Source organism: Mytilus trossulus, chromosome 2, assembly GCF_036588685.1.
Source record: "Mytilus trossulus isolate FHL-02 chromosome 2, PNRI_Mtr1.1.1.hap1, whole genome shotgun sequence".
NCBI lineage: Eukaryota > Metazoa > Mollusca > Bivalvia > Mytilida > Mytilidae > Mytilus > Mytilus trossulus.
In genome coordinates this window covers 101361753-101500500 of record NC_086374.1, presented here as the reverse complement: position 1 = coordinate 101500500, position 138748 = coordinate 101361753, and the positions used below count along the sequence as shown (strand labels likewise).

General features: G+C 32.2%; 3 protein-coding genes across 3 annotated transcripts; 2 read left to right on the top strand and 1 right to left on the bottom strand.

The window, feature by feature from the left end:
• The first annotated feature begins 66329 nt into the window (after window positions 1–66329).
• Window positions 66330–68087, top strand: LOC134706165 (uncharacterized). The gene has a single exon (XM_063564873.1). The coding sequence runs from the start codon at window positions 66330–66332 to the stop codon at window positions 68085–68087; it is 1758 nt and encodes a 585-aa protein (XP_063420943.1).
• A 2608-nt stretch (window positions 68088–70695) lies between these two features.
• Window positions 70696–71190, top strand: LOC134706164 (tripartite motif-containing protein 29-like). The gene has a single exon (XM_063564872.1). The coding sequence runs from the start codon at window positions 70696–70698 to the stop codon at window positions 71188–71190; it is 495 nt and encodes a 164-aa protein (XP_063420942.1).
• Window positions 71191–86002: 14812 nt separating this feature from the next.
• LOC134708548 (homeotic protein proboscipedia-like) lies at window positions 86003–111076 on the bottom strand. The gene is made up of 2 exons (XM_063569185.1): window positions 110645–111076; window positions 86003–88447 (listed from the first exon to the last, which is right to left on the bottom strand). The coding sequence occupies exons 1-2, from the start codon at window positions 110937–110939 to the stop codon at window positions 86631–86633; spliced, it is 2112 nt and encodes a 703-aa protein (XP_063425255.1). The 5' UTR covers window positions 110940–111076; the 3' UTR covers window positions 86003–86630.
• Window positions 111077–138748: the final 27672 nt, after the last annotated feature.

Genomic DNA, 138748 nt, shown 5'->3' with positions numbered 1-138748 from the left:
GATACACATGGGTTAAATTTTTGTTTGGAAAATACATAATTTATCGCAATATTCATTTTTCGTCAAGTGGTTTTATTTTAGATAGCTCGGTATGAAGTGTAATATATCTGTCATCGTTGTAAAGCAAAACCACCACGAATGCATTTGCCATATTTCCCAATCAGCGGGGATACGCTAAGAAAAAATAACTTTCAGCATCTAAAATTCTTATTGTAGCCAGCCAAATCTCTGACAAAGAAAAATCTATTCAAGATGAGAAAATGTTATCGTAACACCATGATTCCAAAATAACTATTTTACATTTAACAAAGGGTTAAACGCTGAGAATATTTTATTACCAAATATTATGAAAATAATTTTAATATTTTCAAGGAGACTTTTATTTACTTTTTAAAATAGTTGTTGGGAAATTGAACTATTGAACGGTCAGTAATTTTCATTTTAAACTCGGATCTCTTAACATGCAATTACTCCGGTTTCATAAAACTATTTTCCCACGGACTAACACATAGTTCGTCATGTTGCAATGTTTGTGCTCTTACTACAGTTTTATCCTTTTTCGTAAAAATAAATTCAAGTGCAGAAGTATTAAAAAATACAATTGTATTGCAAAATAGATTAATTTATATTATATCAGTTTCAAGTATTTTCAAAATAAGTATATAAAATCTCGAAATCAATTATTCATTTATCTGGAATTTGATGCGACTGTCATACAAGTGAGAGATTAAGCTAGTTTAATTCACCATTTTCTACATCAGAAAATGCCTGTATCTATAGTGAGGAATATGACAGTTGTTGTCCATTCGTTTGATGTTTTTGAGCTTTTGATTTTGCCACTTGATTAAAAACTTTCCGTTTAGAATTTTCCTTGGAGTTCAGTATTTTTCTAATTTTACTTTGTACTGCCGCAAACAATTTTATTCACTGTCACATTGATCCAAGTATTTAAAAATAAGTATATAAAATCCCGAAACTATTCATTTAAACAGGGATTGAATAAAAAAAAAATATCATTAAAACCAAGTTTCCGCTCAACAATCTGTAGGTATACTCCCGAGATTGTGGTCTATACTCTCGAGATTATGGTCTTATAACGTTCCAGGTACTTAGCTGATACTTTATCTTGATAGATTTTTATCTAATTTACAACTGAAAGTGATACCTTAAGTTCATTTAAATCATTTACAATAATAAAATAATTATAGTATCTGCAAAATGCTTGTATATTTTATGCTTAAGGCAAATATTTGTGTGATGATACTTTTGCATGTTGAAAAAAGGATAACGTTGAAAATACAAAAATAGTTGAATAAAAATATTTATAAAAAAAAATATAGCCCTTATTAAATGGTAAACATGATTAATAACTCACATATACACATAACATTAAATAATCAACTATTTCATTCACAATTTGCCTGAATGGTGCCGGCGTTACATGTTAGTGAAGTGAACAGAAGAGCCATAAACTTATTTACAATTTGCATACACCTATACCAAGTTCCAAATTTCGACTCTCAGTCAGGGTGACTTGACACAATCATTAACTATACTTATCTATTCATACGTATATACAGTTATACCAAGAGCTAACAGTGGCGTATACGTAGACAGGGGTAAATGGATGTGGATGTCAAACTATTGCAAACAAAGTCGCCGAGCGGATCGAGGCGAACACCCAATTGGGACCATTTTCTGCAGAAAACGATATATTTTCGGCCTTTTTCTTAGAATGCATTTAAACTTCCCCTAGATTCCGACACTGGTAAGATTTTTGTTTCTAATCCATAAATAATAGCCTTGAAAATATTGAATAGGGTTCCAATGATAATTCTATTTTTTTTTATTATTTACAAAATTAATAATTCAGAATATTTACAACAAAAAATTCAGCCTCAACAGATGCAAATTTTGTAATAACATTTTGTCTATCCATTTCCGCTTCTCAGACGTGCAGCGCAGTGAGAGCCGATAGACGGTTTGTTCTCATCGTGGTACTGATTTGATTATGTTTATTGCACTAAAAGATCTCTCTGCTGTGGCTGTTGAAGCAGGCATTGTTAGAAGGACAAATATTATTATTAGCAGAAATGTTCGGATAAAGATATTTTGAGAGTTTTGACAAGTGTTTTGCGGACGTCTTTGGTTTCGTTCATCATGGCCATGCTCCATCTGGTTTCCAACTAGAAATGTCTTCTGTATGTTGTTCAGTAGTGCCAATATCGTTGTTGTAAGCATTGTTATATTTTCTTACTTCAATTTAACTGGCACACAATATTCTGCAAGAAACCTGTTTTCTGACTGAATTAAACGTGATTTCAATTCCTGGACGAGATGGTCAAGAAAAAGGTAGAACAGAGAAACCTTCCAGTATTCTTGTGGGTCTTGTAGATAACAGCCCTGTGTATTTAGCGCCCGATGCGACGCGATGATATACATGTGAGGATTTAGTTCAAAATCTGAGGCAAATTCTACTGCCTTTACATACAATGCATCCCACACATCCGGGTCATTTCTTTCGTCACGCAATCTTTGGACGACAACATTGCTTTCGCCAACTGCTTCTATCAGATCGCAACTCTTACTCTGCAAAACAGTGTTAAGTGCGACTGTCACGCTTAACATATGCTCCGCTACAACCAACGCTATCAAGAGTTCAAATTAAAGAATAGCGGATAAAAAAGCACCAGCTTTTTCATTATCACGGATATATGGCATGAACAACTATAGGGAAGGTCGACTTAAATGTGAACAAAGAATCCGCCCGAGCTGACCATCTAGTTTCGCATAACGTTGTTAGCTTGGAGCGTTTTTCCATGGCTTCCTTGACGTTTTCATCACAATTACTAAGTTGAGTTGCGAAGGCATTGAGTCTATTTGGTGAAAAGTCAACTAGTGATTGTTTCGCCCTTTGTGTTTTCGGGTTCCACAAAACAAAGAAAATCTTCCCTTAATCTTTGGTCCCTGGTTGTATAATCTTAATTCTAATGCAATTTGGATGTAACAATTTTTTTCATTGGCTAAAAGTGGCCGCCAAATCCACAGTTGACCGGGCGTAACTAAGGAGGGACCCGCCATTTTGAATTGATGAATCAAAAAATGTTCGGTTACTACTACATAATCGAAAATAAAACCACACCTACCTCGAATTCGCCGTTTTAATGTAATTTTATCCGAATTTGAAGCGTACAAGTAACGTCATAACCTCCAGTTTGTAAGTTTTCATTTGTATGACGTCACGTTTAGCCAGGATGTCTTTGTGCCAAATCGTTCATGAAGATTCGCGGATTTTTTTTTATCTGACAAATTTAGACATTTTTTCAACTTTTATCGTATTTTTTCTTTTTGTAGTGCATTATAATCGGAATAACAGTACTGTAGTTGAAGAGTTGCCACCGTCAATTTTGATTTGACGGTCGCAAATCTCCGTTTTACTGTCTCCGCTACGCGTCGCCAGTAAAACTGCATTTGCGACCGTCAAATCTACAATTGACGGTGGCAACTCTTCAACTACAGTACTGTTATTCCTTAAACAAATAGACATTTGTTCTTTATTTGACTCATCCATACATTAATCGCCAAGCACAGATAAGAAACAGCTTTATTACAATCTTCGACTATTTTATTAGAAATCTGTTTCCCGCGGATTATCAAAAGTTCATTCTGAACGTCGGGGGAAGTATATCTGTACCTTGCTGTAGTACTCTGCATGTGTTCTTTTAACACTCTATCATCTTCCGCGAATTCACGTAGGATTATCATGAAAATACTTCTTTCTTCGGTATGACCCCTACTAGCAATGTTCTGTTTACCACACAGTAGTAATGCTAGAATAATTTTATCAAAGATATGACGGTTTTTCAGAACTTGTTCTTTTTTTCGACGATGATAACGCACGTATGACCGATTCAGTTTTTCCCGATTTCAAACTCTTAAAATTTTCGGCCGCAATTTCCGACAAGGCATTCCACGATCCCTATTTTTCGTGACAAGTAACAAATCTGAAATTATCAACCCGATCAATGACCGGATTAATGAACAGTTTGTCTTTGGCACCTTTATCCGCGAAGACAGTAAAACTTCCGCAATAAAGGGTGTCTGTAGATATTGAATATCTTAGCTATGGATGCTCTTTAAACCAGGGTGCCTTCAGTTTTCTCTCCCGACCATAGATAACCCTACAATTTAACAAAAACTATAAATCATGAATCGTACCATTATTTATTTTGTATTTTAAATAGAAACACAAAGAAGACTGGAAATTAAAACAAAGCAAAGATCACTGCATGATGCTCGCATGCCCCTAAGCCCAGGCCCCACAAGTTAGCATAGTGTTACTTCTATATCATATTTGGTATACCTGAGATTGTTTTGCTCTGAATTTCAAAATTACCAACAATTCATATATTTCTAGTAGCATTGCTATTGTTTTCTCGAAACTAACATCATTCAATTTATAAATATTTAATGTAAAAGTTTCACACCCAAACTAATATTAGAAAGCTCGAAAACGGACCAATAAAGTGGCACTTCTGTTTATGGAAATTTAAATAATATAATAAAAGAGGGGCGAAAGATACCAGAGGAATATTCAAACTAAATGAACCGTGTAGTAACTGAGGAAAACAAACGAAATACCAAAAAGTAAATGCTCGATTTCTCTTCTGTTTCATCAATATAGTAAATAACAAAAAAAAAAAAACAGATAGTAGTAGAGCTAACTGGATTGTTCTTATTAAAGAGTCTGAACGACATACTTCGATCACTTGTAATCAATATAACAATATCTAAATGCAATCACTACATTTGTCTTCACGACAATTAAAGTACATGGGTAAGATTTAAACAACGAAGAACACTTACCACTGGGACCGGGCTCTCAAAAGCAACACAACGAGTGCCATATGTGGTGCTGGAGCTGCTCAACCTTACAGAGTATATGCTAACAACTGGGGCCCCGGGTTTGAGTTGGTTTACCTTGCTCGGTTTTCTTTGTTTTGTTTGGTAAACCGTTGTATGACATTTTGTGGTTTTTCGTTTCTTTTGCTATTACATTGTCAGTTTGTTTTCAATCTATATCTTTGGTATCTTTGCGGTTTTTGTATTATTAACTCTACATATTGCTGTTGAATGCAGTTTAGATATGATGAAACTAATTTAATTTGCGTCGAATGATATCTATAATCAAAATAATAAGTTTTTATCTGAAATCCTTATTTTTATCATTCAGATACAAATAATGTCTTCTTATATATACGTTTTTTCTGGATGGATAAATACTTTCAGTGTGCCAAATTTGCTAAGCTAGATATAACAAAACAGTTAATGAAACTTTACAATAATCGTGAGTGAGGGTATATTGGACAGATGCATTCACATTTGCCATATATAGCCAGGCCCCCCTTTAAACGTTGTTGCTACACAAGAAATTGCCCCATTTCAACCGGACGTGGCTGCGTATTTTTACATCCCGTACATTTACAAAATATGGATGCCCCGTTTGGTCAAGGTTTTACCGTAAGATCGGATGAAATACCCGATGACCATGTTCATATACACCACCACTAATCCTTTGGGAATTCACATTTCACATGTATTTTGGTTACATGAAATTTTAGCAAGTAAATGCTTCAATTTTTTGTTGTTGTGTAGACTAGTCTAAAGTAATGTGATTTAATGATATTTTACGGAATTAATACAAATACGTATGCGTAATGACATTGTGTATATCATCGACTCTCCTTTATTAATAGTACCAAACCATATTTACAAACTTATATTCAAACTATGAACGGCTTTAATAAACATAATGACCCCTTACCAAACAGAACTAAACCTATTTCACTAAATCGTACCACATTTTTTTTTTACATCATGACAGGACAGTTTTTGATAAAAAAAAAAAAAATAGAAGTCATTTTAGTCTGGCGTTAGGATGGTTATGTTAGTACATTAATATCTAAACCGCAATTTGTATTTCCTGATTAAGCTTACATGTACTGTTAGACGCGAATGTCTGTAAGATTTGCTTTTAATAAAACATTTCTCCGTAAGCTCAGAGGCGGATTTAGTGGGGTGGTTGCTTATATAGGGAATCACTGAAGCGTGACTGGAGCGGGTCCCCTCTTAGGTCAGTCAGTGGGCCCCCACTTTTGAAAATTCCTGGATCCGCCACTGAAGCTTTCGTACTATAGTTTATTTGTCAGCTTGTATATACATTAAAACAGTTATAATGAAAATAATCTGAACTTAAAAATGACTTATTTCACTAATTCAATTCAAAGTTTCAGTGACTGTATGTTTAAAGACACGAACTATATAAAAGTGCTACTGTTTTGGCAACATTGCTTGGTGGAGGTAGTACCTCGCTCTATTTATGCTAAAGAATCGTTATAAAAACCCTAAGATGGGGTTAGTCGTCATATCCAACACGTCCTCTTATTTCTTAGTGTATATTTTTGTGTATACTTGGTAACGCTATTAGTTTTTCCTTGATTTACCTTTGTTGTATTAGATACTATATATAAGATATATTCTTTCTGAATAGAAACAAACATGATTCGAATGAATAGCAAAAGAGTGCAACATATGCACTCTTTTGCTATTCATTCTGGAATAATTAAATAAAACAAAAAAATAGCGGTCTTCTATACATATCATAGTACCACAAGCCCAGTCGTACATGTACATCTGTACGTGTATTAACGACATAGATATAGGAAGATGTGGTATGAGTGCCAATCAGACAACTCTCCATCCATGTAACAATTTATAAAAGTAAACCATTATAAGTCGAGGTACGGCCTCACACCGAACATCAAGCTTTAAAGGGTTCCAAAAATGACTAGTGTAAAACCATTCAAACGGGAAAAACAACGGTCTAATCTATAAAAATAAAACACGCATGAACTACATAAACAGACGACAACTACTGTACATCAGATAACCGCTTGAATACGTATAATTTAAGCAAATACCATTCCCATGTTGTATTTTAACATGACGGTGTAGATATATGAACAAATTCGTTATTATATAAATATATTAGCATGTTAATCATCCACACTTATTTTTGACAGTGTGGTTGCATTGGGAAATATTCAGATTTTTAAAAAACGACTAAGATAAATTGACTAACGATTTGTTCGAGATTTGGAGCAATAGTTAAATATTGCAATCATGACAAAAGCAGAAAAAGAAATATAAACAGATGCATAGTTTTCAAATATCAAATATTTCATGCATAACCGGGACATCAAGAAATAATCAGGAAAGATGCTTTTATGGTAATCATTTATAAAAATAAGCATACTCAATATAATACTCTTCAACGGTTTTGGTACTTATACATCTTCGGATTTCAAATATTTGGCTTTGAGCGTTCCTGATGAAGGTAATCCAGATAAGCGCTTCGGATGCAAGAAATTGTTAAACGTGTTGTTTTCAATTTTATACAACATTCTGGTTTTTTTTTATTACTTCATGATTCTAGTACATACCTTGTACATGTACCAATAAATAGAGAATATCAAATGCATTTGTCGATATCACATCCGTATCAACCCGACATACTCAAATGTAATCCCAAGAGCTCTGCTCAGTATTTAGTTTTCAAAAACGAGTTTGCTTCAGTTATATTCAAAGCAAACGGCATTTTGAATTTATTTGATTTAATATTCGAGCTCAAAAGCTATAATAAAAGTAAATAAAGGGCTATGATTTTAAAGACAAAAAAGAATAAACGTGTTCCCAAAGGGCTCATGTTTTCTTTAAAAAAAACATAAACGCTCATACATTGTATCTATATAACCTAATGCATTTTAGTTACTCTAAAAAAAAAATCCAATCAACCAGTACATTCCAGACAGAATTTACGCATCGTCAATACCGATTAGTGTATTAATGGCAGTTACTTAGTCAACAAACGATGGTAGAGGTGAACCGAAACAGTTATTAGGGGGAGGGGCATTGCATGCCTAAGAGGGAACCCACTGCAGGCATGTTTCAGTGATTCCCTATATAATCAATAAAACATTTTTTCCACTTAAATTTACCGGACACCCTGCCCCACCCACTAAATCCGCCTCTGATGTCAAAACAACTATGTAAATTCCGGAAGTAAAAATGAACAGACTAACAAAGTAGTAAAACGATTAAAACTGAATCAATCCTTTTAATTTCGGTTGTGTTGATACTTTTCCACACGTTTATATACATGTAGCGAAACAACAGCAGGACCAAAGGCTGTGTCAGAGGGTATTGGACGCAAATGCTGTATTCATATATCGTACCATTTTATAACTAGACAAACCTCCCACTTATATGTCAATATAAAAATATATCGTTAAAATGACAACACTACAAATTATATTTAAACTCAAAAGTTGACAACAAACTGACAATGTCATGGCAATAAAACATGACCAACTGACAAACAACAAATTAACTACCCAAAAAACACAAAAACAACTAGGGTGATCGCAAGTGCCCCGGATGGGTAAGCATATCCTTCAAAACTATTTGATAAATAAAATTAGAAGAATTATAAAGGTGAGTCGTATGGTAATATTTTCGGCGCTTTATTGTAGCCGAGGGAAATGTGCTCAAAATTCTAGCTTATCGACAGCATACATTTGAAAACAAATTTCGTATTTCATACAAGCTATAATAATTTATGTTTTAACGCAATAAATATAGAAGAAAATAAATATTATAACTTTTTATAAGGTGTGCGCACCAATGTCGTTTTTTTAAATCCACTTAGCCAACAGGCAGTTATATCTGTATAATGATGAGATTATATTGCTAAAGATATCGGTAGATGTGTAATGAGTGCCAATGAGACAACTCTCCATCCAAGTCCCAATTTATAAAAGTAAACCATTATTGGTCAATATACGGTCTTCAACACAAAGCCTGGACTCACACCGAACAGCAAGCTATAAAGGGCCCTGGGAAATTTTTAGTGTAAAACCATTTAAACGGGAAAACCAACGGTCTAATCTATATAAAAAAACTAGAAATACTTGTGAACCACATAAACAAACGACATCTACTGAACATTAGATTCCTGACTTAGGACAGGTGCACACAATTTCAGCGTGATTAAATTTTTAATGGTTCCAAACCTTCTCCCTTATCTTAAACAAAAGTGAATATCACAACAAAGAAAGACACACTATAAAATATCAATTGGAATGGCTTAACTCAATAAAAAAGACATACAGTATACATAGTATAAAAGTTTTGGGCAACATATTCATATACTTATTTTTCCTATTGTTTAAGTAAGTTCTGAAAATTAATGGCTACATTATAATGACTTTATCATGACAAAACGAGCTGGCTTCATTTCACTGTATCATGGAAGACCAATGCAACTAGTCCAAATGTGAAACCAACTTGCTCAAAGATCGTAATCCAACAACAAAGTAAATGCGATTTTTTCTTAAATAAAAGTGACGAAATTAAAAAAAATGGGATTTTGAAATAAAAACATGTTGTAGATTAAGTCCATCCTCACGGCACTGCTGAATTACAAGTTTTGTTCTCGCATTTACAAGCAGTACATTCATTGTAATCATAAGAAAAGAACGGTACATGTCTGTAGGGTACACAAGCGATCTCTTATTATTGTAAATATGTCAACATATTTGTTTTTTGAAAACTTTAAAGAAATTCAAGAATAAACTTATTGTCAAAACTTTTATAAAAGACTGCAGGGACTTTCATCGTACAGGAAGTTTTCATTTGGAGAATTTTTAACTAGAAAAACATATTTTTTTATTACTTAAGTACTGTTTGCTGATAACTCAATTAACGGTAAACAAATTTATTCAATTTTAACAAGTTTGATCGTTTATATCAATATACAATGTTATTTCCATTGTTTTATGCAATGAAGGTCTACATATAATAGTAATGCTGCAGCTGATTTAATAAGTTTATTTTAAATAAATCGAAAAAAAAACTTCGGTTTCTTTATAGTACAATCTGAATAAAATTTGGATCTATTATAATTTTCATTCGTATAGTTCTGGACATAATATTCAATTTCATGATGCTTGATGTATAGGGAAAACGGAAGTATTACATTTTCCCAGCATTAGGTTGGCCTTTTGTGTACCCAAGACAGGGCGAAGGAAGTCAACTTAAGAACGCTGTGATTGGATGTATTAAAGGGTACAAGTTATTTTTTTATTTATCTATTAATAACTGCAGTGTGTATATTTACAATATAAATTTTAGAATCTATTGAAATATTTTCTAGTGAATTATTCGAAAATGTTGCATAATTAGTAAAGGTTGAATCAAGTGCATTTGGTTACTATGCAATTATTCTAAAAATAGTAAAATCACGTGAAGGCCGCGTGGAGTCTGCATGCACAAAGCGTGATAGATATTGTTCGGAACCAAATTGCGTTCTGAAATTCTCTTGACTTTTTATTACTTTAACATATTCCCAATCATTTATTTATTTAGTATATTGATATATAATAAAGCCTGACGAAAGTTCATTCTGTTGTTTCGGGATTGTTCTTAAATACTCGGATACATCGGGATTTTTCAATCTCTAAATTCTGAAAATCAAGTGAAGGCTGCTTGGAGTTTGCATGCAGCAAAAAAAGTGAAACCTTTGGGGGAACAACGTAAAAGTAGCATGTTCTGACAGAATATTAGACTTAAGTGAAATGTTTTTGACATCTCTTTTGAAAAAGGTCAAAATGGCTGCCGTATATGGACACAGCAAAATTTGAAAAGTGAACCATTTACGGCGTTCAACAATGAGAAAATCAAATGCATTATATTTAGTTAGAATTTGTTGAAAAAATATGAAAAGTGAAGCATTTACGGGCTTCAACAATGAGCGAAACCAAATGCATTATATTTAGAAGTTGCTTTAAAAAATATGTAAAATGAAGCATTTTCGACCTTCACCAATGAGCTAATAGCAACTGTTGCCTAAAGAGTGTTTCAATGGAAGTCGCGAATTTCTGTATTCTTCCCATTATGATGTCATTGGTCTGTATTCTTAATTTTTGTTTAATTATTTTGTTAAAATTTCTTTATACTTTACCACCCTATTAGCCTTTAATTTATTTAGGCGCTCCATATAAATAGCATGATAAGAATCAATCAAGTTCATATGGACAGGTTACTCGGACATTTTTCTATAAATAGAGAATCAGGTGAAAGCTGCATGGGTTCTTATTATAGGACATTAATCACGACCAGGTCAAAAATGTTGCATAATTAGTAAAGGTTGAATCAAGTGCATTTGGTTACTATGCAATTATTCTAAAAATAGTAAAATCACGTGAAGGCCGCGTGGAGTCTGCATGCACAAAGCGTGATAGATATTGTTCGGAACCAAATTGCGTTCTGAAATTCTCTTGACTTTTTATTACTTTAACATATTCCCAATCATTTATTTATTTAGTATATTGATATATAATAAAGCCTGACGAAAGTTCATTCTGTTGTTTCGGGATTGTTCTTAAATACTCGGATACATCGGGATTTTTCAATCTCTAAATTCTGAAAATCAAGTGAAGGCTGCTTGGAGTTTGCATGCAGCAAAAAAAGTGAAACCTTTGGGGGAACAACGTAAAAGTAGCATGTTCTGACAGAATATTAGACTTAAGTGAAATGTTTTTGACATCTCTTTTGAAAAAGGTCAAAATGGCTGCCGTATATGGACACAGCAAAATTTGAAAAGTGAACCATTTACGGCGTTCAACAATGAGAAAATCAAATGCATTATATTTAGTTAGAATTTGTTGAAAAAATATGAAAAGTGAAGCATTTACGGGCTTCAACAATGAGCGAAACCAAATGCATTATATTTAGAAGTTGCTTTAAAAAATATGTAAAATGAAGCATTTTCGACCTTCACCAATGAGCTAATAGCAACTGTTGCCTAAAGAGTGTTTCAATGGAAGTCGCGAATTTCTGTATTCTTCCCATTATGATGTCATTGGTCTGTATTCTTAATTTTTGTTTAATTATTTTGTTAAAATTTCTTTATACTTTACCACCCTATTAGCCTTTAATTTATTTAGGCGCTCCATATAAATAGCATGATAAGAATCAATCAAGTTCATATGGACAGGTTACTCGGACATTTTTCTATAAATAGAGAATCAGGTGAAAGCTGCATGGGTTCTTATTATAGGACATTAATCACGACCAGGTCAAAAATGTTGCATAATTAGTAAAGGTTGAATCAAGTGCATTTGGTTACTATGCAATTATTCTAAAAATAGTAAAATCACGTGAAGGCCGCGTGGAGTCTGCATGCACAAAGCGTGATAGATATTGTTCGGAACCAAATTGCGTTCTGAAATTCTCTTGACTTTTTATTACTTTAACATATTCCCAATCATTTATTTATTTAGTATATTGATATATAATAAAGCCTGACGAAAGTTCATTCTGTTGTTTCGGGATTGTTCTTAAATACTCGGATACATCGGGATTTTTCAATCTCTAAATTCTGAAAATCAAGTGAAGGCTGCTTGGAGTTTGCATGCAGCAAAAAAAGTGAAACCTTTGGGGGAACAACGTAAAAGTAGCATGTTCTGACAGAATATTAGACTTAAGTGAAATGTTTTTGACATCTCTTTTGAAAAAGGTCAAAATGGCTGCCGTATATGGACACAGCAAAATTTGAAAAGTGAACCATTTACGGCGTTCAACAATGAGAAAATCAAATGCATTATATTTAGTTAGAATTTGTTGAAAAAATATGAAAAGTGAAGCATTTACGGGCTTCAACAATGAGCGAAACCAAATGCATTATATTTAGAAGTTGCTTTAAAAAATATGTAAAATGAAGCATTTTCGACCTTCACCAATGAGCTAATAGCAACTGTTGCCTAAAGAGTGTTTCAATGGAAGTCGCGAATTTCTGTATTCTTCCCATTATGACGTCATTGGTCTGTATTCTTAATTTTTGTTTAATTATTTTGTTAAAATTTCTTTATACTTTACCACCCTATTAGCCTTTAATTTATTTAGGCGCTCCATATAAATAGCATGATAAGAATCAATCAAGTTCATATGGACAGGTTACTCGGACATTTTTCTATAAATAGAGAATCAGGTGAAAGCTGCATGGGTTCTTATTATAGGACATTAATCACGACCAGGTCAAAAATGTTGCATAATTAGTAAAGGTTGAATCAAGTGCATTTGGTTACTATGCAATTATTCTAAAAATAGTAAAATCACGTGAAGGCCGCGTGGAGTCTGCATGCACAAAGCGTGATAGATATTGTTCGGAACCAAATTGCGTTCTGAAATTCTCTTGACTTTTTATTACTTTAACATATTCCCAATCATTTATTTATTTAGTATATTGATATATAATATAATTAACTGTTTTTTTTTTGTTTTCTTTTTTGTTTATATTGCTTGTATTTTGTTTTGTTTGTTTATTTATAAATTGTGCAATCGATATTTCAAACAATTGAAAGGGACAAGGAACTATTTAAAAAATGAAAACCAGAGTGAAAACTTAAAAATACACACGGCTATAAAAATCTCCAGAATTTTTAGACATAGTTTACTGCAACAACAATTGGTGTTTTTTTTTACAGTTATATGCGAATATCTAAAAATATATATATGTATGTTTTTATCGTGCATAAGAAATGTAAGATGACAATGAGATCTTTATTAATTTACAAGACGAATATTTTTAAATAGAAATGGAAAAGGCACCAACTGTTTGTCTATAATTGGAGTGACATGTTTTTTTCCCACTTCCTTTTAATAATAGGTTGATTATGAATGAATTTCTTGAGAAAATTTGGAAACAAGAATTTAATAATATCAGTACCTATATTTTATTGATACAAAAAGGTTTTTTTTTTATTATTAAATTCTAGAAAAAAATGTTTGTCCTGAAAAGGGCCATTCAGAAGGAAAAAAATGGAATACTTGGTGCTTTAACGTACGATGCTATATGATGGCAATGTTTTATGGTTTCTAAACATATTTTAAATTTAAAGTACATTAATGGGCTTTTTTGAAACTTGTTAATTACATAAATTCACGTTTCTCCTTAGCTTCAGGTACGACTTCTTGTCTTTTTGAATATTTAATGTTAGGGTTGTAACATGTTGTCAAATTTATTTTTTTATGTAAAAATCGTTTCTAGCTCTTTCATCAACATTAGTTTATATTTGACAGCTTTTAACTTTGTGCTTACTTTAAACATTTCACAGTCCAACAACTTCCAAATTTTTATGAAGATTTTGATCGATCGAAAAATTCGGAAAGTTATATATATTTTTTAAGTACAAACAAAATGAAAAAAATTCTGCATAATCATTGTTTTTAAAAAACAAATTATTCCGTGTTAGGATCATATGAAATATAAAGAAAAAATCGTGCTTTTTCAAAGATCACATTTGAAATCTGCAACTCAAAATCGGTAACTTTAGATATCTTGTAATTTTGGATTTATCTCGAAATTTTAATTTTTTTAATGCAGAGGCGAATTTAGAGTATGTTCCAAAGGGCCCAGGTCCCGGTTTTTTTTACAACATTTGGTTGATTATCTAAGGAATCACTGAAGCATGAATCGAGATGTACCCATTTTGAACAGTCAATATCTCCCCCCTTTTACTAAAACTTCAATGATATTATGACTGAAATTCGTTTGCGATTTATGAAAATGAATAAATGAAAAACAATTACAAGTATCAACTGAAAAAAAGGACAACTGTACATGTTATAGCTTTAAAGTCTTCCGGGAATACCATATTAATGTGTATTTTTCTGTTTTATCTTTTTTTTATTACATAGTGACTATACATGACTGTCTATACTCGTGCGTTGAAGTTACGGCAACATTTGTTTAGTGATTTCTGGTTATATTTTTGTAGAAAATATCCTTTTCAAAGTTGAAACATTTTAATTTTTCTGTAATTTGTTGGTCTAATCTAAGTCACTCTAATGTTTGATTTACTCTTGTTCATAAAAAGGAAAAGAAATGAAATAAAACAATTATCAATACACATATGTAATTATTATAAGGATGCATTTACTTTAATACTTAACTAATAGCTTAACTATTTAATACAGTATGTTGATTAGTATTTATGTTGTATTATTCAATTATCAAAGTTGTTTTGGAATCAGTATATATATATTTATTCTATTATTCCAATATTATATTCGATCTTATATAAAATGCAATTTTCTTTTTGACCCGATTTTTTTTTATCGAAATCACACTCAGTTTGAATATTTCCGATCTAAAAAAAACACTTTGAAGCCGAGCAAACAACAGTGTTTTGATTTTCTCTGGTCGTTACCTTTCTATAGGTTTTCACTATAGGATATATAGGAATCTTAGGTAAAACGATTCTACACAGCAGCAAGTTCAGCATCATTATTCTTTCTGTTAGCAATCGATACATCCAAGGATATATCGATGCTTACGTACAAAAGTACATATTGATATATAGAGAGTATTTAAAAGTACAGCTGTCTTTATTTGATTCCAAAATTCTCAAAAAGTGTATTCAATTACAACAGTAAATCTGGCCTCGATCTTTTTATTTTGATCCTTTTGAAAATTGTCGAATTGTTAAATTCTTGAATTAAAGTTCTTTCGGTGATAACTTTTTACACCACTGGGTCGATGCCACTGCTGGTGGACGTTTCGTCCCAGAGGGTATCACCAGCCCAGTAGTCAACACTTCGGTGTTGATATGAATAACGTGGTCATTTTTATAAATTTCCTGTTTACAAATTAAACTTTGGATTTTTCGAAAAACTACGGATTTTCTTATCCCAGGCGTAGATTACCATAGCCGTATTTGACACAACTTTTTGGAATTTTGAATCCACAAGGTGCTTCAACTTTGTACTTGTTTGGCTTTATAAATATTTTGATATGAGCGTCACTGATTAGTCTCAAGTAGACGATACGCGCGTCTGGCGTATAAAATTATAATCCAGGTAGATTTGATAACTATTCACACCACTGGGTCGATGTCACTGCTGGTGGACGTTTCGTCCCAGAGGGTAATATCATCAGTCCTGTAGCCAACACCTCGGTGTTGATAAAAATAACAATAATGTGGTCATTTTTGTAAATTTCCTGTTTACAAAACTTTCGATTCTTTTAGAAACTACGGATTTTCTTATCCCAAACACAGATTACCTTAGCCGTATGTGGAACAACTTTTTGGAATTTTGAATCCTCAATGCTCTTCAACTTTGTACTTGTTTAGCTTTATAAATATTTTGATGTGAGCGTCACTGATGAGTCGTATGTAGACGAAACGCGCGTCTGGCCTACTAAATTATAATCCTGGTACCTTTGATAACTATTTACACCACTGAGTCGATGCCACTGCTGGTTGACGTTTCGTCCTAGAGGGCATCACTAGCCCAGTAGTCAACACCGTATGTTGACATGAATAACAAACATGTGGTCATTTTTATTAATTTCCTGTTTACAAAACTTTGGATTTTTCGAAAAACTTAGGATTTTCTTATCCCAAACAAAGATTACCTTAGCCGTATTTGGCACAACTTTTTGGAATTTTGGATCCTCAATGCTATTCAACTTTGTACTTGTTTAGCTTTATAAATATTTTGATGTGAGCGTCACTGATGAGTCTTATGTAGACGAAACGCGCGTCTGGCCTACTAAATTATAATCCTGGTACCTTTGATAACTATTTACACCACTGAGTCGATGCCACTGCTGGTTGACGTTTCGTCCCAGAGGGTAATATCATCAGTTCCGTAGTCAACACTTCGGTGTTGATAAAAATAACAATAGTGTGGTCATTTTTATAAATTTCCTGTTTACAAAACTTTGGATTCTTTTAGAAACTACGGATTTTCTTATCCCAAACACAGATTACCTTAGCCGTATTTGGAACAACTTTTTGGAATTTTGAATCCTCAATGCTCTTCAACTTTGTACTTGTTTAGCTTTATAAATATTTTGATGTGAGCGTCACTGATGAGTCGTATGTAGACGAAACGCGTAACTATTTACGCCACTGGGTCGATGCCACTGCTGGTGGACAAAACGTCATTGTAAAAGGCCTTAGAGTAGCTGATTACAGTTAGTAAGTAAGAGTAATTAAATAGTTTATTACAACGTCACGATCCAATATACATCATCATATACAATATTAAAATCTTTAAAACCATATTAGATCCCTGCCTTTAAGACATATGAGACACTTTCATCCTTTTCAAACTAAAAAATATATACTATAATGTAAAAGAAATATTTAAATAATCAAAACTTTTCATGGTGCTAAATATTCTTAAAAAAACTCTTTCAAGTCAGCTTGGTGTAACGCCCGGTCTAAACCGCAAGTGTCAGCGATCCACATCGAAAGTTTGATAAAATGCCTCGATGGTCACGAAAGTTGATTGTTTTAACAAATAAACTAGTTTTGCAATTGTTTTTAAACCTTCTAAATGTTCTAAGCTTGTTTCCATTCACAGAATTTTTATAGTCAAAAACATCAATTAACCATTTCTATTGATATATAGCTGTTAATTTGTCTTGAGCCATTCGTAGCTTTTGTTTGGTTGCTATGTTTAGATTGATTGAAAAGTTCAATTCAGATTTTCTCAGTAAAGCTAATACACGTGAATGTCAAGATCGTTATTTTGTCTTACTAGTTTCATGGATAGTCCGAACTATTACGTCATCCTCTAAATTAGAACGTTTGAAAACAATCTCATAACTTCAATGTTCTATTTTGTTTTAACTGTTGTCCATCCCATATCTCAACAAACGGCTAGATTGGTAGAGTTTTTAAAGGCCCCTAAAAGGTATCTACATGTACTTCTACTTAATTTGCTTCGTGAATAGCTGTATTATTGCATGGCAGTCAAACCACGTCTCCATTTTATTACTTTTTCCAGTATTATAAATAAGAAAACGTGTAAATCATGTGTTACAATCAACTTGATCAACGATTTTGTTATATAATTTACTTTATGTCTAAAAAACTGTTTTACTTGTTCAGCTCAAACATTATTTAGGAACATTTACACATGAATTCATATCAGGTCTAGTCTATAAAACCTTATAATAAATTGTTCAAATAAGGCCTTCGAAAATAGTGGAATAAATTACTTTTGGAGTGTCAAGAACTCGTTGGAAGTACTTGATAAATTGCATGCTCATATTGGTGATTTTGAATCTGTTCAAAGTTTTGATTTTTCTACCCTGTATACCACATTGCCTCACATTCTCATTAAGAAAAAATTCACACACCTAATTAAATGGGCATTCAAAAAATCAGAATGCGAATATATATGTTCAAACTCTTTTAGGTCATTTTTTAGTAGCAATGAACAAAAAAACTATGTTAATTGGACATGCTTTGATACTATATATGCCCTTGAATTTTTACTAGATAACATTTTTGTTCGCTTTGGGGATTCCGTATATCGTCAGATTATCGGAATTCCAATGGGGACTAACTGTGCACCACTTATTGCGGACCTCTTTTTGTATTGTTATGAGTTACAATTTATGACAAAAATAAGCAAAGACCCATCAAAACAACATCTGATAAACAAATTTAATAATACTTTTAGATATTTGGATGATATGTTGGCTCTCAATAATGACGACTTCAGTATGTATATTAATGAAATTTATCCTGCTGAACTTACTTTTAATAAAGCTAATACTAATAATGACCACTGCCCTTTCCTCGATCTTGATATATATATCACAAACGGAAAGCTGAATACTAAAATTTAAGATAAAAGGGATGATTTTTCATTTCCTATCGTTAATTATCCGTTTTTAGATGGTGACGTTCCCTTGTCACCATCTTACGGTGTTTATATATCTCAACTTGTACGATTCGCTCGTGTTTGTAACAATGTTTTAGATTTTAACGAGAGAAATTTATGTATTACTGAAAAATTATTACACCAGGGTTTTCGATATCACAAACTAGTCAAAACTTTTACTAAATTTTATCATCGGTATAAAGACATCATTCGTAAATATAGCTCAACATGCAGACTTTTTATACGTTCAGGTATTTCACATCCAATTTTTTATGGAAATATTCTTTATAAATCACAAAGGTGTCAGTATTCACCTCAGAAACTTACAAAACCTTTAAATAGACTGATTAAGAAGGGATATAATTACGATACTGTTGTCAAGTCATTAAAGATTGCATATTTTGGCGTTAATATTGAGTCACTGATAAGGTCTTTGCGTCGGAACTAAAGACATTTATTCTAAAAACAGTTGTTGGCATGGTTATGTTCTTCTCATATATGTTATGATGGTATGATACTAAACCCCTAACGGGAAGGATTGTGCCTGATGTTCATATGATGAAATCATAATCTTTCAGTCAGTTTAATTGAAGTCTGGAGCTGGCATATCAGTTAACTGCTAGTAGTCTGTTGTTATTTATGTATTATTGTCATTTTGTTTATTTTCTTTGGTTACATCTTCTGACATCAGACTCGGACTTCTCTTGAACTGAATTTTAATGTGCGTATTGTTATGCGTTTATTTTTCTACATTGGTTAGAGGTATAGGGGGAGGGTTGAGATCTCACAAACATGTTTAACCCCGCCGCATTTTTGCGCCTGTCCCAAGTCAGGAGCCTCTGGCCTTTGTTAGTCTTGTATTATTTTTATATTAGTTTCTTGTGTACAATTTGGAAATTAGTATGGCGTTCATTATCACTGAACTAGTATATATTTGTTTAGGGGCCAGCTGAAGGACGCCTCCGGGTGTGGGAATTTCTCGCTACATTGAAGACCTGTTGGTTACCTTCTGCTGTTGTTTTTTATTTGGTCGGGTTGTTGTCTCTTTGACACATTCCCCATTTCCATTCTCAATTTTATAAAACCATGACACATTTAGTAGTATTTTGTGCTCAGTTAAAACCTGATAATTACAATGTGTTCTATTTCTGAACCGTTTACATCATCTATATTCTTGTTTCACACCACAATCTCTATAAATTGGTCCAAAATAAACTTAAAGAGGGACGAAAGATACCAGAGGGACAGTCAAACTCATAGATAAAAAATAAACTGACAACGTCATGGCCAAAAATATAAAAAGTCAAACAGACAACCAACAGTACAAAAGACACAACATAGAAAACTTAAGACTAAGCAACACGAACTCAATCAAAACAGAGGGTGATATCAGGTTTGGTCCTAATTGCTCTTCAACTTCGTACTTTATTTGGCCTATAAAACATTTTTTGATTCGAGCGTCACTAATGAGTCTTTTCAGGACGAAACGCGCGTCTGATGTAAATATAAATTTTAATCCTGGTATTTCTGATGAGTTTATATACAACCCACAAGATATAGAGCCCGAATGGTGATACATTTAAGATGGAACTCATTGATTTTATAACGGTTTTGTCGACATGATAATTCTTGTAAAACACTCATTCCAACAGCAAAAGTCAAGACAAGCCATCAATGAGTAGGCAACACAGAAACATAAGCTAACAGCTGCGCACAAATTGTTCTAGATATCGGCTAGCCAAAATCCCTCCCTCGCTAAAAATAACCCATTTAGATTTAGAATGGAAAAATAAAATTCGGCAACACTTTCATTCAAACGCTTATTCAAAGTATTAAAACTCCTTAGTTAAATAGAAAGGAAAATAAGGAATATAAAGTAGATATTTATTGTAACATATTTGTAATACATCGCAAAACACATAAACTATGTAACTCGTCTCTCATCAATATCTTGTGCTTTGTACCATTGAACCGTATATTTTAACATGTCTTGTTTCAAACAAAATATTTGTATCCATTTGAACGGCTCCTTGTCAGTTTTGACCGAATTGAATTATATAGGGGATTTTTAATCTAAAATCTTAGAAAACAGAGGCCGATTTACTGGAGGTTGCCCGGTCCCCATATGGAGCTAAAATATATGACCAATGTATAAATTCACTCCTAACGTTGGCTTACTAAGCCCCCTTAATCAAATTCGTTGGTTCGCACATGGAAAACATTACAGTCCCTTATATAGAAAAAAATAATTATAATTCTGATTTCATGTGTGTATATGAAAGACGGATATAATGGAACATAGATGTATAAAATATGTAAAACCAATGTCCAATGTATTTGATTCAATCAGATGCACCAGGTCAAAATCAATAAGTTGTTTAAACGTTATAAATAAGTTCATAAAGCTTCGAACACATTAGTTTCGTATTTTATTTTATTTTTTATCAAAATAGGATCAAATTGAACCAATTGAAGACAATATTATCTTTGAACCAGTAAAACTATTGAGTATATTTTCAAATGACTTTTCTTTTTGAATTTTCCTCGGAGTTTGGTATTTTTGTGACGTATACTTATTACGAAGACAATGACTGCATTTAATTGCACACTTAATCGAACATAAAACTGTTAATGTTCTCCGGGCATTGTTCTAGTTACAATAAAAGAGTTCATTCCGATATATATTTATTTGTGAACAATTAAAATGTCTGGTGGTTTCAGTATATTGTTTATCTCTTCCGCAATGCAGAAGTCTAGTCACCCTATATTTTTTTATACTATAAAAAATGGGAAAAGATAGAAAGTTTACCAAAAAAGAGTAAATTTTATTTTTGTTCTTTTTTTAAAATCATTTTGCATGATAAAACAAACTTCCAAAGTATGATCATAAATTATAATGTATTTCTTACTTTCAAATGCGAGAACTTTTGAATGTTTTTAATTTTAATTCATTGGAATTTTTTCATGAAATGTTTCTATTCAAGCCAGGATAAAAATTGGCGGAAAATGAGAAAGTGAATATGATATTTTGCATCAAAACGACGATTGAAATTAATGTTGTAATACATAAAATTGATAATGGAAATGGGAAATGTGTCAAAGAGACAACAACCCGACTAAATAAAAAAAACAACAGCAGAAGGTCACCAACAGGTCTTCAATGTAGCGAGATATTCCCGCACCCGGAGGCGTCCTTCAGCTGACCCCTAAACAAATATATACTAGTTCAGTGATAATGAACGCCATACTAATTTCTAAATTGTACACAAGAAAATAAAATTAAAATAATACAAGACTAACAAAGGCCAGAGGCTCCTGACTTGGGACAGGCGCAAAAATGCGACGGGGTTAAACATGTTTGTGAGATCTCAACCCTCCCCCTATACCTCTAACCAATGTAGAAAAGTAAACGCATAACAATACGCACATTAAAATTCAGTTCAAGAGAAGTCCGAGTCTGATGTCAGAAGATGTAACCAATGAAAATAAACAAAATGACAATAATTCATAAATAACAACAGACTACTAGCAGTTAACTGACATGCCAGCTCCAGACTTCAATTAAACTGACTGAAAGATTATGATTTCATCATATGAACATCAGGCACAATCCTTCCCGTTAGGGGTTTAGTATCATACCATCATAACATCATAAATGCTTCGTTGAATGGTGCAAAAAAAAACCAACAACACTTTCTATACTGGTATCTAACAAATTATAGTTATCTAGTCCCAAATTCACATTACCTCGAGGGTGTGATTGGAATTTGTTTTACATATCTAAATTGTAACTATCAATGTATATTTTCTCATATACATGTAATTGTTTGAAGGCGAATGTCCCGTTGCAACAAAATAAAAAAAGAAATAAATGATGCTGTTTAAGAGACAATAAATTTGCAGCAGATTTAGACAAACATCCTGGTTCACTTGTAACAGCTTGAAAGTCTAGAAGTACTAAATCAATGCCAATTCTGCACCGAGATAACTGTAGAAATTTTTCCAAGTTTTAAAAAGTATTTTTAATCAGTTTTTTTGTCACTATTTAATCATTATATTACAGGATTTATATGACACTCTATACATTGAAAGTTAAGTGTGAAAATACGGAAATGTTTCATTTTTTCACTCTTTTTCTACATATTTTACAAAAGTTTGTGTACAAACATATGGTCGAAGGTTATTCATATAAACATATGAAGATTGGATATCACCTATGGACCCTAATTGGAGTACCAGTGAGCAACTATAGTGCACCATATGGTCTCCAAAATCGACAAAAACTATACCGCTTAGTTAGCGATAAATGGCCCCGAAAAACAACTACTTTAGTATTATAAAACAATTATAAATAAATAATGAACTGATCTATATATGTTCAAAACAAGAATCAAAAAATAAACATGACAAATAGCAAAAACAACGTTCCCTTTGAGATCTCCCTGTGATTTTATTTTTCTCGAATGTGACTCGGTGAACTACCAAATTAGATCGATGATCTGTAGTGTACTTACATGACCAACACGACGGGTGTCATCCGTGGAGCAGAATCTTCTTACGCTTTCAGATCACCAGAAATCATACCGATTTATATCAGGGTTCATAACACGGTTGTTCAGTCTTTATTTTTCTATGTTGTGTTTTGCATATTGTTATTTTTTTATGTTAGTTTTTCGGGTGTTATTTTGTCATTCCGTTGTCAGTTTGTTTTTGACTTATGGATTGTTATGTGACTTTGATATACGTAGCCTTTCTTTTAATAAGGTTAAAGATGTGAGATACATATTTTAATGGATAGATGTCTTTACTGGCAATTTTTAACATAAGATATCACACACACAATTAGCATACTAGTGACCGACATAAGTTTGGTCTATAGAAAAATAAGAAAACCCAGTGTTTGCATTTAACCAGAACTGTTGATAAACCCTTTTTAATAACAAGGGGAGCTCCTCATGTTTTGGTTGACAAGGAGAGTCGAAATATAACAAACAGATATGTAAACTCATGAATCGAAAACAAACTGACAATTAACAACATGCCCCCCCCCCCAAAAAAAAAACAAACACGAAAAACAAGCAAAAATGAATCAACACTATACAAAACACAACAGAGGAAACTAAAGACTAAGCAAAACGCTTTCCCTCCCCAAAACATGTAAACAAAACAAGGTGATATCATATGCTCCATAAGAGTAAACAGTTTATGCTCCACATATGACATGATATCTCAAACGAGTATAGTTACACATTGATCCGTATCGGCTTTTTGAAAAGTTATTCCCGCATTACACATTTACAGAGCATACTGACGTGTCGGGTTTGCAATTCAGAAATAAACAATTTGCTAAACTTCCTTCCTCGAAAGTTGGTTTTTAGGTGGTTTTTCTTTAACAATGTAATTTTTGTAAATTTTGTTTCAAAAGTGCAGAAATAAAATGGGAATTGATCATGTCCTCTGTCCTAGGAGAGAGCAGATTGTGGTTTTTAACATCAAAGAAACCTAATGTCTTTTAAGTTAAACCCACCAATGATTAATTCCTAGCACGTAGAGTATGATTTAAAAGGTTCTACCATCGATCATAGTCACACGACAGAGTGTTAAAAAATAGGAGGATCAATTCTACAAAATTTGACAGAAAATGTAAAATTCGTACAAAAATTGTGTGTTTTGAATACGTATCATCACTTATTACGATCTGAACTTATATTTTATTTTATTAGTATATTTTCAAAATGCTATTAAATAGTATTATGGAGCTTTGATGTGTTTTTTAGTGAATTAAACTAGCATAAATATACTTGTTTTGTTACATGATACAGTAACCTATTATTAAACGGAGTGGTTTTTCTAATCTTTTCATTTGGTTTAAGTACTATTATTTAGAATGGAGTGTAACCCGGGCTAAAAGATATTATGATGAATTCAAATATTAGTTTCATAATGCTAACGTGTTTAATTATTTTATACGGTGACCTATAGTTGTTAATGTCGATGTCATTTTGGTCTGTTGTGGACAGTTATGTAAGATTGGCAAGCATACCACATCTTCTTTTTTATATTAATTATTATAATACTATAGCTAAAAGATATTGGATCCGGTGTTGTCAACTGTACGTTTTATATCCAATAACCTATTATAATAAGAGTAATAATGATGATAAAAATAACAAATAATGATAATAAGATATTGATAATAATAACGTATGCATTATTATACTAATTTCAGGTTTAGTTAAATTAAAAAGTAATTTCCCCATCAATTAGAAATTCAAACGAAAATGTTATAGGAACATTAGAAATTAACTATCATGATATGAAAATGAGATATGTTTTTTATGAAAAATGTTTACAACCATTGCATATTACAACATCCGACCTATTCGTTGTATATTGACAGGAATCCCCCCCCCCCCAATCTCGAAATAGAGTTTGTATGTAATTTGGTATACTGGTATCATAATCTTACGTTAGCAGATGGATTTATTTCATTGTTTGGCCTGTGCAGTTTCTAGTTAATGATCCCCGCACCATCTCTAAAGGAAACATCGCAGGTAGTACTGAGTTTATAAAAGGAGTAGGTCCGGTAAGGACCGATTTTGGCCTCAAATTTCAGTTTCATCTGACGAAAGATTTTGACCACTTTTTAAACACTTAAGTGTCTATTTCATATGATTCAATTAATTAATGTGAAAGATTTTAACTTATTTAGTCATTAAAATGGTGCTAGTACCCAATAAATGTTCATTGTATTGTCAAAAACAGCCCATATGTATGTAACAGAACGGTTCTACTATCCAATAAATATAAAAAAGTTTACATTTTAAAAATTTTGAAAAAACTGCTATATTTTGGGGCCAAAAAGGGGTCTTACTGGACCTACTCCTTTGTAATTGTACAGTTATTGTTTAATAATCAACCGTACTGAACCAAAATAAAGTATAACATCATATGTCTTTAGTCTTGCCGAAACAGTACAGATATGTAAGAGGGTAGAAATGTACCCCAAAACACGTGGGTAAAATTATTGGTAGTGTAGGCTGTTTGAGCTTTAACTATATTATACAATATGGTTGCTGTTTCAAATTGACATAATTTACCAGTTGACCTGTCATAACTATATCTTCTTTGATTGTTTAAAATGGAAGTACTAGTAAATTAACCTTTAAAAAAGACGAAACCAGCGATGCAGATAGACAATCGTTTTACGTCATGTTTGGCAAACAGGAGGAGAACATAACAAAGTGGACAATAATATTAACTCGGAGAAACAGATAAAACATTACCAAAAGAAAAACAACTTTACAAAAAAAAAACCACTGAAATATAATTCGAGCGTCATTGACGAGTCTTTCGTAGACAAAACGCTCTTATGGCGTACACATGTTTTAATCCTGATAGCTATGGTGAGTTTATTCAAAATGATTAGGACTATGAATCCTTGCAGAATAACGCATGTACTCCGGAAGAGTGATCATGATCTGCTCCACCCGCAGAGTAGTACAAGAACCAATATCAGAGAACGAATCTCGTTTGTTGCAACATAGGAAAAAAAAACATATTTGCCGAAACTCTTCATCTATTTATTTCGGTGGATAATTTATTTAGAATTTCACAAAATTTGCATCTTTTATCACCAAGGGCCTAAAAAATAACATTTGGAAATCAAGTAGTATGAATAAGGCAAAACAAATGTCTTTAAACATGGGAAAATATATAAAGTGACAAGTATTACACTCCTAGAGGACGGTTTTCATAAATTTCTAAAATAATTAGACACATTTATTATTGCCTAGTCATTACCTTCGAGGTTAAAAAACCTTGTGGTTTTTCAATAGGTCATGAGGGTCACCGAATGTAAATGACACTGCAACCTGTCAATAGTATGCATATGGTTTATCATAAATAACGAAGATCAATAATTGGAAATTACTTTTTATATATTTTAATATATTATTTGTCGCGACATTAGCCTTTGTTGTCGCTCTGGTTATTTTTTCAATGAAATTAATTATATACGGTTAAAGAAAAAAAATAGGTTATAACTGTAAAAATAGCTTACTTGTCAAAACAAATACGGATACAGTTTTTGTAACATCAGAATTTCAGAATTTATAACTATATTAACAAATGTATCACTTGTTTATGTAAAAAAAAAAAATAGATAGGAGGTTTAAAAAACCCGTTGTAGTAGACTTTAAAAACTTAAACCCATTAATATATTGAAATGTTAAATAATAGCTAAAACCATGTAATTGACTTCATCATTCAAAATTGACCATGGACGATTTGACTGTTATGTTAGGAACATTTATGGTTTTCATAATCGTACTGATTGCTATATATTAATATATATTTGGCGTACTAATATTTTGCCTCGAGCTTACTAAATACAGATTGTCACTGCAACACGTATCGTCCTTACCACATTTGGATTGCAAAAAAACGAAACGAAACTTATGCAATTTCTGTGAACGTGGTTAAAATTGTGTGTATCAATACTGAATGTTATTGAACCTTTAAATAAATAAAAACATAGATCCACTGCTCGTATATCCTTTATATGAAACCGTAAACGCAGCTATAAAAGGCCACGGCAAAATGTGTGAACCAATATAAACGAGAAAACTAACAGCCTTCACTTTGAATAGTAAGCCTTTTTTTTTTCAAAACGCCGTTCACTCATTGTATTTCAATAGTAAAATAACAAAAGTATCAAACTCCAAAACAAGAAAAAAAATCAAAACGGAAAGTCACTTGCCAAATGGCAAAATAAAAAGCAACATCTAAAGAATTCCATTAAACTGAGAACAATTTTAAAGTGTGACTACCCAACAGACATAGAAGTTAATGTAAAAAAAATGGGGTTCAGCAAAGTGTTACAATATTAATCACTATAAACCAAACATATACGTCAACATAGAAAAACAAAATGGCATAAAGACAATCTATAAACAGAGCACAAAAGCCAAAATGAAAAACAAGAATACAAAAAATGATCATAGCACGCAACACAATAGCGGGATGTATAAATACGGAGCCACGGAAAAAGGAAATTAACAAAAGTAAAGTAAAATTTAAAGGTTAAAGTATACAATGACAAATAAAACAAAAACACAATAACACTTTATTAAGGTGATTAACAATGTCAGCACCTAGCATCTATCCTTCAAGACCATCATGTATTATTTGTGAAATTGATATATTTATCAATAAGGTCTTGGTGTCTTCTTGTGAAGTTGTTTTAGAAATAGGACTAGACGTTCTTTGACTTTTCTAAAGTCTTAATAGCACTGAGCTGCAAGCTCATATTGCTGCTCAGGTGGCGAAATTTTATGATTTCATATGTAAAATCATCTGGTTTGTCATTGGTTTTGTACTGAGATGACCGCTTAGGTCTGATTCTTTATAAGTCAAACAATGAGGTGTTGGAAGCCGAATCCTGTTGTTTCTTTAATTTCTAGTTTCAAATGATACCAAACCAGAATAGTTTCGTTTGATCATCAGTTTATCTAAGTGTGAATTTAAAAAATCTTGCTTTTATTTAATTCTACTAGACAAGTGCACAAGGTTATTTCGACTCATATGAAAAATGAAGAAGTCGACATTGAGAGGTGTACAGTTCGTTCACATGGGAATGTTGACAATTTGTTGAAAAAGTCCACCTCCACATTCAACGTGTTTGTTGTTAATAAAAAAATCCAGCTAACTGATCTCTTGTGCCTCGGTGTAGCATGTTTTACTTTTGTCATTATTAACAAGCCGTTTGGTTTTCCAAAGGAATAACTGTACAGCGAATGCTACCATTTTGTATTGAAAAGCATCGTGGAATATTTATTTTAGAAGATTTTTTAATTTCACATGGGGAAAGGAAATATAAAGGGATTAAAAATTAAAGAATTTGACAGAATAAGTTCGGGATAAAGATCGAGATTTAAAATGACCAAGAATTTCTTCAGAGTCATGATTTTAGAATCCACATATTGGTTATACCACTATGCTAGAAACGGTTTCACTGTATTTCTGAAGACCTTTGGCACTGTGGACATTTTTTTGTCAATCTAATGGACAACTCCTTTGTAGAATTAGCAGTTATGGTACCAGTTGATGGTCGGAGTTCTCTAAATGTTGGACAATAACATGAGCAGAGGGTTAACATTTATCAGGAACGCTCGATTCCTCAAAAATGAAAGCCCATGATAAAATTGAGAATGAAAATGGAGAATGTGTCAAAGAGACAACATCCCGACCAAAGAGCAAAGTAATGAACATTGAGAAGTTCTCGCTCAGACACTTACTCCATTATCTAGTATATTATAAGAGCATACACCTGAAGTACGGGGAACACTCTATTGTCTCCACACGACAATAAAGACAAATCCTGTAAAAAATAAAATTGAGAAAAGAAATGGGGAATGTGTCAATGCATAGAACTTTATCTTATTACAGTGAAGTACTTTGATTAAAAGTCTGGTGTAAATTTGGAACAGTCTCAGATTTTTGCTGTTCCGATTGTCCCCATTGGTTTTGTGAACTCTAATGAACATATTTTCGCCTTTCCAAGTGATTAGTCCCGAGTGCCCTTGTCGAGTGATTATAACACGTGGGTTGTTTTGAGCGGAAATTATAGGTTATGTTTTCTTACGTACAAATTGGTAGGAACAACTGAATTCTAAAATTTTCAGTCGGTATTTCACTTCACATAATGGGTTCCTGTCTCAATTGCCCATCAAATGACCCTTCGTTGGCATCCCAAATCAATTTTATAAGATTTAAGTGTTATATTTTTTATTGTTTGTGTTATTGTTCAATTGGTGTATATATAATCTACAAAATGTTCGTCAGAGTCTGGTGACAGTTGCTGGCAAACGGTTGAATTAATTGTCACTTGCAAGTCAGGAATATGATAGTTCTTGTCCATTCGTTTTTGATACGTTTTGTTATTTTATTTTGCCATGTGATTATGGACTTTCCGAATTGATTTTCCTCTAAATTCAGTATTTTTGTGATTTTACTTTTTTTTGCAAAATAGAAAAATAGTTAAAACATTGGCCAGTCAATAAAGTCGTATTGTATGTAGACTGCAACATCTGTGAGTCAAAGCGTTTCATAAATAGAATGTTCCAGGGAAAAAATAGACAAATGAATCAAAAAACTAATATTAAAAAGTATGATGTACGATGGGTAAAAAATACCAATCAACTAACATTTCTAGCCTTTAAAAAGGGAAGCTAAAACTGTTTATATCTAATTGATGTCGATACAAAAAATGCTTACTTGCGATTTATAGCACCAATATGTATGTTGTATCAAAAATAAAACTCCTTTACGATTTGTATTATATGCATAAAATATCAAAGATGGGAGAACCTGATACTGAGTTTTTGAAAGGCTAGTGCATGAGAGTTATATAGATTCTTTCAAAAAATATGGGAGCTGTTGTATAGTGGTTAGTGTATCGGACAAAGGTTCCTGGTTCGCTTCCTGTTCAAAATTTCAGGGATTGAATTTTCGGCTGTCCTTTGACACCATTTGCGAGTATGGTTTTGAGGAAACGATGATAGTCCGTGGGAAGGGGGCGATAAATGGCTGACCCGTGTTAAAAGAGAGACATATATCTTTATATCTTGCATGTTAAAGACATCCTTGTAGATTTCAAAAAAGAGCAGGCTAATGCCGCTACAAAAGACAGCACTCGCACCCGCAAAGTGGAAAGGGATTAATATAAGTTGCAAAACTTATTCCCAATCCACTATAAATAAATATGCTTAAATGAAATAAAGTTAACGTTAAAGTTAATTAAAAATAAGAGAAAGATCAAGAAAGATTCAAGAAATAACAGACAAAACTGCAATCACGTTTACCAAATACATACCTTGGAAAACGCACCACAGACTAAATTAATAACTGCACCAAGTTAACGTATAATTGTGATATGAAGAGAGGGCAGAAACCTACAACCAAACTGGAACCACCACCAGACAGAAGGACCCAGGACAAATAAGCATATAGAGGGCTGGCATAACAAGATAAAAGAGACAGATAAAACAACACATCCAAATATATTTTAAATTATCAATGTGTTCAAGAAAGAGTAAGCAGCTTATGAGGCAAAGAAAGTCATGACAGTGTGCAGCAGGTGGCAAGATGAGAGGAAAAGCAAAGAAGTATAGATAAATAGAGGAAAGATTCACCACTTTAAAGGAAACCCTACACAATGGTACAACAGACTATATTCAGTATATATGGTGATGCAGCATCTTACTTTCTCAAACTTGGAAACTTAATTAACCTTGAACATTCAAATGTGTATAGCAGTGCCTTGTACCTGTATGCTATTTGTCTTTATTTATTCATTAAAATATGAAATGTTCATATCCAGTTTGTCATCTCTAATAAGACTTTATTTACAAAATATAACACATTAGTAAAAAAAAACACTTTCAGGAAAAAAAAGAGCAACTACAAAAAGTGGGACACCAAAAATAAAATAAAAAATCTTTCCTTAATAAAGTATTTCATGGTAGAATTTGACATCAAAATAACAAATATCAACTAATTGCAATACAAACAAAACATAACTTAATTTTATTGTTGACAGAAGCTCCCATTTCGCCTTAGTTAATTCTTGTGTACCTGAAAATTTGTACTATGGCAAACTGGGATTAATTTTATATATAAGTATGTGACACTTTAATAATATAAATTATTATTTATAAATTTTGACAGCTAAGGCGAAATGAGAATAAGCCATTATAACCTATAGTTACCAAAGGTCTACGACATTTGATCCCTGGGAGAGAGTTGTCACAATGCCAACAATACCACGTGATTTTGTTTTTTTATAGACAACTTCAAGATTAATAGACAAAAGTCTAACAGATGATCGGACAAGCAAGAGGAAAAAATAAAACAACTAAATTATCTAAAGATAGCACAACACCAACTCTTTCAACATGGAATCAGGTAATCACGGACGTTAAGCAATTCCTGTGTATCTATTTGGCAAAACTTTTAGGAATTTTGGTCCTCAATGCTCTTCAACTTCGTACTTTATTTGACCTTTTTAACTTTTTTTTGGATTTGAGCGTCACTGATGAGTCTTTTGCAGACGAAACGCGTATTTTCTAAATTTAGTCCTGGTATCTATGATGAGTTTATTTACAACCACTGGGTCGATGCCACTGCTGGTGGAGATTTATTTCCCCGAGGGTATCACAGTAGTCAGCACTTTTCTGACATGAATTGTCATTGATATGGTCATGTTTATAAATTTACTGTTTACAAATTTTATATTTTTTTGAAAAAAACTAAGGTTTTTCTACCTCAGACATAGATTACCTTAGCTGTATTTGGCAAAACTTTTAGGAATGTTGGTCCTTAATGCTCTTCAACTTCGTACTTTATTTGCCCTTTTTAAAAAAAAAATTGATTCGAGCGTCACTGATGAGTCTTTTGTAGAAGAAACGCGCGTCTAGCGTATATACTAAATTTAATCCTGGTATCTATGATGAGTTTATCTAGTAGTGGTAAAAAGTAAAATCACAAAAATACTGAACTTTTTATCTACAAGTTTATATTACGACATTAGTGTAAAAACAAGTGACAGACAGTTGATAGTCACAGGTTGGATGACCGGTACATTGTTATTTATGTTTTTTTTTTGTTTTTTTTTGCTTTATTTATGTTTTTGATCTGTTTACATTGTTTTTGTTGCCTTCTCTGCTATGAATAAATTGAAAACAAGGCTTAACACCCATGGTATAATAACCTAACGACACATATAACCATAATACATAACGCTTCCGGGATTGGTATTTTGTTTGATGCACACAGGTGTCTGCACATCGCACAGACACAAAGGACTCGAATTTGAGTGAGTAAAATAAACAGATATAAACATGTATCTGAAATTATAAAATATCTGATATTTTGAAAAGATCATTGCTGCCTGGCCATTAAGAATACGAGACGTAACCACGAATGACAAACATGTCTTGTCTTTGATAAAGCTCGAATCAAATAGCTTTAAAAAGCGCAAAAAATAAAATAAAAAGTTGAATAGCATTGAGAACACAAAGTTTGGAAAGGTTTTGACAGGTAAAGCTTAACATATTTTGTTAATTTATGACTATGCCCATATCATTGATAATTCATGTCAACACTGAAGTGTTAACTTCTGGGCTAGTTACACTCTAGGATATCAACCTTCATCAGCAGTGGCATCGCCCAAGTGGATGGAAATAAACTCATAACAGATACCAGGGTCCTCGGTCATAAAACTTTACTCAGAGTTTGGAGTACAAAATTAGTGCTCGAAACACCAAATCCAGTATTTCGATTGGTTGATTTTTGAGTCTGAGTACAAAAATCGTGCTTGAAAGTTTTATGACCGCAAGGCCAGGACTTAAATTTTGTACTCCAAACGCGCGTTTTGTTTATTACAGATTTCACAGTGACGCTTGAACCAGAACAGTTCAATGGGCAAAAAAAAAGAATGAAGTTGAAGAGAATATAAACCTTAAATCTTATAATTACCATTACCCATACCTAACAATCGCCATGACAATAAAACTGACCTTAAACTCAAACAACCCTTTTTCTTATCCTTATTCTGAAATAAAGGGTGCCACTCATCTTAGCAGACCTACATTTTACATTTTTTTAATACCGAGATATGTTGGTATGTTAAATGAACCTAAATTAGCATTTACAATCTGTTTGGGACATTAATGGTATAAATATTTATGGCGGTGTGGGCTTTTATGTAACGTAAACAATAATATCGGACATTCTTCTTATGATAATCAGTGTTGGCACTTATAACTTCTATATATTTATTGTATAATAATACATAAAACTTATGACAAATATTACTATAGTGTTATTAACTGGCTGTTTCTGTATTGGCACTGGTATAGATTCAAGGTTTCCTGTATTGGCCTCGAGACCCGTAGGGTCGAGTACCAATACAGCGATCCAGAATCTATACCAGTGCCAATACAGAAACAGCCAGTTCATAACACTTTTATTAAATAGTCCAACTTTTTCAAAACAGACATGTTGTGAATGCTGTATAAAATACATCAGATGTGAATATAAGGCCAATATTTCCAAAACAGACTGACAATGAATCCTGAACAATATGCATTATATATGTGTATATGTAACTCAGGATTCGTTGCCAGTCCGTATAATTGGAAATATATTCGAAAAGCTATATAGATCACATGATTTATATGACCAGGACGACGTCACCAGTGTGACACATGCCGTTTTGGTAGTTTTAGTGCTGTTTTATTCGTATTACTTAATAATAAAATATAGTGGACACTGGACAGTCACAACATACACAAACATACACAAACACACGACTACACCAAATAACACTGAACGAACAACACATACACCTGATAGCCTGACTGGACGCAGACACAACATATTGTGGGTTTATCTTAAGTGCGCACATTCCGGCTACTTTTTGCCTATCTAGACTACATGTCGTAAAAGTATCAACAAACTAAACATATATAAACAGGATGACCACTAACTGGAAAAAGGCTTTGAATATACGTAGTTGGATGTGTACTGCTTGATTGATAATTTAGTCTTAGATGCATGATTTCTTTTTAGCATTTGTTATTGGCTTTGAACTGCCTGTCAATAACTGATAATACTCTCTCAGATCTTTACTAAAAAATAACTTTAATAATTATGCAATATGGGCTTTGCTCATTATTGAAGGCCGTACGGTGACCTTTGTTGTTAATTTCTGTGGTCTATTGTGGAGAGTTGTTTCATTAGCAATTAAACCACATCTTATTTTTTTATATTTGTATAAAGACTGCACAACATTTTGAAAGCAAAATCAAAATGTACTCGCTACTTGAAGAAGCTAGCAGACATAGTAATGTGTTGGTTTAATACAGTTGCAACTCGTTATTCGTCGGGTATAGCTAGTGTCACGTGATTGCGCTATAAACTTTGTCGTTTGATATCATATATATAGTTATAGATGGTATATCTGTCAAAACAGGTTATTTCTTTGAACTATTCTATTCAATAGATTGAATTTGACCATCTCTGATTCCTATATTTTGTTTGTACAAAAACACAGTATATAAAAAGTCAGTGCTGTTTTATACAAATGTGCGATGTGTTAAAGAATAGAATAGAGCGCAGTGAAATAAACATTCTAATGCAACAACGTTTGTAACGTTCATTTTGATTGGATAGCGCCACTTTCTTACATGGCATCAATTGACAATTGATGCTATCGGACGTACGCGCAAGCGCAGACGGCAAATAACAGATTTTAAATACACGTTTTAACGTTGTTTGCTGTCAGTTTCATTAGAATGGAGATAACAATATTGTATTTTAAGCTCCGACGGCATCAATTTGGGATTTGATGGTCGCAAATACCCGTTTACTGTCTCCGCTAACGCGTCGCCAGTAAACTTAATTTGCGACCATCAAATCCCCAATTGATGCCGTCGGAGCTTAAAATACAATACAGTTATCTCCTAAGTATAAATTCAGCATTGTAACTTCGTTGATATATAATGAAAAACAAAATATATGTAAGTGCTGAATTTATTGTATACACAACAGTTTATCGATGTTTAACTCTAACATTTTAAATATACTGAGTGCCAATGAAAACGCAACACTTTTGTTTTTCAAAAAAATCTTATAATTTTTATTTTATTTATATAAGAACTTTGTACAGTTGGTTTAAAATGAGCTTGAAGACAATTGACGACAACTTACCGGTTGAGTGCTTTTTAGAACAAATGCGAAGTAAGGATTATTTTGAACGGACATAAACCGAGTTCACCGCTTTTCAAAATACGCACCATTTTCACGATTTTGTCATTCAAAGCTTGGCTAATGTCATGAATTTTCCCGCCCTTATTTTAATGAAAAGTTAGATTTGTAGTTGCAATAAACATCTGAGTAAATGCCAGGACTTTCTGACAACCAGCGACATGCAGTTTTTGGGCATGATCCAATGAAGCCTTTGACTGCATACAATTACGAGAAGACTTAAGTTGTAGCTTCTACAATAGTCCAAATCATCCACAAATTCATCCAAAATGGATCATTTAATGATAAGCGACATCCCGGGTACAAAAAGCAAGAAACGCTCAGCCAGACCGATAAATTTGGTCTTAAACATATTCGATATTGACTCTGATAAGTGTACAAAGGTCACGAGAGTTCAAAGGTGGTCACAGGAGATCCTTTGGAGCAATTTCAGTAAAGCACCATTTGCGAAGAAATTGTTAAAGAGCCAAAATCTTTCCTTAGTTACATCTAAACGGCCGTAAGACGTAAATATCGAATTCTGTAGACAAAAAATCATTCATTATGTACCAAAAACCGTCGGTGGCGGTTAAATAGACTTTTGACACCCATCTTGGCCAAAAGTCATGTGTTCCGCCCGATTTTGGTCCGATCGAGCAAATTTCGCATCAGGTTAGACATGGTTTACACGATGAAAACCACCACCAATATCATAAAGTCAGCTTGAGTTTGATATGCGGGAAAAGCGGAACAACATTCCTTGAGATCACATTAAACGTCCGGGATGATTAATTCCACGGCGCTGTCGAGATTGCGCTGTACAACGGGGTTGTAACATGTTTTGTTAAGACTGTGAGTTGATGATTCGACATTGAATGTTTCGTTTACCTATAGCGTCTGAAAGATGACAATGAAACATTTTTGTTTGATATCGATCTATTGTTAGGATTGTTAATTTTCAAAAACAATTGATTTTGAAAGATTATCATTTTTAATATAAATTTTATTTTTGAAAAACCAAGTGTTGCGTTTTCATTGGCACTCAGTATATATGATACAAATCTAGGTAACAAAACAAATTTGATAGTGCAGCATCAACTCTTAAAACGAGTCCAGAAATGTCGAGAGAGTAATCTTCTCATGTTATACATGCATCACCCTGCATGCTGAAGCATAATTGGAATTTTGTTTTACAAAACATAGTCTTGAAAAATATTCTTTCAATGAATTATTGAAATAAAAATATTCAAACAATTACAAGACGACTGGGTGTCTCTCAAAAAATCTTTTTAAAGAAGAAGATAAATATTTAAGCGTAAAAAAATCAAAGACCAAGTTACTTTTCTTGTTAAAATATTTTTTTTATATTTTTGACGTAGCTTTTAATCATGCAGCGGCTTTTTATCACTAATATAACATTGTATCATATTTTTTTTAATCATTGTTGAAGGTCGTACAGTTGCCTATAATTGCTCACATTTTCTTTATTTCAACTCGGGTGGATATTTGTCTAATTGAAAATCATACGACATTTTCTTATTTTTTATATATTTTTTGAAATCCAACATTGGTATCACAAAACACATTTTTAGATAAATTATATTTGTTACAAAAATATGTTTAACAATTGCGTTAAGTTCAAATATGTGTTATGTGTTGTCATCTTCTATTACAAATAATTTTCCTCTTGACATATTATTGATGATATTTATACATCTTCCTTTTTTACTGTATCCACTAACAAATACGGCTGTTCCCTTGTTTATGGCGGGGTTTGTCCAAATTTTAACACTTCCCCACTGTAGGTGTAAATACGTTTTCGCAGTCTCCACCAAATAACTCTAAAGGATATAATTCAAACTGCTTTTCCATAAAACGGACGTCGATTAGAGAAGCTTAAATTTGGACGTCGATTAGAGATGTCAACAATCGGGCGTCGATTAGAGGAGCATACATGCAATTAGCCGTCGATTTTGGAATCTCATTATATATTGTGACGTCAAATTTGGACGTCGACTTGAGGAACGGACGTCGTTCTGAGTCTTACATACACTGCAAATATTGCGGACGCCTGACGCGTCTAGACGCGTTCCATTTTTAAACACAATATGTTCAGTTATTAACATTCGTGTTCCACATTGAACGCCAGCGTTAAAGAATATAACACATTGTGTTCAGTCTTTGAACGCACATGTTCAAGACAAGTGTTCTAAATTGAACACTAGAAATGTTCTAATATTGTAATGGGGAGTGAAAAAATATTTCATCGCTTCAGAGTCAAACAGACGATGAATAAGGGTGATTCGCACTATAATTTGACGATAAATGTATTTTAGCTGTATCAACATAAGCAAATTATAGTTTGGTAAAAAAAAAATGAAAGAGCGTATTTATATAAGCGTGCAAATGATTGATTTTTAGTATAAATCTTCTTTCTAAAGGACTTAAGTTCTTTGGGTATATTTTTTTTACAATGTAAATGTGTAAATGCTCATGAAAACGTTGCTAATGTAAAAGCGTTCTGGCGTCGAACATGATGCGTTCAAATTTACCATTTCCCCCCGAACGCCATGTGTTCCAAACATGCCCGCGTACATAACAGCGCGTGACGTATTTAATGTACCGGAAGTTTGGTTTTTGATCGTGATTAAAGAAGCTTCATTGAAGAAAATTACAGCAAAACTTGATTTAATAGGTATGTTTAATTATCTATATTTATCACACATTTTTTTTTTAGTATTAAATCAACAAATTTCTACTTTCACATGACACACTGAAGTATAAATGGAAGTAGAACATTTTGTGTCAACACATAACGGTGCTGTTATGCCATAATTCGATTTAAAAAGTAGGAGGTTCGTTGAGAGAATATATTTAGATGATTATGCTATAAAAAAAAATAACCAATGTAAATTTATACGTAAATGTTTAGTGATATCGTTGCTATTGTAAATGTGTTCTAGTCTCGAACATGAAACGTTCCAGCTAATCGTTTTCTCTGAACACCATGTGTTCCAATGTCAAGACAGAAGTTTGTAAAAAGGCATCCTGCAACACTAATTTTAAATTTCTTATGTATATGTTATATTAATAGCTTTCTCATTCTTAAATCTTAGTATTTCATTTTAGCAAATGTCCACCGTTCATAACTTCATACATGTATTGTTATGTATTCTTATGTTACTTTTATAGGGTACAAACACAACTACAGTACTGAGGGGTAATAGACCACTTTCGAGTTCATCCGTCACCGGAAAAAACTCGTCAATTATACGCGCCTTTATCATCGTCATTTGTGCGTTTAGGGGCGTCGTCACTTCCTTCCGATGTTGAGCGAGTGGTTGGAAAACTATAATTCTATATTGTACGAATTATTCGGCAAATTGAATTCTCAAAATTGACAATCAACACTGCTGTCATTAGGGAAATGTCAGTAAGTACCTACAGAGCAACCATTATTTCTAGTTTATCCTGCACAAAGACGATCACTAAGACGCTTGATGAACGTAAATAGTGCAGGGATACAGGCGAGCCCCTCTATCTGGTAAATGACGTCATAAAGTCGTGTATAATTGACGAGTTTTTGCCGGTGACGGATGAACTCGAAAGTGGTCTATTGTTCGTGCATACCTCGCCGAGAATGAAGAGAACATTTCGCAGTTCAAGAGATGACTACTTATCCTGCACCATAAAAGTACTTTATGTAAGTTTAAGAATTTTAGGAGTGCCCATTGACTTCTTACAAGTTTTGTTATTGCAGATTTATCAATAAAATGTGCACCATTCACTGGAGTACATTATAATCCGAAAACTATTTGAGCTAAATTCGACATAATAACATCAATTTAAATTGGAATTATCGTATACAGATCATAAGTGAAATTACTACATATCTTAAAAAAAAAGAGGCAAAAGGTAGTTAGTTTCTAGAAATGTGAGCAGTTAGTTTAGTGACAAGTCTAACGACAAAGTTTTGCCTAAAACACCTATGAGCATTTGCTGGACACTTCCTACCATCTTTTTTTAAAAAGCTATAGAACACGAGAGCCCATATACTTGAAAATGCATGTATACCATTCTTTAACAAATGTATCTTATCTAATAATGCTGACAAGTATAATGGAATTACAAAAACGAAATAAGAGTTTAATTCTAATTCTTAAGGAATATCGACATGATCCATAATTTGTTTACTCATACACTTTATATTTTAAATTTAGAACTCACAGTTGATGGATAACAAGGTTAAAGAGTAGTTATAACCCAAGGAGACGAATGTTCTAAAAAATGGAAGTTCAAAAGACGAATGTTCTAAAAAATGGCAGCTCAAAATCAGTTGTAGACGACTAAAATCATGTTAAAAAGTACCTAAGGAAGTAGTGTTACATGAACACCGACTCGACTAGTAGCAGCATATACACAGGGTATTTTATGTTTGAAATTGACTATCTGAGTGCTATGAAAGCTGTGGATCATCGAAAATATTGGTGATAAACGAGTCATTGACATAAGTATTTTGTAATTCAGGACAGTGCTTGACTTGAGAAGTTGCAAACGATGAGTTAAACTGTGTTCATAAGTCACTAAACTTTGTTGTTACATACTAATTTTAAATATGACGAACATTTTGTTTATGGTTAAATATTTGGACACATTAATTTTTGCAAATTACAAATGTTATATTTTTAACTTGTCTAACTTGTCATTTTAAAGTTGCTTCAATATTTCACATTGTATTGTACTTTTTTTTTTTTTTTTTTGCCTCTTTTAATCAATTAAAGATGTTTTAAATCAATTTAATTATTTGTTTTACAAGACCACAATAATGTTTCAGAGAATAGAACACTTTTTTCTGGAACATGTAAAATTGTGTTCCACTAATATACACTATGTGTTCTGGATATTAACACATACTTCTGGAACACAGTCCGAGCGTTCCAGAAGTGTTACAAGGCTTGGAACGCGTAACGGCATACACATTTGCTCACAAGGTCATGTTCCAGATTCAAACACTAGGCGTTCAAAGAGTACACACTATCCGATCAAGAATAACACACATAGCGTTCGAAGGATGCACACATGCTGTTAAAAACTGGAACACCAAAGTTAATATTTAGAACACTGTTACGCGTTCCAGATTCAAACACTCGGCGTTCAAGGAGTACACACTATCCGTTCAAGAATAACACACATAGCGTTCGAAAGATGCACACATACTATTAAAAACTGGAACACCAATGTTAATATTTAGAACACTGTTACGCGTTCCGGAAGTGTTACAAAAGGGTGTTCAAAAAGTGTTCAGATTCTTAACACTTTTATTTACAGTGTATATATTGATTGATTTTTGGTGGTTTGACGGCACTTTTAAGCGCCACTTTTAAGCATCACTTTTGGACTATTACGTAGCGGTCAAATTTTATGGGTGGAGGAAGTCGAAGTGCTCAGAGAAAAACCACCGACCTACAATGGCCAATAGGGTGTTATAAATTAAGGTTGATACTATTATAAACTGACCATTCCGAGTTTACACGTTATTCGTAGATAGATAAAATCCAAACGAAAAAGACCAATAGCACACGTTAGCTTCAAAGACGTAACTGAAGGCAAAATGAAAAATACAATAAAGGTAACAGTTAGCAATTTATAAACAACAGCAAAAACTAATCATAATAAAACACAGAGTCAACGCCAGCCCATCATTGATGACGCCTGCCTAGGTAAAACCACATTACCGGTCGGTTTGTGCCGGTGGTTTTAATACTTATTTGTTTGTGGGAGGGTATGTCGCCAAAAAACATGTTTAACCCTGTCACATTCTGTATGTGTCTGTCTTATGTTAGGAGCCTGAACGTCATTGACTTTCGTTTGTTGTTGTATATCATATTTGTTTTAAACAAAAAATGTTTATTATTTTGTACATAAATCAGGAATCAAGTTTTTATCGTTTGAATTGTTTTACGTTTCTAGCCTTTTATCGTTTATTAAACGATCCTTTTATCGTTTATTAAACGATAAAGGTTTTTTTTTTCATTTTTTAAGCCTGTACGGTGACATATAATTGTTGACTTCTACGTAAAATTTGTCTCTGGTAGAGCCATTTTGTCTGGTAGAGCGTTGTTACATTGGCAATCATACCACATCTTTTTATTTTTTCATTATAGACATCATTCAACCCTCCTTATTGTACAAAGGGGGGTGCATTTTTTGAGATGCTAACTATGATTCATATATACCACGGTACTATATTTGTATACGATATGCTGTCAAAACTATTAGTTTTTTCTTTCATTTTAAGTTTCAAAATGTTTTATTCACTACAATTAAAGTTCTAGTTTAGATCAAATGTTCTGACTTTTTTTTCAATACTCATACCTGTTATTGCAAACATTAAGACTAAGTTAATATGAAGCCATGAAGACTTTTCGTATTAAGAGAGAGTAAAAGATACAAGCAAGACCAGGAACAGCAAATTGTTTACTTGACGTGTAAAAAAATATGACGATTTTGAGTACAAATCTCCTATCGAGCAAATTCAAGACAGCGTTCTTGCGTGAGTTATTTTCTTATTCAAAATAAGATTGAAAGTCAAATATTTGTAGGTCAGATCATGAGAAGAACTTTCCGATGATACGAAGTTCCATCTTTGTTAGTTATCATCACTTTTTTTTTTTTTTTTTTTTTAATCTTAGAGTGACTGGAGATTAAAATGATGGTCACTACAGGTCTTCTTCCGATCGGTTGAAAACCATTGCCAAAATGGTGAATCCGTTTGGCTGTACGGGATGTACAAGTACGCAGCCACGTAAGTTCAGAATTGGGACGTATAATCCGATGTATCGTGTAAAGATAGTGCAACACTCTATGCACACATAGAACCCTTGAAAGAACTGCGGATATTATCGAGTTCTAGTTAACATTGATTATCGCTTGTTCTAAATTCATTTCTTCATGAATACTAATGAACATATGTTTTAAAAACATACATAAATAATGTGAAAAAGTTTTGTCGTGGGAAATATATGTGTATGTGAAGGAAAAAAATCATGAATGTCTATGCAAACATACCGAAAAATTGTGTGTGTGGATGACTATGTCATGTGTGTCATGTGCATTAAATACTTGTAGTTGTACGGTGTACATATGTGTCTGGCAGGTAGCATATTTACGACTCTCATTTATTCATTATCCAATATAACTTTCGAGTACTTCAGTACTTTGATAAGAAGGGCAGTCTATATTTCCCCGACTTTCATTAATTCGACCTCTGTTACAAAACCTACCTTTTATATGTTTTGTAAATTTGATCTCGTCATGAACATGCATGAAATATTAGCCACTGGACGTGAAGCAACCAACAATTATCAAATCACGTATGCATAGAAAAAAAACCTTCAGTAATGATATTCAATTTCGTTGATAATTTAACAGTAAAGTGTTCTACGGATGATTTTTATTGTAAAAAAATAAAGAAATATTTGTATCATTTTCGGCTGTTAAAAATATTGAAAAATGCCATATGGTCAACTTCAGTTTAATTGTCGTACTTAATTGTGACAATATACATGTTGTTATCTCTTTGCTAGATTCATTTTATTGATATTACTGGCTTTGTTCTTTGATTTTCAGTAGTGGCAAGTCAAACATGCTAGGAGGTGTCTAAAACCTGCAGATATATATTTTTTTTCATCCGAGTAGAAATCAACACTGTAACATTGAGATGAAGAGCAGCAAATATATTCAGATGACAATAAAGGGGGATTTCGGGAATGTGTTATGATTAGAAACACTCATAACTATCAAAAACAACAATTCTATGATTATGCTATTTGATTTTTGTGATAAAAATAATTAGCTTACTAAAACAAATAAATAAGAATTAGCTTGCTATGTGTTATTGGTTTTACTCACTGTTAAGGTTGTACCAGGACGTCATTTTGGTCTAAGGTGGAAAGTTTTCTCATCGGCAATTATATTCACTTATTTTATTTTAATAAACATTTAAATCTAAATCAATACAGTAAGTACTGCGATTTTTTTAATATATTGGTAACTTCACATTGGCAGGTTAAACTTGAAAATTAAAAATCATTGACTTATCTCCCTTCTAACATTTAATTGAATTTTAATGTGCCCTCGACTATGAGTAAGTAACCATGTCGCTTGTCAGTTGATACAAATAAGTAAACACTTGATATGTAAAAACAACACATCACACATAATATTCTAGGGGAAAAACATTTAAAATTATGGGTGGGGAGAATATTTCCACATATACGACCTGATGTTACATCGGCAAACATCAATACTAGTTCTCTTTCCAAAGGCTTTTGATTTCGTTTATGGAGGTCCTAACGTTCATTTAAGATGTATTTATAACAGATTCGGTGCGATAACAGACAATTATTAAAGGAGAATCTTGAAAGTTTCATAACGGTGATTTCTAATTGTCAGACCTTGCAGTGTCACGTGAAAAAATAAGAAAACCGATTTTTACTACAAAAATAGGCACTAAAGATCATTTCACGTTTTCACGCTGTCGTCTTTGTATTTTCAAAGGAGAAAACACAACTTCGCGCAAAACGCAAGACAAAACCGAGAAATGGTTTGATTTGATTTTCGGTTTATCGTTCTTACTTTCGAATTTTCGCCTTCGCTATTTCGTGTTTTCGTTACTTTGAAAATGCAAAGTCGAATATGTGAGTGTGAAAGCATCTGATTTCCTTAAAATCCTCATAATTCTGAACATACCAAATTGGTTATTTTTTTAAATATATCATATTTAAATATTTGTATTCATCGTGTATTTTAAGTTCTGATTATGGAAAAGGGCTACAATGACTGCATAACACGAAAAAAGGCCATGTTTTCCCTATGGATACAATGTATTATTATAACAACACCACGTGCTTAATGTAAATTACACGTGAGAAAATGGTAGAACTGCCATTACCAATTACCGGTACCTCCATAGTGTGGTTGTTTATAAAAAGGATGAATGTCTCACATCTTTTACTCATGTATATAGCAAAGGTAGAAATAAGTATATGGAGTTTAACAAGCAAAATAGATTATCATAAAGAGCTTCTTTTAGTTCTTTAAATTATAAGTACAACACTTGTTTACTGTTCAGTTGATAGTCGAAATCTATAGAGAACCTTTACTGTTTTGATGCAGATTTTGACACATTTGATGGTTTGGTCTTTGCATGTTTCGCAAGAGATCATGGTTTTTTGTAATAAAGTTGGAAATGTTAGTACCTCATATTAGAGCATCATGGCCCCATATGTTACATGTAGTGAATGGAGAATGTCATGATAGCGTACAAGTTCAGAAACAATAATTAAGTCACAATGGGCTTTAGGCAGTTACCGTAAACGGACGTACACATTGTGTTTAAAGTGAACAAATGACTAGATTCACTCATTTGGAAAGAACCCTCTATTTCTAGTTGATACGTGCTTCTGTCGTTTGAAATATTTTAAGTCAGACTAGAATATTTTTAAGCAAGAAAACCAGACATAGCTGGAAAATGTCATTCGGCAAACCCTGCGATTTGCTACAAAAAAACAAATCCTCGTCATTTTAGGAAATTATTGTCAACTTAAATAATAAAACCATTTCATTGACATTGTGAATACACTCGTATCAGATAAGACGGAATAATAGATATTATATTGATTCATTCAAATAATATTTATTTAGAATAACTCTTCTGACAGCATTCAAATTGTCTTTCCGTTTGCCTGATTATTGGATGTGATACTAATAGTTCTTGTCACTCAAAACGTTTTGATTAACCATGCACTTCATATTGCAAGTAAAACATCCACATAATACAGATGTAATTACTGATGTGTAAGCTCCGGGTTGGAAAAGGTGACATAGATGAGTCCGGAAATTTGTAAGGTGATAATTACTTGTCTTTTTTGTGACAAAAATGCAGTTTCGATTTCCTTTTATTAACCTGCAGCGGTCTGTGAAATAGCATTGGTTTTGATAGCCCGTCAAAGAAAATAATGTGTACCGGTAGACAATTAAGGAATCGAAAAAAGAATAAATATTGGGAAAAAAATCACTTGAACATCTTATAATTGTTTAATTATTGAAAATCTAGATTATAAGTGACACATCAGTTTGCCCTTGTTCATCCTTTCGAGGTTGTTTGTATGTTGTTTTTTTATCAGTCATTTACCATTATAATTGGAATAGAATGCTTTCCAAAATGTTCATAGTTTCAAAACAAAGTGATGATACACCGATGAAATTGAGAATGGAAATGGGGATAGGAATGTATCAAAGAGACAACAACCCGACCCAGATAACAGCTGTAAAAAACATGTATATGCTATGTGGTTATTGAATAGATAAAGGAAGATGTGGTATGAGTGCCAATGACATCAACTATCCATCCAAGTTACAAAAAGTTAACTGTAATAGGTCAAAGTTCGGTTTTCAACACAGTGCCTTGGATCACAGCAAAAAGCAAGTTAAAAAGGGCCCCAGAAAAATATTATTCTAAACCATTCAATCAGTAAAACAAACGGTATAATCTATATATATAAAGAGATTAAGAAAAGATTACATCAACACAGGACAACCATTGAACATCAGGTTCCTGACTTACGACAGGTGCAAACAAATGCAACGGGTTTAAACGTTATAATTGATACCAACCTCACCCTCACATGAATCAACAGTGTATAACATCACAACATAGAAAAAACACACTGTTTTGAATGAAACAAGAGACCCGTTTTAAGGTGGTATGGGAGTCTAAAATAAAAATGATAGAATTTGTTCATACTTTGCCAAAACGTAGTATCTATTGATACATGTCGAAAAATATAATAAAAATGATAGGTCACCGCGCATTTTCTCAAGCTATAGGACGGGACAAAATAACACATTTTGTATGGATTATACAGGAAAAAACACCGTTTTTTCACCTATCAACATTCAACATTTTTTTGTTTCAGTTGGGATTCACGTTGGCATTGTTTAAGAGGCGTAAAATTTTATGGAAAGTTTTAGAACAACTGGCATGTGTGAGTGAAAAATTATTCTATGCACTTTATATGTTATATGATGATATATTATTATAGGTGACACCGTATGAAGCTGCAATTAAACTTTAGAATTAATTAAGTGGCTGTCGTTACCAATGAAACTGAAAAAAAATTAAAACTTCAAAATGCTTTTAACTGAATGAAACTTTACACAAATGTTGCACATCATATGTAGACTTGACTTTTTTACTTTGTATTTCAAAAATGGCCGCGTCACCTTGGATACAGCAGAACAATGATGTGGGGTTTGTTTTGGCGACTTTTGTATCAGCATCCTGACACAGGATTACTAGTATAATTTTGAAATTGATATGTAGAAAATCCAGTTTTCAAAAGAAGTTGTAAATTCTGTAAAAATTTAGGGGCTTTCCCATTCTTTAGCTGTATTGCAGAGACCCACTTCTTTTTATCACTTTCTATTATGCATGTCGTTATTTTGTAATTTTGTAAAAGTAGTGATCATAAAAAAACTTATTTATCCCCGCCACATACTAGCATGTAATTTTCAAGAGGAACCTCACCAGTGGTTGCCATACAATTTTTCTAAATGTTTTTATCATTTGGAGAAGTAGGTATTGATGATAGATCTTTGATAGTTGCTGTTAAATGTAAGACTCGGAACTACTTAGAAGTTAACATGCATGTTACATGTTTCTTGATGAAGAATGTTTGACCCATGAATGTCTTTTGATTATTCTGTCGTTTGGGTTGCCTTCTCTTTGAAATACTAGCTATATCATACATCCCATATTATTTTTAATTCATACAAATGCTATTTCCCCTAATTATTTTCAAAGAAAGTAAAGAAGATACGTTACTTAGTCTTCAGTTATACGCACATTTACAATGTATTTTTGTGTGAAATGAACTACTTGTGGCAATTTGAACAACCAATGAAAAGACCAAAAACACTACACTTTAATTGTTATGGGTTACTCAATACATAAATGCAGTAAAACAATGGCATGTGATGCCAGGCTGTTAATGACGTCTTTAAGATCAAATTCATTGGACCTTTACTGATTGATTATTTTAGTCTGGAAAAATGTGGTTCACTTACAAGCTGTAATTGACTTTGAACTATTTTAGTAACTCTTAGCGGATTGATACTTGGTTAGTTGGTTTTCTATTGTGCTTTGCGTCGACCTGATGAGTCAAGTCCTTTTAATGTGGTACCTAACACTACAGGGAGATAACTCTGTAAAGTCAGCTAAACGTTTTAATTACGTTGTGTTTTAAAAGGAATATTAAGCTTCTCAATCATCAAAATTGGTGTTGGTCAAACTGCTATATATAACCAGTGTAATTTTTCTGACAAATCGGTTGGTTCAAAATTTTTGAAATTTTTTTATATTTTAGTTAAAAGGTCAAAGTAAATAATTTGACAAAATTTTATGAAAATTAAACGAGTCAAATTAATTTAAGTGTAAGTGTTGAGTACCACCATAAACTGATTTTTTTTATACATATGGGTCTTTTGGTGTGCTGTTATACCACTGTCGTTGATTAGGAGAACGGTTAAGTGCTCGCAAACATGTTTAACTCCCATTCAGAAGTCGGTAAATCAGTAGTTGTCGTTGGTAGTTGTTTATCATATATGATTTCTACATAAGTCAGTTTTCTCTTTTAGATTGTTGTAGCATGTGCCTACTAGCACTATACGGTATTAGTTTAATTCATTGTAGGGCGCTGCACGGTAACCAATAGTTGCTTGCATGCGCTGGTTTCGATTCTGATGGATAGTTGTCTGCTTGACAATCATACCACATCTCCTTCTTTTTATAAACCTTTCTCAACTAAAATATATTACACAGAAAACAACTGATTTGTGTTTCTGGAATGTCTTTTTTATTTGACATTATGTTGTAACAACAACTATTTAATCAAATTTCTTGATGGTAATGTTGTAATCTTATTTTACTAATATTAAGCTGAGCACATTGAATTTCTTTTGATGAAATGTTCATGTAAAATTATAAAGTTTTTATCAGTCATCTTTGACGAATTTAGAATATAGTTGAGTTGTTTTCTTTGAGAACAATGTTGTTTTGGAATTTCAATGATTTTTCTCGCATACATTTCCTTTCATTCTTTCAAATGTCCTTTCTTTATTTTATCTAATTTATGTTTACTGTTTGAAAACTATCTATTACATTTGTCAAACAAAAAGTCAAATTCATCTTTTTAACTTTACAAAAAGTCATACCTTAGAAAGAAACGATTCCATTCTAAACTTTTGAATTTGTAAAATCCGATTTCTTTTTAAATAAGAAATTGCAGTTCGATTTTTGAACCATTTTATTAGAGTTAAATGAATAAAATGGAAAATGACCGACTGCATGTAGTTATCAAAGTTACCAGGATTATGATTTAGTACGCTAAACGCGCGTTTTGTCTACATAAGACTCATCTTTTACGCTCAGTTCAAAATGGTTATAAAGCCAAACAAGTACAAAGTTAAAGAGCATTGAGGACCCAAACTCCCAAAAAATTGTGCCAAATACGGCTAAGGTTATCTATTCCTGGGATAAGAAAATCCTTAGTTTTTCGAAAAATTAATGGTTTTGTAACAGGAAATTTTTAAACAAATGACCATATATTTAAAAATCCATATGCGAGACCTTCATTGGCAGTGAAGGTTTTTAAACCACCCGCAATAGAATTTGATAGGTTAAGATTTGGGTATATGTCAAATGACAGCAAAAGTGAACACACAAAGTAATCAGAAGGCATGCATTTTATCGTGCAATCCTCTGCATTATGTTACAATATAAATAAAGAGGTCTAAAAGATGCGTGAATAGCTTTGATAAAGACTAGATTTGTACACGTAGATCTACCATCAGTTCCAAACTTCTAGAATAAAAAAAAATGAAAGATTAACCAAGAACAAACACTATAACAATGTTTATTTTTATTTTGAACAGCAATACCTTTTTTTTTTATATAAATAACTTATGTTGCAGGTGTCATCGTAACATTCTTTCAGTAACTTAAAAGCTTCAATGAATATAAAAAATGTTGTCAACTTGAACGTCCTTGATCAATAAACTTCGACTACTTTAAGATGTACTAGGTGTGTCTAATGTTTTTTCCTTCAAAGCATTGATATATTCTAAATATAAAAAAATATAGGTAAACAATACACAAAAACTATCTGTCTTTCGGATTTTGAAATTTATGTAAAGTATAAATTTTACATTGACTGATTAAAGTGAATCTAGAATTGACAAATTAGTACTCTCTCTATCATAATTTGTCAACAGTATTACAATAAAAAGTTTAAAACCAATCCATTGATGTCAACACGGCCTTTGATTTTAAATTTTGAAATAAACAGACTCAACAGGTCGAACCTCGTACTGAGAACGGTATTCCACCTCGCAATAAAAATTCTTTACTTTTTACTGTCCAGAAATTCAAGAAAAAAACAGCAGTCTATAGAAAAATAATAGACTTCACGATGTTATACGAATTTTTGCTTATCTTCAATGTCTGATACGCATATATTTACATTTTTTAGTCAAATCGACATAATTTGCAAACTAGAGTGGTTATCGTGGCAATGTACATCTGTTCCTAAGAAGGTTGTCACGTCCTTTCCATGTCTCTTTGGTTATATTGCTCTTTAGTATTGTGGATGGATTTATTTTCTTGGGTAACAATTTTGTTTATTGATGAAATTCAAAAGTTTTTCATATCCCGTTAAATTATACAGAAAGGGAAGAAATATAAATTTATTTTTAACAATTTTCTTAGGTTTTTTTACAGGTGCAGAACATATATAAAATTGAGTATGGAAATGGGGAACGTGTCAAAGAGACAACAATCCGATCAAATAAAAAACGCAACCGTAGGCCACCAATGGGTCTTCAACACAGCGAGAAACTCCTCTCCCCTAAACAAAAGTGAGTACTAGTTCAGTAATAATATAGGTCATCCTTCACCCCAAAAACATATAAATAAACTAAAATTAAAATCATACAAGACTTACAAAGGCTTGATGATCCTGACTAGGGACAGGCTTAAAAAAGCGCCGGGTTAAACATGTTTTGTGAGATCTAAAATTAATCAACAAAAAATGTACGTATCTTCTTGTCTAGAAAACATGCACCTATTTATATGCCTATCAATTTTTTTTTAAAACGTTCATATAGATTGAACTACAGTATTGTGCATACTTATATTGTCTTTATTTGTTTCCGTTAGAAGACCGATATACGAACAGGTTCAATGACTACAAGAATTAAAAAGTTCATATATCTTTCTGCAATGATGCAGATAAATCTTAAATCATTCCTTCAAATACATTGACGGTTTGTGAAAAGTATACCACTGCATTGCACAATGCTGCCAGGTACCACAAGGCACGTGACCAACATTAGACGACAGCCATTCTTTTTGACGTCATCGTTTATTGTGCAACATATACAACAGATATGCCATCATTGCATTCAAGCACACAATTTACTATTGCAATTAAACAATTACAGAAATAATCAAATTGGTCAGGTATTCAACAAAAAACAATAAATAGAACGAGTTGACTTTGAAGTTAATTGCATTCTTTTAACAACCGATTTATATACTTTATTGACATCGTAGTATTTTTAGTTTATTGCTTCGAACTTAAAATTTGTAAAAGTCAACAAGTATATACAAGCAAGTAAGTTTTGTTTTATACACTTCATAACGTTAAAATCACAATCTAATATTCAACTTTTCAATGTATGAACTGTTTATAAAATGTAGGTAAAATATATATTTGGTTAAATTGATAAATATTTATGTTCTTATTTGTAGTAATTTGTCTGATATGCATATTAAATGTGCACAACATTTAACATTTATACACTTCAAAACGTTATACGATACACACTATGACAAGGCATTATTTCAATATTTGAACTGTTTTAAAAATGTCTACACAATTTTAAATATTTATCTTAATTGATAATGATTTATGTAATTTATCTTAATATGCATAATTAATGTGCACCACATTTTATATCGATAACTAACAAACGTTTTTCAGTAAACTTTTAAACTGATATATTACTCTGATATATTTTAGTGGGACGATTTATAAACTTAAGGAAAAAAGCTGTGAAAATAATGAATAGAATGACAAATAAAAATGGATATGTATTGACCTTCAGAAAATAAAATGTAATGTCAAATCGCATATATGGGCTTATAAAAATTAATTTTTATATTGTATGAGCTAAAAATCCAAGTAAAAAAAATACACATTGCAAACTGAAAACATACAATAAATGTAATTTTTGTCAAATCATAAGTGGACAGACAACCGTAAGAAATATTATATAATAAGTTTTTTAAATTAAAAAAAAATAAAAATAAATAAACACAGCACCATGCTTACTTTTTGATGTGATATATTCACAAAAACAGGTAGAGTTTTAGACATTAAAATGTACACATCAGTCTTGACGTTTGTTCCATCATACACACAAGAAAATCATTTCTTTTGACAATCCTATAGAAAAAACAAAAATAGCTGAACAATGTGAAAGTTAACTCTGGCAATACTTTGGATACATATTTTAAAATTAAACTTTTTAGCAGCCTTTTACTTAATCCCAAAATTTTGGGGTATGTGTGTTCCTGCTGAAGGGAACCCAGGAAAGCCATTTTTACTTATTGAATTCATCAATCGTCATTTTCATGTTACTTTCATGGCTTGTTACTTATATTTTAAACATAAGTAAGATGCATGACAAATATATTAACCACACCAGAGGAACATAAACATATCTTCTATTTTTTTTTTTTTTTTTTTTTTAAGTTTTTCTTTGTAAATGTTTCGTGTATGTTACTTTTGTCATTCTAATGATAAAAAAATGTTTCAGATATGGAGAAACTGATTGGCAACTTCGTTTAACAACTTTGTATCTTTTATATAAGACTCCAAACTGAATTAGGAAAAATCAAATATAAATAAAGTCCATTATTTTTTTTAACTAATATCTACTTGTAGCTTTCATGACCATTCTTGAAAAAAATAAAACATTGTTTTCGAGATTTTCATGTTCTTGTTTTGTATTATATATGTCTGTGTTATACAAGTACACTGAAATGTTCTTTTGACAGGTCAAATGATATGCCATCTTTAAAAGGTCAATAAAACATTTCATTTCATTCAACATTTCAGCATAGAAACAGAAAAACATTTTCTAATGGAATGCTCATTATATGACGATCTTCGATACAATTTGTTTAATGAATGCTCAAAACTTATTGAAAACTTTCAAGATTTTAATACAAACAGAAAATTTATTGAAATTATGAATTGTACCAATATCCAGTATTATTTTTGCAAATGTTTACATAAATTTTATTTACGTAAAAAACTATTTTTACAGTAATATTTTTCATTAATCAATTTTTAATGCATTTATTTATAAGATTTTTACCCAATTTTATAGTATTTCATATTTCATAGTTAATACATATCTTTTTTTAAACTAAGAATTATTTATTTTTTAAGCTACTTGTTCCATTTAGATAAAACTTTTATGTGATTACTTACAAGTTTAAAAAGTATATTTTTGTATATATTTTGGTTTTAAGGATCAGTGTCTCATAAGTTATTTTTTGGCTGGATATTGATTGTTGTTTGTATGTATATGAATATTGTGTGAATGCCTTGTTTCAATCAATATGTGACACTATAATAAACAATTTTATTCTTTATTCTTATTCTATTCATTCAAAAAGGAATTAATTTGCAAAGAATATATGATAATTGATTCTTAACAAAATTATTACTTTATTAATTTGGAGATTTATCCCCGAGCTTAAGCATGTAATATTTTTGATTGAATATGCGTGACAACCTCTTTGATACTGACCGATCCAAATGTTTTTTAATACAACAATATTTGTTTAATTATTTTTGTTGCGTATTTTATTTGAACTCTCAATTTTATGATGATTTTTGCAAACTCTCGCGGGATTTTAACCACATTGTTGTTGTTTATGTATTCAATTCATCTTTCATTTAGCTGATGGCGGTATGTCTTTGTAACTTCAAACACGCCTTGTTTTTGTAGTTGTGCAGGTGCTGAAATGCGATAATTTTGGTGTAAAATTGACATTTATTATAATATTTTGCCTCCATTATTATTTTAATTATGGTATTAACTCGGCTCGCGACAAATATAAAACTGACCATTTTTATTTCCTTTGCCACGTGCGGTAAGCAATATTTCCGAATTTTATTTTAGTTATATTGGGAACCCAACAATAAATATGGGAATATATTTGTACAGTTTTTTCCTGGTGCTCGTCAAAGTGGCAGACCACATATCTAGAGGATATTCAGGTTATTTTTAGGTATATAAATCACAGTGTTACTTTGGTGCATTGTAGCATTTATCATATTAACCTCAACCCTGATTGACACGAGAAATATAAGGAAACAAATATCCAAATATCTAGAACAAAATTATCGTTTCTTTTTTAGATTAAGAATGTTGATTTTAGGCTGTCTATAAATATTTGCAACACATTTTCTTGGTGAGAAATGTTTTGAAGTAGTCAGAATCTATAAAATAAAATCCATAATGGATTTTGGGAATATGTGACAGAGACAACAACCTGACCAAAGACCCAACTACATACGTTAATTTGAGAAACTAAAAGTTCAAAAAACGAATGACTCGGGTTAAACAGGGCGATTGCATTTTACCAACATACATTTTATTCATTTTATTTGTGGATCTCATTTTTTTTAAATTTATAATTTAATTAATTATTTCATTTTATTATTTTTATACAAAAAAAATTACATTCATTAATTTTGTACAAATCACAATATAGTTTCGTTGATAAGTTTATTTTATATATTATTTTGTAATGTTTTAAAATTCGTGGGATTATATTGTAATTCAATTTGTAGTTTAGACCTTCAGTTAGAATTACATTTCTGATTCTAAAATTGGAATATTTTAAGATGCAAAATGTAATTCCGATTATGTTAATCCTTTGAAAACTGTAAATGTGTATCTAACAGACTGAATGTGATTTTTAATGATTTCGACTATTTGACATAAACAAATGTATGTCATTGAAAAATCATTTTCAGAATCAGATTTTGATGCCACCTATCCATTTACAGAATCAAAATATATTGTTATAAATGTATGGAATAACCCCTTAAAAGCTAAATCCTACGACCTGTCAGTGATGTTCAAATAAAAACAAAACTAAAAAGGCCAACCATTGAGGTGCCAAAATTTCGAAAGGCCAATTTTTGCCAAAGCCTCATCACAAATATCCATAAACATCCATAAACTCATTGCAGGATCACCTCTGGCTTTATCAGAACATGGGGTGAATTTTCTACTCACAAAATGGCAAATGTAAAGAACTGCGTGAATTGATAATTTTCATAACCGGGAAGAATGGTCTTAATCCTGGTATAGTTAATCAAATAATGGAGTTTAATTAACACTATGTAGGTTTCATTCGACAAAAACAGTATACTCTCAAACGGAAAAAATAGTTTTCAAACATACCAGGATTATAATTTTGTACGCCAGACGCTCGTTTCGTCTGCATAAGACTCATCAGTGACGCTCATATCGAAATAGTTAAAATGCCAAACAAGTACAACATTGAAGAGCAATGAGGATCTAAAATTCCAAAAAGGTGGTGCCAAATACGGCTTAGGCAATCTATGCCTGGGATAAGAAAATCCTCATTTTTTCGAAAAATTAAAAGTTTTGTAAACAGGAAATCTATAAAAATGACCACAAAATTAATATTCATGTCAACACCGAAGTGCAGACTACAGGGCTGGTGATACCCTCGGGGACGAAACGTCCACCAGCAGTGGCATCGACAAGACCAACAAAGACATTGTTTACTTGTTTAGTGATAAAAATTTCGTGGAGTAGTGGTTAGTTTATCGGACTACTAACACAAAGGTTCCTGGTTTGATTCCCGTTCCGGATGAAAATTTCAGGAACTGAATATTCGGCGGACCCTTGACACCATTTGCGAGAATGGTCTTTAGGAAACGATGATAGTCCGTCGGAAGGGGACGATGAATGGCTGACCCGTGTTGAGAGAGAGTCATATCTCTAGCACGGCAAAGACACCCTTGTATATTTCGAAAAAAAAAGAGCAGGCTAATGCCGCTACAAGGCAGCACTCGCACCCACAAAGTGGAAAGGGATTAATATAAATTGCAAAACTTGTTTCTTAATACATGAATAAATATGCTTAAAACTACCCTAACAAAGCGTTCGATTGCATTCAAATTGAAAATAATTTAAGTTTTTATGTTAGTGTTCTTGCTGAAATTAAATGCACCAATGTAGTTCTACAAAATAGTTTTACTCACAAATTTAGAATTTTCTGTGTTGAAGTTATCCTTGAACATTTGTAAATAAGTATCAAAACATAGTCGGATTAAAAATTTCAAGACAACATTAACCTTAATGTTGGTGATTAATCTTCTGGTATTTTGAGAAAAGACACAATCATACTCCATTTTCTTTTCTTACATATATATATCTAATTTACTTATTTAAAAGTTGGCATATCTTTTTTAAATCTTAAAATAGTTTAGTTTATATATTTATAAATTAATCAGAAACAAAACTCTTTCAAATGTTGACAAACAATTTTTGTTTCTCTATTCATTTTTCTCTTATTAAAATAAATGTTTTAAACATCTCTGTTTTTTAAGAAGTACAGGACAAAGGTTTTCTATCAATTTGTAAATGCGTAAAAAAGTCAGGATACAAGGAATATGTAATTATAGAAAAAAAGCACCAACTCATGAGGAGAAAATATATATCTACAAGGTACCATTCAAAACGACGGAGTTATATAGATTCTTACATTGATACCAGTGGATTATCGGATTTATCCAATCGAGATAGTTAAATTATCAATTTTAAAGTCCGAGCCGCCTCGGCGAGGACTTTAAAATTTATAATTTAACTATCGAGATTGGATAAATCCGATAATCCACGAGTAACTATGTAAGAATCTGTTTCTCTAATGATTAAAAAGACATTTTCTTTTTTTGTTAACCGAAAATCCCCTTCGAGTGCCTTTCACAAGTGACATTGCACGAAGTTGTCAATTTCATTAACACCTGTTATCATATTTTGATTCATTCAGTTAGCTAAAAAGGTCATGACCCTTAAAATCATCCAATGATCTTTTGAGATCACCAGCAATCACACGTTGATTAAATTTTTTTATACAATGGGTTCGGAAAGGGATAAATTTCCATAGAGTTAGAGAAATCAATGTATCTGGTTTACTACAGACATTTATAAAGCATAAACTCTATATAGATTAATTCTCAGTGAACAATTGTGTACGTTTTACAAGTTTGAACATATCATTGTTAGAATCTAATTCAAACTAATGACGAGGAAACTTTGATATACAATTATAATCAGCTTTAAACATGGTGGTTATATTATGCATTTATCACTAGTTAATATGGAAGTTTTCAAGGTTATTTTTTTTTATCTAAAATAGCTGTTTCATTGCTGTGTATCTAACATCTTCATTCATTCATATTGAATATGACCTGCTAAAATGAGTATACATGTACGTCAACGAGACAGACACCCACAGACACATACAATCAAATGATATCTAAAAGCGCACGAACGATCATCACCAACAAACACGTGTCCATACAATATGCTATAGTTCCAAGTCTATAAAAGTTGCGAATAAAGTGGGTTGGTCGACCGGAAACACGTCACATTTACCATCCATATGCTGCATGTGCTGTCCAAAGTCAAGAGCCTGTAATTTAGTGGTTGTCATTTGTTACTGCATGTACATCATATTTGTTTTTCGTTTGTTGTAATTTACATAACTTAAACAGTTGGGTTGCTCATTTGAATTGTTTTAAGTTTTGATATATTGGGGTCTTTTACAGGAAACTATGTGGTTACGGTTTTGCTTTTTGCTATCAAATATCAATATGAATATCAAAGGTCGTACAATGACCTATTTTTTATCATGAATGCCATTGGATTTGGCAGCGGACATTTAAGTGCAAAATGTTAGCGAAAAAACTATTGGACGTTTAAGCGCAAAAGTAAAACCTATTTTAGCAAAAAGTAGCTCTATCAATACTTATTTAAGCGCAATATTATTAACCCATTTTATAATGAATGATGAATAAACAATTTTAAAAGAAATTAACAGAACAATATAAAGAATATCCCTTTCATTAAAGGTTTAAAAGGTTAAATCAAATACAAATATGGCTCTGGATATACCCATATTGTTTAGATTGTGGTGCACATTCGACTTTACTTCGTATACCAAAGATTTTATTGTTTGCAATTGGATGATAGTATTAAGAAAAACTGAAATAGCTGGGTGACAACTAGAATATTCTCAAATTTCTTTGTTTGTATATATTTATTTTTGACAGTGCTTCATGTGTTCATTGTCTATATTTCGTAAGAGGAAGATGTGTTTTGCGTCTTTTTCTAAAAATAGCTATCGAAAAACATTTAAGATTCTTTGGTTGCAAATTTTCCTCATCCAAACTCTGCAACGGATCAGTGTGGCCTTTAAATGGGCTCTAACTTTTATAAATTGTGACTTGGACGGAGAGTAGTCTCATTGGTACTCATACCACATCTTCTTATATCTTTATCTAATGTTCCTTAATAGTTTAACATTTTTGCTAAAATGTCCTGCGTCCTTTGGATCTATGGCGGATTGTTGTCTCATTGGCAACCATACCACATCGCTATGCTTTATATTCACAGATATTATAAATGATCTGCCATAACCACCAAATTCTCAAATTGACAAGACAACCGCTATCGCGGTTCTGGGTTCTGACACTGGATAAACAGATTTTTGTGCATTAGATGTGTATTTTAACAATAAATTTCTCTTCAGTAATGCTTTGTTAAGCCAAACATGTTTGAAAATTCAAAACTTATTAAAAAGATAAAGGACTATAAACCAAAAAGTTAAATAGAAAGTATAGCTAAAGTTGGGAAAGGAATCAGAGTTTTCCCATCAGCGAGATACATTCCTAAATTAAAATAAGACAAAATCCGTATTTTCATATTACTAGACTTGTCATCGAGTTTGCAATTACACAAGCAACACGACGGGTGCCACATGTTGAGCAGGATCTGCTCACTCCTCATAAGCACCCGAGACCACCCAAAGTTTCTTGTGGGGATCGTGTTGCTCAGTCTTTGGGTTTCTATACTATGTTCTGTTGTTAGTCTGTTTTGTCTTTTCTTTTTAAGCAATGGCGTTGTCAGTTTATTTTCGGATTACGAGTTTAAATGTTGATATCTTTCGCTTCTCTTTAACGATTTTTTTTAGAACTCAACCCTGTCTTTTACTCTCAAACAGTGCACTCCAGATATAAACAAAATAACAAATTTGATGATGAGGATATATGTAGGAAATATATACAATATAATTTTGAAACTACTTATAGTTTCAGATAGTTTTAACGCTTTTACACAAACAACTTGATGACTACACGTATCTTCAATTTCATAATTGTTCAACGTTCCAACTGTTTGATTCGCGCGCCATTGGTGAGTCTATTGTAGCCAAATAGCTCGTTCGGCGTTCTTTATTATACGAAGTAAAATTTTATCTGTTATTGTTTTCTTGGTGATGCTTCGTCACTGGTGGTATCAACAGCCAATCTCAGCCGCTAACAAAGATATTAATGGAGATACTTTTTGAAAAGTTTTGATTTTAATGCATTTAACGTCCTTATTGTGTTTTCGGTCTTCACTCAAATTGTTTTTGAGCAACAGTCTTGTTTAGACAAAATGCGTGTTGTCGAATTAAATTATGAGTCTGGTTTATCTTTGAAGAGTTTTCATTGTTGTTTTAATAACCTAAATTACTAATTGCAACATTGAAAGATTGCATTAATCTCATATTTTATGGTATTCCAATTTCCCAAAAACAATTGTCTAATTTGCTGCTGTATACCATAACAGTTGGTTATTATACTTCTTGATATTATCGTTTCACAAGCCTATTTAAGCTTTCCATTAATTGAATTCAAAGTCAAAACTTTTGTGGTCATATTTCATATATAACATCAAACTTAATGCTAAAGGACACTGCAGTGCTGAGGTATAATTTGTGACCATAATATTCCATTGGCATTGCGTACTGTATATATAAATCGAAGGTCGTGCGGTGACCTATAATTGGTAAATTTTACGTCATTTGGTATATAGTGAAAAGTTGTCGCATTGAGAATCATACCACATCTTCTTATTTTATTATGTAGATTTTAAACAAATGGCATTGCATAAAACTTTTAAAACCAACGATCTATGCAACTGTAGTTTAAACCATATTTTTGAAAATCCAAATTGTATGACCCTGACAAAAAATGTGCCGTGTGCAAGGAGAGCTCTAGAGATACCAAACTCATATAGTGTTTTAATTGTTTAGCACTTTATCGATACCACTGCTGGTGTACCTTGGGATATCATCAGCTAAACAGCTCACTACAGACAACGCTTTGGTGCAAATATGATTTATAACTCCGTTTATTGTGGGTTTAAAGAAAATACGATTCCAACTCCTTCAGGAAAAGTTTGCCTTTATAGATGGATACGGATATTCCCTTGAGGTTCATTTTTGTAATTTATCTCTCCGTGTTTAGGTACTTGAACATCCTAGCCTTCATATTATTTAGAGTTGAGCGTTCCTTGTGAAGGTAAATACAGAAAAGGGTTTCGGACGCACCACAATAATGCAAAAAGTTATTTTCAACTAAAAAAATAGCCAGGAAGTATTTGTAGTCCAGACCTGTTGTGTCCAAAACCTGATTAAGGATAATAGATGAAGTCAATAATAATGAGAAGCTCGATCCATTATAGATTATTACACCTTTATATTGGACAATCGATCTCTCACTACCATAAAGGTGAGCAGAATTGTCCGTAAAGTGTTCAGTAATTGGGGAATTATAGACCGATCACTCATGTCCATTGCTAAATTAATTAACTAAGGTGTAAACACACCAATAAAGGTAGCTAATAGATTTCTGGCAGCACACAAGAAATTACAGACATCAAATGGACAGTTCAAATAGTCATGTTGTTAATTAGAACATTTTAAGCTAAACTTGTCTGTTGTTTGTTGCTTAAATTTTTACAGTAGGTCACGTGTTTTAAACAGGTCTAAAGACAGGACACGACACCTATGCTTTAATATAACATGACATTAAACGGTGATTATCGAAAAGTGCTTGACAGTGAATAACATATTACATTTTATTATAAATTCTTCTTTTCGTTAATTTGTTGCTTTCGTTGTTGTTACTTTATTTCAAGTAGTTGTATTGTACGACAAATGACATACACAATTTCGTTTGTTTATTAATTCCTTTAAAATTAAAGATTTTTTCGAGAAACCTACAAGTTGACGCATTTCTCAATTTCTAAAAATAAATCGGACTTAAGCAGATTATCAGGATTCCGTTTTCCTGAAAGAAAAATAAGAAAAATAAAATGTAATGATTCCGGGGAGAAACGTTATTGTTGCGATACACTTTAATTGTTTGTCTTTTACAAATTGTGACTTGGACGAAGAGAGGTGTTTCATTTGCACTCATACCACATCTTCATATATCTACTTACATAAAAAAAAAAAGAACAAATAACAAAAGCTTTTTCATCTCTTTATCTTGAGTATTGTGTATGAAATCAGCTTTATATTTCAATATTGTTTTAGGATTCTCTGAATAACTTTAACACGAAGCACACGTTTCGTTATACATCTACTGTATATTAAAATACCGGGTTTGGCACTGTCACCTCTGAGTAAAAATCATGATAGAAAAATTAAAAAATAAAACCAAAACAATGTGAATGGAAAATGTTGATCTTTATTTTATATGTTGTAATGACCGTAAACAATAAGAAGAGACGAAAACTTCAAATGATATGAAAAACCTAAATTAGCATCAAAGGGCAAATAAAAGAAGAATTTATGGGTGCAGTACGCATTTCTTTGTTCTGCTCGGCGTCCTACAAAGATGTCGTATTTGCCTTCTATTGTTTCAGACTTCCATGACAACAAATGTCTATACTTCTCCATAAAAGACGTCAAACAAATGACATACTGTTTTTATGGAAAAAATTAACTACCACAATAAAAGATCAATAAGGATCAATAATCGATTTATTGATTCCGGAAAATCGAACATCTATAAAGAAATTCTTGTGATGGTAAGGTATGATTGACGTTTTTATGTCACGTTGCCGTAGGTGTTTACTTGTATGTCTGTCGAATAAAAAAAAGAACCAAACGTCATTCAGTAATTTAGTAAAACTCAGTCGGAAATATCAAGTAATAAAAGAAATATAAAACAAAATACATTGTATAATACTTATATTTTATTTAATGAAAATGTATGGAATTCCCAATATTCTTTTTTCATTTGTGTTTCTTGTATTTATAATACAAAATTTTAAAAAATGATGTGTTTTAGTTAATTCATGTGACAAATATAGTTATACCGATTGAAATTGTATGGAGCTGATGTGTTTCATTTTCGATACTGAAAAGGAATTGCTGTATTTAGAATTTGAATATGACGACTTCATATTTTCCCATTCCTATTATATTATTATCATTTTTTATAAATATTTGCGAAATAATAAATAATATCAGAACCTAAGCAGTGACCACTGGACTGATCAAGTGCTCAATTCACATATTAGCCGTCGGTGATGGAATTCATAAACTCTTATGTGTGCACTCAGAATTTAAAGTCAACGTTGTTTAGAATTATTTTCAAACATAAATTTTCATGACAGGATTTTTGCATTTTCAACGTGTATTTTGTTTAAGCATCTCTTTGATCAAAATGTGGTTTATTATTATTGTTCAACTTGGTTAAAACCGTTATGAATAATTCGAATATATTTAGTTTTTCGGTTTTTTTATAAGGTTATTTCAAGCTTTGATCATTTTAGACAGATCGTTTTTTATATATAAAACATACTACGATACAATTGGTCATGATTTGATTTATTGTTAGAATGTGATACCAAATGTTGTATCTGTACCTAGTTAGACTATATGTACGATTGTCGTATTCTGTATGGGTCTTTCCCAAGACAGCAGGCTATATGTACCATTGTCGTATTCTGTATGTGCCTTTCCCAAGTCAGCAGACTATATGTACCATTGTCGTATTCTGTATGTGCCTTTCCCAAGTCAGAAGACTATAATTCAGATTGATTGTTGGTTGCTTAACGTCCAGTGGCAAATATTTCATGCATATTCAGGACGAGAACAAGTTCACAATAAATACTATAGCTAGGTTTTGAAATAATAGAGTCAATCTGGGATGATGGTCGGGGAAATTTGAACTATAATTCAGCAGTTGTCGTTTGTTGCTATACATGACAATTGTTTTTCTTTTATTGCAGTGTACATATATCATGCAGGCCGTTAGTTATCTCGTTTAGAATGTTTTGCATGTGTCACATCGGGATTTGTTTATCTTGCTTTGCGGTTTAAGTTTTTGTTCATTGTTGAAGATCGTACGGTGACATATAGCTATTAACTTCTACGTCATTTGGTCTCTGGGGGGAAATATGCCTCATTGCCAATTATACCACATCTTCTAATGTTTACAGTGGTTGTATGTTGTTGTATGTCTTTGTCCTCTTACAGTTGATGTGTTTCCCTCGGTTTTGGTTTGTGACCAGGATTTGATGACTATAACGACCAGCGGTATACTACTGTTGCCTTTATGTGTGGTATTGTTTTCAAATGTAGTTTTATGTTTTTGACTATTGTTGTGAGTTTTGTTCTGCATTATTGAAACTCATTAATTGATGATAAAAAAGGACAAAGGGTATATACAGCTAAGCATATGCATGGTTTCATATGTACTAAATAAAAAAAAAATGATTCATGCTTTTTCTTTTTTTTATAAAATGTGTGATACATACATATTTTGTGAAGACATTTCATCAAACAGTTACACGATGCACATTTCCACAATACATGTCTCTTCAGTGAAGCTCGAGGCCAAATTATTTGAAATATGAAAATTATGAGCTTATAATTTAGTGTGTCAGCTTTTGATAAAACTAACAAATCTTTATTTTTTTATTAAAATATACACCATGCAGATTGTCAAAGGCTAATGATATATCCGAATCGAGCTAGTCGTATCTTCGCTTGCCCTGGGTTTCAATCTAGTTTCGAGAAGAAATTGGACTGAATTGCAACCCTTGGCCAGCGAAGATGAGTTAGTCTATAGTTTATACAGTTTATTCCGTCATGTAACTAACATCCCGGAGATGGTCACTTCATGGTTAATGAGCAAAATAGTGAAAAATAAAGATTAAATGGATCAAAACGAAACTTGGCTATTAAAATATCCGGTCTTATAAAATCATACTGGTAAAATATAGAATGATATGGTTGATTTAATCCTGCACAGTTAATTGACAATGGCCTCATAAATTTTGCATAACACGAAATAGAACAATTGAAGAGTTTATGCAGGATGCTCTACTGATCGGTTTGAGAAAGATGAAGACGATCCAAACTTTGTTGAAATATATATTATAGTAAATAAAGGCAACAGTAGTATACCGTTGTTCGAAATTCATAAATAAATTAAGAAAAAAAATAAATCCGGGTAACAAACTAAAACTCAGGGAAACACATCAAATATAGGAAGAGAACAACCGTACGACACACTAGAAACACAACATTAAAATGTAACACACATGTAGAAACGAACTATAATATAACAATGACCATTTTCCTGACTTGGTACAGGACATTTTAATAAAAAAAAATGGTGTGTTGAACCTGGTTTTGTGGCATACCAAACCTCCCGCTTTTAAAGAAACGACGTCAAGTTGTATTTGGAAAAGTTTGATTTGTTATCTAAAACTTTATTTATAAACATATATCCTTATTTATTCAATATATTTTCTGGTTAGATAAATCGAATATTGAGACTTGGGACTTATTATCAAATATGTGACACAGATCGAATATGAACTTTACTATTTAGGTGACTTATAGACCCATTGGGTCGGATATATATGTGTATATTATGTTAAATTATGTTAATTGACACATTAATGTAATTACGCAAGTCACTATAATAAATATTCTACTTACTAAATCTAGCTAATTTAAGAGTTCAAGTAAAACGATTATTATTTTTTGAAATATTTGCTTGTCCTTCGCATCACCCATTCCCTAAATAAATCCACTGGATTATGGTCCCTTGAATTCAAAGAAAATATTTATTTCTTTATCGCCCGCGGTATTTTTCTGTCCGGTTCATGCTGCCAAGTATTATACTTTCATCACAAGCGGATGGAAAGGAGCATGGAGAGACAGCTGCGTTTATTTTCAATAAAAAATTAATCGGATTATAATTCTGGCCCGGTTCTTTTGGACTTTTATTAAATAAAAAAAAACAATTGAAAAATATATCGAGGAATTAATTGTAATCCCATTTTGAGATCCAAAATTCTTAGATCTCTTATTTTGACCTTTTTATATTCGTTTTTGTGCGATTATTTGCCTTTCTTTTATCATACTATTCTTTAAAATTTGTTTCGATCTTAGATCAGGAGGATATAAAAGAGTATCGGTAAATACAACAGCAATCAAAGACTTTAAGTAACACTATCAAAAACACCACCAGATATCTAAATGTATGACAATAAGTATTCAAAGAACGACAACTCGAAAAATACTTTTAACAAGTTTTGTACATGTCCGACTTCGACATTTTTAGAGTTACACAAAGTTTAAACAAAGTATCTGACTACTGGCAGACAATCTATTGTTCAAAAGCTGTCATATTTAGTAAAATTGTTTGTCATCATATGAGGATAATCTTCATCGTCATTTATGGCTAAGAGTAACATTAATTACATTAATAACAATGATGGCTAATAGACTAGGGCTCTAAAGAAACGTCCATTTCGTATTCTGGGAGAGAGGGGACGGGAGTATTTTCTTGCAGACTAAATATTTTTCATTTTTCATTTCCATCTATTACTTAGCATGCCTACTTTTCGCGATATTACCGCACGATTTTGTTTTCTATTTCTGTACATAATTTGTTCCTGAACTTCGTATTGCGGAGTACCAATTTTCATCCTGTTTTGCACAAATTGTGTTTTTTTAATTTTCAGCTCTTACCAGTCCAGGATATTTATTTAAAAAATCTACCTGCTATTCCCCCACACCGAAAATCAAATGTTCCATATACTGTGCTTCTCAGAAAATTAACATCGCATGATGCTCACAAGACTAGATAAGCTCGTTCGCTTCACTCGGGACCATGAGCATTGTGTATTATGATAAGTTACCAATTTAAATGACAAATAAAATGATGCAAATATGTAAAATATGTTTGCATACATGTACATATATTAATATCAGTGTATGTTATTTATTCAATGGTGTATACAAATACTATCGGATTCTTTTATCTACCCCAGATATTACAATTATATCTATTTGTACTTCACAAAATCGAACACAACAGATAGCAGTAAATAAATTATTTCAGTCATGTTTTAAGAGGATGAAAGTCAAACTTGAAATAGCTTGAATTAGCCAAATAATGGCCAGTGCTTTATTAGAAAAGAAGGCCCAGCTTCCAGTTACTTGCCAACTATGTGACGAAGAGACCAAAATAAATTGGAAATGCATTGAATGTGATTCTCTACTATGTGACAGGTGCAAGTCAATTCACTCAAAGGTAAAAACACAACTTGAACATTCTGTCATTAATTTGAAGGACATCGGGCAGCAAGACACTTATCGAAAACCAGAAGCAAGGTTAAAAGTCATTCGATGTGAAACACATGAACAACAGACGTACTGTGTTTATTGCAGGGACTGCGAACAATTAGCATGCCCAGTCTGCTTGTCTCAAAACCATAAGAAACATGACTTAGAAGAAATAAGAACTATTGTGGAAGAAAAAATGAAGGAGATGAAAGATTACGAACAAAAATATATCACTATTATTTTGAAGAAAGATGAATATAATGACTTTATCTTGGACAAAGCGGTTCTAATTCATGAAGAAAGATACGAGGATACAAAGAATAAAGTAAAAGATTATGAACAATTTATGAAAAATGAAGTAACAAAACACATACATGAACTTCTTGTTGACCTCGATGACAGGTTAAAAACAACTAAACTTTCAATTTCACAAGAGAAAACGAAACTTGATGAAAGGAAATCACAGATGAATGAAAAAATTCGAGAAATTCGAGAATGTGAGAAAAAAACAGACATAAAGGCAATTCTAAAAATAGCAGATTCTGCTGAAAAATATTTTCAAAAGCTTACTGAAGAAGAAATCACAATTCCATTGTCGTCCTCGATGTTTGACGAAGGAATATTCCCAGAAAGTGTAAAAACTATGATACTAGGATCAATTCAAGAGGAGTATATCCCTAAACAAGATGTAACGAATGAAATAAAACTCGAGGTCGTGAAAGTTTACAAAACTGATGTCTATGAAATATTTTCTTTGGATCCAAGTAATGATGGTTCTTTTTTTCTTTACTGTAAAAGTGATGTCAGAAACGTTCTAACCGACACCTTAGTGAACATACACCAACTGGACACTAAAAAAGATAGGATTAGAAACAATTTCACGAGGAAGCTGTCTTCTGATGGCCTAGCTATTTTACCTAATGGAACATTGCTCTCTCCCTCAATAAAAGAACACAAAATTTTTGTTCTTTCCAAATTTGGAAGACAGGTAAGAGAGTTTAAAAATATGGCACCAAAGGCACCTGGTGCACTTCACATAACTGCAGATCATCATATTCTAATCGGGACTATTGAAGCAGATGGCGAACATCAACTAGAAAAATGGACGATGGATGGCGAAGTTCTGAAAGTATTTCGCTTTGACAATCTGAAAAGAAAACTGTTCGAATTGATAGTTAAGCTGAACACAGATTCGCATGGTAACATTTTTGTTGTTGATTTTGAGTATGATAGTTCAAGAGGGAGAATAATAAAGTTAAACAACGAAGGACAACGGATGTGGGTTTATGATGGTCATCCAAAAATAAATTCTTATTATAGGACATTTTTGCCAACTGACATTTTAAACATTTGCCTAAACTCGTGGATAACGTATGATAGAAACACGCATACCATCCATGTACTTAGTTCAAACGGAAAACTTCAAAATTACTTTAATGTCAAAGAATTGAACATTGAATCCAGTATACTCAGCATGGCAATATCTAAGGACGGTCACGTGATCTTTGGAGAAGGAGTCACGCAAGAGGAAATGATTTCAAGAAGCAAGAAAGCTAAACTGTATGTTCTCAAACTAAAAGAATGCTAAATTGAAAGACTAAAAACATATTTCTTTTTTTTATGGATTTTGCTTTAAATTTGATTTTATAACATAAACGTTACGAAATATAATATTTATTTGTTCGATTCTATATGCGTACGTCATACAAGCTCAAATTATGCTCCCTTGTAGTGTTCGTGAACCACTTATATCTTCTAGTTTATAACCCAAGAGGCGGAACATACGAAAGGGAGAATCGAACTTAAAATCAAAACTCGTAAAGTCGAAGAAAGATCAACAAATCTTAACACAAATAAATGATGTGCGATGTGTTTGAGCTTTGATTTTGTCATTTGACTTTCCGTTTTGTATTATGCTTGAAGTTCGATATGTTTTGTTATTTGCTTTCTTTTTTTAAACGGAATACTTGTATACCGCACTCATATAGAAGTTTAGGAAGATTCTAAAAGATAATTGGAGACATATTCAATTTTGTATCCTATTATCATAGTCTTTTGTAGTCACCTGTTGTGCTGTATTTCGATTATACCTATCTGCCGTCTAATAATATGCATTCACCCCTTTTTCCTTTCATCTACCCTCCTGCCGCACTTCGATAGAGGTAATAAACCATTTTAGTCTTCACCCGTCTGTCTGTTTGTCTGTATTACTTCACAGTGATCCGATTCACAAATATATCTTACAACGTTGATCGCAAGTCATGAACAATTCAGTATATACTTACGATCAACTTAACAAGTTGTAATCATGAACAATTCGGTATATAATTACGATCACCTTAACAAGTTTGTTAGATTTTTGTGAAACTGATTACTGGCTCCGTTGAGATGTCTGTTGACTTTGTTGAAAAGTACTTCATTGTCTATTCACACAACTGTGTAATCTACGATGTCTGTTGACTTTGTTGAAAAGTACTTCATTGTTTATTCACACTACTGTGTAATCTACGATGTCTGTTGCCTTTGTTGAAAAGTACTTCATTGTCTATTCACACAACTGTGTAATCTACGATGTCTGTTGACTTTGTTGAAAAGTACTTCATTGTCTATTCACACAACTGTGTAATCTACGATGTCTGTTGACTTTGTTGAATTGTACTTCATTGTTTATTCACACTACTGTGTAATCTACGATGTCTGTTGACTTTGTTGAAAAGTACTTCATTGTCTACTCACACAACTGTGTAATCTACGATGTCTGTTGACTTTGTTGAAAAGTACTTCATTGTCTACTCACACAACTGTGTAATCTACGATGTCTGTTGACTTTGTTGAAAAGTACTTCATTGTCTATTCACACAACTGTGTAATCTACGATGTCTGTTGACTTTGTTGAAAAGTACTTCATTGTCTATTCACACAACTGTGTAATCTACGATGTCTGTTGACTTTGTTAAAAAGTACTTCATTGTCTATTCACACAACTGTGTAATCTACGATGTCTGTTGACTTTGTTAAAAAGTACTTCATTGTCTATTCATACTGTATAATCTACGGAGAGGGTGTGTTCACATGCTTTTACATTTAATAGAAAAAATATGAAAATGATCTACATCGTCATTTTTTATATATGTACTGTTACTATTTGGCTAAGAGTAACATTAAGAACTAGGATGGCTAACAAACGTGCACTCTAGTCTCTTAAGGTCTGTCCATTTTTGTATTCTGGGAGAGGGGATGCAGGAGGATTTCCTTGCAGACTGAATATGCATTTCCATCTGTTGCTAAGCATGATTTTTTTCACGATATCATCACCAAAAAAATATTTCCACTGTTGTGCTAAATCATTTCCTGCATTTTGTTTTCCAAAATTTAAATTTTCATTTTGTTTCGGTCAAAGTTTTCATCTCTTAACAGGCCATGATATGTTTTAAAAATCCTCAAATTCAACACCTCAGAGGTCAAATGTTCCAATAAATATATGTAAGACATATATACAGTGCATGCCATGTTTGTGTAATACGGATTCTCAGAAGGTAAACCTACTCAGAATGCTCACAAGACCGAATTAGCCTGTTCGCTTCGCTTGTGACCTTGCGCATTATGAAATTGGATAGCTAACCAGATGACAATAATATGGAAGCCGGTTGGTGTCAGGGTGGAGTTTTATTTTTACTTAAAAATAGCCGGTTGGTGTTAGGTAAAACTCGAACCTGACACCAACCGGCTTCCGTACAAATAAAACGAGATAAATATGTAAAATATGATTGCATACATGTACATATAATATCAGTGTATGTTATCTATCCAATTGTGTATACAAATACTATAAAATTCTTTAGTCTACCTTTAGTATTACAATTGAGTATGTTACAAGAAAAACAAACACAACATATAGCGGTAAATAGTATAATTCAGTCATGTTTAAGAGGATGAAAGGTAAACGTGAAATAGCCTGAATTAGCCAAAAAAATGGCATGTGCTTCTTTAGTTCAGAAGGCCCAGCTTCCAGTTACGTGCTCTGTGATGAGGCGACAAAAATTAATTGGATATGTCTTGATTGCGATTTTCTACTATGTGACAGATGCAAGTAAATTCACTCAAAGGTGAAAACACAAATTGAACATTCTGTCATTAATTTGAAGGTCATTGGAAATCAAGATATTTTCCGAAAACCGAAAGCAGGATCAAAAATCATGGGATGTAAAACACACAAACATCAGACGTACTGTGTATATTGCAGGGACTGTGGACAATTAGCATGCCATGTCTGCTTGTCTCAAAACCATAAGAAACATGACTTAGAAGAAATTAAAAAAATTGTGGAAGAAAAAAAAATGGAGATAAAAGATTATGAACAAAGATATTGGACTATTATTTTGCCGGAAGATGACGATAATGACTTTCGATTGGATAAAGCAGTTATTATACTTCGTAACGAAAAATACGACGAAACAAAGAAACTAATAAAGGACCATGAAAAATTCATGAAAAATGAAGTAGCAAAACACATAAATGAACTTCTTGTTGACCTCGATGACAGGTTAAAAACAAATAAACTGTGTATTTTACAAGAGAAAAAGAAACTTATTGAAAGAAAATCACAGATGAATGAAAAAAATCGAGAAATTCGAGAATGTGAAAAAAAAACCAGACACAAAGGCAATTCTAAAAATAGCAGATTCTGCTAAAAAATATTTTAAAAAATTACTGAAGAAGAAATCTTCATTCCACTGTCGTCCTCAGTATTTGTCAAAGGAACGAGATCAGAAAGTCTGAAAAATACTATAGGATCAATTCAAGAGAATGGTATCCCTAAACAAGATATAACGAAGGAAATAAAACTCGAGGTCGTGAAAATTTACGAAACTGAGGTCTATGAAATATTTTCCTTGGATCCAAGTAATGATGGTTCTTTTTTTCAATACTGTAAAAGTGTTGTCGGAAACGTTCTAACCGATGCCTTAGTGAACATACAACAACTGGACACTGACATGGATAGGGTTAGAAACAATTTCACGAGGAAGCTGGCTTCTGATGGCCTAGCTATTTTACCTAATGGAACATTGCTCTCATCCTCGGTAAAAGAACGCAAAATTGTTGTTCTTTCTAAATCTAGAAAAAATGTTAAGAGAGTTTAAAGAAATGTCACCGAAGGCACCTGGTGCACTTCACATAACTGCAGATCATCATATTCTAGTCGGAACTATCGAAGCAGATGGCGAACATCAACTAGAAAAATGGACGATGAGCGGCGAAGTTCTGAAAGTATTTCGCTTTGATAATCTGAAAAGAAACCTGTTCGAATTGATAGTTAGATTCGCAGGGTAACATTTTTGTTGTTGATTTTTATTATGACAGTTCAAGAGGGAGAATAATAAAGTTAAACAACGAAGGACAACGGAGTTGGGTATATGATGGTCATCCTAAAATAAATTCTTATTATAGGACATTTTTGCCAACTGACATTTTAAACATTTGCCGAAACTCGTGGATAACGTAAGATAGAAACACTCATATCATGCATGTACTTAGTTCAAACGGAAAACTTCAAAATTACTTTAATGTCAAAGAATTGAACATTGAATCCAGTATACTCAGCATGGCAATATCTAAAGACGAGTTGTATATATATATATATGTGCAGGCGATTTGGTGTCACGATATCACAGTAGCATGGGTTCGAATCCCGGCGAATATATACAACTCGTCTAAACATCAACCCAACAATGGTAGATCTGTAAATTTGCTTTCGCAAATTTTTGGTTCTTCCCTCGCCGGGATTCGAACCCATGCTACTGTGATATCGTGACACCAAATCGCCTGCACATATATATATATATATACAACTCGTCTAAACATCAACCCAACAATGTTAGATCTGTAAATTTGCTTTCGCAAATTTTTGGTTCTTCCCTCGCCGGGATTCGAACCCATGCTACTGTGATATCGTGACACCAAATCGCCTGCACTGCAGCCGTCCCGCTAGACCACACGACCACCTGGGCTCTCAAAAAAAAAGAGCTTTCGGTGGCCATATGTTACATATATATATATATGTGTGTGTGTTACTACTGACTATAATTTGAGTTAAATGAAATTGTTGTGCAAGCGAGATTTAATCCACCAATTTCTCCATGAGAAAATGTCAGTTCCCAGTTAGGAATATGACAGTTGTTCACTATTCGTGAATGACCATTCGACTTTCCTTCCGTTTTGATTTGTCCTTGGAGTTTGATATGTTTTGTTATTTTATTTCTTTTTCGATACGGAATAATTATATACCTCACTCATATACAAGTTTGTAGAGGATTCTCGGAAGATAATTGGAGACATATTTTTATCTTGTATCCTGTTTTCACATATTATTATCATTTGCTGAATATGAATATTCTTAACCGATTATATATTTTTTTTTATATATTTAATTTGGATCTGACAGTTCCTTATTTTTATTGGATTTGACCTTGCTCATGCAGCTTAGTTTTCGTTTTAACTGCTTGTTTCATCGACGTATTGATTTTAGTGCCATCCTACACGTATAACAGACTAAGATAGGTAATAGTTTGAGATAACGTTCTACATCAACATCATGAACATAATGGGATTACTCAAATGTAAATATACTTTGCATATTTCTTGAATATTTTATAGTTTTAGATAAATTTTAAAACAACCTAATGAAATTGCACACATGTATATAATGATTATATTTCAAAATTGCTGAATATTCATTAGATCCTTTTCCACAAAGATAAACGGCACCGATTATAAAACAAAATGTAAGAAATTTATGTTTGTTTTTCATTTGCAGTTTTGGGTTACTGAAAAAACAAAGAATAATCTGTCCGCCTATTTTTCAAGGAATTTAAACAACGACATTTGGAAATCAATTCAAGTGAAATCTCTACTAGTCTTTCAAGCCACAGACCAGTAACAGTTTTATCGAATAAAAGAAGCATGTTTAACATGTGTTGTCGATATAGTTTCAGAACATGACATATCTTATATTTTCGTTGTGTATCAATTTTCTGATCTTGTCACGCACTGAGATTTAACTGATATTCCAAATCATCTTTGTGGTATTTGGTGAGAGCACGTGAAAATTGATATATTAAATATGGGATACGAAATAAAAGCGAATCTTTCATCTGATTTCGCTTTCTGATACAACTCTAATCTAAGCCATTAAACTTTAATTTTAAGAAGTAGTGAAATTTAAGTAAAGAAAATAAACAGACTTTTTTTATTCAAAGGGAGATAAGTCAAGTTTACTTGTAGATTTTTAGTTGGATAACACGCTAACAAGTTCATACCGTATCTTGTTTATCTTATACCCAATCGCATTAATCAGACATGTAATACGTGTTATAAAACGATTAGTCGTTTGTCAAATTTATTTCAAGTATCTTAATTAAACTGTAGTATGAAATTATGCAAACTATAATAAAAGCAGATCCGAAACAGCATCCAACTTCGGAAGCTGTTTACTACGGGAAGTTTTCTTACAGTTGTACAAAATAAATAAATGTGAAGCAAGAGGTTTTTTTATTTAGTGAAAACGAAAAAAACGTAAAAGTTTAACTTTTTTTTGTTATAGAATCATTGATTTAAACTTAAATTAAAAGTAAGAATCTATGAAGACGTTTGCAAAACAACATTACAGTCGTAAAGCATTAACAAAAGTGAAGCAATACGTATTTTTGTTTTTGTTTCAAGTTAAAGTGACAAATAATGAAAAAGCCTAGCGTATGTTCTATATTTCTGTTGATCAAACGCGGACTCATGATTTGAAGTTAACGAATGACTTTCTTTGACACACCAGTTGCTGTAATTTTACCTTATTATGTATTTTTGTGTTTTCTTTTAAAGGGCGGCCTCGCCTATATCTGCTCCTGTTGATAATAGTCATTACTAAGATGTTACAGCACAATGTATTGACACATAACGGAAGACCATGGTTCTCATTGCTCTGTCGACTTCCTTTGTATATAACTGGCCACCAAGTTAAAGCAAGGGTCCCTGAAAGGGCCATTAAACACCAACCTTTAACAACACTAACTTATCAAACATTGAAATTTACTAAAAATAAAATTGAAAATGGAAATGGGGAATGTTTCAAAGAGACAACAACCGGACAATAGAGCAGACAACAGCCGAAGGCCATCAATGGGTCTTCAATGCAGCGAGAAACTCCCACACCCAGAGGAGTCCTCCAGGTGGCCCCTAAACAAATATTTTTACTAGTTTAGTGATGATGGACGTAATAACTATAAACGCAAATGTATACTTATATGGAATTATGGGCCGGGAATTATGTAGTTCGGTTGTTGTCTCATGAAAGGTAACAACTCCAAGCTTGTCATTCTACAAAGATAAATTATAAAAGTGCATTCTTGAATTAAATGAAATTGAATGTATACGGGGTATAAGTTCTCAATCTGCGCTACTGTGGGTTTCGTCTATCTTAAACGTCTTTGTACACCTAGACTCCGGTTCTTTGTACACATAGACTCGGGTTCTATGTACACCTAGACTCAGGTTCTTTGTACACCTAGACTCAGGTTCTTTGTACACCTAGACTCAGGTTCTTTGTACACCTAGACTCAGGTTCTTTGTACACCTAGACTCAGGTTCTTTGTACACCTAGACTCAGGTTCTATGTACACCTAGACTCAGGTTCTTTGTACACCTAGACTCAGGTTCTCAGTACACCTATACTCAGGTTCTATGTACACCTAGACTCAGGTTCTTTGTACACCTAGACTCAGGTTCTTTGTACACCTAGACTCAGGTTTTTTGTACACCTAGACTCAGGTTCTTTGTACACCTAGACTCAGGTTTTTTGTACACCTAGACTCAGGTTCTTTGTACACCTAGACTCAGGTCCTTTTGTAATTGATAAGATTCTTGGAAACTTTCACCTGTGCTTGATACTACAAATATAAATTCATTAATGTCAGTAACCCTAGGCAGTTGTATGACAGTATCGCTGAGGCAGGACTTTTAATTTGTCGGTATTTGTTACATGTATTTGGCCATCCAAACTTTTGATCTCGGATTGTCTGAAGAATTTGTTTCCATTAACACGTGTCTAGCATACTGAAATTGATTTCAGACATCTATTTCCAAGGTTATTGGTAGTATTTGCCTTGGGCGTACTAAACAATACATCGAAAATGGTAAAATACTTAACAGCTACAAAAACTTTGCAATATTGAAACAAATTGCAAAGAAAACATAGCCCTCATAACGCTAAATGTTTGGAATTTATCAATTTTCATGTATAACATTCGAACATATGTAAATTATATGAACTTGTCTGAAGATAATATCTTGACATAAATCAGGGAAGGAAAACGGCAAAAAATATGTTTAGATTACAGAAAAAATGCCAAAGACATAAGCAGAAATACGATATTGAAACTTACTGAAAATAAACAATATATTTTTGTGAGAGATGATCCTTATACAACTCTTCAGCCCTGTCAATCAACGACAAACGTCTGGAAATTTACATCACTTTAGCAGAGGAAATATACAATATATGATTGTATCATTCTTGCCGAGAAGGTTGTTATTTTCACAAGTAAACAGAACCTGAATAACATCTTTTGAAGTGATCTTGGTTAATCCTTTTAACAAACTTTGTTGCAGAAAGGAAATCAAAACGTTTGTGAAGCACTTTGAAGATTGATGTTTGACCATTCTGTAGCAAATGTGCAGGCAAAAAATAGAGTTTCCAGTCCAAAATTATAAGATCTTAAACGTGTTATCTGGTAAAACATTTAATAATGGTATAAAAGCAGTATTGAAAGATCCGTGTCCTCCTTCTGAAGAACTTTGGTCATATTGTGCAGTGCACTCTAAAGAAACCAGACTCTGCCTCATCCGATTCTCAAAGATCAATTACATTACAGTGATTTAATTACATTACAATGATTCAACTACATTACATTGATTCAATTTCATTACAATGATCCAATTTCATAAAAATGATTCAATTTCATTACAATGATTCAATTTCATTACAATGATTCAATTTCATTACAGTGGTTCAATTACATTACAGTGATCATTACAGTGATTCAATTACATTTCTGCGTTGTTTAAAGTAGATCGAGTGAGTTCTTTTGAGTATATTTCTGGGCATATTGCAAAAATGCTTTTTATGGTTTAAAATATGTTACCAAGTCAAATTGATATAACAGAAACTTTAAAGTTTCAAATTTAAAGATTTATATTTAGACTATAACAAAATAAAGTGTCGTTAAGAGTATCTAACATTTTCAGAAAAATATCATTTTGAAATCTACTATTGAATATTGTTTAGCTATTTGCTAATGGTATGTAACATACAGCCTCTTTTGCATTTGTACCTATTGACTACTATAAATAAACAGTACTGTTGAAGATAGACGAAAGATACTAGAGGAACGTTCAAACTCAAAAGTCGAAAATAAACTGACAACGCCATGACTTAAAAAAGAGGAAGACTAAAAGACAATCAATAGTTCACAACGAACAACAAAGAACACTAGACTGATCAGCACGTGATCTCAGCATCTCCGAAAATGACTCGTGACCGAAATGACAAAGCATTGATGGTTCAGTAGTACAAACTATATATAATGCTATGGTATTATTTTAGTACCATTATTGAACAGTACCAGAATTGTACCTCCCTTGCACTTAACAGACTAAGAGCAAAGGAACGGGCTTTTACTTCTGTATTTAAATCAACGTTGTGTTTTGGGGGTATCCAACAAGGAGCAAAAACCAAACACCTCGCTACAAGTTCAAGAGCCCCTAGCACCAGTTTGCAGATTTTTTTCTCAAGATATCTAGTTTTATATTTATATTGACCGAGATTTATATAATTTTACTTCAAAATGATAGTACATGTACACCACGAAATAATTACTCGACAGTCTAATGCTGATTTGAGTTCTCATAGTAACAGATGTGGTGTTCAATATTTTTGATAATCTCGATTTGATGCTAGTATTTTTCTTATATTATCTAATTAAAATGTATACGCTAAACGGTAAGTGATTGTTACGTTCTAGCAAACGTATCATAATTGCATCGGAGACCTTGAAAATAATTAATAAAAAATGTCCTTTGTTCATTCAAGATCTGGTTTTGTTATAAAAAAATAGCCCAGTTCATATAATTTCAGATATGTGAACACTGATGAGGTATCTAGACCTAGAACCTAAACTTATGGTTAAAGTAAATTTTAGATCTATGGTAATCTCTTCCCAATAAAGCCAGAACTTTTATTGGCTTATTTAGAGATTATAAATTATCAATTCCTAAAGTTGGGGGCAACCATGTGATTGTGTAGTTAATGCTGTCTCCCAGTTAAAATTTCTTCCCCTGTTCTGGTCTGTTTCATTGCTTTTTGCATTACTATTATACAAACCTGCTTTTTTTTTAAATTCCTGTGCTTCTTTCCTTATTTAAGTTATTTATGATGTTTACCTTGTCAGTATTTTTGTCTTATTTCCGTGTTTGCTTATACCTCGAACATAGAGATGCATAGGCATTGGTTGACCTTAAGGGGTCATACATCAAATATGATATTTATATGCTTGCAAATCTTTTATTATTTGTATTTTACATTTGCATGAAGCTGTAAATTTTTTATATGAAAGTCGGTTAAAGAGAACAAACGTTAAAAGTCGTTTAGAAATCAATCTTAAACGTTTGCAACATCAAAAGTAAAGAAAGCATTCATTTAGTCGTCATGAGGATGTTTCGATATTACAACATTTATTAATTGAACATTTAAGTTAGAACTCCTAGAATATATGTGTACTTGTATGACCAATGGTACAGGTTCTACTTGTCGTAGCCACTTTCGTATCTTTTTATCATTTATTACCAATATTCCGGAATTTCAGCGATTGTTCAGGTAGCAATACACAGAGTCAAACTTAAAATTGACACTCATCATTTTTAAACACCCTCTTTCCGTTCCTTTCTAACAAATAAGGCTTAATATTTGTGTTATGTATCCACATATATCCATGAACATTTTATTCTTCAACTATCTAAAAATCATATTTAAAAATTCACCATGGCCATATAATGCGAAACTAAACTTCTAACTGTGTATTACTACCTTTACACGGCAGGTACATCTTAAAGAGTAGTGACTGATTACCCTTCCGGAGCAACCAAGTCAACAGCTAGCTTCCTTTAAAGGGTTATATGTTGCGTCTGCTTTAGTCTTCGAAATATAAATTATCCTTTTTTGTTCTTCTATGTTTGTGTTGTTTTTTATGGTAGTTTAGCCAGTCTATGCTTTGTTCTGGGAACAGCTAGTGTTTTATTCCAAGGATTTGTAAATAAGATACTATACAAATCCTTGTTTATTCTAAAACTATCAAAAGTCTGCATGGTAGCGTTTTATGGATATATGCGGAACTGAAATTGTGTCGCTGGTTCTAGGAATATGTGAACAGTAAATAAAACAATTTAGGAATATTTGAAATGTATTATTGTTAGAGGCATTTACATGCTCTACACATATATACAATAAGACGTATCAATGTATATAAACAGAAGTAACACGACGTGTGTCATCACTGGAGCAGGAACTGTTGATCCTTCTGGAGCACCGTAGCTCGTATTCATGTTTTGATGAAGTTCGTTATGGTCAATTCCTATTGTTTTTAAATGTTCTGTTGAATGTAGTGTCATTAAAAAATTAAAAAATATACGCACTAACCAAAACTTGTCTTTTCATAGTTTTATTACATAAACATTTTATATACATAATTATAATCCTCGTATTTCTTAATTGGTTTTGAAAGAAAAACGGTGCCAATGTTGAATGATTGAAAAATATAGAGAGAATCATTTCCCGCCAATGGCTTGTATCTCGAAAACAACCACGCTGACATTTCATTTTTCTTGCGTTTTTTATTAATATACTCTCAATTTATAATAACAATATTTTAAAACAGAGTAGCGAACATCATTGAGCCATGATGTCGTCTCTGTTATTCGAATTATGGGTTGCGGTTGTTCCTTGCATTGTATCTTCTTAACTCGCTGCGTGTTGCTCTGTCACGAACACTTAGATAATCGCGGAAAATTTCAGTGATCAAGTTTAGGTATCTTCTCCCTTTTGCTGTTAACCTATAACCACAAAAATGAGGCAAATACATACATGAACCACTTTACTATAAAATGACATTATCCATACACGACTACAAAGTGTTTACCACAAAAATGTGGAGTCTATTCTACGCAGAACTCAATTGTTAACTGCCTTTCGGAAAAGGGGAGTAAAAATGCCATGCATTACTACACATTTATAAACCACTTGTACCCCAAAATTGTGAAACAAACTCTATTCTCGACCACATGCTTTACCACTTAACCTTAAAAGTCGGACCTTATCCATGCATAGCTGCACATTTGTTAACCAACTAACCATAAAAGGCTTTTGACACACTCAAGACAGTGCTTCGCAATTTCTAAGAACTATGACACATTTGTTAACCTTTTAAAAGATACAGTAAGACTGTGATACGTCAACTACTTGCACTGTTCGTGCAATTCTCGTGTTATTCGATCAGTTCTTTTGAACTATTGTGTAACACAAATGTATTTATGAAATGAATGAATTTAATGCCATTATCTTAAAGTGTTATTACGACAAAAAAAAATTAAATATAAGTACACGTAATTCTAGTTTGTCTTAAACTGTGCTGTTACATAATTGCTTAATCGTTGGATTCTTAAAACAATGTGCTTATAAATGTAATTCTCCTTCCATTTTGACAACCAATGTATCACGTATACGTGTACTTGTATCAAACAACTCTGTCATGGTGTCAAATGATCCGAAGAAATTTACAAATCTTTTATCTTTCATGGTTATACATGTATATATATATTTGATCTGAATTTATAAATTTGAAATATATCGATGAATGACATTGAAGGTTATCAGCTTTATTTACTGCATTTTATGTGCACGTACAACTGGTTTCAAATATACCACAAGAATTTGTACAAAGTCAAGGTATCAGGACCATGTGTTGTTTAATGTTTGTCGTTTTTCATTGTTTGTTTTGTTTCAAATAAGTCAAATGTTTCATTGTAACAAATAAACTAAAAGATAAATTTACAAATCTATTCACTCCTTATGGTTATACATGCATGTATTTTTTCTTCTGAATTATGTATTTGAAATTTATCGATAAATAATATCGAAGGTTATCGCCCTAACCTACTTCCGGTTTATGGACGCCACCACAAGAAAATGTTCAAAGTCAAATTATCAGGACCACGTGTTGTTTGTCTTTTTTTTCAGCGTTTGTATTGTTATAGAGTTGTCGGGTGTTTGCTGTTTTACTGTCCAGTATGTTGGTGATTCCTGTTATTCCTCTTATGTAAATTTTTTGTCGGTCTATTTAGGACGGTAAAAACAAGAGTTCAACAATACATTAAACAAGTATGGTCTTCTTATTGAAACACTACAGTTCTGGATGTATATCGGGCAAAGATTGCCGACAATGTTTCATAAACCGAAAATGACTTGACTTGTCAAAAATGAGGGAAGCAAAAAGAAATCTGACAACTACCAGACGTATGCAATGTCAGAAGTATTTTCTAAAGCGGGAATTAATCGAGTGACAATGAATTTTCGATTAATGCAGACGACTTCCGGTTATCACCTGAAATCAGATTAATAATAGTAATACTATTGCCAGGTGAATTCGCCAGGATGTCAAATGAAACCTTACAATTGTTAAGGTCATGTGATTGATATTAAGCTTAGATAATATGCATATCTGACCATTTAATACTTTAAGTCATGATAACTTTTAAAGCTTTTTAAACTTACTTAGCGTGTTTTGGTTGCTGGCGACTATACTGTTTTTCTCTCAATTTTGTTTTTATTTTAAATAAGACCATTGTTTTCTCTTTTCCATTGTTGTCCACTGTTTTAATCTATGGGTAGCGTTATTGTGATAGAAATCATAATTTCACACAAAACCTAAGAGCAATACAAAAAACACGCAAGTCAAAGAAACACAAAAACTATGACAAAAAGAAAAAGAACAGAGAAACAACAATTTAGCAACACAAATGCACTCATACCGGCGATGAAATCGGGTGCTAAGGAAGGGTAAGCAATTCCTTCTCAACTGATCAGCGACTGCAACATGGAATCGGAATCCGTTTGTGTATATACATGTATCTTTAAATTGCACAATGATACGCACCATAGCAGTTTTTTTGCCTGAAATGAAGAAACTTTGAACTTCATTATGTACTATAAAAAGAAAAATGAAAAACACTAACACTTTTGACATCAAAATGTACAAAAACGTAGTTAGCAGTAAAGATTTTTTATCGAAACACAGAACATATATTCTGACTATGAGTCCTGTGTCCAGTATCTAAGAAAATATGTATAGAATTGAAAATGGAAATTGAGAGTGTGTCATAGAGACAACAACCCGACGATAGAGCAGACAACAGCCGAAGGCCACCATTTGGTCTTCGATGTAACGAGATTGATTTAGAATTGCAAAGATCAATTCAAACTGCTCCAACCAGATATGATGGTAAATGAATATTTAAGAAATCACTATATTTTTTTCACCACGGTTCTGCTGTTGCTGTCTCTGTTTCACATTGTACAATTTAATTTCTGGAATTAAAAGGTGGTGCTATGTGATAGTTGTCTAAAATCTTGAATTTTAGTCATTCACAGTAAAACTATAATGTATTATCTGTTTTAGTTTCTCTAACTGCATTGGATTGTGGTTCGTCGTAAATTACATGTTTAACCCCGCCACATTATGTATGTTTGTGTCTGTAAAACCAACATACAGTGACCTTTTTATAGTGATAGCTGTTAATTTCTGTGTCGTCTGATCTTTTGTGGAGAGTCGTCTCATTTGCAATTATACCACATCTTCTTTTTAAAATATAAGTGTTAAAATACCAAACTAATTCCAAAATTTAGAATGAAAATGGGGAATATGTCAAAAAACAACAACCCGACCAAAGAAAAGACAACAGCCGAAACCACCAATGGATTTTCAACGCAGCGAGAAAATCCCGCACTGTCTTTTTTGTAAGTCTCTCTAAAACAGGAACATTCTTGGCGTGGTCAAAGGTTTGGAGATTCGGAAATAAATCATGTCATCACGCACTTGTATCTTTTGTTATATGTCTAAAATATGACAACAAAGTTAAATTTACATTTAATTATTATTAATTTATTCCAAAACAAAAAATAAAAGTCAAAATTACAACTTTCATAATTTTTCACATGCACAAATAACATGTATAGCATTAATAAATCTCACACATTCTTACCGATAAATTACATAAAATTTACCACTAAATAGATAACAAAGGGTTCAACCACAAAATTTACAAGTTCATCTATAATTTAAAATATACAAAGAAATTAATATCTTCTTCATATCACGTTACTGGTATAGGTTATTATAACTACAGAAAATGAAATATTGCCATCATGTGCTGTCTTGGTCATCTAAATATATATATACGTACTGCTAGTACGACAGGTTTACATAACATACATAATAAGCTGGGAAGAAAAATTAATGAGATATTTTCCTTCGTAAATAATAATTTTTGTCAACTGGGATTCATGGAGTCCGTAATACAGTTTTCTTGTTTTGAGATAAAAACATAGAGACTATTTATACAGTGACTTTATAATTGGCCAGGACCACACTGTTTTGAATATGATTCTATATCATGAACGGATTATGTATTTTGAGGTTAAGCCCTGCTATATCGGGAAAACAAACTTTGGAAAAACGAATTAAAAGCACAGAATCATTTGTCTGTGGGCTAAAGACAAAATCAGGATTTTAAATAAAGAAATTGTTGTAAATACTAAATACAGTAACTGGAGAAGGGCTTGACGATGGAATTATTATAAGCCTAAAATATCACCAGATAAAACGAACATACAAAAATCGATTGGCTTAAGAAAAATTGCATTGACATAGTAAACAAGATTTATATTTTGTCTCGTCATTTATCTTTATAATCACAGCATGTAATTTTGGAATTAAACAAATTCTGTAATGCATCTGTGCGCAAGTGCACCGGAAGACATGGCCATCATTCATAGCCACTGTCAGACCAGAGCCTTTACTTGTATTGTGACACAACTATCTTCCCCGTGTCATATTAACATGGCTAATGACATAGTATCGGTTCAAACTAATCCACCGTCACGCCCTTTTCCAATTTTCTAAAGAAATATCTGTCAGAAATTAAAATTTAACCTACGGTTTAACTAATAGGTTTTGACTGTCACATGCAAGCGTTGTAGCAGGAACAAAAAGGTCTATTCTGTTCGAAAGTTCTTGGTTAAAGTGATACATCAAATTCTTTTGAAATGTGATATTTAGAGATGGGATCAAATAAAGTTAGCGAGACTGGTACTAAAAGAGGAACGAAGGTTTGAATAATGAAAAGGAAAAATTAGAGAAACTCTACCCATGTAAATAATATACACATATTAACTAGGTGGTCACTCGACTTACCCAATTAAAATTAAAATTAAAATGATGTAAACAAGTTCGATAAGTGAAGAGTTTGATAAAAATAAATTAAAATTTGAAAATTGCAACTATTCGAAATTATTTTCCAAATGTCAGATTCTTATTATTGGCTTCGTGATCATCAAATTATTATTTTGAAATTAAAAACATGACGTTTAATGAATAATTATATTTCTTTTTGATGTCTATTTAACTTTTCTTTAAATATTAATGCAAAAGTCATAGCAGTTTTAATACTTTGAGTCTGTCTCTTTATTTTTTTAAGCATTCCAGGAAAATTTATCTTATTACAGCAAATAAACGAACTAAAATGTTCAATTCATCACAACTGACAAGTGTTATAAATAATTAACAATTTAAAACTAAACAATTATTGTTCTTATTATTTTTACATCAATAATCCATAATATAAATTGTGAAAATAATAAAACTATATGATATCAAACGAACTTTTTTGAATCATAATGAAAATATTTATTCATGAGCGTTTAATAATAAGCCAATTCAAGTGGGTTATTTTTTCTCGACCAAAAGGATTGTGTTGAAATTTTCAAACTGTAAAATCGGAAACAAATGTATGATATTTTTAGTCTAAAATTGATATTTTTTTACTCAAGTTTTTAAAGTTAAATTGTGAATGTGAAACAAAGATTTTTTATATCAAGGTTATTCAACAGTGTAGCAACAGAAGAAAAAACTATTTAGGCAAAAACAGTCCTGCTTCATGGACTTTAACGGTGCTTAATCAGAAAATATTTACAGTGTCAAGATAGGCATACAAATTGAGGGTAGTTATAGGAAAAGTCAAACACTAAAACAAGCCATGAGTGGCCTTACTGATAAAATGTGAAAATCAGAACATACTTCTCTAAAGTATTGTCTGGAACTACACGTATTTAGGAAATCCGATGTTCAATTTCTTTTTACAAAATATTTGCCCCTGGACAATAATCAATTAAATTTTGCTTAAAAATCGAAACAATAAGATTAAGTCTCAAGCACATGTAAAAACTGCATTTTAAAAATGAAAAACATTGTGGTACATCATTTAGTTCTTTCCTTAAAGTATTATTGGAAACAAACTCACACACACATATGATGAGGAAAAGAGATGTGCATTAGGTGTATAAGAGGATCTAAATAAGGGTTCACCTTGCCTCTATCCCTTTGCTTTTGAGTCTATTTTTATTTATATAATTCTCTATTGATTTTGCCGATTTTTTTCTATATTGTAGCAACCATTTTTCTATTATTTATTTTTTGGCGTATGTAAACCCCATACATTGAGCTACACATAAGCTCATATATGTATACAAAACACAATAGACTAAGTTCTTTGAAGACTATACAGATATAAGCAAAAAAGTATTTGTTATAGTCTATATGCTTGATAAAACAGCAAGGCAGATTTTGCATTTGAATAAGAGGCATTATAAAGTAAAGAGAAGCGATTTTTTCACAAAAATACGTGTATGTTACTTTTAAAATATATAGATTAATATATATCGTTCAAATCAATAAAAAAAGGAAGTTAATGAAAAATTGAAGAATGGCACCGATATGTATTTTTCAATTTCGATACTTGATATAAATCAACTAAATTCAAAATTCCCCAGTTTTCACAATCGTTACCATGAATACGCAGAACACAGTTATCAATATTCTATGTTGCAATGGAAGTTTGATATCTTTTAATAGATTCCTGCATGATAAAAATAACTGTTGACAAATCCTTCATATAGCAAAAACATCAAAGAGAATTTAAGAACTGAAAAACTGCAGCAAAAGAAAATTTTACAGAAATAATGACATTTGTAGCTTTTACAATATGTTTTGTTATTTTAATTTATTGAAAACAATTTCAATACAAAGAAACTGTATAAAAACTATGTATTTGTTAAAAAAAAAAGACTCAAAATTAAATATGAAGTTTGACATGACGAAACAAGATTTTCTGTTAAGCTATGGAAAGGAAATCAAACTTATAATCTGAAGCGTTTGATTTTGTAGAAATGGTTAATTTCTTGCAGTTCTTATATGTCGTCCAGTTCCCTTTGATCATCATTTTTTCAACCTAAATTATAACAGAAAAGGCTGTTTATTTGACCATGTTGTTGGATTCCGACAATTGCCATTATTGAATTTTCTTTATCATTTAAGCAAAAAGCCTTGATGCACAAATTTAAACATCCATGAGAGGGCAATTAAAAATCACTCAAAGTTCCCTTTTATATAAAATCCATAATATACATAAAATTCACATAAAACCCCTAACAAAATAACAATAAAACATCGAATTAAATAAAACTGAGCAGAATAACTACAATAAACATATAACTTTTCTATATATCACTGCTGTAATCACACCTTTTATGGACACTCTTATTTACCCGTTTTCTTCCGTCGGCCAATAAAAGTAACAGCGAGTTGAGAATCAATGCCCTTAAAATACCGATATGTTCTTTTAGTAATAAATTGCTTTGTTACTTTCAATAGTTACAGCCAATAAAAATTATCAGATTCTCGTCTTATGAGATTTTTATAACTCAAATCGCTTGGTATTCCGGCTGTTGAGAATTAAAATACTCGCTAAATATGCTAGTAAAGTCAGACGATGAGACGTCATTATAGGGAGATCCACCATTATATTGTTCTTGTATTAATTCACTGTCTTTATTGCTAGGGCTAGAGATGTTCCGGATGGATGTATTGTTAGAGAGTTGTCTATGGCATACTGATGAGTTCATTACCGTATTGACACCGGGTGAATAACTGTCCATGTAATTGCCACTGTAAATGGAATTTGATGAATGTTGGTCTATTCGGGTCGTCTGCTGGGGATAAGTAGACGATTTGCCCATATAAGGCGAATTAAATCTTCTCTCCATTGATTGGTTGTTAATTGTCTCGGTGGAGTTTCCAAAGTTGTATCTCGATAAATTGGCTGCTGTAAAATTGTCAGAATCCATTTGTAAATCCATTCTCTGCTGCTGATACAAATTTCTGAACTGCGCATGATTTTGACTGAAAGCATCACCACTGTATCCATTTGTATTGTAAACGTTCCATGAAGGGTTCAAGTTGCGAACACCATTCGTATTCGTGCTATTTTGGCCTGCGCCATAATCTCCAGAATATTGTCGTCCACCATAAGCAACAGCCTGAGGTCTACCTTGATACAATTCGGAGTTGTAAAGACTATTTGCATTTCTCCATAATTCACCATTTTGACCATTTGCCATTTTCATTGCAGGATAGCTGTACCCATTATGCCCTGTGTACATAGAATTTTGGCGATATTTACTATTGTAAAATTCATTTGGTTGTTCTCTTTTTTCTTTTGAACTAACTATTTCAGATGCTGCTTTCATAACCTCAAGATCACTCGAAACGACGGGACCGGAAGTAAATTCATGAGCACTTCCGGTCGAAAGCGATGGACTAGATGAAGCGGGAATAGCAGATGATGACGTAGAAGGAGAAGATAAGGAGAAATATGAGACAGATTCCGAATCAAGTTTTTCCGTTTTGAAATTTGAATGAATTGTATTGTTATTATCCCTTGGCGAGCTTGTGATATCAGGTAAATCGGGGACGGACGGTACATCGTTTAGAGACAAGCTATCAGAAGGTGATGCTTTAGAATTCATCTGGCTAACATTACTAACAAATGTTTGTAGAGGAGATTGGTTTTCTATACTTTGTTTATTTTCCAAGCGTAATAATTCCTGATTGCTATTACATTCGGGAATTCCCTGTGAAACCACGACATCTGTGCATATCTCCGCATCATTAACGGCGTTCTCTTTCGCCATGTCATGCGAGATGCCAGTTTTATCTATTTTTGTTAGATCGAGAATGTTATTTTTGTTTTGAGAGAGTCTGTTTTCCTCATCATCATTGGGCGTGTCAGTCGTTTGCCCATCAGAGATTGTTTTTGTATTCTGTTTCTTTGATAAAACGTTTGATGTTTCTCCATTCATTTCATGTTTAGCTTCACCGTTGTCTATTCTTTCACAACTTTCCTCAGATGAAGTTGGACTTTCTAGATTACACTCTAACTGAAAACCTTCGTCTGAATCAGATTTAGGTCTTTGAGATTGCGACTGTCTCTTATATTTCATTCGGCGATTTTGAAACCAGACTTTTACCTGTCTCTCAGTCAAATCCAAAGATGCGGCGATTTCAATTCTTCTTGGACGACATAAATATTTATTGAAATGAAATTCCTTCTCGAGTTCAAGTAATTGTGTGTTCGTGTAAGCTGTACGTAGACGACGTGTCCCTCCACCTGCCCCACTCCCAGAACCGGCGTTACTAGCAGGGGTACTGCCATTACCCAGGGAACCTGTTGTCATATAATCTGAAATTTAAGAAAAATCATTTAAGTTTTTCATAAAAAAAGAAAATGTTGAACACAATTTCCTATTCGTATTAAGAATAGCACCAGTGCAACAAATGTTTTCACACTACACTCAGACTCAATAACTTGTATCTGATTAAGCTATATATTAATATATCAATATGAATATATGAAGATTTGGATATACATTTACGTCACTGAGACAGCAACTCAAAAATACAATCTTCATAAATTGTTAAGCACCAAATCACAATGAGTCTAATATTGTGAATCCATTTGACTGAAACTAAAACATCCGCCATAAACATTACCAAATTTTCTATTTTCTGAAAAAATCAACATAAAAAAAACCCGATATGACATTAAATAAATATACATAAATCATATTTATAATATATATAGTTGGTGTCTTGAGTAGAAAAGAGCCATATGGCTAAAACAAGAAAGAACTTAAACATGCAAAGGATGTTAGATCTCGAGCTTGCATGAAAGATAGGAAGAATGCATTGTAGAAAGTTCAATTATGTAAAATGAACCAACTTGGAATACTACCCTTGCTCATCAAATAAAAGCATTACACTATCATTGTCTTTTTTGCATTGCAAATAATGAAAACACTATATATGCAATTGCTTATTGGAGATAAACATACACTTCCGTTTAAAAAAAATGAAACTGAAATCTAACACGACGAAAATATTCGTGATGTCAACAATATGTCTAATATAAGTTGACATGTTCCCTCAGAACATGGAATAAATGTAATACAAACGTACTTTATAGAATTGATTTCTACTGAACAAACCCTCGCGACCGAGAGATCACGAGATTTTAGACCGATCGCGTCCATCTCCATTCCGTGCGGGATTGAAATAATTCATTGATAAGACGAAAACTGATGAAATAATACATTATAGCGATTGGTGTAAGAGGTCTACAGCACTTTTGTTCAAATTCAATCAATGTAAAAAGTTTAACACGCTTTACTGATCCGGGTTAAAAGGTTTCATGTTAAATTTTTTATGCAAATTTGACTGATGTAATCAGATAAATTGTTTGGGTTACTTTTATCAAAGATCTATTAGTTTATGTACTATCAATTTCTCTCTCGGGTATTTTTTTTTTTTTTTTTTTATAACTTTTAAAAGGGCTTTCTTTGACGTAAATAATTATTAAGTTGATATATTGACTTTGTTTTGATTTAAATTATTTTTAATTAATTTTTGTTTTAATCAAAGATCATATAAGTCAGTGATATACACTTCACATTCAAACCGTTGTTTATTTTTTTTTTGTTGACGTTTCCATTGTAAATTTGGCATTTACAGTATCATTTTCGTAATTTTTCTGTCAAAATGAGAGAAACGTAAGATACACCAATTACTAGTTATCGACAGTGTTCAGAAGTCAACTTTGCAATCGCACAAGCAGCTTTTGTTTAGAAGCCACCTGACAATTCAGCAACCATCACCGAGACATAAAAAAAGTATATTTCATCTACTGTTTTTAAATCTGCAAGCTATGCAAAGCTTCCTTATTGTGTAAGTAGTATGAAGGTAATATCCAATTAAATGACGAATAGAATATGAAAGAAAACCAGACAATACATTTTGTTTGTAAATAGAAGCAGATTTGTTTTACAGTTTTTCTTTCGGGGCCTTGAATGACTTGATGTGAATTCATAAATCGAAAATACACTGAGAACGCCATGGTAAAAAAAAACCAAACAGACAAATAACAGTACACAAGACACAACATAGAAAACTAAAGAGTAAGTAAAACGAATTAAAACAAAAACTGGGGGTTATCTCTGGTGCTCCTTAATAGTAAGCAGATCCTGCTCAACAATTGGCACACGTCGTGTTGCTCATGTTTACAAACCCGGTTATTGGTTTAAATCGGCATCTGTATCGTATTGACGTTTACAAGAGTAGAAAGATCTGGATGAGCTTGTCGGTCTAATATTAAGCAAGATTAATATCAAAATCACATTAATCAGGTCTCGCCCTGTATAGAGATTGCATATTGCACTTTTAACATAAAAAAATGATCATAGACATAAGACTAAATTAAGGAGACGAGAATTTGTGAGATTTCATTTCTATTAGGCAAAGTGACACAAATGAATGCAATACTGGAGTTACAATATGACTAAGTTTGATAAACAAAATGTAAATATTTCCGGTTATGAAAATTAAAATGCTTATAGCAGTGTGTCGTTTTTGGAATTTTCAATCCTATGAATGAATGTAATTCAAATGTCAGTCTTCATTTATACTGAATACATTGAATGTGCCTTTTCGATTGGTTCAAATAAGCCACGATAAAGTAACCCCTAGCGTTAAGAAAGTGACAACGATATTTGACTTGTCACAGATGACAAACGAGACGATTCCCCAGTGATAATCTAAATCTATTATTTAAACACTGAAAACAAATAAATGTCAAGATAGTTAACACCTTCAATTCAAGCATTCGTACTGAACAGGAGTTCTCCATCACAAAATATACATTAAAAGGTCAATTAAGATGCATCTTACCGACATAAATAGGTAATCAAACGTATAGTCGGTGGTTCTCCTACCGTCATAGGAGTTTCATAGAGCTGTAGTTTTCAGTCAGGATTTTATTTTCGTTCATGTTTTAATTATTGTTTTATTATGAAGTTTTTACAGCAAAAATTTAAACAAACGAAATAATATTACATCTTTGAATTATTCAGATGCTATTTGTTTTTGTTTTATAGACAATACGGAACATATTAAGGAAAATACACTCCGTAAACATAAATCAGAAAAAGTCGACAAATAAAATAAAACTAATATAGCCAATGAGACAACTATCAACAAATATCTAATACAAGGATGACGATTTATAATGAATGAACAACCATATATTATTGCGAAAGATATATTCGAAATAATTCACCAGTCAAAGGTGCAAATCTTGTCAGCAAATTACTTTTGTTGAATTTGGAATATTCAAAAACCTAAAGGTGTACATTTATGTTCTGCAGCTAAAAATGTGCCCAACTCTACTTTCCTATTGCAATTTTCTGTATTATACCGTCAATATAAATATAATAGAAGATGTGGTCTTATGAGACTCACTTTTTGCCCATTGTTCTCTTAGTTTGCAAATCACATCCAGACCTTCATTCATGGTGTTGAACATACACCAGCCTAAGTACTGTAAGTTCAACACTTTGTAATAAAAAAAAATAATGTTCATTGCTGTAGAAGTAAAATTATAAAAAAAAACTTCGTTGAATCGACTGATTGCTTGATTTGTTGATAGTTGCTTAACGTTCAGTGGCAAATATTTCATCCATGGTCTAATCGAGAACAGATTAACAATAAAAACAAATAGGTTGGTCTCGTAATATAGGTTATACGGGATGTGAGTCCGGGAATTTTAAACTACCACTGATAAATAAGGGTACATTGGGTATGGACAGAAATTTTACCCAACAGCCCACCAACTGAACCATCCAAGGGTTGTTGCAATGGTTGTTTTAAAACATGTAAATAACATGACACTCTCTCTTTCCAATACATCATAACTAGCGTCTGCATTCTATACCGGACGTGTCTCTGTCCTTGTAAATCCTACACAGCTAAACAAAGCCCGAATCAAGCAAGGGTTTAACTGCTGATCGGAAAGAGACCAAAGTGACCATGCCTCTATTCTCAGTAACCCTTTTGGGTTGGCTAATTTAGTATAGTTCTTTATAGTCGATATAAACATAAGGAGATGAATGATAGCCAATAAGACAAAGACCAACAATTAAGAGTAAAATAAAACAAGGATGTAAGAAACTATGAACCGCCTTCAATAATGTGCAAAACCCATATCGTATACATGTAATTAGCTCTAAAAGAAAATTTTCGCACCAGAAAACCAAAGGCTTGAATTAGAAGAAAAAAATATGTTTTGCCAATGAAGTTACAAAAAACCAACGACAACCGCTGAATATCAGACTCCGGAGTTAGACAATGTACATACATAATGTGGTGAGGTTAAATATATATATATGAAATATAAACTCTCCCGTAACATGGGACAGTGCATTGATTAAAAAACACAAAAAAAGAACAACTAAAAACTCAGCTTGAAAAGTCTTGATTAGCACGAATCACTGACAGTTGCTAACTCAAAGGCAAAATATTGCTATACTGAAGGCTAGTTTAAAGCACATTATAAGTTTTAAAGTTTGTCATTCAGTCCACCAGATGATAGCAATATTTTAGCAAAATCAGTAAAAGAATTTGTACAACCTCAGATATATACGTAACACCATAAAAGGATAAGAAAGAAAACCAGGTCACCTATGTAAATTTTCTTTTCAGTCTAACTTTCTTTTTTTACATCATTACTTACAATTTCTATATTGAACAAATAATTACCTATGTAAACTTCTAACACATGCTGTTAGTTGCTATAAAAGTACATCAAACGATGAAAAGTTGATGTAATTGAAATTACGCGTCTAAGATTCTTCAATCATTTTCTTAACAAACTGAAACAATTTCCATGCATTCAGTGATTAGAATTGAATTTCAGTAATGCGAAATTTACAGCGGATCTTAATCGTTTGGAATGAGAGAAAGTAGACACAAAAGTCATCAAAGGATATCTTAAATTAACCTGGATGATATTTACACTTTCTGATAATTTTACATTGATTAGTTTAATTATAAAACTGAATGTACAAAGGCATTGAAGCTTGATTGGATAATATTACTATCAATCCCGGGCTAAATAAAAGCAATCCCGGACTGAATAAGATGTCGATAAATTAGTGGTTCGCAAAGAATAATTACATAATAAGAGTTGTTGTTGCTTTGAACATTGCTTGACAAGCTCTAACGTAACAAGATCCGGTTGCTTATCAGGGTATTGATTTTTGTGTTATTTTTATTAATCAAATAGTTCAGATACACATGGAACTGTTTATTGCGTGTTTAAACATTAATGAAAAACAATATTTAAAAAAACTTGATTGACAGGAAAATCTCGTGAAAAAAGGTCAGCGGTGTGCATTGTGTAAATATTAGTGATACTATTTACTGCAATAATCATGTGAATTATAATTAAAAAAAATATTATTAAAACAAAAAGAGAAAAAAGCGACCAAGGGGACACTTAAAATCATAGGTTGAAGAAAAACAGACAAGCCAATAAAAAGTACGAAAGGACATGCCAAAGAACACTGAAAATTTAAAGATTAAGGGTAGAACCCCACCAAATAAAAGTTCCCTCTTTAGGTATGATTTTGGCATGTTCAACTATACAATTCTGCAGTTCTTTGATACATAAAATAAATGGGAAATTAGCTAATGTTAATAAAAAGAGATAAACTCCTTAACCACGTTGTATCTTTCCATATGCCATAAGTTTGCTATTGTCCATTTTCGTAAATGCGAAAAATCGTTGTCTTGGAAACATCTATAGCTTGTTTATCCAACAGTTTGAAGATGGCCACCGCAATGGACGTACTTTGGAAGATAGAATATGGTCCTTACAAATCTTTTGTTGTATGGTCAAATGATCAATCTTCAATTTTCAAATTTCACATTACAGTTATTTGCATCATTATTAGTTTTGCTTTTATCATAAAGAATCATCATACAATTTAAATATTTTAATCTAAATATCCGTATATTATGTTTCACTAAGCATTTAGTGGCTGCTCTCTTAGCTTTAATGTTACACTACTATTAAAATAAATATTAACCATGCTTAAACTATCATTACATATTTTTATTTAAATAAGATGAAAGTATATTAAAGTCTACAAATAAATCCTATAATCGATAAGTTGATGATTATATCTAGGAAGCAATTTGATTTTTTTACGATACAAACGTACGTCGTCATTTATCAAAAGATGTAACCGAACACCACAACTCCGGATTTTGCGTGTAATTCAACACTTAGCAGTTCGAATATTAAAATGATCAGCGCTTAATGACGAATCAGAACACTTCTCATACCGAAGTGGTACATCAGTAAGTAACGACCTAAAGTCACGCGAGACCTCGTGAGACATGAAAAAGAAACATGTAGTGGGTGGGCTTCTAACTTCTAACGTCTTTCTACCAGAACATTCCAACTTGACATTTGAATCATTTTGCATCAATGTTTAATTCCTCATTTTGATTAACCTTAATGATTTGAAATAAAAATATGTATCTGCTTTTCACACGAATAACTGCAATAGTAGAAACAATTATAGAGGGTATCGAATATCTAATTACATTTTTAATAAAAAAATATAAATAATAATGACCCTTTTTCAAAATTCTCACGTCTACAAGACACATATAAAAAATGAGATGTGAGCATTCAGATTTTAGTTACTAACCTTTAATTCATCACAATACAAAACCAACAAGCATTGAGCATAGAAAGCCAAAGAAATATACCTCTAGGCTCGATGGACGTAGGAGTAGTAAATAAATATCTTGTTTGCAAAACCCTAATTTCCACGATAGGAATATATTACATTAAAGGGGCGAATCCAGCCATTTTAAAAGGGGGGTCCAAACCCAGAACAAAAGGGGGTCCAACTATATGTCCCCATTCAAATGCATTGATCGTCCCAAAAAAGGGGGTTTCAATTCCGGAACCCTCCCCCTCGATACGCCACTGCATTAAGCTTTAAGTCCAGGGACAAACTTTAAACCTTAGTTTATCTAGCATATATATTAACATTCAGCGCATAAGACACTTTGTTCACAGAAAAATGTTACTCCCGGTATATATTCAAAGTTATCTTTATATACGATGGCTATTTCAAATCTACACGTGTCTGAGGTTTAATGACACATTAGAATTACCTTATTGCATCGGGGAAATTATAATGGAAATGCGAATAAAGAAGAGGTAATGTGGTGACAAAACGAGTACTATAATAATTATGAAGCTAAGTCACCAGTAAAAACGAAACGTTGCTTTAAAGGAAACCAGTTTAACATTGAACGATCTCGGTAAAGGGAAATAACTCTTTTGGGTTTGTAAAGGTCAATCAACCAGACCACATCAAATATTAATTGTGTAGTACAATTAAAGTAACAATAGAACTGCACTGTTATTTTCTTGTTCAAGATGTTGTAGTAATCATGTTATTGACCTCTCAATCGTTAAATTTACTAGTTCTTAAAGGGGAACAACTCGTTGGATCAGGTTAAAGGGAACTAAATCTTTGGATCTGGGTATAGAAAACTAGCTCTTTGGACCAGTAAAGGTCAAACAACCAGAAAGCGTAAACTTATTACCATGTAGTACAGCCACACTAAAATATAGGGCCGTGATTTCTTTTACTTCAAAATGTAATAATTATTATGTTGTTACAAATAAGATTCATCAATCGTCCATTTTGCTAGTTCTAAATGACTGATTTATAAATTTTGCTACGAAACATCTGTATTGAATGGATAAACAAATGCTATATGTCATAGATCAAAGGGAAAAACTTTCCACTCAGGAAAAAAGATACCTTGCTATGAAAAGATTCATAATATTTTAATATTAAAATGATTTTTATCATAAACATCACGAAGAATAAATTATATAAAATAATGACAGCTGTTGAAAATATTTTCGTGGCTTTCTCCCCTAGGCTTTCACTAGAGGATACGAACAGTGTGTATCTAGAAACACTAAATACAAAAATTTCAATGCCTGTCACTCAAAACACAATTTAAATGAATTTAAAACAGGTAGCCTTTTTGCATTTTGTCAGCGTGAATGTCATTCAGCGTGAAGCTAACTTTTTACGACATAACAAACGTTTGCTTAATTTTTATTTATGGCAATATGGCCGATATATATAAACCACATTGTTCATTTGCATTCACTTTTAATTATACCTATTATCCTTTGTAATAATGTTAATTTTGTTTAGGTTAGTGCATGTACATAAAATGTAGTTCACCTAATACAAATTTAAATAAATTTCCATGATTTCAAAATTATGTTTAAAAAGGGCGAAAATATGCAACAAAGATTCCAATATCTACATATATCGTGTATATACTAAAAAGGGATATTTGGGGGAGGGATGTATACATATACATGACAATGAAAGTTATATCTAATTTAAAAAAGATTAATCAGTGTCTGATTCCATGTAGTTTTAGGTATATCTGTTTTGTATTTTTTCTCTATTATGTCGTATTACTGAAAATATATTTGGATTATAGATGTTTTTAAAGATGTTCAAGTACTGCTATTTCGAAAGATTTTGACAAATTTAAAGATTAATATGGCAATAGTAAGAAAATGGATTATTTTATCAGTATTGTATTTCAGTTGAAAATAAATTAGAGTTTAGTTTGAGTAAACCGATGCCCTTCGAAACAAAAAATTGTAAAATAAGTTAGGTTTACTTGTATGATTTATTTATTTTTATATTGGGTCATTGGAGCTTGTTATGCGGTATGGGTTCTGGTCATTGTTGAAGGCCATAAGATAACCTATAGTTCCTATAGTGTTTATCAAATTGCATTCAACAGCAATGTAAAAGCGATAATAATTAATTTCATTTTATTGAAAAAACGTTAAATCTTTGATTTTTTTTCTCAGTATTTTTTTAACACCATTCCAATATTAAAATTCTGTAATTTTTTTTTTATCGAGAATCAAATTTTAACCCTTTGAGGGAAACAAATTCAATTTGGGGATAAGTAGACTGATAAGTAGGCAACACCTCTTTTTAAAGCAGATTCAACTTTGAGATAGACTGAAGATTGCTCAACATTGGTCAGACTAGATCATGTTGAAGCCATATAATGGTTTACTTTTATAAATTGTGACTTTCACTTCGATGAAGAGATGTTAGTTTTGTCTCTCATACCACATCTTCTTATATCTAAAAAAAAAAAAGAACTGACAGAAATTTCTATGCATATATCTAAAAAAAAACACGTTTAAGGGATAAAATAGATTGTCTTTCTAGTATTTTATATAAACTTCTGGTGCAAAATTATTAACCTTTTAAACGTACGTATACTTAAATTATTACAGCTTCATCTAAAGAAAAAGTGATACTCTCACAGATCAATTATAAAGGATAATATTGACAAAATAAATCATGATTTACCACAAAAGAAGAATTTAACACTCCGATTATTTTCTTCTAAACAATCAAGAGATTATGGTTTCCTTAGTGTTTGTAACAAATATTTTCATTTTTATAAATCATATTATGAATACATATTTCAACATCTGGTTCTAAACTTTAAGCATGCTGTGTACTTGAATGATTGATTTTTTTAAAAAACATTTTTGAGTCGATGTCAATAAACGTGTTATTTTGAATATTTTCAATAATATCAACAGTTTTACTAGAGAAATTGATACAAGTCATTTCTAATTTGAAACAATGCTGTCGAAGCGTTATAATATGGAATTTAAAAAAAATATTCCCAGAAGTTCAACTGTATTCGCCTAGCGACTGGAAACACATACAACAAATACTCTGTAAAAAGGTACAACAAATTAATAAATGGAATAATGTTGGAATTTTCATGTTTTTGATCAAAGTATATCCCTAAATTGTATTACGTTTGCAGATTGAAAACTTTGAACTTGTACAAAAGTCAACGCTCTCAAGTTTGGTCTTGTAAAATGGAAGTAAAACTAACAAAAGACAAAAACCCAGCAAAACATAAGCTAACAAACCGATGAGACAAACGAAGAAAAAAATGTACCCTTATTCTGCCTTTTTTGCTCTGATTTGACATTTAATTAGAATCGGCCATAACCAGATTAGTCGGTTTAAAGATCAAGTCGAAATTCCCATAAAACCTCCTTATACATTTACTAAACCAACTTAAATAATTTTGCTCAAAAGATCCCATTGATCAATTGATATCTCTAACTACGCACAAAGTTTATTTTTTAATTGAAATATCTATTACAAGAGCCCTAAATTACTCATCTTGTTTTCATTCACCCCCTCTGGAATAAAATGCAACCTTTCATTAAGCACACTCAGCCTTTTTCATATAGTCAACTTAAAGAAAGAAAAACGTCTTGTTATTCTGAATAAAATCTCTTATTATACGTAGATCAACTTCAATTTGTTTATGTCATCTAAACAAATGATAATAGTGTTTTCATCGACGTCCGCGCTTAGTTAAAACAATTGAAGCCATTCTACTAAGATAGCATTTTTGCAAAAATAAATAATTTCCTCGTCTCGAGCTTAAGCAGGATGATTCTACACGTGGCGAAGTCGTAAATTTCATTGTCAAAGCAGAGTTATGGTCCTTTCAAAGTTAATAAAGTTATAAAAGCCTCTAATCCCTTATTAACGAAAGTGTTTCTTTTAACGACCGCCTGACAAGTCAAATAAATTTGTTTTATATTCTCTCAGATAGCTTACGCTCCTTGCGGCGATCTATCATAAAATTTATGTTCCGAGTAATATTTTCATGTAGGATAGTATGAAAAAAGCCATAAATAATTTATTTAGATGTTTTAATATGTTTGCCATTAAATTAAATTGTAATCTAAGGCGATGGTTAATGCCTGCTTGAAGCATGCTGTATTCACACATATGGGATGTCCTTCCTTTAAATACAATCCCAGATGTTTTTATAGTAAAGATTTTATTATTTGGTCGAAATATTTTATTCTGATGTTTGCGGTGGTCACAAGAGGATCTAATAAAATACTTATTTATGTTTTTCTATGGCATTTGCATATAATATTTAGTATTTTCAACTATTTTTTCTTTCTTTCTTAATCTTATATTGTTTTCTCCTAAATGAAAAAAAAAGTTCCGAATGGTAGATATTTATCTCATTGGCCATAATGCCCCATCTCCAGGTTTTCATAGTTGGGTCTTTAGACGACTTGTTGTCATGGGAATAGCCTATGACCAACATTTATCCTTAAATACATAAAAACACTGAGGAGTATATATTTGACCATGTATGTCTATTTTGGTTTAATAAGTGGTTTGGTAGTAGTCTTATAAAAAATGTAGTCTCCTTTATTTACTTTTAAAATTACAGCTTCAATAAAATAGGAAATGTAAATGGGGAATTTGTAAAAGAGACAACTGCCCGACCAAATATCTGAAGGCCACAAATGGGTCTTCAGAACAGCAAGAAAATCCCGCATCCGGAGGCGGTCTTTAGCTGCCCCTATCAAAAATATGCGCTAGTTCACATTAAAATGATTGTCAAGATTAAATGTTGGCTGCCATTTGTACTAAGAGACTATAGTTGGTTCGTTTAGGGGAGACTTTTAAGACGTAACGAAAATCAATCAAATACGCATGTCAGTGAACAGCTGATTTACAGTTACATAAAACCTATGTCTACAATTTTAATAATATATAAAAGTATATATATAATTTTAATATAGCATACACGTATGAAACAGGTGGACCCTTGATATATTCATTTCTAAAGCAACTGTTCCAATTTGGGATATCAATATTCCTTCTTTATGAGGCCAAAAAAAATATTATGTGTATTAAAATATTTCATCATTGAAAATATTTAAAATAGGAAAGGTATAGGTAGGGATTATTTTTTATTTTACATTTTTTTATTACTTTGAGTCTTTGAGAGGGCCATTCTGATTTTAACATTGCTTTTTGAAAAATGACCAAAAAAAACTTTAGGGTTGGCTATTTCTGAGCTTAAAAGGTATGGTGGGTACTGCAATATGAAACTCACATTTTTTTATTTGGCCTTACAATAAGAAAGAAAAGTTTAAAGTACATAAATGTTACAAGTCTCTCTTGACTGCATTACATACTGTTTTGTATTTCTTTCAGACGAGATGTCAGAAAATCAACAATGATTGACAGGAGCTCGTGAGTGATGGAATGTTATATGCATGGTAATGAGCTTAGGGTAAAAAATCTTTCTTTAAAAGATTCTTGTTAAGAATTTACTCGCCAGGGGTAACAGCTATTAATTTCTCCTCTTAAAAGCACGTGAAATAGTGCATGAAAATGGATGATGGCCATACCACTTTGAATATCAGTATGATAATTCGTAATGTATAGTGTTCTCATGTTTCATATTGAAAAATAAATACTAGTAAGCTTCATGGTTACTTTATCAGAGATCATTCATCTTTTTCATTAAAATATTGAAACTACTTTAGAATTTTAATTTAAACCTTTCTGATACATATGTTTGGTTTGTACTACTGCTGTATCATCCGCGGTAAATTTTAGGAGTTATTAGTTTTTTTGGTTTTTCTTTTCGGTATTCCAAAAAAAAGACACGCCTGTTCTTTTATTTTTGGTTTAAAAATTGACAAGAATCTTGTAATTTCAATTATCTTTTTAATCTACCTCTTTAAAATCACCATTCAAAAATTACAGACCATGTTATGTAACTGTTGTCGTCACGCGGTGACATTTTGGAAATACCTACGCAAAACTTTGCACTTTCCACGCAAAATATTCCTTTGCACCAAGTGTCGAAAATTTACTTTATTGTGAGATGAGTCCACGAAGGTTCATAATCTATTCGCTTATATTCCTTATATTGGTTTGTCCTCAAAATGTTCTGATATTTATAAATATTAAATTTATAATATTTTTGACGCGTACCTCTTTTATAAAACAAATAATGTAACCGTTATAGTGTCAATGGTCATTAGAAAATATTATATGAATTGCATAATCCATACACTTAAGATTGAATGAAACTAGGAAAGTGACGTCCACACGTAGACTGGCGCTGAAGGGATATTTACAATACTATAAGTAAAAGATATCGCAGTTTTGCAGTGAATACGAATTTAAGGCTGAGTGGGGAAAAAAAGAAAAACGATTATGATCAACTGTTGCTTTCATGTCAATGATATGTGACAAAGAAACTGACATTAAAGTCATACTACGTGCGACTGTGGAATTGTATATTGGCTTAACATTCAAACGATGTGCCAAATATGTCAACAGTTTGCTATATAAAAGTCACTATCCGACACTATGGTCGGAACACCAACAAACGAATCTAAAAATTAATAACTTGACACATTGTGATATAATAGTTCAAGAGACTTGCGTAAACAGTTCGATCTCATGGAGTAATTAGAACAAAAAAATAAAAGGGTGTTTAGGGGACATAATGATATTGTTTCATTAAAAAAACGACAATTTTGTATTAAACTGTGCAAAAGACCACCTTCCAAAAAAGTATAACAAATATACCGGACTCCGTGCGGCAAAATAAAAAGGAGAATTCCATAAAGGCTGACGAAATCAAACTCTATCAATCAAACAGAACAAGTGAAAACAACTGTCATATTCCTGGTTTGGTACAGGCATTTTCCGAAGAAAATGGTAGCTATCCCTTATTTTTGTAAGTGAAATAAGACCCCACTTGTTTTAAAGTATTTCATTGTTCCGTTATGTTTACAAAATTGGGTGAGCAACTAACCCGAATAATCTTGTCGTTATATTACGATCACTCCAAAAATAGTGTATAGATGGCGCTGAATTATTCGAGTTAGGTGAGCAACCCAAACCGATATAATATTTAGAGTATACCAAATACAGCTTTTGCACTTGTCCTAAGTCAGGAATCTGATGTACAGTAGTTGTCGTTTGTTTATGTAATATATACGTGTTTCTCGTTTCTCGTTTTGTTTATATAGATTAGACCGTTGGTTTTCCCGTTTGAATGGTTTTACACTAGTAATTTTGGGGCCCTTTATAGCTTTTTGTTCGGTGTGAGCCAAGGCTCCGTGTTGAAGGCCGTACTTTAACCTATAATGGTTTAATTTTTAAATTGTTATTTGGATGGAGAGTTGTCTCATTGGCACTCACACCACATCTTCCTATATCTATTTGACCACATCTCTGAAACATTTTGCTGTTGTAAAAAGATGAATATGGATGAAATATACATTATGAAATATACAAAATATTATGGTCTCAGTGTTCTGGGGCCAAATGTCGTCTGAAAGAAAAATGTCCATAATTTAGCCTAGTCAGCATCAACGTGTACACCTAATTACGTCATAAATAAATAACGAAACATGAAATTCACAGTTGCTGTGATCTAATATAATAAAAACACAGCAAGTTTTTCATTACAGTACAAAAGAAGAAAACAGTCCAGCATTTATAGGTTTAATCAGCACTTTTCTGATTTATAAAAGAGCAACAAGCTCATGTGGTACATGTATCTTTAGTTTTCGAAAACACATGTAAATGAAGCACTAATAAATCTTATCCAACTCAAACAATACTTCTGTAAGTAATCTTGACAAATTTTGAAGATACACTTCGTTTGAATTTGAAGTCGAAAACAAGCAAGACAAGAATAGCTTCCAATAACCATGCATGCATAAAAAAATAAGAATTTATCGCACAGAAGAATAAAGAGAAAACATGCATCAAACACAATTTTCTCTGAACTGTGATATTGTTCTATGCATAAATACAAAGAATTTAACGAGAAGATTTTTTTCTCCATATTATTTTATCTAATATTGCATAGATATGAATGCTATACGCACACCATTCCACACTTGATATAATTCATTATTTCCTAGAAGAAGATTTGTTATAGTCAGAGTTGACTTTAACGAAGAGAACAATTTGTTCGAATTTAGTCCATGATAGAGCATGTAATCGGAGGAATAGTTTTTAAGTTTCTGTCCCTCTGCTTCGTCTCGCTCCAGTTCCGAAAGCTACCACCATTCACACACCTTACCTGACATGATGCTTAACGGTGTTATAACGAGAAACTCTTGTAGAATTGCAGTTTCCTCTTCGTCTAAAACATTCCCAAAACCTCATATTATAAACATATATACTAAATGATAATATTTGTATACGATTTTGATCTCATTATTATTTTGATTTTTGAAATCGTAAAAATAACTTCAACTGTGTTCTTTGTCCAATATTCGTCTTCCTCTCATATCTGTTGTGATTTTTGTCATGCATATTTACTAAATCAATCTATACTTATAGTTTTATAATAAAACCATATTTGAAGCTTTATACTGTTTGTTTTCAAAATCATGGCTTTAACTCTCAGATCTTTGCAATGCCGACAATTTGTTTTGAATGTAAGCTTGATCCTCTTTCTAACATTATCGTTCTTAAAGATAACCGATGATCCTAAAGTACATTAAAATTATTTCTGAGAAATCTTTTGCATCCTATTCCCCCCTTCCATTTTTTCGTATATCACGCATTGTCTTTCTGTCGTTCTATCATAATTTTAAAACAAATTGTGACCTTATTGTTAGTAGATGTGTCGTTTACCTCTGATATTTGCGAATGTCTCTTAATGATATCTTTTGGGTTTGGGGAAAAAAAGGGGGGGGGGGACTTTTATATAAATTTAGAAATTCTCTTCTTGAGTTGGAGATGTAGTTTACCATTTATTAGAAGGGTCAAGGGAAAGGTCATTATTAACTTTTAAATAAAAATTATTCGAGAACTATTTATTTCGGAGTATTTTACCTAACAATTTTAAGGGAATACATTTTATTATTATGTGTTTGCCTCATCCAACCTAGCAACAATAAATAGTGCTCGCAGAGGCATACATAATTAAAACTTGTCTTTTCTGGTTTGTTAATCTTATGCACATAAAAGAAGTCACAAAGATGAGACAATTTTTAGTAAGCTTTATGAATAATTTGTTAAAAAAGACAGAAAGACGAATAAAATGTTTACAGTTCAGTTTGGTGACTCCATTAAATTATAAAAAAGTAAATTTATGATGGACAAGAATAGCTTGTGTTGCTAGCTATTTACATGAAACACTAATTAATAAGAATAAATATTTTCTGATTTGAATTTTTAATGACTACTTTTGTAAATCAAGCATTTATTTTAATTTTGATATTATCATTATTATAAAGAAAAAAAAGGGGGGTATTTGGGGGTAAACGTCACTAACTGTTTATTTTGAATATCAAAGAATGTAACGTTACGTAAAGAAAACTTCTTGGGAAGTTTTATATTTCATCTACAAATCACAAAGAACAGAAATGTAATTAGTATATAGTCGTGTCAACAATGCCCTCTTCTGGGAGAAATCATTAGTGTTCAAACACGAATGACAGCTTTTGCTTCATGATGAAAAATTCCTATATTTATTCCCTCGTGTGTATTAATTATCAATTTTCATATTCTAAAATCTGCTAATCACAATGGAAGATAAACAACTGAAAAAAATGTCAAAGAGATTTCTGATTTTTTTATAGATCAATAAGATAAGGAATTTATCTACATTTTAATTTTGAATACCCAGAGCTAATTAAGTAATAGTATTCTTTTGATAGCGAAAGTTTCGCATTTTCCAAATCATGGAAATCTAATTTTTTTAATTTTATTGTACAACTGACAATGTAATTTATTTAAAAAATGCAAATTTTGAGATATTTCCATGATTATTTCGTTCTATAAAAACGCTATGCAAATTATCATAAATTATATATTTATAAGTATGTACTTTTTTTAATTAGTGTGTGTTCCTTACAGAACTTACTATAAAGGTTTTGTCTACAGACTTGAATAATTAAACATATTCTTTGTATTATATAAATTATGATGAAATATGGAAATTAAATGCATAACCCAACCCAAAATAAAATCTTTTACGTGTTGAACGAAGAATGAAACTTTTTTTTATAATCCATTAAGATAGTCTGTTAACCATAAATCAGATTGGAAGTGTTGGCATTCAAAAAAAATCTTGCTGACTAAGGAGTGTTCTATGAAACAACGTAATTTTTATTTCATAATTTGAAGCATTTTGAAAATTCTACTTAATAATGCTTAAACATTCAGACACAAGTTACTTTTTTTTCGGTTGTTTTTCATTGGTTTGATTTTACTTCAGTACAAATGGTGATTTTCCTTCTTTTTTTCCCAAAACTTTCCAAAAATTTGAAGAAAAAAACAAGCAAAAACTGAATACATGTGTTGTGTACACCAACAACAATATATTTATATGACAATACAGTATGATAATTATTGGTATACCTATTAAAAGATTTTTTTTCATATTTTATCTCTATTTACTTTCACAAGACATGCATGTTAAATATTTTTTTCTATAAAATTCGTTCTCTCGCATAATTTCATTTTAAGTTAAGAGTGTTGTCAGACACCAAAAAGAATACAGGGACAATAAAACATGAACATTTAAACATGTTAAATATTCAAATTCACAAAAAAAGCTAGTCGGAACATGCACAACCCAAAACGAACCATTTTTGGCTAATGCAGCCTTAAAACAATTTTGATAGATACAAACATTTTTAAAACTTTCCATTTAAGCTAGATGGCTAATATAATTCAGATTTATTACATAAGGTACAGTGTAACGTGCAAGAAAGTTTAATTCAGCCTATTTTTGATTTTTTTTTCGTAAAACATTGTCCCAAAAAGGTTTTCTTAATAAACTGAAAAAACAGCACTTTTTCAGTTCAAAATCCTTATAAAATATGCGAAACATTCTGAAAACAAGCTTGGTGACTTATCCTTTTTATTGTATTTGTCAAATGGCACAATATAGCCATTTCCTAACCAGAATAATTCAGTCCCTCCCCGCCATTGAACTTTCCTACTTGATAATGTAGCCATCATCGTGAAGCAATGGTATATATATAACGACTAAATTATAGGGGTAAGCCATATCTAGGCACTTATCTCTGAACTTTTTTATATTTATAGATCGTAAAGTGTATGGATATTTTTACAGAGACAAGTGCTTGTGAGCGATATTTAGGCAAAGATAAATCACTTTTTGATACTCTCATACTATCGTACCAATCTCTTTCTACAAATGTGCTTACAGATCCTCTCCATTTCCCAAGTCAGAGGACGACTGTCCTTATAGAATTTATCAAAAAGCTTTATATTAAGCAAGACATTTTTAAAGTTTGTATTAGGCTTTGGACTTGGAGTTTTTGCTCAAATTTCGGAGAAAGCTGTTTCTTTTGAATGATACTATCGTTTCAACGACGACTTCGCCTTAGTTAAAAGGATACTAGTATTGGTAAAATAAGTCATTTCACCGTATACAAATTAGAAGAGTAGTTGCTACATACATACATGACATATATTTTTATCGTCTTTGTTTTCTTTATTTAAAAATAAGCAAATTGAAATTACTAAAACTTCTCTATTTAAAAATAAAATTTCATTTTTCAAAAAAATATGTTCATTCCTATACAAAAGTTATCATCATGTTATGTTATAAAAAATATCCTCAGCAATTATAGGGGAAAACAAAGTAACCTTAACTCTATTAAAGGAAGTCCTACACATGAAATATTCAAATTATTGGCAATGAAAAACGAGACAAATGATGGCAAAGAAAATTCATATCATATTGTAAGCAATGGAAAAATATTGAGTGGAACCATTGAAATACATCATTTCTTTCAGGGTTGGTCAATGTTTTACTAAGTACCTTACTCTCTCACTGTTTGTTTTATCTTCAACTAGTCTTAGGCGAAGTAATACGCTGTTAACTAGTTTTCTAATCTTGAAATTCATACAGAAAGTTACACACAATAAAAAAAATAAAATTGGACATAAGGGATAAATAATATATAAATATATACTTTTTTATTATTTATTTATTTCAGTACCAGATTTCAGCCATCTCTGTAGTGACATTGCCCTTATGTTTAATTGCATACGCGTATTGTTTATTTTCGTGTTTGATCATTATACAATTCCTAAAATTTAAGGCAATTGAAACTGTGCGTTATCTAATGGTTTGATTTCTCAATTTGAACGTCCACACGCCTATCGCTCTTGTTAGGATAATGCCCGGCACACGTGTACAGCCACTGAACCGGTACTTCACTTATGACTCTTTATAGTATGTTTTATAAAAATGCATTAGACTCCCCAATCTTTTGATCTTTTTGGTAAAGTTGATGCCATGAACATGCGTTGCTTATTTTATTGCAATTAGTACTATTGGTTAGTGCATTTCATTTGTTTAATTGATACTTTTATGTTTGGGGTATTTTACTTCCCAAATTGTGGTCTCCTACTGAAAGTTCATGATACATTTTTTGTAAATGCGTGTGGGGGAAAAGACGTACATTGTGTCGCAGGAAAAGGTCCGTATAAAGAATTTATAAAAAAAACAACTGATTAAATATAAATACATGTAGTTGATAGTCAGATTATATTTAAGATGAAAAACTGGAAATAGTAAATTTCTTATCTGTTATATTTTATTGGTGCACGGAGAGGACGGGAAGGGGAGAAGACAATCCATAATGTTTTCGACATACTAGTGTGGATTTTTATCTTTATTAGAAATTCGAAAGTGTATATAATCTTGAAATATATAGCTTTCAAACTACAGTGATTTCCAAATACCAAAGTCTGCAAATACAATTTGGATTTTGAAAATATCTGTACATAAATGTATTAATAAAAGTTATACATGTGACCAAAGTTGTTCTAAATTCGCAACGCCCCAAAAAATTCACTTGTTTCAATGATTAATAGTTTTCAGAACTCAAAACTGCATGATGCCATTTTCTTTTATTTCAATTACAAACGCAAATAAAAAATAATTTGATTGTTTTATGAAATTTAGATTCTTAAGGTTTTTCTTTAAAATCAAAATCAAAATACATCATTCATTTCTGGAAAACAACTAAGAGAATGGATAAAACGAAAAAAAAAATACTAGTAGAATTATTGTATGTTTGATTTTTAACTAAGTTTTTTTCCTCACTTTTTAAAGAATGCACATGTGCTAAAACTATATATAATGTTTCTTTGTGCAATTTGGTGTACAATAAGAATCGCAAATTCTTCCTTTTATTGTTGACATGAACCAATATGACATTTTTAAAGATACACGTGAAAAAAATATTTTAGATATGCAAGTAAACACAACAAACTATCTAATTTGTATGGATAACTGACATTTCTCTCTTTTGGAGTTTATTGTGTATCAATGATGCATCTTGCATTCTTATTCATGTTTTCTCTTTGAAATTAAAGCGGTCAGTTTACAAATAAGTTTTACGACATGTTGACGTATGTATCCGCATTACATTTCTTCCAAGTGAATGATTACATTTTAGAAAATATATTTTTATGTAAATTTTCTATATTTTTTTGCATTCAAAATGCAAATTAATGTCAGGACATATTTTCCTGAATTAACAAAATTGTAACATCTTAAAAATTTCAGTTTTACGCAACAAAACAGATTTATTTTCTATGTTAATTTTGAAAGTATTAAAGCTCGTAATCTCTGCTTAAATTGAGCTACAAACTGCTCTTCTTTGAAAAGTAAAATTGAGTCTTTACAATTTAAATATGACTAAAATAATTTCAAAGTAAGATCACTTTGGCTGATTTCGCACTGCCAAGCAACGCGTTAAATTGCATCCTACATTTTCGCATGAACGGTGCAAATTTAGGCTCCTTTAACACGACGAATTTTCATACTATTGTTACCGGGTCAAATAGGCTTGTACTGGTACATTTAAAGTTTGTAATATGTTAAATTTATTTTATAATTGGTTCACAAACTAGCGTTTATTGGCTTCGAAAATTGAATATTAAATATCTTTAAATTATTAGTTGTAGAAGATTTACTTGGCTAATGGTTGTATTCCAGTGAACTTATCAAACAACCTTGTAACATGTCAAACCAAAGTTCTTGTTTAGAGATTTTTTTTCTTTCGAGTAGAGAGTATTTGGCTTTGATTAAGCTTGTAGTCTGAGAGATGAAAGTTGTTGAAATGAAGGGTTATGGTAGTTTTAGATGAGAAATACAGACCCTTCTCATCATTCACATTCATGTGTTGATTTTTCATTTCCTTTCTACGTAAGAATTTGTTGATATTCCAAATACTACAGTTGTTTAACAGTAACATAAATCGACCATTCTTAAAATGGCGCAGTTTTTAAAACTAATTTCAGTAACATACACAAAAGTATTAAAATGCAAGAATCTTATTAAACCGCGAATGATATAACCAAATAAATATGAATTATAATTTGCATATTTTGATTGAAAGTATTTGGTTATTGCAGTGTAGCGAATCATAACCATGTCCTGATTTTTGACTTGAGATTTTTTTATGCTGTTCTGGTGTTCGCAAAAATGAAATTGACAAAATAGCATTTGCATATTATTACTTTAACACCTGATAAAAAAATCCGTACGGCAAAAACTTATAAAAAATATTTGAATTTTGACTGAAAAACATGCATCTTTAAATTTTGAAACTATTCACTTACACTTGAAAATATTATTCATAGGTATTTTGAAAGTGCACACATGTAAAAGTACATTTTTATTGTGTCTGTCAATTTACACAGATGACATTTTTATTGATTTTTTTTATCATGTAAATGTTTGTAATTTCATATTGATTTTCATTGCTTTTAATGCTGAAAACACATTTTCATTAATATTTCTAAATTATTAAATTTTCAATAGAAAAAAAATAATTTATTTTTATCATTTAGTTTATATATTGAAGTTTTACTTTGCATTGATACATAGTTCTCATGGTTAATTGGTAAATGCAATAATTGTATTTTTTTTTATTTGTCAGAGTTTCATCTATATCAATGCATACAAATGCTTGTAAAATGTGTCCCATAAATAGCAAAATTCCGGATAGAAAAAAATATTACCATTCATAAGTAAAGAAATAGTTATTTTCACATACTGTTGCGAATGTTTTCACAAGCTATTAAAACCAATGTATAAAAATATGCCAACAACTATATCATACCCTCAAAATTTGATTAAAACAATTTTTTGTATCAAATTTTGATTTTTCTAGTATTTAAAAATAGTTCTGCTATATTTACAACATTATAAAAATCTAACCTTCTTTAATCTTTCACATAAGGTTTTAAATAGATATATGTCAGTGTTACAATAGTACCAGGTGTCCGTACTTATTCCCAATATTGAATTCTTGACCACAAGTAAATAAAATTTAAACATTTTGATTGTTTATAAAGTAAGATGTTATTTTACAAAACAGTCGGTGAAAAACACCATTCATTATAGTTCAAAAGTACACGCTGAGCCGTCAAAATTTTATGTCTGGCGAATAAATAGTTTAATCTAATAGCCCATCTTCATGATCAACTCAAATTACAAAATGTCAACTAAAAATCCCATTTTTTATCTGAAGATAAAAGCAAGGGGTGTGTTTATAAAAATAAAATATTACCTAGCTCGGTTTGGTCAGGTGCGACTCCTTTCCGGACAGGTTTCTTTTCTTTCATCCAGGCATAGTCAGGAAATTTCATCGATAATCCCGAATCCCTTGCCCCAGGGTCGCCTCCAATGTCCTGGGTCGGTTGCTGCGAAGCAGTGAAAGATTGGCAGTATGATCGCATGCCGTCGCTCGAAATGATTGATGGTGCTTGTAAAGCATCATTGATAAGTGGCACCGAAGTCATAAATTCTGCAATACTAGGTTGGCTGTTAATAAAGCCAGACTCTCTTCCTTCGTCCATGGTCATTTGAAATTTTTACAATTTTTTTCACAAATTGTTTTTTATCTTATAATTTCACATGTTTAACTAATATATTCTCGACCAGGTGACACTTTACCAACTATGCATTAAAATCTATGTATGAGATGGACGTTTCAGAATGATAACCAACTGCTGCCTAAGTCATGTGACCGCTACAACCAATCAACAATGTCATACGAGAATTCTGACAGATTGAAAGACATGAATTTCTAAATATAGACAGTAACTTATTGTAAATATGAACAATATATGTGTGATTAGTTAAAAATTTAATCCACAAAGGACGACAACGATATAGTTGTGTATCGGCACACATTTTTTACATGAATGGTTTAAGTTCATATTGTCGTCTGCTGTTAACTGTTGGGAGAAATTATTTTTAAGTTCCTGCGGGAGGTAATTAAAATCTATAATATCGTTATTTTTCATGGGCTGTCAGAAGGCTTATTGACAACCAACAAATCACCACCAATCTTCAAATCTTTTACGGAGTAATAAAATCTATTTCTTCGCTCATTGTCGGACGATAAAGGTTAAATTTGTATCATTTTATTCTCATTATGACCGATTGGCAGCATGCTATTATATCTGGTGTTTTGGTTTTAACACTGATGCCGAATTTTGCAAACCATTTTATTTACCAAGTTTTCAAACGGACATACTTTAATTTTTCTGGAATTTTGGGTTATTTTTCTATCAACAGTTTCGGAAAAACGTCACGAATTCACTTGAGAGAAACTGACAAGCATTGTGGTATATTTGGTAAGTATAAATTAACATATTTAATTAATTTTCATGTCATGTATATTTTAACAGTCTTTAGCAACGGGAAATCAAAATTATAACGAAGGGTGTTAAACTTTAATCAACTGCTTTCTTCCCATGGGTGCTATTCTTCTGAAAGACCGATTGTTTTTCTGGTTTTTGATCCGACCTTTGAGGATTGTGGTGCCATCTTCGAAGAGTCTGGGTAAAACTTTACACGAATTATAAGGATGTGAAAATTAAATATATAAGTGTTTGTTTTCACAGCGTGAGAAAGGTTGTAACAGTTACGACTCCCTCGATATAAAAAAGTTCAAAAGGACCATCGCGTGATCCATGGTCGTGTTCGCACAGCCTGGGGTATCCTATCACTTTTAATATAATTATATTAGTTTTGGAAGGCTTTCCGATACAAACTTATTTAAAAAGTATAAAAGATGCCTAAAAAATAAAAATATTAACACCATTTCGTGACGAATGTTAAAACTCGTAAAAAGAGTGTACATTTATATATTTATAATATCATTAGAATTTTATTGCTAAATATACCAATTGTTTATGACTTTTTGTGATTCAATTTATTCCCGTATTTGTCCAATTGAAAGTATATAATTTCATTAGTAAGGTTTGTAATTATATTTTCACCATTGTAGAAGAAAAATATTTAATCTGTTATTTTTTTATTACAAAATAAAATATGAGCTTTCTCTTTTTTAATTTGGAGAAAAAGAAATACAATTATTTAACACTAAAGTAATGTTTTATATATATATATATATACTGGCTGTCTGCTTGATTTTGAAATATCAGTCGAGAATAACACATATATTATAAATGTTATAAAAGCGTTTTATTTCTGTCATTGAGTCGCAATTTTTGTATTCCAGCTTTTCGTGTGAAACTTTATTCTTTTTCTAAAATGGAAAATTGAAACTGCTTTATTGAAGAACATATTTTACTGTGCACGAAAAAAAACCAAATCAATCCATACTCTATTTAAATTAGATCTATAATAAAAATTGATTAAAAAAGGAAATAATAGTTTATAAGAATGAATAAAAATAAAAATATGAATACTAATTAATGGAAACTGTGAATATATAAAAAAATGTTTCATATTTATGGTCCAGCTAATATTAAAGCAAGAAACATGTGAAGCTGAGTGTAGTTTTATACAAATTAATTTCACAAAAATCTGGCATATTTTCAGTATGACTAAGTCTATGTTTTATTAAAATTCTTTAAATTTTCATATTAAAAAATAAAGAAATTGTCAATTTATAATAAAACTCTGCACGAAATCTCAAAGAAACCCCACTACAAAAATATATTTAAATTTATATTATAAATGCACAATTATACTCCCTCGCATGGGTTTAATATATTTCAAATGTTCAAGTATGTTAATTGTTCCATTATTTTTAAATATGCAATAAAAAAACCTTTTATTCATTTAAATTTATTCGATTCAATATTCAATTATGCTAACACCAAAACTAACAATTAATGGTGTAAAAAACAATGCAAACGTTGACAAAATCCTCTTTTATATCAAATACACACGGAAATGTGTACACATATGAAATCTTTTTCTAAAACATTGACCTTAAAAATCTTGGTGTGCATATACAAAAACAACGGCCTTTAAAACATTTGCGATAACCGGATTAGGAACCAAGATGGGAGCAATGAAATTCGAGATTTATTTTGCAGTTGCGATGGTATGATAAAATTTGCAGAACAAAGTCCGCATTATTTAGAAACAACCCGTTCATCTCTCTAGACGAACAATCAAATTTGTTAAAAGGAGAAAATGATTGATTTTAGGTCGACATAATTTGAAGTTAGGGTTGTTAGAAGAGTGTTATTATCTGTAATGGAAGACCAGTGTCATCATTTAACACATGTTAATAGTTATTGTTAACAAATTAACCAACAACTTTATGATTATATATTAATGTTTAAACATATCAAAAGTTATTAAATTAATTTACGAACATGAGTGATGAATGTATTCGTTTCTCATTTTCTAAGGATTGGATAATTGTCTATTTTAGCACCACCTTCAAAATAGATTTAGAATATAAAATACACGTTATGATAAAGATTCTTTTTAAAGCATTTTTAAACATGCAATTAAGAATGTATCTAAACATGGAAGTACTGTATTGTCTATAGAGTTCTTCCACGATTTCAGACTTTGCAGTTGTGAACATAGATTATTTTTCAAGTATTTTTAAACAGGAAAGTACTATATTGTCAATAGAGCACTTTAGACTTTACAGTTTGGACAAATTATACTTGCTATATCATGATTAAGAATATAATTCACAATGAAAGTTCTGTTTTCTCTATAGAGTTCTTCAATGATTTCAAAGACTTTACGGTGGGAACATAAATTATGTTTTAAGTATTTTTAAACATGCACTTTAGTTTTTATTTAACTTGGAAGTACTATATTGTCAATAGAGCACTTTATACATTACAGTTGACACATATTGTGCATACTATTAAGAATATTTTTCACAATCGAAGTACTATGTTGTCGATATGGAACTTCAAGGATTTCACGGAATTTACAGTTATATCGACAATGGAGCATCGTTACACAAGTTATAAGCCTAATTCCTTAGCAAAAAATGGTATACAGTCATTCGAAGAATTCAGCCCGTCCCGTGGTCGACCTTCTCACCCGCGTCCGAATTATTCGGTTTACTGGTACAGTTGTTTACAAATCAGTGCGCTTATAATTTTGACTACTAGTAGAATGTACTTTGGTAACCACATCACTGACAAAAACAGGTTTTAATCAAGTTTTATTCGATACTACTAGTAGAATGTACTTTGGTAACCACATCACTGACAAAGAACAGGTTTTAATCAAGTTTTATTTTGCATCTGTCACATGTACTTTTTTTTTTTATTAATGACTAGAAAATTAACATTGAACATCATCATAATTATTCGGATTTATTAGGGGTTAATTGTTTTTAGAAATGGGCCTCTGGTAATGTTATCAATGAATATTTGAATAATTCACAGTTATAAATAGCATTTATATATGACAGTATACTAGTAAAGAATTATAACTATAATATTCATATGCAGTTTGAACAAATATAGTCTCTTAACAGATTTTACTATACAATTATAAATAGCATTTATGATATAGAACAATATACTATTAAAGATTTATAAATATAAAATTTATATGCCGTTCGAATACATCTCTTTTTAATAACAGGTTGATTTATAATTTGATGCTAAATATTTTGTAAGAACATGGAAGCGAAAAGCTTCAGAAACTGTATAGGTCTTATCTTTCAAATTACATGGATATGAACATTGATGAAGTAAACGTTTGAAATGATGGACATGAAAGATAAGAAATTACTAAATCAAATTAGATATGATTTTCAATATGGTAGAATTAACAACCTATACTGGAAATAAAAGAGATGTATTTCAGTAATTCATATACATTCTACATGTATAACTTAGGGAAAGATTAAATCTAGGTTTACATATTACTGTGATGTGCAATGATTCTAAGAAAAGGAAAATTAATTATAATAAAAGAAACTGCGAGAGAGTAGATTTATATCTATGGAACAACCCGAAGTAAAATTTACCGCTATCTTGTTTTAGCCAATCTACCAACAATGAAAAGGGAAAACAAACCAAATCAAAGCATGGCTCAAACTAACCCGAATAATTCAGTCGCTATAAAATCCGCTGATCCACGATTACTACCTCGCAAGTAGGAGAGACCGAGAGAGGGACTGAAATATTCGGGGTTGGCTCAAATATATCTCGGCATACAGGTACGAGACTGCAACTGTCAAATATTACAACGATTTAATATTTTCAAAACAGTGCAGACATTCTAGACTGTTATCTTATTATACTAAGCATTTTATCAAATCGGAAAACATCTCCGTAGTTATGGTTTTTAAAATGTAACAGTAAGGAATATTAGTCCGTGAATCTATACAGCTTCTTAATAACAAAATGTAAAGACCATTACTAAATTAGTACAGCCCGCACTATCAAAATGTAAACCTCCTGTCGGACAAGATTTGACTGCCCTCATAATGACCGAAACCAGTTATTGCAACACTATTTTCTTTGGTGGGGGGTACATGATTTTACACCAGTTATTGCAACACTATTTTCTTTGGTAGTTGATACATGATTTTACACCATTTATTGCAACACTATTTTCTTTGGTGGTGGATACATGATTTTACACCAGTTATTGCAACACTATTTTCTTTGGTGGTGGATACATGATTTTACACCAGCTATTGCAACACTATTTTCTTTGGTGGTGGATACATGATTTTACACCAGTTATTGCAACACTATTTTTTTTGGTGGGGGATACATGATTTTACACCAGTTATTGAAATAAAAAACAACACTTTTTATAACCGTTAGATCAATGTTATACTACAAGTATATGTCCTGTTAGAAGACCTTCTTAATTGATCGAAAATGACGTATCTTCAAATTATTTAGTGTTACAATACAATGCGTCGTGTAACACACGAAATTAAATTAAAAAAAACAACATCTCTTTTCTTTTAATTTGATATGAGAAATTTAAGATCACATTGCTTATTTAGCAAGTAAATGAAGCAAACGCGCAAAAGTGTATGTTTATGAAAGCAAACACCGTAAGGTTGCATGACTTATTAATCTTATAAACCAAACTGCTTCGCATGACTCGTGCACATAGAGAAGTGAGAACTACCCTTATATTTTTAAGAAATTGCATCCACTCCTCTCGACATATAATAGAGAAGAGTTCATCCCTCAAGAGGTGCCATATCAGATTGGAGATATTAAAATTTTTAGCAAAGTATTCGAATTAACGACGTTTTTCATAGAACATGTAGAATAATACATGGCAAAATCCGTATCGCATGCTGTATTAACACGAGAAACCAATATCAGTCCCGAAAGGTTTTGGATAAGTAAGCGAAGGACATAAATGAAAAAAAGATAGAATGTGTCACTTATTTTCACTACCATCACTTCCATCACTTGTTTCCGTTCTTAGGCTTCCGTTCTAGACTATCACAGTTTTAAGAAATTTTTGGATTATACTAATTTAAATTACAGAGTTTTTTTCATTGGGGAGGGATGAACAAGTACGCTGCCACGTTTCATTATTTAACCTTAAACACAATTTACTATCATTTTTGCCCCGTCTACGATAGTAGAAGGGGCATTATGTTTTCTGGTCTGTGCGTCCGTTCGTCCGTCTGTCTGTCTGGTCGTTCATCCGTCTGTCTGTCTGTCTGTTCGTTCATCCGTCTGTCCCATGTCAGGTTAAAGTTTTTGGTCGAGGTAGTTTTTGATTAAGTTGAAGTCCAATCAATTTCAAACTTAGTAAACATGTTCCCTATGAAACGATCTTTGTAATTTAAATGCCAAATAAGACTTTTGACCCCAATTTCAAGTTCCACTGAACATAGAAAATGATAGTGCAAGTTTCAGGTTAAAGTTTTTGGTCAAGGTAGTTTTTGATGAAGTTGAAGTCCAATCAACTTCAAAGTTAGTAAACATATTCCCTACGATATGATCTTTCTAATTTAATTGCCAAATTAGACTTTTGACCCCAATTTCACGGTCCACTGAACATAGAAAATGAAAATGCAAGTTTCAGGTTAAAGTTTTTGGTAAACTTTAAGGTAGTTTTTGATGAAGTTGAAGTCCAATCAACTTTAAACTTAGTACGCATGTTCCCTATGATATGATCTTTCTAATTTGATTGCCCAATTAGACTTTTGACCACAATTACACGGTCCACTGGACATAGAAAAGGATAGTGCAAGTTTCAGGTTAAAGTTTTTGGTCAAGGTAGTTTTTGATGAAGTTGAAGTCCAATCAACTTTAAACTTGTACACATGTTCCCTATGATATGATCTTTTTAATTTAATTGCCAAATTAGACTTTTGACCCCAATTTCACGGTCCACTGAACATAGAAAATGATTATGCGAGTGGGGCATCCGTGTACTATGGACACATTCTTGTTCTAATTATTTTTTAACTGCTATTAATTGGGTATATCAAACTGGTTACTGCCATGGGTATTAGAGATTTTTTTCGATTATACCTCATTTATAGAAGTCATATTTTCAAGTAAATATTTTTTATAAATCTTTCTCTAATACAAAATGTATTTCCTGATTTTATTCGTACGTTTGCGTGTTCATCTTTGTGTCATGTTATATAAAAAATAAATAAAACTATATAACCAGATGCATCATATTTCTAACAGAAACAGCAGACGTTTGAGCACGCGGAGAGTGGGAAAATCTGTTACACTTTCTAACTGATATACGCAGTGTCAAATTTCAGTCATATATATTTTTCATGTACTTTTATTATTTTTGATCAATTTGATTGAGACAATTGAAGGTCATTCATTCAATACATGTTGATTTGTCAATATTTCAATAAATGTATAAATCAAAACAAAAATATTTGGTGAAAATACGTTGTCACGTTGACATTTCGTTACCGTTTACAAATTCATTTAAGTTTTCAAATTCGTCATAGATTCCATACATAAACTATCTTCTATCTGGTATTATTGCTGTGTTTGAAGTGTTCTTGACTATGACACGTGTTGTATTGGAATACCACGATGGATGACAACATTATGTTCTCTCAAGGTCGACCTGGGGCATGATCTTCGATAGTATCCTTAGGCATGTTCCAATATATGTCTCATGACACACTTTAGAACTATCATAGGACCCTAAATCAAAGCTGTCCTAAAATACCACGTGACACTGTTGATGTGATCTATTGTGTTGGTAAATATTTTTAATTATTCCTTTAATTATCTTTCTGTATTAATGAATAATTGTCTAATTTAAATGACTTCCCACAGACAAATATCGTTAGCTAAATATATAGTATACATGTAAACAGAAAAAATAATTCAAATGAATTTTAAAAATGGATGAAATCAAACAAATTCATTCCAAAGTTGAAAAAAATGTAGACAACTCGTTCACCTACTGGTCAACTATCAATCATTGTTGTTTCCTTTAGCTATTAAAGTCTGTGGGAACTCATCCAAAGGTAAACCTCAGAATAAGTTTAAAATTTGATGTCTTGTAACCCCCCTGTAGATTCAAAATTCTCAAATATATCATGAAGCACCAATACAAATCTCTAAATTATAAACATGCATCATGTTGTATCATATCCAGAATGTTCATTTTTGGTTTCATAAATGAGGAAAAGTAATGTTTTCTTTGGTTACATCGTCTGACATCAGACTCGGAATTCTCTTGAGCTGAATTTTAATGTGCGTATTGTTATGCGTTTACTTTTCTGCATTGGCTAGAGGTATAAGGGGGGTTGAGATCTCATAAACATGTTTAACCCCGCCGCAATTTCGCGCCTGTCCCAAGTCAGGACCCTCTGGCCTTTGTTAGTCTTTTATTATTTTAACGTTTCTTGTGTACAATTTGGAGTTAAGTATGGCGTTCATTATCACTGAACTAGTATATATATATATTAGTGTTGTCAAATCGTACACTTTTGCCTAACCGGTTACTCGGATAATCGTTCGACCGATTAACCGGTTAACCGGTAGTTTTAAGTTGTCGTTCGAAAGCCTTTTCAATAGTACCATACATGTACACATAGTTATAAGATGTGGTACAAGTGTAAATTTGACAACCTTTCATCCAAGTCATAATACTATGATTAAAGAATTGAAGTTTGTCCTTTGTCATTATAAGGCTTTATCTTACATTGACCTTTTGATGTAGTCCCTTAGTTTGCATTTCACAATTTTTAAGGTAGCATTTCGTTTAAAGAAAGACTAAACCTTGCACTACTGAGGTCACACATTTAGATGTTTACACAATATTAGATCAAAAACGAAATAATGAACTAATTAGTAAAATTTAATCGCATCTCTGATTTAAAGTTATTGTTAAAAAAACATGGTTACCAATCATGTTTCTTTAAGCTCCTGCCCCGAGCTCTAATTAATTTCATGTATTTAGGATCAACAATCGCAATCAATATACTGGGCAATTGATCTGTCAAATAAATAACCACGACGACAATTTAAAAAACATAACTATTTAATGATTTCCATGCAAATTTATATCAAAACCATCAAAATTGAAAAAAAGTCCGGTTAACCGGTTAGCGTTTTGGGTATTCGGTATTCGGTCGTTCGACCGGTTAACCGGTTAACCGTTGACAACACTAATATATATATTTGATTAGGGGCCAGCTGAAGGACGCTTCCGGTTGCGGGACTGTCTCGCTGCATTGAAGACCTGTTGGTGACCTTCTGCTGTTGTCTGCTCTACGGCCGGGTTGTTGTCTTTTTAACACATTCCTCATTTCAATTCTCAGTTTTATTTTATCAAAGACATCTACCAAAATATATATATAAATTTGAGATTGGAAATGGTGCATATGTCAACCCGACCAAGGCGCAGACAACAGCCGAAGGCCACCAACGCAGCATTCATTTTTTTGTCCGATGTCAGGGACCCCTATATCTATTGACTTTCACCGTTTGCTGTGTTAAGCCTTTTGCTTCGGCATAGTGTAAAGACAGTATTATATTGTTGAAGATAGATTTTTCAATAGTTTCTGCTCAAGAGATTACGTTTTCTATTATGATTTGTTTGACATGACAGAGGATTGCTGCTTACAATGAAGCTATTGTTCCGAGAGTTTAATGTGCTACATGAATTTTAAGGGCTATTGATTGTTCTAAGGTTCCAAGGGTTCCAAGTCACGGGTAAAATTGAAGACACGTCGTCGTCGTTTGACTATTAGTACATAGATATAGGAAGATGTGGTGTGAGTGCCAATGAGACAACTCTCCATCCAAATAACAATTTAAAAATTAAACCATTAAAGGTTGAAGTACGGCCTTCAACACGGAGCCTTGGCTCACACCGAACAACAAGCTATAAAGGGCCCCAAAATTACTAGTGTAAAACCATTCAAACGGGAAAACCAACGGTCTAATCTATATAAACAAAACGAGAAACGACATATCTCTGTTTCATAAATGAGGAAAAGTAATGTTCTATTTGCCCTGACCACAATATGTTTTCCTCAAATGTGAAGAACTCTTTTTTCTGCGAAGAGTTGCAGAAATAAAACCAATAACAAGTGAAATGAATTCCTGCACACAACACGTGTTCTGGAAAATATCTTCACCAGAATTCTTTGTTACTGGAAAGCAGAAAAGGATCTTTTTTGGACCATGAAAACCAGAAGGTATTATACTAGTGCTTAGCAAAATGTTCATCTCAGACGTCTGTTTATAGTGACCAATATAGTCTGAAAATTTATATCTTTTTAATTTGTTTTTAGCATGCAGTTTAATGAATTAATTTTCTGAACTCGTTTTATTTCTAGTTTCAAAATATTCATTGTTATCAATGTTCATGAAAATTGTTAAAATTCAAAATTTAATAGAATAATAAAGATATAAAAAATCCTGATTTATCAAAAAAAAATTGTATGTGAATAAAATTGTACATAAACATATATATATATATATACTTTCTAGCAAGAATTTTCGCCTCAAAAAAGTAAACAAACTCGTCTGGATTTAGATAAATGCATATCACTGAGGCCTCACAACGCTTTTTTCTTCTAAACAAATGGTCTAGTTTTAGGACACGAAACCTAAAACGAAAATGAACAAAGCTGATGAATGTAACAGAAACAGTGAGAACAGTCGGTCAACAGATCTGACCATAGTCGTTCAACAGATCTGACCATAGTGGTCATTATTCGATGATTGACAGGCCTCGGAAAGAGAAACTATTTTGACAGCAATGTAAACAAAGCGTGAAATGAGCTCGAGCATAGTTCCCAAGTTTGTAAACAACACCATTGAACAATGATAGTTTGTTTCTGATGAACATTGTCCGAATCTGAAGTGGTCAGTGATTGTTAGTTTGTTTTTAGTCAGTTTCGTCTAGCTGTGATATCGTGTTGATTTAATACAAATATGTTTTATAAATAACAAAGTGGAAGGTAGCGATGAGTGCTGATACTTAAACACAGCAATGTGTTCTTTTAATACATTATAGTAATGTTGTTCATTTGATTGAAGATGCATTATAGCAGTTTAGTTATTCAATTGAATGAAATGCAAAAATAGCAATGATTTGCATATGATGTAGGTCTTATTTTATAGTACAAAACAATAAGATTTATTGATAGAATTTTATTTGCTAAATGTACATTTGCGAGTATCATTTGTATTTTGAAAAATGTCAGTTCAACATTTTGAACGAATGTATGAGTGCAAGAAATTAACCATGAATTTTAATCTAACAACAAATTCTTTACGTGACACTATCCTGCCTTTAAATTTCCTTTACCACATGACAATATCATGCTTCCAAACTTTCCTGTATCACATGACACTATCATGCTTCCAAACCTTCCTTTATCACGTGACACTATCCTGCCTCTAAGATTTCCTTTACCACGTGACACTACCATACTTACAAACTTTCCTCTATCACGTGACACTATTCTGCCACTAAACTTTGTTTTATCAAGTGACATTATCCTGCCTCTGATATTTCCTTTACCACGCGACACTGTCATGCTTTCAAACTTTCTTTATCACGTGGTATTATTTTGCCACTAAACGTTCCTTTATCACATGACACTATCCTGCCTCTAAGATTTCCTATAACATTACACATACCGTGTCTACTTAAATAGCATTTCATGATTTTAGCTCAATAATAATAAATTTCAATAAGTTAAACTCTGTGCAACAACAAAACGTGTAATTGAAATAACTCAAAACCTAAATTTTCAAAACAAACATTGCTTTTCTTTATCTTGTGACACTACCCAGCCTCTAAACGTTCCTTTATCTTGTGACACTACCCAGCCTCTAAACGGTCCTTTATCTTGTGACACTATCCAGCCTCTAAACGTTCCTTTATCTTGTGACACTACCCATACTCTAAACGGTCATTTATCTTGTGACACTACCCAGCCTCTAAACGGTCCTTTATCTTGTGACACTACCCAGCGTCTAAACGTTCCCTTATCTTGTGACACTACCCAGCCTCTAAACGGTCCTTTATCTTGTGACACTACCCAGCCTTTAAACGGTCCTTTATCTTGTGACACTACCCAGCCTCTAAACTTTCCTTTATCTCCTGACACTATCCAGCCTCTAAACTTTCCATTATCTTGTGACACTATCCAGCCTCTAAACGGTCCTTTATCTTGTGACACTACCCAGCCTCTAAACTTTCCTTTATCTCCTGACACTATCCAGCCTCTAAACTCTCCATTATCTTGTGACACTATCCAGCCTCTAAACGGTCCTTTATCTTGTGACACTACCCAGCCTCTAAACGTTCCTTTATCTTGTGACACTACCCAGCCTCTAAACGGTCCTTTATCTTGTGACACTATCCAGCCTCTAAACTTTCCATTATCTTGTGACACTATCCAGCCTCTAAACGGTCCTTTATCTTGTGACACTACCCAGCCTCTAAACGTTCCTTTATCTTGTGACACTACCCAGTTTTTAAACGGTCCATTATCTTGTGACACTACCCAGTTTCTAAACGGTCCATTATCTTGTGACACTACCCAGCCTCTAAACGGTCCTTTATCTTGTGACACTACCCAGCCTCTAAACTTTCCTTTATCTTGTGACACTTTCCAGCCTCTAAACTTTCCATTATCTTGTGACACTATCCAGCCTCTAAACGGTCCTTTATCTTATGACACTATACAGCCCCTAAACTTTCCTTTATCTTATGACACTGTCTAGCCTCTAAACTCTCCTTTATCTTGTGACACTATCCAACCTCCAAACTTTCTTTTATCATATGACACTATCCAGCCCCTAAATTTTTCTTTATCATATGACAATATCCAGCCTCTATACTCTCTTTTATCTTATGACACTATCCAGCCTCTAAACTTTCCTTTATCTTATGACACTATCCAGCCCCTAAACTCTCCTTCATGCATCTTATGACACTATCCAGCCCCTAAATATTCCTTTATCTTGTGACACTATCCAGCCTCTAAACTCTCCTTTATCTTATGACACTATCCAGCCCCTAAACTCTCCTTCATGCATCTTATGACACTATCCAGCCCCTAAATTTTCCTTTATCTTATGACACTGTCTAGCCTCTAAACTCTCCTTTATCTTATGACACTATCCAGACCCTTAACCTTCCTTTATCTTGTGACACTATCCAACCTCCAAACTTTCTTTTATCATATGACACTATCCAGCCCCTAAATTTTTCTTTATCATATGACAATATCCAGCCTCTATACTCTCCTTTATCTTATGACACTATCTAGCCCCTAAACTCTCCTTTATCTTATGACACTATCCAGCCCCTTAACTCTAATTCATGCATCTTATGACAATATCCAGCCCCTAAATTTTCTTTTATCTTGTAACACTATCCAGCCTCTAAACTTTCCTTTATCTTATGACACTATCCAGCCCCTAAACTTTCCTTCGTGCATCTTATGACACTATCCAGCCCCTAAATATTCCTTTATCTTGTGACACTATCCAGCCTCTAAACTCTCCTTTATCTTATGACACTATCCAGCCCCTAAACTCTCCTTCATGTATCTTATGACACTATCCAGCCCCTAAATTTTCCTTTATCTTATGACACTATCCAGCCCCTAAACTTTCCTTTATCTTATGACACTATCCAGCCCCTTAACTCTAATTCATGCATCTTATGACACTATCCAGCCCCTAAATTTTCTTTTATCTTGTGACACTATCCAGCCTCTTAACTTTCCTTTATCTTATGATACTATCCAGCCCCTTAATTTTCCTTGATCTTATAACACTATCCAGCCCCTAAACATTCCTTTATCGTATGACACTATCTAGCCCGTAAACATTCCTTTATCTGACACTATCCAGCTTCTAAATTTTTCTTTATCATATGACACTATCGAGTCCCTAAACATTCCTTTATCTGATGACACTATCCAGCCCCTAAACTCTCCATTATCTTATGACATTATCCAGCCCCTAAACTTTCCTTTATCTTATGACAATATCCAGCCCCTTAACTCTCCTTCATCTTATGACACTATCCAGCCCCTAAACTTTCCTTTATCTTATGATACTATCCAGCCCCTAAACTCTCCATTATCTTATGACACTATCCAGCCTCTAAACTCTCCATTATCTTATGACACTATCCAGCCCCTAAACTCTCCATTATCTTATGACACTATCCAGCCCCTAAACTCTCCTTTATCTTATGACACTATCCAGCCCCTATACTTTCCTTTATTTTTTTACAATGATCCAGCCTCTAAACGTTCCTTTGTCATGTAACACTACCCACTATCCACTATACACAACATACATTGGTAATTTTCTATACATTAAACTCTGTGCAATATAAAACGTGACAATGAAATAACTCAAAACCTAAATATTCGTTATTTGAAACACAAACACTGTAGCTCAGTTGATAGAGCACCAGTTACATGACTGGAGGTCAAGGGTTCAAATCCCTTCAGTGTTGTCAAGTTATTTTCTAATGTGACTCAAAAAAAGAACTTTTTATAAGATAGTTTACTTCCCTTTCATATAATGTCCGCAAGTCTTTTCTATTTTATCTTTATAATGTTCTTGATCGTGATATAAACCAAAAGCTTGCCGCTTTATAGACTTGTTGAAATATTTGGTTACATACTATGCGCTTTTTAAAATAAGTACAGTATCATATAACCTAGTTCAAATGCATCCAAAGCACAAAATTAACGCAGTCACTGATGAATCTGATGTCCCTATTGGTGTTTTACATATAGTATGAACAGAATTTAAGATTTCCTTATATTTGCATTCCCTTTAATTTTTTTCAAACTGCTTTTTTGATTTTCTGCTTTAATCAATTCAACATAATTTAAAACAGGAATCTTTTTAACGTGTAGGAGGCATGCATATATACTTATTAATTATCAGTATATTTATAAAGATTTTGCATGTGTTATTGAATACTACCAATTCCATAGTTTGTATATTAAACAATCCATTCTGTCAATACACGTAGCAATAATATAGAAAAGTGAAGTTTTATTTGTAAAAAAAAAACCCGAACAACAGACTATTTTCACTATAAGTAAAATGTTCGTCAATGTTTTTTTTTGAATGATTGATTTTACATTTGTCAATTTTAATTCATCAAATCTTATGTAGGTATGTTCTAGATTGATGTGGAATGTAACGGTAGTAAATAGGTAAAAAGTGCATCGATTTGTTCTTTTTGATTGAATGCAGAATAAAAGGTCAAAAGCCATGTCAGTTTCGACAGGTGCAAGAAGTATACATGAATGATTGGCAGTTTGTACGCTTCCATCTATTCAGAAAGTGCTCTTAATGTTAAACATAATCTAGAATAGATGAGATGCACTTTTTCGCCGACGAAACGTTATTTATCATCTCATAATTAACTTAAATTTTCGCCGACGAAACGTTATTTATCATCTAATAATTAACAAAAAATCGTTTTATGCGAACACATTTTCATACACAAAGACCAGGAGAACAAAGATCAGGATGGACACTGACTATGTGATATGGGCTTTGCTCATTGCTGAAGGCCTTATAGTGACCTATAGTTGTTAATTGCTATGTCATTTAGGTCTCTTGTGCAGAGTTGTCTCATTGGCAAACATACCACATGTCTTCTTTTTTTTTATATTTATACACAGCAATACATGTTGTTATTTAAAAATAAAGGTTGTATTATAATGTCAATTTGTCCTATACATATTCGAACGAGATCAAATTAAACAGAAAACAAAAAATATGGTCTGCAACGTTATCCGACCTGAATGACTGGAATATAAACTGCCACGAGCCAAAACTTGGTTATCTTTTTCATTTTCCATTTTTTTAATAAGGACATAAACTTTGTCTCAAACAAGTACTATGTCAGAACGCATTAAGGTTTTAACCTGAGGCTTGTAATGTTGTATAGTGTAAAGCGTCCGTCCCCATATATAGGTGATTTTATTTTACTTTCAACTTCTGAACGGACGTGGATGCGTGTTTATACATCCAGCACAGTAAATTGGATGCAATGAACGAAGTTGGGATTTTGGTGCGGAAGGGCGGTATCCATCATAAAGTATTTGTATACCCCAGTCACAATTGTATTTTAATACTTACCAAATGTTGTCTTGTACAATGCAGAATGTGTATCAATATAAAACATGAATACGATATTAGTTTTCTTATACAGAATTTGAATTGCATGGATGCTGAGTATTGCTGACTTTTATTTGTAAATCTTTTACATTTTCAACAAACGGGTATTTACAAAACATTTTACAAATTTTGCGCTGTGATGTACAGATAAAACTGAAATTCCGAAACAACCCATTCGACCATTCATAAACAGCATGCTAAAATAAAAGTTCAAAAGGTGCTTGAATTTAAATTATTTAAGGTGTTAATAGTTGAAGGCATCACAATGGCCATTTGCTGGATGTTTTGTGAAGTAATTTCTGTGTGAAAACGGATCCATTCATTTGTATTCATGTCAACAAATTATTTCAATTTTGTCCATTCCGAGTATTGCCACGTTAGTTCACCCATGACAACACCAGTCAATGTTAAACACAGGTTTGTTTGATAGGTGTCAAAACCTGAGCGTTTCAATGACTTACAAACATTCAACTCACCGGAAGAACATTTTATAGGTCCATTCATACGGTCTTCTGTTTATTAAATTGAGATATCCACAATTTTAAGTGGACAAGTAACGGGAAAGCATTACGGGATTTTTGTATATGCTCAGTCGACCAATTATAAAAATATCTTATGAATTTTTATGGGCATATTTAAATCGGCTAACACTGGGACATGACGTTATAAAAAAGAAGATGTGGTATGATTGCCAATGAGACAACTATCCACAAAAGACCAAAATGGCACAAACATTAACAACTATAGGTCACCGTACGGCCTTCAACAATGAGTAAAGTCCATACCGCATAGTCAGCTACAAAAGGCCCCAATAGGACAATATAAAACAATTCAAACGAGAAAACTAACGGCCTTATTTATGTAAAAAAAATGAACGAAAAACAAATATGTAACACATAAGCAAACGACAACCACTAAATTACAGGCTCCTGACTTGGGACAGGCACATACATAAATAATGTGGCGGGGTTAAACATGTTAGCGGGATCCCAACCCTCCCCCTAACCTGGGACAGTGGTATACCAGTACAACATAAAAACGAACTATAAAATTTAGTTGTCAGTCTTCGTCAACCGAAATCAGCTTTATTTAGTTGCAGATTTGATTGATGTTCAGCAATCAAAAGTAAAATCACGAAAATACCGAACTCCAAGAAAAATTCAAAAGAAAGTCCCCAATCAAATGGAAAAATCATAATCTCAAACACATCAAACGAATGGACGACAACTGTTATATTCCTGACTAGGTACAGGCATCTTCTTGTTGTATTCAATCAGTTACTCTAGCATTGTCAAAATGAATTTGAATTTCACCTATTTGATATCTTTGGGGTTTTCTTTCGCATTTTGTTTTCCAAAGTCAGTTTCAGTACTGTAATACTCATTGTGCTGCATGGTTTATTTATTGTCTTATGAGTTTGTGAATACTGCCTTCAAATAGTTAGACCAGACGTAATTGTTATAGACGATTTCCGTGCGATTTCAGACATGTAACTTGCATGTTTGAGATCAGGTCTTTCAGGAGTACCTGATTTTACCTCTGTTTTTGGTGAGGTTCCGAATCGTGTTGCATTTTCTTTATTTTGTGTTTTCCGTTTTTATGCCCCACCTACGATAGTAAAGGGGCATTATGTTTTCTGGTATGTGCGTCCTTTCGTCCGTCTGTTGGTTCGTCTGTCAGTCTGTTTGTTCATCCGTCCGTTCGTTCGTCCGTCTGTCCCGATTCAGGTAAAAGTTTTTGGTCAAGGTAGTTTTTGATGAAGTTGAAGTCCAATCAACTTGAAACTTAGTATACATGTTCCCTTTGATAAGATCATTCTAATTTTGATGCCAAATTAGAGAATTCATTCCAATTTCACGGTCCATTAAACAAAGAAAATGATAGTGCGAGTGGGGCATCCGTGTACTGTGGACACATTCTTGTTATTTACTAGTATCCGTCTGATTGCAAAGGTATTGTCAAGTCTCCGTGTTTTGATAGTCCCTCGGTATCGTTTACACTATTCCTGATAGAAAGCGTTACAATACATACTAGTATTGCTCTTGTTGTTCAATGTAAATTTTTTAACCCTTACTTCTATATTTCTTAGTTTTTATGCTGAATCTGTCATTTTAATATTGTTACTTTTAATACAAATTTTTCGTTTTGTCTGTATTTATATAGTAATAAAAGACTGTTTTCAAACGTTTTTTTCCATTATACTTTTTCAATTTTTTCATTTGTGTCGGTAAATGAATACACAACACCCCGATATATCAAAAGCTAACAAGAAATAAAAACATCAAAGTTACCACAAGGTAAAATTATTAAGATGATTGAAAGCTTAAGAAACACTCCACAGGGATATTTACATCAAAATAACAGCGAGAATCAATTTCATATGAAACAGATTATACTGTTCTCCCGTCATAGCTCAAATGTTCGTTTCTTCAGAACACATCAACTGTGCAAATTACAACAGACGGTTGGAATAATCTTAATATTAATGCTGTTACACGCTCAGCAATGACCAACAACGAAAACGTCTTAAGTATATGGGTATTGAAAATTTGAATTAAAGGATTAAATTGAACACAAGGTCGAAGTAGTATTATTACATTTTACAGAATACACAGCTCAGTAGTGATATATTTCGACCTCAAACACATCTTCGCTTCGTTTTAGATAACCAAAGTTAACCAACATTTCTTTCGAACGGAGGTTGCACGATCAGGAATTGTCGAGTATTCCAAACTGTAATTAACGATTTCCTTTTCTTTTCTGTCAAGAAAAGGGGTTTAATCCTCTTTGGATATAGCCCACTGATGGAGTCGAAAAATAGTAATTCAGTGTAGCGATCATATAGATGTATTTGTATTCAGCTTTTTTTATGCGCTTTTTATTCAAATATGTAATTACTTTGATGATTGGAATGTTGCATGCTCGTGCACCACCCGACAAATAGGTGAGGGCGTAACACATCATGAACTTTATTATAGTCTTCCTATATTTTTTTTTTAAATTAACGATCCACAGTTAGTCATAATTGTATAAGTAGAATAAAAATATGGTTTACTTATAGCAAATTGCTATATACATCTATGCAAAGACATAATACATAGTTACAAAGGGGAGGACGTGTCCGCAATGGAACCAAGATGTAGATTTCAATTTGGAAATTAGATTGTAGAAAAGAGAATTGTAAGAAAAAAATCATTTGTAATTGATGACCTTTTTTCACCTTAAGATAAATCAAAATTCACCAAACCACGATACATTTTAAAACAAAATGACATCTTATAAAAAGTTTTCTCAAACTTATTCCATATAATCAAATTTCAATGCTGCATCTGTTTAACTAAACAGTGCAATAGCCAAGGTCGACTCGATCTTTACGATTCCTTATAATGCTTCTATAAATGTAAGAGCAAACAGCAATACTTATATAGTAATTATTCATTGCCATTTTAAGCCGTCTACAATTATGATAAGAACTTTACAAGCTCTGTTTTGGTAACAAAAATTTATAAAAACATGCGAAACAAAGACATAACTACTGGTAGTTAAGCATGGAACTCATTCTTTGTGGTTGTCAGCTGAATTATGTTTTTAACCTAGACCAATTTAGAGAAAAATATCCTGTTCCATAACACAGAATATAGGTGTCTCATCTATATGATTGTAAGGTAATAATGTATGCATAAACTGATGAAAACACTTAACATTGCATTGTATGAAAAAAGTAAAACCACAAAAATACTGAACTCCGAGGAAAATTCAAAAGTCCAAACACGCTCAAACGAATGTATAACAACTGTCATATTCCTGACTTGGTACAGGTAACATTTATACCTTTGGTATATTTAACTTCTCACGGTGACCCATTATAAACCAAAACTGAAGGACTCCTCCGGATGCGGGAATTTCTCGCTACATTGAAGACCTGTTGGTGACCTTCTGCTGTTGTTTTTTCTATGGTCGGATTGTTGTCTCTTTGACACATTCCCCATTTCCATTTTCAATTTTATTTTTTGGTGATAAAGATATTTTTTTTATCTTTTCTCTGTGTGTCTTTTTTTTTATTGCAATGATATTGCAAATACTTTAAGTGTCTAACTGGCCAATCTATACGACTAAGTCTAATCCCCCTCGTTCATCGTATTGCAGAATTGTCTGACATTAAAAGGTCAATTATAATTAACTGATCATTAGAATGCGAAACAAAATCTTAGTGGATTTACATTAGGCACCGACCATTCATCTTTTGTTGGGGCATACACAACCTTTAAGTACCAATTTAACATTTGCAGATCTATATTGAAAAAGTTTTATTAGGTATACGAATAAAAAGGAGGTTAAATTTTATCATATATTAGGTTTTATATAACTACTATAAATCTATTTCTTCACCACTGCTACCACCAAGTGTGTACCAATGAGGCTATCGCACGTTCGGATTTCTTTGCCACTGTACTACGGGATGTGCACCAATGAGGCTCTCGCACGTTCGGATTTCTTTGCCACTGTACTACGGGATGTGCACCAATGAGTTTCTCGCACGTTCGGATTTCTTTGCCACTGTACTACGGGATGTGCACCAATGAGGCTCTCGCACGTTCGGATTTCTTTGCCACTGTACTACGGGATGTGCACCAATGAGGCTATCGCACGGTCGGATTTCGTTGCCACTGTACTACGGGATGTGCACCAATGAGGCTCTCGCACGTTCGGATTTCTTTTCCACTGTACTACGGGATGTGCACCAATGAGGCTCTCGCACGTTCGGATTTCTTTGCCACTGTACTACGGGATGTGCACCAATGAGGCTATCCCACGGTCGGATTTCGTTGCCACTGTACTACGGGATGTGCACCAATGAGGCTATCGCACGGTCGGTTTTCTTTGCATGTCTAATAAATGTATTGTCAAGTTTTGAGTCATGACAGTAACTTCTGAAACGGTAAATGTAAAGATATCAATATATGCCGACCTATTACAGTATACACTCAACTGTTTATCCTTTTCTTATAATCTGTGTTTATCTTTTCATGCATACTGTCTAACAGTTCAAAATTTAATATATGAATACCAACTTATAGTTTTTAGCAGTGCATGTTTGAAATATATACTTTAAGATGATTGTAACTGAAATATTTCATGAAGCGAGTTTGATAAAAGTTACAGTCATTGTAATGAATGTAATTTGACACATCATGGCAAGCATCGGCAGTTTCTATACAATATGGCAAAAATCGAAAAATTACAATATTATACAGTACGGAAAACATCGGCAAATTCCGGTATCATACATCATCTATAATTACCGAGGTGTGCTGGTGTTGATATACACAGGACGGTAAACATCGGTTAAACCCGGTACCATTCGTCACCTTTAATTAAGCGAGATGTGACTGTGACACAAATGACAAACTTTTGCAGCTTCCGGTACTATAACTAATGTGTACTCTGCAGAGGTGTTCCGATGTTGATACAAACATCGACAGACTCTGTTACCATACATAATGTATAATCTACCGAGTTATGCCGGTTCTGAGACAATACGGTGAACTTCGTCAGAATCCGGTACCATTATAGAACATGTATACACTATCGAGGAGTGCCTGTATTAGATTTTATTGAAACTGTTACTTAAAAAAAGAAAAGGCATAAAATAAGTTTTGGCAATGCTGTCGATTAAATGTCAAATGTCATCAAGAAATAGTGAAACCTTACAGTAATCATAAAACATGATACTATTTCAAGCTAGTATTTTTTCTAAAATATTGAATTAAAGTTATTTGTCGAAAGATGTCTGACAAATCCACGAAAAAGACCATCAAATTAAAGACAAACAAGAGTATACAAAACAGATCATAGAAAACCAAAGACTCTAAACAACACGAACCCCACTAAAACCCGGTGGTGATCTTCGGTGACCCGGAAGGGTAAGCAGAACAAGCTCTAAATTTGGCACCCGTCGTGTTGCTCATGTATGTAAGTAAAACCCCGGAGATAAGTCTAATTCAGTAGGTCACACTCGAGGATAAGAGTACATGATTGTGGTTACAATATATATTACGAAATAAATAAATTTGGTGTTTTTACTGTCTTCTGATTGGTTAAAATTATTAGTTTTATTTTCAATGTTGTCAATTTTTATGGCGACACGCCCCCTCTGACGTTGTATATTCATACGCCAACATGTGTGTACGTTGTTATGGTTAATGTAAATAATACAAAAAGTTCTTTGAGCCTTATTTTGATAGAAATTTATTTATAATGAATGGCAATAATTTATTTTGATTTTATTGAACAATAAAACTAATTTTTGACTCCTCACATTTTACATAATCCGCTTCGCGGATTATTCAATGTGAAGAGTCAAAAATTAGCTTTATGGTTCAATAAATTCAAAATAAATAATAGCCATTCATTAAATATAACTGACACTGCCAAAAGAACAGAAAGTTCACTAGCTACATGAAATTCAGCATCAACATATTTATGGACTAACGCCAACAGACCAATTACCTAAAACAACATTTAGACTGAGAAAGGTGGTATAGTATTTTGTGAAATGATTCTATACTTTACATGATTATAAAAATGTTATTCTTGGAGTTAATTTGGTTTAACAAAAAAGAAAACGATTTATAAAATACGATCAAATTGTTGATTTTTTGTGAAATACCACACTTTACAATATATGCAACTTTCTTGGAAATACGCATATCCGCTTTTTGTTGAATATTAAAGAATTCTTTTGAAATTATTGTCCTCAAAGAATCTAAAATACATATGACTGACATAATTTAAAGAGAAACGACCATTTGAGCACACATTAACTATATAGACCATTTTAGAACACATTAACTGTTCCGACTCTTTGATAAAATGGTTTCATGATGATATCAATTGAAGTGCAACACATATTGAAATTCTTTACATGGAACCTTTGATATATTTCTTGCATTTTCCATGTACATTTTCATTAGTAGGTTTCCTTCCGTTAATGTTTTAAAACCTTGAAATGAATTTATCCATGCAATCTTCAATTCCAGTTAGCTATCAGCCTTGAGCTTTCATTAAATTAAAGAAAACATTCACACTTGTCCGCCAATAAAGATATCAACAGTTTTAAGATTTTATGAGAAATTTAAATGAATAATATTCGCAGGAAAATAATGCCAACGTAACATTATATGTACACTTACATTGCGATCATGAAAGAGAGGCGACATATACCAAAGGGACAGTCAAATTCATAGATCGAAAATAAACTGATTACGCCATGGCTAAAAAATAAAAAGACAAACAGACAAATATTAGTACACAAGACACAGCAAAGAAAACTAAAGACTAAGCAACACGAATCCCACCAAAAACTTCGTTACTCTGGAAGGTTTAGCAGATTCTGCTCCACATGTGGCACCCGTCGTGTTGCATGTTATAACAAACCGGTAAATAGGCTAATTCGGTAGGTCCCATTCGTGGTGAAAAGGGAAGTGGATTGTAGTTACGACATACGGAACATATCCAATAGCATCTGCATCTGAAACGGTTATGCCATAACGGTTAACCAACTGGTGATGGCGTCCGGAAGTAAAGTTGCTATCAGACGGTTCCTGTTTCGTTATTAGAACCTATCATGCTGGTCATAACAAACAAAACTCCCATGACCAGTGGGATATATAAAAAAAATTGAAATCACTAAAAGAAAGGGGGTGTTAAAATGTTACGAAACTTGCTATAGAGACAAAGTTATGAATTTTACATTCCAGATTAAAATGCTTTACGATGCATATGTTCTGAAGCTACGTTTTTTCCTTCTCAAATTTGCAATGTGATATGCGGCATAAAGATTAAGTTAATCACAAAGTTTCCGATGGTTATAGAATATTAAAAAACAAATGAAGGATGACAACACATAATTGTACAAGTGTTTTTGATGTTTCCTTTTCGCAAAGTTTAATGTCGTATAAAATGTTAAGAACACCAAATGCATTTGGCTTGATGGACAATTTCTTGTTTTCACCTTCAAAGAAAGCTATTCAATTCTTACAAGGATGTGCCATTGACTTTTTATCAAAGACCCTCCACTTCAAAGACTTTCTGTGTTTAACATATAAGTGCTTCTTCCCCGGTTACAAGAAAGCTCTCATAGTCAATGTTGTTATTCTAACCGTCATGTTAAAGCTATTCTAAAGTTTTGAATTCAAATCGACTGTGGTGACTTAATTAAGAGTAAGCCAGCATAAAATATTCATTGGGTGTTTTCAAGATATTTTTTTTATAAAACGAATAAACAGATAAAAGATAGATTTTTGTATCAGTTTTGTTTGATAAATAATCTAATGAATGTTTTAAAGGGAGTTGAATTGAATATGCAAATTTCTTTTCACCAAACTGTTTTCTTACTCTGTGTCTGTGTGATGCGTTCATTTCATGCGGAAAAATTCTTAAACGGAAGTAATATTGTATTTGAATGTTCAAAAAGCAATATTTTCACGCATGAGTTGAAAACCAAATCTGAAAATTTATGATGTTTCAAGAAACACCTGTAACATTTAAAAACATAAACAGCATGCCAGTCCTCAGAACATGACGAATCCAATTAAACTGTAAATTTAGAAGCAAGCTGGACATTTATGACTTTCACGGTAATAAAAATATTCAATCCCCCTTTCATTGCTTTATATCCCAAATTGTAACAATTTTAATAAGTTCTAAATACAGAAACTTTTACACATTAAACAGTACTGTAAAACACCATAGGTATTGAAGAAATAAAAAGAAACTTTTTCTCTCCAGATGTTTTTATAACGTACGAATTCTTTTGATTGAATATTTGTTTATAATAAAATTATTTTGAACAATTTAAATGGCTTTTCCTGATATATTTTTGTTTTCGTTACTTTGCAAGTTCTGTTGATGAATGTCATTGCGCACAAAGCGTTGATAATTTTAGAAGTGTTTTATGTGCGTTGTACTGTCTATAATTTCAATAAAAACTTATAATACTGTTATTTTCGACACCGATCTTCCCAATAAATTGTTTTAAGTACTTTGCACTCTTAACAAATGTTTCTACTTTTCCAATTGAAGTATCCATCAGCATGTTGAATTAAATTGATGCCGATAGTATTTCTATAAATTGATGCCGATAGTATTTCGATAAATTGATGCCGATAGTATTTCGATAAATTGTTAGGCAAACTTCTATAATCATTTCCATCTTCTTGAGAAGTATCAGTGTCTGTCAGATAGACTATGTTCAGAGCCAATCGGATTTTGAGACATATTTATATGAATAAATGCTAATGTCTACAGATTCACGAAATTACTGCATACTTTGAAATATTCATTAATGTCGTCAATTGTATTGTTTAAAAGTAAAGTTAAGTGTAATCTACCAGTAATAAGTATAATTAGCAGCCGAGTGTTTTGGATCTGACATTATTTATAACATATATAAATGATATATATGTGTTTTAAATTCTCTGTTGAAACATTTGAATTAAGAAACAAATGTTCTTACTCTCACATAAAAAGTTGACCTTAAATGGATGTGCTATTATTTTTTTGGTCCCTTTTTGTTCATATATATAAATAGCTTACTTTCATAGGATCGGATATTTACAAATCCCCAGCTTTTAAATCTTTGCAGAAGTCAGTACTAACATACGGAAGCGTATTAGGGACATAGAAAAAATAAAATTGTCAGTGAACTTTTTTTTCAAAGTCGAAATTTTGACATTTCAAATCTCAAAATTTCGACTTTAACTCGAAATTTTAACTTTTCTTATCTTAAAATTTTAACTTTCTAAAATCTTGAAATTTCGACTTCTTTTAAACTGAATATTTCGATTTTTCTAAACTCGAAATTTCGACTTTTTCTAAACTCGAAATTTCGACTTTTTCTAAACTCGAAATTTCGACTTTTTCTAAACTCGAAATTTCGACTTCTTTTGAACTCAAAATTTCGACTTCTTTTAAACTCAAAATTTCGACTTTTTTAAAACTTAAAATTTCGACTTTTCCTCAGTATTTATACGTTTGCGATTACCACATTCACATTCATTTATATCAACGAGGCGGAGAGCCATTTACATCACAAACTTCATAATAAAAAAAAAGAAGATGTGGTATGATTGCCAATAAGACAACTATCCACAAAAGATTAATAAGCATATTTTAATTATCTAAACCATTTTAAAGAGGTTATTTTAGATAGAAAATCTTGTTCTTGCCAAAGAATAAATAAATTATGTTTCACGTTCAAATACATATTTCAAGTCTGGACTTCAGATATGTGTATCAAGTAACCCCGCTATTCCGACACACCTATATTACGACATACTTTTATTCAACAGTTTGATATATAAAGACAAGGGTTAATATTTGGGTTATAAGAATGCAAACTTCCAAAACTAGAAAACTGGGGCAGCTCATTGGTCGTTCTGAATATGCATGGCATTTTTTTGCTACTTGATTTACCATTGTTTAAACAAGGCAAAGTCAGTGACTTGCTTTTGGTATACCAAACAGGCCTTTACAACTGTGATGCTAAATGTCCTCAGATCTGACGATCCTATGACAGTGTCGTGGAAACTAAAACATGGAATATGGGGGGGGATTCTGTCAACATGCATGTTCTTTACGAATGGTTTCTTTAATATTAATGCTAATCCATATCTTAATTTAAGAACAAAACCAGTTTCTGAATATAAATTGCCAAAATAAGTAAATGACGCTTTAATAATTTGCGTCCATGTCTACTCCTTCTGAAATTGTAATACCTGTTTGAATACTAACATTAAAGTATTAAAAGTACTTAGAAAAAGTAAAAATTTCGAGATTTCAACAGTCGAAATTTTAAGATCAAAGTCGCTATTTCGATTTAAAAACAAAGTCGAAATTTCGAGTTTTAAAAGAGTCGAAATTTTGAGTTTAAAATAAGTTGAAATTTCGAGTTTAGAATTAGTCGAAATTTCGAGTTTTAAAAAGGTCGAAGTTCTGAGTTTAAAATAAGTTGAAATTTCGAGTCTTAAATAAGTCGAAATTTCGAGTTTAAAAATAGGTCGAAATTTCGAGTTTTTGAAAAGTCGAAATTTCGAGTTTAAAGTGGAAATTTTGACTTTTTATAAGTTGAAATTTCGAGTTTTAAAAAAGTCAAAATTTCGACTTTTTGAAAAGTCGAAATTTCAAGATTTTAGAAAGTCAAAATTTCAAGTTAAAGTCAAAATTTCGGGATTTGAAAAGTCAAAATTTCAAGTTAAAGTCAAAATTTCGAGATTTGAAAAGTCAAAATTTCGACTATGAAAAAAAAATGTTCACTGCCAATTTTATTTTTCTATGTCCCTAATACGCTTCCGTACTAACACTATTCATAAATATGATGTAATCTAATATATTTTTTCTATTCTTCGTTGATATATTTGAATTAGAAACTAAGTTCCTACTCCACCATACAAAGTTGACCTTTAACGGACTCCCTATTGTTATGTGGTCCCTTTTTGACATATAGTTTTACTTTCATGGGACCGGGTAGTGACAAATTCTTGGCTTTCATTTTTGATGGGTTTGAGCGTTCCTGTTGAAGGTAAATACAGAAATCCCTTCCGACGAATCAAATCTAATATGGGTTATCTTTTATTATTTATCCTTTTGATTCTGTAAATGCTATGATTTTATGTTCCATAGCTATACTATTTCAAGTCGCAATGAAAACATTTCATTTGTATGCTAGATTTTCCGCAGGGCCATCTTACTGACTTCTT

What these genes read in the sequence shown, in the direction of transcription:
- LOC134706165 (XM_063564873.1), top strand. Translation starts at nt 66,330, where the DNA reads ATGGCCAGTGCTTTATTAGAAAAGAAGGCCCAGCTTCCAGTTACTTGC.
- LOC134708548 (XM_063569185.1), bottom strand. Translation starts at nt 110,939, where the DNA reads ATGACCATGGACGAAGGAAGAGAGTCTGGCTTTATTAACAGCCAACCT. An exon ending in ACCTGACCAAACCGAGCTAG is followed by an intron (nt 88,448 to 110,644) that starts GTAATATTTTAT and finishes CTTAAATTTCAG; the next exon opens with ATTATATGACAACAGGTTCC.
- LOC134706164 (XM_063564872.1), top strand. Translation starts at nt 70,696, where the DNA reads ATGGGATGTAAAACACACAAACATCAGACGTACTGTGTATATTGCAGG.